General features: G+C 40.7%; 4 protein-coding genes across 4 annotated transcripts in view; 2 read left to right on the plus strand and 2 right to left on the minus strand.

Annotated features, from left to right (window-relative positions):
• Nucleotides 1–15,342: 15,342 nt before the first annotated feature.
• pou6f2 (POU class 6 homeobox 2) lies at nt 15,343–92,866 on the minus strand. The gene is made up of 9 exons (XM_085362244.1): nt 92,695–92,866; nt 72,436–72,533; nt 61,469–61,694; nt 44,889–45,235; nt 31,988–32,125; nt 26,137–26,346; nt 24,232–24,385; nt 20,169–20,337; nt 15,343–15,850 (listed from the first exon to the last, which is right to left on the minus strand). The coding sequence occupies exons 1-9, from the start codon at nt 92,864–92,866 to the stop codon at nt 15,343–15,345; spliced, it is 2,022 nt and encodes a 673-aa protein (XP_085218370.1).
• Nucleotides 92,867–100,501: 7,635 nt separating this feature from the next.
• Nucleotides 100,502–122,272, plus strand: vps41 (VPS41 subunit of HOPS complex). Its single transcript, XM_085362245.1, has 28 exons — nt 100,502–100,675; nt 100,964–101,002; nt 106,501–106,608; nt 108,075–108,152; nt 110,702–110,776; nt 111,776–111,838; nt 111,928–111,993; nt 113,709–113,828; nt 113,914–114,060; nt 114,148–114,214; nt 115,367–115,464; nt 116,738–116,867; nt 117,003–117,118; nt 117,220–117,338; nt 117,693–117,774; nt 117,905–117,997; nt 118,081–118,208; nt 118,817–118,961; nt 119,062–119,103; nt 119,194–119,244; nt 119,329–119,466; nt 119,545–119,599; nt 119,680–119,820; nt 119,920–120,056; nt 121,581–121,680; nt 121,769–121,813; nt 121,907–121,986; nt 122,098–122,272. Exons 1-28 carry the CDS (start codon nt 100,655–100,657, stop codon nt 122,176–122,178), a joined length of 2,565 nt encoding a protein of 854 aa, XP_085218371.1. The 5' UTR covers nt 100,502–100,654; the 3' UTR covers nt 122,179–122,272.
• Nucleotides 122,273–123,551: 1,279 nt separating this feature from the next.
• Nucleotides 123,552–139,863, plus strand: LOC146625508 (uncharacterized). The gene is made up of 10 exons (XM_085362858.1): nt 123,552–123,605; nt 124,232–132,263; nt 132,343–132,409; nt 133,553–133,610; nt 133,711–133,819; nt 133,984–134,115; nt 134,673–134,762; nt 137,739–137,882; nt 138,165–138,349; nt 138,456–139,863. The coding sequence occupies exons 2-10, from the start codon at nt 124,233–124,235 to the stop codon at nt 138,622–138,624; spliced, it is 8,985 nt and encodes a 2,994-aa protein (XP_085218984.1). The 5' UTR covers nt 123,552–123,605; nt 124,232; the 3' UTR covers nt 138,625–139,863.
• A 2,332-nt stretch (nt 139,864–142,195) lies between these two features.
• Nucleotides 142,196–144,179, minus strand: part of LOC146625509 (uncharacterized) — an 8,056-nt gene continuing 6,072 nt past the window's right edge. Inside the window, exon 3 of the mRNA XM_085362246.1 lies at nt 142,196–144,179. This exon is cut by the window's right edge and continues 4,462 nt beyond it. Within this exon, the coding sequence (XP_085218372.1) occupies nt 142,196–144,179 (1,984 nt within the window).

Here is a 144,179-nt window from a genome sequence, read left to right on the forward strand (position 1 = left end):
GAAGCACCTTGGTTCAGCTTGTATAGATTATCTACTATAGGCTATAAACAAAATACACATGAAAATCAACATAGAAAGGTTCAGACAACTTTCATAGTTTGTCTTTGCGGTATATGTATATTTTTCCAAAAGAAATAATTTAACATAATTCAATGAGCTAAATAGTAAGCTTACAGGATAGAAACAAAATATCAATCCTTTCACACTAATCTAATACCAATACCAGTGTTGGTATCAATGCTATCAATATCTGGATTAATCCGCCCGCCTCTTCTGGGAGTGCCAAACTAATTTTAGTTCATGGGCCAATGTGTGTCCAAATTCAGGAGCTGCGGGAGGAAATTTAAAAAAAAAACAAAAACAAAAAACACCACAATAACCTGTAAGAAAACAATAAAAAAAGAAGTCTTTGTATATGTATTAATAGGAAAAAGTTTATTTGTCCATCTTGCAATAAAATGTCATGTCAGAAAGTGACACAGGTGATTGTGACATAAAGTAAAAAGTTAAAGTATATTGATCAAACTGGGCGTGATCTTAAAATTAAGAACTAAAAGTTAAAAAAACAAAAACAACAAAACACACAAAATTCCAAGATAATGAAAACTAATAATTAATAAATGTAAACAAAAAACAAAGAAAGGAAAAGTACAGCTTCCACACCTTGGATAGGTCACCAGTCTATCCCGAGCCAAATTACAGATAAGATGAATTATTCTGATCTCACATTCACGCTCTGCATAGTTACATCTTTGCTTTACTTGAAGTAAACAATTTGTGCAAAGGAACATTCTGAGCTTCTGCTTCACTGACAGCCTGTCTGTGATGGTTTGTATGCATACACCTGAACCAAAAGTCAATTCAGGAAGGTCTTATTTTAAGGGAGGAATTTCCCTTTAAAGAACACTCTTCTTCGGTGGTATTGATGTGTAAAATGACATCCTAGGCTGCGCACTGCCACCTAGTTATTTTACCCAGCAGGCACTGACAGTTTGAGCCTGCAGAGGGCGCTGAAGACCTACTTTAAAACTGAGTGTGGTCCACACGCTACATCAACACCATCATCATCACCATCATCACTGTGGTTCAGCTCAGAAGGTTTCCTGCAGTCTGTTTGCTTTATTCTCGTCTTCTAATTCTTTTTATATTTTATCTGTGTGGTTTTTTTTAAATCATCATAATTACACAGAGGATGCTTCATCTGTCAGTACTGCTTATTTTGTTTTATTACTTAATAACTGCAACATACTTATACATACTTGAGTATGTAAACCATCATCACGTTTGATTGCAAGGTTTTTAAGATAAAATGGAAGGATTAAAAATATGGGTTTGGGCGTTTCTTTAGTGTTTGTAATTATGCACTGTCGAGAGGATTATTTGGAGAGGCAGTGATTAGCGAAAATTCTTACAGCATCCCAATTAAATCAAATAATAAGTCAAAACATGGCTTGGGTGTGGCATATGCTTATATGTGGCATATAGCAAGATCATATAAAAACCAGAACAACACAAAGAAGGAAAAATAAACAATAATGTAATTTTCCATGTAGCTCTTTAGGACATGTTGTAAAGGACTTTTTATTAGTGCTGTGCATTACTGCAAATTTTGGTATCGATCTGATACCGAGCACTATTGCCAATACCAGTACCAATATTGACACTTTTGACTTAGGAAACCAGCTTATGTAGGTGAGAGCAGTGTGTTATGATTTATCAGATGAATCATCATTCATTTGCAAATTGTGAACACATTTGATTGACCACTAATTCCCTGTGATTTAAAATTTTCACAATAATTATTTAACACAAACACACCTTTCAGCCGTCCATGCTTTTTAAAACTGTGAATGTAAATGTGCTACATACTATAAATAAAGTAGACCTGACATTCAACACAAAACGGTTCAGACATTTTTCATAGTGTCTGTTTAAGGTTTATTTTTATTAAAAAAGATCTTCAAGGATAGAAACAAAGTATCGATCTTATCATGTTAGTATCGAACTAATACCAATATCAGCACTGGTATCGATACTATCATTATTTGTATTGATCTGCCCACCTCTTATTCTTTTTTTTCATTTAAAAAACAGCTGATTAGCAAAATGTGGAACAATATAAATGCAAAATAAATGAATCTTGTGTATTTCACAATAAAACATAATTTCAGTGCGAGAAACTGCTCAGACGCTGCTGCTTGAATCACAGTCTGGTGCATCTTTACAGCTTCCTGTTTAAGTTTTCAAAGAAAGAAATGTCATCCGTCATGACAAACACATTATTCACTCATCCATAATGCATCTCACCTCCCTTTTTCCCACTGTTGAGAAGAGAGAGTGGGAGAAATGGGGAAAAAATAAAACAAGCCCCTTGTTTTATTTTCAGATTTTCTCATTCTTCATGCCACGCTTTATGGAAAACACAGGAGAGAGTGGACAGCGGGTAAATGCATTTCACCTTGGTGGAGTGCATTTGCAGCCGTGGACAACAATGGCCTTGAGAATACTCTGAGGCCACGGTGGAGTTGTCTCTGTTCTGGAAATGGAGTCGGCCCGGAGGCCTCATTCGCGGCAGCCACACCTTCAGTCCCCCTCGCTCAAAGAGTCAAAACAACCAGCCGGGGCAATCACCTGACACATTTCCATCCAATTTCCACTGCAGAATGTGTTCATTTTCAGGCTAATGGCATGTCATTTTGCAGGAGCCTTTGGTCAAGAATTAATCCTGGAATCAAAACAGATTTTCCGGGGAGCAATCTTCCATCAAGTATTGATTTTTTTACACTCACAGAGCCTGTACTCCCTAATTTAACCTGACAGCCAGCAGCACAATGGACTGGGAGCACCTTGGCGTCTCACAGAGGGAGCTCTCCTCCTCCTCCTCCTCCTTTTCTCCACGAAGTGAAAGAGAGATTGGGAATGGGGGAGAAAAAAAAAAAAGGACTCCCTGATGTATAAAACAAAGAGCACTGGTTACAGAAAACAGAGAGCTAAAGCTTCCGTCTCTCTGTTTTACCTCTAATTATGTTTTCTAGGATAGTGCAACTTGGGCAGGTGAGGCTGAGAGGGGAAGAAGGGAAAGTGTTCTGGGGCCATCAGCTATCATTATGGGCCTGTTGACATCTGCCTGTCTTTGAGTGATTCTCATCTGTGATTTCCCCTGGTCATTTTCTGCAGATGCACGAAGAGGGGTTTCATCATGGCCCCATAAAAAAGGCCCAAAGTGTCCGCGCAGGCCTTCACTAATAAGAAAGCAAAGACGTGTCCGACCATGTCACACTCCTCTCCCATCCATATCTGCTCTCTTGATGCCTTTAGATATGCAATCATTCTCTTTTCTCTCCCTCTCCCCCTCTGTGTGTGCTGTAAGTATACTATACCCTACGTAGAGGTCAGTGGGATGAGAGGATGATGGAGGGCAGGGCCAGTCATTTTCCTCTAGCTCTTAAAGCTGCGATGACCCATGCGCAGAAGAGTTGCACTTTGCCAGAGGGCCTTTTCACGTGCTGCGTATAAACTACCTGACAGAAGGGAAACTGTTTCACTTTTTAATCTGCCGCGTGTAGCTCATGGTCGTCCATTTCAAGCAACATATGGAGCGGCGTTTCTGTTTGGTCATGAGATTAGGTCACAAGTTTGCAGCACATTTCCTAGTGCTAAATGGATACGATGAGTCCCCAAACTCTTTATGCATAAATATGGTATACGTGTTATCCAAATCACCAGTGTTTCCTCAGCGTTGCTATGGCTTCTGCTCTAAGAGATTGTACAGACATAATTAAGGTGCAAAGTTCTTAAGTGTTTTATTTACATACAGTATATATATAAATAATCCTAACCCATTGAGATAAGAGATATACTGATACAGCAATTTAAATTTGTGACAAAATGTTTTATTTCATTTGATTTTGACTTATTACACAATTAAACCTGCTCAGAAAAAGTGTTACTTGTCCACTTTAATATCGGTCTTACTACTTATGCCAGCAACTTCTAAATGAATGCCACCGGATTCAGAGTAACAGCATTTTCAAAGACATCACCTGTGTCATTAAAACTGTAAAATTATGAGTGAATTTTTTGAAGCAAAGCATATGAGCTACAGTCTGTATACGAGAGATGGACATGGCCACTGTGACATCATCCGCCAGTTAGTGAAGTCATGTCATGAAGCCTTAGACTCACCTTTTGTTTTGTAGTCTCATCTTAAAGCATAGCCAACTTTATTGTTTTTATTGTTTTTTTAGACTCTGGTGGGGTCCATATTTAAAAAAAAATAGATAACATGTTATGTTCTGAAAGACGTGAAACTAGTATTTACTAAAGTCATAAGCCGAGTGTGTCTTCTCATCAATCAAACTTCTTTTTGCACCTACAGAAGTCGTCCCCTGCTGGCACATTAACTTCACTTTTCAAACAAAGAAAATTGGATATATTTGTTTGAAGTTTGGAGGATTTAATCAATCAGGCACAACATTTTGACCACCTGCCAAATATTGTGTTGTGTATTGTATTGTGTTGGTGCCCCTTTTGCTGCCAGAACAGCACTGACCTGCTGAACAACCGTGTCATCCGGTTGTTCAGGGATGACACGACGAATCCTACTTCCGGGCCTAAAGTAGTCTGCGTTTAATATGGCTTTTGTGTTGTTAACATGTTTAATGTTATGTATTTTCTTCTATTTAATCTCAAAAAGCTCCAAAAACAGTCAGTGATCACTGTTGACCTCCCTCGGCTTTTATTACCGCTAATCATTTATTTAAGCTCAGTTTTTAAAACCTTAGGATGTAACTACAGCCCAGCCCATGCAGCAGTATATGAATGACTAACCTCGTATTGTGGATGGATTATCTCAGTTGTTCTCCTGGCTGAAGTTTGGTCCTTTTACAGCATCCTGCCATGCGATTACATTTGTTCCTGACCACCGAGAACACTCACGTTAACTCTTATCGAGTGGAAAAAAAGTTAGCTTGTTTATATTATGCTAACATAGCTGTGTCGCTAGCGGTCACGTAGCACATCATTATATACCAGCTAGCCCAACTTCAGTAACCCTACAAACGTCACTGCTGTTTAGTTTTCTGTCTTCATTTATGTTGGAAGTGATAACAGAGCTGTACGTTTTAATTTGTTTCCAAAACCCCGCAGTCAGGACATGCTATATTGTATTTAGATAGAAGCTAGCGAGCTAACTTCCTGCTAACTTCTAACTCCGTTAAATGTCATAAATTCCGTTTTCATGGATGCCTGGATGTTAAACTCAATTGTTACACCTGGTAGAGCAGAACGCTGATCATTTTATTAAAGATGAAAGACTTTAGACAGTTTTTCAACTCTCAGTAATGCCATAGTGATCGTTTGATATATGGACCTGCAGCGGAGTTTAGGTCCAGACATGGCTAGTGACGTCAGACTTAACGACCGGATTACTCCCTGTTCCAATTCTAATGCTCACATGACCATTGTTGGTATTTTTGGCGCTGCCCAGCGGTCAGCATGGGCGCTCTGACTGGTCTCCAGCTGTGCATCCTCATACACTGTCTATTCTGACACCTTTCTATTGTTTCTATCAGAACAATTTGTTGGATCGGACCATCCTTCGCTCACCACTTGCACCACTAAGCTTCGACTGCCCATGACCTTTGTCTCTGGTTAATCACTTTTCCTTCTTGGACCACTTTTCATCAGGCGCGCAGCTGCAGCTTCTCCCCAGGTTTGCTCGTGGTACTTTGCAAACACGCTCCCGCTCTAAAACAGAGACATCACAGCCTATAGACATGCATTCAAAACCCGGGCTGCTAGAAAGTTAAATGGGCCGATGCAATCAGCTGCTCAAGTCAGACAGGTGTCTCTGTAAAGACCAGGCTATTAACTCCTCTACCTGCAAATACCTTGCATTGTGTCATTGCTAATAATGCTGAAAAAAAGGGCAGGGGGAAAAAAACCCAAAACAGAAACAAGAGTGAAAGCAAAAGGGATCATATGCATGGCCAACCTCGATTGCATGTGAGGATTGGTAATTGCACCCCCAGAGGCATCTGGGTGTGCAGAGTAGCAAAGTGGGAGACGCCTGAGCAGCTCGGGCTTCACAGTCAGTGTACCAACATCTCAACCCCGAGGAGGAAGTGAAAACAAGAAGGCGGAGGAGCGGAGGGTGAGGGATATACAGACAGTTCATTTACCCAGAACATCAGCCCACCGCGCATTGTCTGAAAGATAAGGAAAGTGAATGCATCATGCCTGATGGAAAACAAAGGCAGCAATTTAAAACCATCTGCATCCAACACATGCACTCTCTCCCTCCACCTTTCTGTTTCTGTGTCCTGACTGATATTGAAACATAATCCATTTGGAGCACCGACGTGTCATTATATTTCTGCTCCCTCTCCCCATTCAGGACAATTTCAGGTGGCTGCAGGTTGAACAGGAATGTTTTATTTCAACCAGTCAGACAGTCAAGAGTCTTCACTTTGAATCTGCTCAGAAGACAAAAAAAAGAAACTCCCCAAAAAACTGAGATACAAAAACAGGACTTACAGTTTTACTTTAAATTCTTCTTAAGGAGACCTCAGCTGCTCCTGCTAGCTTCTGCAGGTTCAGAAATAAATATATATATATATTTATATATAAAAAACAATCATTCACAAAGATTCCGAGATCAAAACTCGTCTTTACTGGGCGACTGTCTTTACTAGAAACATCACACACCACAAAGGCCTCTGACTACTGTATTCTGCACTTAGATCTTAGCAAAGAAAGAAGAAAAGAATCAAATGTAGGTTTTCCAAGAGTTTTCTTCAAAATACGTGTTGAGTCTTCCTTTTGTTTTACTGTGTATTTCTCCAAGCCAGTGGTTCTCAAACTGTGGGGTGCAGGGGCCCCACTGGTGGGGCGTGGATGACCGGGGGGGGTAAAACACGAAGAGAAAACAAAATGATATTTCACCAAAAAACACAACTTATTTGATTTTTTTATTGTTAACAAATGCTAAAAATTGGAGAGTGTGAACTTTTTTTGGCTTATGAATTTGGGCATGTGAGAGAGAGTTTGTGAAACACTGTAAAAGCATTTTCACTTATTATGCGTAATATCCTTCATTAGACACTCAGAGGAGTTCGCTTATAACTCAATCTACTATAAAATCCTAAACGCTCAGAAGTGTTTGTTGATGAAAAACATAAATACAGTACAGAATTATATTTGTTAGGTTTGGGAAGTTTAAAATATAAAAGATGTCAGAATCTTGACCCACACTAAAGTAAGCATGTTCAAATTTAATTTTTAAGTATTATTTTAATATACTTTTAATGAAGACATTACTAATCCATGTAATCAGTTAGGTCTTTGGTCTTTTTCTAAAATCTAAAGTTAGAAAGGAAGCTGGAAAAAAAGGTTAGATTATGGGAGTTTTTGTTTTTTAAAAATCTACAAAAATCATTTTACAATAACTTATTTATTAGTTTTTTGACTAACTGTTTCAGCTTTATTGCATACTCAGTTACCAGGGGCAACAAACCTACCTTATTTTTCACCATTCTAGTACCTGGTCAGGCACTTTTGTTTTTTTTTTTTTAGATCTGTCTTAATTTCTAAACCTTGTTTAGATTCAACAAGGTGCTGGACAACATTTGTCAGAGATTTTGGTCCATATTGACATTAGAGCATCACACAGTTGCTGCAGATAGGTTGGCTTCATATCCAATGTGCCGTAGAGTTTTAAAAATGCTTAGTTGGTGCTAAGGGGCCCAAAATGTGCCAAGAAAATATCCCCTACACCGATGATATAAAGCAGGATGCAACCATGCTTTCGTGCTTACACTAAATTCCCTACCATCTGAATGTGACAGCAGAAATCAAGACTCAGATTTTCCAATGTGTTACTCTCCAGTTTGGTGACCCATAATGAATTGTAACCTCAGTTTCCTGTTCTTAGTTAACTGGAGTGTCATCTGGTGTGGTGTTCTGCTGCTGCTGCAGAACACCACACCAGATGCCACTTGTTACTTTTGTAACAAACTCAAATAGCTATTTGTTACTCTGGTTACAAAGAGTGGTAATTTGACCTACCAACCTATCAGCTTGAAACAGTTTGACCTCTTCTCCTCTGACATCAACAGGCATGTTCATCCAGAGAGATGCAACTCACTGGATATTTTTCACTGGAGCACATCACGTTCAAAAGCACTTAAATGACCTTTCCTTCCCTTTCTGATGCTCAGTTTGAAATTTAGCAAGTCATCTTGATCATGTCCACATGCCTAAATGCATTTAACTGATGCCATGTGACTGGCTGATTAAATTTTTACATAAATGAGCAGTTGAACAGGTAAAATTGGCTGGCAAGCGTAGAAGAAGAGGTTGTCTTGTGAAGATGATCAGCTTTGTACATTTTAACCTTTGATTTTGCTCTTTTCTTTTTCTTTTTATCGTCTGTTTTGTCTTATTCTGACATACAGTATCCTAAGCTGAAACTGAAAGAGCATTAATAAAGGTGCTCTAAGTGCATTCGTATCATTTTTTGAAAAGTTTTGTGAGTGTGAGGAGATTCCTTTGTATACATTCCTTTGATCAGCTAATAAATAAAAAAAACGCTTTCAAATGTTTGTGATGTCTCAACATAGTTTGAGTCCCTTTACAAAAAGGATGAAGAGCATCAACAACAGACAGGCTTTAGCAATAGGATTCAGCGTTCTTGATTCAACAAGATTTAAGTGGTTAAAACTTAAAAATTGCGCACAAATACGAACAAAACCTGTCAGCGTGACACATTCATACCCTATTCACGACCGATTCATGACTGATAAAAAGCTCGACATTTACTCCATAATATATGATGAGAGCTCCTTTTAACTGAGCCGTTAGACTTCAATCAAAAGCCGTGCGGTACTGCTGCAGAGAGAGGATGGAAAGTAAACTTTTATCAGCAGCAGAATACAAACAGCTCGAGAAAACAGATATGGGTCAGGAGCTGCATCTGCACAATTACATTGTTAATGGCAAAGACAATGAAAATGGCGCGGATGGAAAACAAAAGAATATCAAATAACTCGCTCGAGCTGCGTACACCTCAGCCATCGCTACTCAAAAATACATCCAGCGTTTTGAAATGAAGGGCGGAGAGGGAGTGAGAGAGAGGGCTGAAAGGAAGACGAAAAAGCATCTTGAACATCAGTTTTCAGTCTAATGTTAATAATTTATGTTGTCTGTGCTTTTTATTATTATTATTTATTTATTTACTACTTTCTTTTCAGCAGCCTGCCCATTTTTCAAAGGCATCATGGACAGGGAAGCTGTATCAAACTTTTGAGTTTAGTTTCAAAAGGCTTTCTCCCTGTTTATTTATATATTTCTCCTTCTTTACACTTGTCTTGTTGTTATTTGGTGAGGCGAACACATGAAGCTTTGATGAGAAGCAAACCTGACACGTATTCTTCTCTGGTGACCCCAAGCAAATGCAAATAAAGAGGTAAGTATTAAAATACGCGCCTCTTTTTTTTTTTTACAGCGTCTTCTCTCATCAAAACACTTTAAATGGCCAGTTACATGCATTCACCCACCCTTCCATTAACAATAGGTCAAACGGGTCAAATAACTCTACATCACCTCTGATGTGGAAGTTTGTTCGGGGTGATTCAAGATGCACTTGACCATGATCTCCCAAAGAGAGAGAGTCAGGACAAGTGATTTTATTTGGCACTCTCAATAACTCCGACTTTGAAAAGATGAAAGGAGAATCAGAGATGTTTTTAAAAAAAATATTTGTATGTTGCTCAAAACTTTGAACTCGACAGCACCTTGTGCCCTGAAACACAAAATAGCTCAACGGTATTTGGGAGAAAATATAGTGTAACAAAAAAATTTGTTTCAACTTGATTACATTTATTCAGAGTATTTACTGTCAATGATTAGTATCGTTTAAATATTTTGTGTATAAATAGAGCAAACTGTAGCTACAAAGCCAAAATGGTTGCTGATGTTACTACCCTCTGCTAGCTTGTTACATTTTTTCCTCCATAATGACCTAATTTCAATTAAAAGATGTACAATAACAAACAGGTTAACCAACAGGGAAATAAATAGGCAATCTATCAAAATCAATCTAAACTGCATAAATTGCACTAGAGACATAAGCTAATGTGGCTTATAACTGCTACTCGCCTATGCTAGTTGCCGTTAGCTGGAGGTTAGCTAGAATTTTTAATTTAGCAGCAGAGCAGCACAGTGCCACGGTGGTTAATACTGTTGCCTTACAGCAAGAAGCTCCTGAATTTAATTCCACCATCAGGCCTGAGCTGTTTTATGTGGACTTTGCATGTGTTTGCGTGGGTTTTCTCCTGGTACAGTCCAAAAGACATGCAGTAAGTGGGGTTAGGTTAGCTGGTGATTCTAAATTGCCCGTAGGTGTGAATGTGAGTGCAAATGGTTGTCTGCCTCTCTGTGTTAGCCCTGCGACAGACTGGTGACCTGTTCAGGGTGTACCCTGCCTCTCGCCCTATGGTAGCGATATGATAGGCTCCAGCCCCGCCCCCCCGCAGATAATTTAGCAGCTGTTTTAAGGTTGTGAAATTGAAATTGACCTGTGATGTCAGTGAAACGTTTTTGTCCAGAGAACCTACGCTCACTGGATATTTTCTCTTATACCATCCTCTTTAAACCCTGAGATGGTTGTGTGGGAATAGTCAGAACGGCCAGCACCAACAACCAACTCGCTTAAATCACCTTTCATCCCCTGAACATTTCTGATACACAGTGTGAACTTCAGCAGATCTTATTTACCGTTTTTACAAGCCTAAATGAATTGAGTTTCTGCCATGTAGATATAATAGTGTATTAAATAAAGTTATAAATTACTTCCTGACTTTTGACCCAGTGCTGACTGTGAATTTAATTCAGTTTTTATGTACTCTTTTATTTAGCTTCTTTGCAGCCCCATATCTTTTATCTTGGCCTGTGTTTGTCCTTAATGTTTGGTTTCACTGCATAGTTCTTTGAACAGTCTCGTTGTTGGTTTTTAAAGTGCTTTTAAAGAAAGTGGTATGTTTTGTATTAATGTGTAATAAAACACTTACTTGCCTAGACTGAACTAAATAATGCATTAAACTTCAATATTGCTGTCCTATTTCTATTTTAATCCCCAGCCAATTTAAATATAAAGCAATATTTAGAGCTGGCATAATCAGCATTACTAAGCTAGTTAGGTGAACGTTTTTTTTCTACATCATAAGAAAATTTATCTGCCATAAGGGGGACTTCCAGGGTGTTTTTTAATAGTATGGCACAGGGGGAGACCAAGAACAAAACAGGTGGTGACAGGAAATTACAGTATGTATACAAAAGAAAATTCCCATAAAAAAAACCACTGAGCATAATTTTCAGGCTCATGCTCAGCCTCCTGTCCTACTACAGATTTATTACAGGCAGGGTTTGCACATAATTGTGCGTCGGATAGCTGTTTTGTGAAATTGAAAACATTTCTCTAGTCAGAAAGGCACATTTTAAAAACATCAGTGCAATTTCCATTGAGGCAAGCAAGGCACTTGCCTAGTGAAATCTAAAAGTAGACAATTTTACCACTGTGAACATGTTCTCTCTCCTTTGTTCTCAAACATTGTTCTGTTATAGTGCTTATTGGGTGTTTTTCCTGTCACCTTGTGGCTGCTGTTGCCTGTGGTCTCTGGAAGCAGGATTGACTCTGCTTGACATCCAACAACAGAAATCTTATGTTAGTGTCTGAGTCCTGTTAAAAAAGGCTTGAGCTATTCAAGCTGAGAGGCTTGTTTGCACATATGCATTGTGGATAAACCTCTTGTATTTGATTGGAAACTGATGAGAGACCAGCATGCTAGCCAAGCTGCCACTAGCTGCTAGCCAAGCTGCCACTAGCTGCTAGCCAAGCTGCCACTAGCTGCTAGCCAAGCTGCCACTAGCTGCTAGCCAAGCTGCCACTAGCTGCTAGCCAAGCTGCCACTAGCTGCTAGCCAAGCTGCCACTAGCTGCTAGCCAAGCTGCCACTAGCTGCTAGCCAAGCTGCCACTAGCTGCTAGCCAAGCTGCCACTAGCTGCTAGCCAAGCTGCCACTAGCTGCTTTCACTGTTCTGAGATCTGTTAGCATCTCTGCTTTGTGTGCAAACAGCATCATCATCTCAACAGATGAGTTTTCTCTTACTAACGACCTTGGTCAAAATGTGATGTAGAGAAGTTAGAGTGTGGCGCAAAATAAATTTTTATGAATTAATTGAGCACATTAGCAATGTCAGTTCCTGCCAATCATATTTCTAGTGGCTATTTTGGACGTCGTTTCATAGAAAAAGCATAACTATATTAGCTAAAACAATCACAGGTTCCCACACGTTACTATGTTCTGGCCTTAAATGACAGATTCTATCATAACACACAAACACAAAAGTCATGTCAAACAATTGTTTATTACTAATTATGGTACAAATCAATGTGACAGACTTGAAGCTTTTTTTTTTATTTTTGTTTTTTAGAAATACACAAAGTGCTGCTTAACTGACCAAACAGATATTGCTCTATAGATTACAGTTTTCAGTCTATATATAAAAACGAAAATAAAATAAATCAACCTCTGCAGGCTCTTCAGCTTTGGTTTCTAGTTCTTTGACTATGAACAAAATTTCAAGCCAGTTTGTCTGTGTTAGTAAAATTTCACAAACGTATTTAAGGGTGGTAAACAAATAATCCTAATTGAGCTAAGAGCAACATTACTGTAATCTCCTTTTCCCTCTATGTAGGTCTACAGAGCTGTGGAAACTGAGAGGTGAACGTATGGCACAAAAAAAAAGAAATAATACTACAACAATATAAAAGATGAGTCACATGTGGCTCAGGAGACCACTTCACAAAAATAAAACAATCATGTGTCACGTAATAAAAAGAAAACCCACAAGCGTCTCCTTCCCATTGAAGGTGAACATGGACACACACAGTGCAGAGTTGTCATCTTTTTCATCTTTTCTACTGACCTGCGGATGCTTGTATGGCATTTTTATGATTCTCACAAGAACAGTACTGAGGTAAACCTTGGATGAACTAATGTACAATTCTACTCTTCAATCCTTTTCTTCTCAGATTTTAAAGATTGTCAACATCATGAATCTATTTCTCTGTACAATGTGCATAACTATAGAGCTTTGGTCCAGCATTGAAAAGTTGAGCAAAGGCATGACTCCTTTCTGTGTCGTCCTTTATTTTTTTTGTTTTGGTTACAGCTTTTATTGTTAAGCGTCACAACGGATCCACTGCTGCTTTCTAACATCTGTGCAGAGGTTTATTTCTTGGCCAAAGGTTTGCCTGAAGTTAAGTGTTTTTTCTTCTTCTAGAAGCAAAATAAAAATGCACAAAATCTGTAAGTGTGAATGCATCGAAAAGAAAAACAAAACAAATATCTGTGAAAAGAAGTACAGCAGGAGCTGCTGTGGATGTGCAGATGAAAATTTAGTGAAATTCTCCACAGTCTGCGATTGCCTTTTCTGCCTTTTCAAGACAACCTCAGTGATTTCTTTAAAAACACAGACATGTAAAGCTTTTTCAAGTGTTTTTCTACCATTTACAGTGGGTGTGTGTTTTCCAGGCAGCGCAGAAGAACCTGGCAGTTCACAAAAAGGAGTGAAAAACTGAGATAACCAATGTGACATGAAAGGACATATATCGAGTAGACAGACACATGATTCTGAATAAATTGCATCAAATTTCACCTCACTTCAAATTAAGTTCACTCACTCTGACATGTGACACTTATTCTCAGCATTCACCTATTTTTTTTTTCATATGAGGGTTTTTGCAGGAGCCAAATATTTGCAGTGACGGTTTAAGAGGGTTTTCTTTTTTCCCCCCTGGATTATTGACGTTTCTGACAAAGTAAGAGCGCGCAGGAATGGAGTGTGAATTACTCAAAAAATCAGTGGACTGAAATTGAACTCTTCAAGTTAACCTCTTAAATTAAAAGGTGTAAGATAAAGGATGGTGTATTTTTTGATTTTATGAGCATGACATTGACTTAGTTGAAAGGAATGCAAAATACAGTGGAAAAAGAGCAATTTATCTTTGCAAAAGAACACACTGATGTTTAGTCAGTGGCAACAAAAAATGCTTCAACCACACGTTTGGCTCATTTCATGTAAAATAATTATGAAAATTCCGATTTTTAATGTTAATTTTGGCCTTCCTGGTGAAATTCATATACACTATCTTATCATGTGGTGCGATTTGAAGCATGCAGTAGCAAATCGGCTCAAAAAGAAAATACATTTTCATCACGGCAGACACTTTTTGGAGCTGTTTGACATGACAGTTTTGACTCTTTTTTTGTTGTTTCGTTCAACTTGACCCACAGAATAAAACACTTTAGAAAAAGGGGAGAGAAAGTCGTGGGAACAGATAAATAAAAAGGTAACATTTTCCCCCAGTCCTTGAGCTGAAGTTGTGTGTGTTCTTTGGCTATCAGGCTTTGGCAATAGAATGACACAGTAGCTCGAAACAAAGCTGCAGTAGACTTGACAGACACCGAAACCCCTCCTCCTCCTCATCGTCATAGTTATCATGTGACAGTCCATAGTTTCTTAAGTCCATCCTTCGAATCCATCTCATTAACTTATTAATAAATACCTGTAAAAGTTGTACAAAGTTACACCGTGACTGAAAATATTTGCAGATGAAACACAAGTCGGAGGCAAACAACATTATTATGCAATTGTTTAACAGCAACGGTTAAATTTTTTTTATGTCCAAAAAGAGATTTTTTTTTTTAATCAGCGTGATTTCAATTTGAAGACAGCATTTTTCTTTTTTCCCTTTTTTAAGTATTTACATACAAACAATGAAGAAAAAAGTAAGCGAGACAAAGATAAAATGTATACTCAACCTCACAGATATAGCTTAGATTCTGCCAGTACAAATGTAAAAATTTAGAGCACATTTACATTACAAAATTATTCAGATGCAACAGACTTTGGTAAATAGTGTTTCGATTTGGTATGATCTCTCTACTAAATCCCTCCTGGTGGGAACCAAAATTTGGGCGACAGTCTGGTCTGTAAGGCCAGAATCTAAAAACTCTTTGAAACAGCACACCGTATGTTTTTTTACATAATTCTCAGATATTAATCTCTTTTTTCATGTTTTTGGTTTCGTCAAGGTAATTTACATAATTGTGGTAATCACACTGACAACACATAGTTTTTCGTTTGCAAACTCATGACTGTCCATCCGGGTGACTTGGGCAACATTTTGTCAGTTCTCATTTCGAGAGGAGTTCATCCACCTTTTGTTGTTTTTAATGGCTGCCACTTTTCCACTCCACTGTTTGGTCAGAGAGCTCGTTCATTTCGGGAGCTCCTCTAGAGAATCAGTGAGAGGGTCCATTGGTGCGCCAGCGCCGAGGTCGGGCTGTTTCAAACGCTTTATTGTGTTTTTCAAGGCTTGCCTCTTGTTGCAGAACCAGACACGCACCACCTCCCTGTCATAGTTCAGTTTCTCCGCTATTTCCGTCATTTCCTGTCCGGAGGGGTGCGTGTTCTTCTCAAAGTGGCTGTTGAGGATCTCGAGCGCCTGTGGGGTGAAAGAGGTCCTCCGCTTGCGTTTTTTCGAAGGTTCGCTGCCGATAAACTCAGTCAGGTTCTGCATGCCGGATCGGTGGCGGGCTTCAGCCTCGGCCATCCAGCGCTCCAGAACGGGCTTAATCTTCTGGGCGCTTTTAGGGGTGATGTCCAACTTCTCAAACCTGGCAGGATATAAAAGGCCAGGGTTCAGTTTGCCTGTAAGACTGTTACCTATAGTGTTCTCTTGGGCTTCCTGTGGTAGGAAAAAGTGGCTTCTCAGGATGGTGTGTCTGGGGAGAATTGAGAAAAAACAATCTTACTTAGGTGCCCTGCCAGAACAAGGGATAAGCTGCCTGCCTTTAAGTCTCCTCAACCAGAATGCCACAGGGACTGAGACTAACATCCAGGTGAACAAACTCTGCATCCTGCACCTGGACACACCTGAGCTGCAGCAGCTCGAGGCGATGCTTTGCCAGTGATGTGTTAATTTTCTGGACGAGGCTCTGGTTCTCTGTCCCAAACTGGCAATAGTGGAACAAGGAGATATTGCCAATGGCTAGCAATCGAAATATTTGCTCTTTTAAATATTTCTCATGAACCAAAATCACAAAAATCTTCTGCTCAGGTGAAATAAACCCCCACCCCATCTTCCCCCCAAAAATCCACTTATGCATGCAGTTAAATATGGCACCATCATTTATTTACAAAAAGAGCTTGAATTATTCATCAAAATGTACATTTAATACATTTTTAACCTTTCTTTCATCTTCTAACAACCTCTCATTTTATATTTAATAAGAATACATTTACAAGTCCTGCAACTTTACTCATAATTCAGCCATTTCTCTGCATTTCTCAAGTCACAGGAAGTAAGACGAGAGGAAGGCAGAGTTTTAAAAAGCAATGCTAGCTGGCAGCTCAGCGACTGTCGGGTGCAGTTTGGACATGATATGAAGTCTGAATTAGATGATGTTTACTAAGAATGGAAGAACAACTATTTAGGATTCAACATCATGTCATTTTGTTCAGGAGTTTGAATGGCAACAGCCCAAATATCAGTGTGTTCACTGCTTTTTTCCTTGTATGGAACTGAATAACAACAGTGCAGTTTGAGGTAAGTATTTGATAAGAAAGACATGACAGAGTTTGGAAAATCTGTTAATAAACTAACAGCACATTTGCCTTTTTGTTAAAGACACTAGTACTTTAACAAGTTTTTGAAAGAAATATCCATGACTGTGGACTTTGCGAGCCTTACGACAGTTTGTGTTCTGTAATCATTACAAAGGTGATTGTACGAAAATGTACATATTTCTAATAAAAGAAACCACAAACCGGGCGGCTAATATTTGCCGAAGATATTATTTGGACATAAAAACTTGATCAACAAAGCTGAAGTGACAATGTTTTGTGGCTATTTGTCACGTTGACAAAAAAACATGAGAAGAAACGGCAGACGCTGCAGTTTTAATAAGTTTCCAACAAGTGTCCAATTACAGTACACCGCTATGAGCAGTTCCTTGCACTAGTGATATTAGCATGGTAATTTCCATTTATTTCTTCAAAGTATGTCATAATTTTTTTAATAGCAGGTTATGGAAAGTGGCAGAAATTTAGATAGTGAGATCAGACATAACGACACATGATTCAGTTCTAATAACAGTTACTCTTAAAGGCCTTATTCCCAAACATTATGGGAACATGACAGACACAAGTGTTATTTTCAAATGTTTTTTAGTCTAAAAACCTACAAAGGTTAACTGTACCAAAAAAGTTGTAGTGCGGTTTTGTGGCTATTTCTCATTTTGACAAGAAAGAAAGTCACGGACACGACACTTTCACCATGTTTCCAAATGCATGTCCATTTAAAGTAGTCCAGTATCAGCAGTTTTTATTCAAGGAGAAAATCAGGATGTTTAATTACAATATTTTTATTTCTCTGTTCCAGGAAAATAAAAATCTTTATCACTTTTACCTCTTTCCATTAATCTTTGCACTGGTGATTTGAGCATTCTCTGGATTATCTCAGGATTTTTGCTTTTATTTGATAGCAGATTACAGAAAGCAGCAAAAATTTAGGTAGCAAGATGAAACATACCAAAATTTAGTCTCAAACCAGAGATGCTGTGGTTATGGTTTTAGTTAACCTTAAATTTAACTACATACCCAATAAATAAGGTCTACAGATGATTTGGTACTAACAACATCAACTCTTAAAAGCATCACTTCCAAACATTATTGGATAAATGGGGACAGAAAGTGTTGGTTTCAAATGTTTTTCAGTGAAATAACTCTAGAAAGAAAGCTACACTGAAGCACTGCTCTCTGTGGAGCAAACAATGCAAAAAGAGACGGTTTTTAATAGCGAGGGAAACAGAGGCCCAGATGCCCATGCATGCATGAACTTTCTCTGTTTCTACACCTCGTTGGTGCATTCCTCTTTGTCGACAGGCGGTATTATTTATAACCCCGTCCTCCTCCTAAACACAGGAAAAAGAGGAGGGCTCCATACTGAGGGGAATACATTAGTAAATATGAAGAGTCACCAGAGACAGGACATTTCATGGATCAACAGGAACCGCGGATACTAAAATGAGTTGAGAGCTGCTCAGCTGGGGTATGCACTCCCCTCTAGTGCATCAGCACGAGGGAGCGAGCCTCTCTGGCTCTTCTTAAAAGTACCTAAGGAGCTCTGCTTAGACATGCTGCATGTTTGGACTGAGTTACAGTTTGCTGCAGGGTTTACATTCAATACCCACAGAGAGCTATCTGAGTGGGACATACATACAATCAGGCTCGCCTCACTCTACTCTCATTTTACGTCAGGTTTATTACAAGTCCAGACTTTGTGTTCTTGTTTCCTTTTAAACTCTAAATGCAAAATTGTTGCAAAATGATGTATCTTGACAGTTACCATCATAATTATTCAAAGACTAACACTGCTCATGTTGCTCGGCTTGTTTAGATTGATTTCGATTGTGTCGTTGTTAAGGCTGCATTATGTTGATGTTAAAATGTTTGGCTACGTTTGTTGAACCATTACGGAAATCTGAATTTAGTTTATAGCTCTCATATGAGCCATATAAAACTATATATATGACTGGTGTTCTTCTTTCCTAAGCTTGTTATTTTTATTAACTGTTTGTTCATATCTGGATAAAAAATATGTTTAAACCATCAAATATTTTAAACCTGAGCTCAGCAGTTTGAAACAATTCAAAATATCCATCTTAAACCCTGTAATAAAAACAAAAGATAGCGATTTTATTTACTTTAAGTTTTCATTTAGCGTATTTTCCCAAAAGGGGCCACTCAGGCACATCCCTGGCTTGATGTTACCCTCATGTAAAGCCTGTGCCTGTTTAGATAAACTAATAAAGTGCCTGGAAACATTGTGAGCAATGAAAGCAGACAAGATGGAAGCATCTGTCAGTGTCTGTTCACTGTCTACGTCGGGAGCCGCAGCCCCAGAGCTACTGTGACGTCCCGTTTCCTCCTCAAACTTCATGTCTATGTTGATGTTAACTAATCTAAAGCATGTGAAGTTAGCCCCACTACTTAAAACATCAGGACATCATGTCCAGTGTCATACAAACAACAAAAAAATTGTCTTAACGGAATGAATAACAGCCCACAGAGTGTTTATTTTTGAAGCTAATGGCTTTTAATGTGTGTTATAAATATTTGAATTATGTCTGGCTGTAAATATTTCATGTGTGATTTGACGACTTTAAACATTAGTGCGGGCCTCATAAGAACCCCCCGCTCCTGTAGTGTTTCACATTTTATCGGCTGTTTGATGTTGATGTGATGAAATTTTTAAAGGTGCGTGGCAGTGCCGTGTCACATAAACAGTACAGGTCATCAGCAAATGCACATGCACTTTGAAGGGACATTAAATTTAATACAGAAACAAGATTAGGGACTTTTATTGAAAGAGATGGATGCAAAACAAGAGAAGATTAGATTTGAGGAAAACAAAACCCAGTTAGCGTTAACTTCCATATCTAATCTGGACACTTAAAATACTTTTGTTTTCTATTTTACACCGTTTAGTTCTCTTTTAAAAGCAATATTTGGACACCATGTGGCCCAATTATTCTGTCTCGAAATGGAAACGTGGCTCATTTGGTATCTGCATGCAAAACGTTAGTCAAGTGGAACAACAGGAGGAATGAAACACTGATTGTCTGATAGTCTCATGAATGTATAATGTCCCATTTATGACTAAACTGTCCTCGTGGAAGCAGTAAGACACGGCAGTCTTATTAATACATCATCGCCGTCAAGCTCCCTCATGTTCAGCCAGAGCGAACAGCACCGGGCCTTAGTAATTATTAAATGCTTTAAGTGCTCCGTGTAATACTTGTGTATGTATTTTGCATAAGTGACGGCCAGCTGTCATGTCAGGGGAAGGAGTTTAAGTAGAGACATGAGAGCTTCGTTTGTCAGCCAATTATATATTTTAATATGTTAACGATGCCTGTTAAAACACGGATGAGAGCACCCGACAGCTCATTGCAGCTGCGCTGCTTTCACTGATTAGAAATACAGGTAGACAATAGTAGTCGAGTTGTTTTTATTTTTTCCCCCTGCGTTTGTCCTTACCTGCAGATGGCAGACTGGCTGTAAGCCGGCCCCTCGGCTGCGCTGAGCGCCTGGCCCACCTGAGTCTGTGTCAGGCCCAGGGACAGCCGGCGGATCTTGAATGCTTTGGCAAATTCACGAATCTCCTCCAGGTTGACCCCGTCCACCTCGCTGGGGGCGGTTTGCGGGTCTACAATACAACACACACATCTCATTTTATTAGCCCTCTGCTCACCTTATTTTTCAGAGTGAATGAGGCAAACATCCAACCATATGCGATCATGATGCCTCTAAACAACTTTTAAAAAAATAGTCCTGCTCTGGGTCAGAACTTATTATTTCTCTCTACACATATCTGAGAAATGTTTTGAAGAATAAACTCATCTGAGGTTTGAATACAGGCGTGTTGTGGCTTCGGCTTTGGCAAGTGTAAATCTTTAATCTCACATATAAAAGCATATGGACAAAAAACAGACGACACATGGCTTATTAATTCAAAGGAAAGACAGATAGGTGCTGTGCTACTATAGCTCTCTGTATGAATACACATATATTTTGAAGCTGGCTTTCTCAGAAAAACATTAAAGAATGTATAAAGAAATTATTTCACCCATCTGACCCCCCAAGTCAACACAGTTCAAGCCTACAAAGCAGCGGCGAGCCTCGCTCACAAACGATACCCTGCTTTTACACAAAGAGAGGCTGTTTGCGAAGCTCCACATTTGAAAACTTCACTGAAGAATTTCTCCGCTAATAAAAAGTGATTTCACGTTGTACATCAATGTCAGGTGCCCTGGCATCCTGCTTACTAAAGCAAAGTTTGTGCCTCTGAATTATTCATCCTGGTCATTATCAATGAATTATTAAAGGAATCCTCCAAGCGTATTTAAGCAAAAATCTATGGGCCTGCCATCTCGCTGTGCCTCATAAGTGACGTGTAGCGTATGCGCCGTGCTCCATACGTGTGAACACACAGAGGACTCGCAGCTTCCTATCATCTTCACAGTGATGAGCATCCTCCCATCATTCCCACTGGAGCCTATTTGCGTAGCGGTTTGAAAGACTAGCGGCAGCCGGATCCATATTTTTCTTTACCCAAACACGATTTAAGATTAAAGACCTTCTCATTTACCTCGCAATAATGAGAGGCCTCACAAAAACAGACAGATTAGTGGACAAAAGGCTCAGTTTTAAAAGCACTGAAACAAAGAAAAGGAGGCTGACTTTTCTTTACAACAGTAATACACTTTTTACTCTTAATAATTACGACAGGACAAAAACAAGTGAAGCAATCAATGTATCTGCTTGAAAGGAAAATTAGGAAAAAAATGCTGCCTCCATAAATTACAGGCTAGACTTGTGCTATTATGTGCCAATGTTTGTCTTTCAGTTTAGCAGAAAAATACTTCTTTTATGCTTTTATTTTTACTTGAAGTGCTAATAACTGATGATGAAGTTTGTAGTGTAGAAATTTGGAAAACATGACTCAGAAAAGTGCAAACACCAGGCAAACCTGATGATCAGACATCCTATTTATCCGAACACGTGATTTGATCCCACGGGCCTCTGCAATCGCAAAAAGGTTTAAGCTATTTAAGCATCTTTGTTCTGGAAGCAGCTGTATGGATATGATGTAAAAACAATGTTATTGTTGTTGCTTACGATGATGAATCTACAGTATCTGCTTAATAGTACTCTGATTAACTGTTTCTTGTTCACAAAACCCAATAATGTCTACTTCAAATTAGGAAGGTGATCAATGATCATTACTCCTCCAAATAGCTGTCTGATCGCAATATATGCATCCACACCTGCATTAGCTTAAATGAATCCTAACACTCTTCCAGATTATATTAAGGAGAGCACTTTTTTCTGCTTCAATAGCTTAGCTGTCCTTCTCCACTCCAAATAAAAAAAATTAAAACAAACTCAATAAAAAATATTGCTGGCGTTAGTCCTTCTATTAACAGAAATCCTGAGGTTTTCAATCTGTTTCTGGCACTTTGTTTTTGGCCAGCGAATGCTTCTGTCGCTCTGATTCTGTCACGGGATTTTGCTTTGCCTATGAATGCTGTAAGTGATATTGAGAGGAAGTGATATGGCTCGCACTCAGCATAAAACATTAATTTCATTTACCATACAAGTGGCCCGCTATGATTTTTGTCCTCATAAGATATTTTCTGAGCTGCAAGTAAACATAAACTAAACACAAAGTCCACAACAAGTTGATCAATGGCGACTTTTTTTTAAATTAGATTCAGTGGCATTGTAGCTGCCTTTGAAATGAGTTTACATGGAGCTTAAGAGAATCGACTCTGACAAATGAAATTTATCTGAATAAAACAGAGTTTTTAAAGGCAATAGCTGCACGCTGACAGGCTGTGGACCAGTGATTTATAAGGCCCTGCCAAAGCCCACGCGCTGGCAGAATGAAACTTATGCTCATTTTACATAACAGACGCCAGTTTAGATTGTCTAATAAACCAAAGAAATGACAGTAAAGGAAAAAATAAAACAATCCTAGCAGGCAGGGATCAGTCAAAAGCTGTCTACACTGAGAGTAATGAAGATGTGAAGTAGCGATGCTAAAGGTTTGTTTATTAGAATTAGAAAAAAAGGAGAAACATGTAGTTAATGCAGCAACGCAGATTTTGTTTTTATTTTCTCTGGTTTTAATATATTTGTTTCTGAGATTTCTGTCATTGATGTTGCAGTATTGGGCAAAAAATTTAAATTAACATCTCTTTCAGTGATTCTATTTATTTGAAAGGGACTATTTGTTAAATAGTTTTCTATTATATATATTTATTCTGTTCATATTAGATTGCAACAGTTTACAAGTTTGAGTTTGTGTCAGCTTATGTTAACTCCTGATCGTTAAATCTTTTTATTATTGGTTATTCATATATAAATCCAGCTGCTTTAAATTCCAACTAGAACACCAAATGTTTTAATCCGCAGCTTTAAATTTGGTCCTCAATTTTGGTTTCTGTGTTGGATTTCCTTGTTTTGGTTTGGTTTTGATTGTTTAAAAATGCTGCTTTAGATCAGTTTTCAGTAGTTGTGTGTTATTGCGACTGGTACACGCCCACTTTATGGTTTTGTTTGCCCTGTGTTTTTAGCCTATTGTTAGGTAGTTGTTTTTGATTTTACTGTAACAAAATGAAAACTCTACAATGTTTATAGGTATTATATGTGCATAAATGCTAAAAATGAGTCATGTTAGCCTGTTGTTAGGTAGTTCATAGGCTGTGTTGCTAGGCAATGTACTGCCATAGTATTGATGTATAGTATAGATGAGAACCTTCAGATGTACCTGTTTACCACATCAGGTTGCTTGGTTTGCAGACAGAGATTTTGTGTATTACAGTACGTTATGGTTGGTATTTCTTAAACTGCAAGTTCAGAGCATAGTCAAACTCTTATGGTTAACTTTTTTATATATAGTTCAATAATGGCACTATTCCCTGTTTTTAATCATATTTATGCATATTTAAGGTTGTTTTTTAGTTCTTGCCTTCGCTTAGATGCTGACTTCATTTTCTGTTTTTCTTTATTTCATTTTATCATTGTGACGTGCTTATCTTCTCTCAGTTTCACTAAATTCTGTCGACATCTAAATATATTATTTCTACTTTTATTTCCTTATAAATGGACTTATATTGAGCAAAAAAGTTAAATAAACATATAATAAATAAAGATTGTAGGTATAGAACGATGCAATAATGTAATGCAACCACACAAAGCATTTGATATAGACCTTTGTAGAGACCTTTGTCACAAAGTGCTGAGATGTGAACTAACACACGGAATGTTGTTACTTTTATTCTTTAAGAAAATAAGAGCATGCCTCAACTTGAAATAAAAATATCTCTGACAATTGGAGAAATCCGCAGTGTTATGTGGAATGAAACACCGGGGATAATGACAACACATTGCTCTTTCAGCGATCGACAACCTTCCACCTCGGCTGTATTGAATGACAGAAAAATATTTCCATGGCTACGTTCCGCTAGTTGTGTAATTCCTCTCGTTATAAATCACATTATAAAATGCTGTGAGCTGAGCTGTGTTGGACACTTACTGCTGACCAGCTGCCCCACGCTGAGAGCCGAGGAAGAGGAGGAGGTGGAGGAGGAAGAAGAGGCCTGGTGGAGAGGACTCTGTCTGTGGGGCATGTGGAGCAGGTTGGGCTGAGATGATGCGGGGCCTGTCTGACCCTGCTGAGCCTGAGGCAGCTGGACACAAACACACAGAGAGAGAGAGAGCTGACACGATATACTGACAGCATGTTTTACTCTCTGTGCACATCGTCACAATAATCAGAATTTACAGTAATCATGTCATTATGGTGATTGGGCCACAATATCAAATCTAATCAATTAATCAGCAGCTATTAAATTAGCCACTTAGAAGGTGAATATAATTAGATTTACCTTGTACCTGATGATTACTGCCTGCAGTATTTGCACTGACAGAGCAGACTATAGTGCCAATAGTCTGCTCAATAGACTAGAGCAGTAGTTTACCACTGTATTTGGCAGTGAGGGTCTAAAAGGAAGCTTGTTCAGCTCAGGCACTCCACTGTCTCTGTGAGCTTTATAATCGCCTATCTGCAGAAAAACAATTAAGAATCTTCTTCTGCTCTGTATCTTGATACTAATAACGCAGCCTGAATCCTAAATAAAAACATGTGGACACAGCAGTCCCCATATCAAACATAATTCATGATCTGCAGGCTACGTGCTCTGATGGAAAAAAAAAGAAACAGTGTATTTTCATGTTTTATGCACATTTGAATTGCTTTTACAAGATCAAGATGGTGTGTCTCCACTCTTAAAAGCTGTCTCCGCCATAAACTGGGCAGGCTTCTTCTTCTCCTTCTGTGCTATTAATTATTTTCTCTGTGGCATGTGTTTGTTTGGGGGGTGTCAACAGCAATGCACACACTGTCAGGACTGTTGACAGGCTCAGAGAATTATCTAGCTTCACTGGAAATATTCGAGACTGCAGGCTGTGACAACCGTAAATTATGCCCGCGGAACAATGTGTACATGCGGGGCTTTGAAGTGGAGACAAAAGCATAAACATTATTACAAATGCATTAATTCATTCAAGAGTATGATCTGCCGTTCTCGGGGGGGGGGGGGGGACCCACAATTAGGTGTCCGCCCGCTAAGAGTTCATCCATCCTGGACTGTAGAGGCCTTCAATGTGAACTTTTACCCTATAATTCAGCCCTGACATCATCATTATCAAGTCAATAACTTTTCACTGTCGGCGTGAATGCATCTGGTGCTGCACGCGTTCGCCGAAATTGGGAGGAGGTGTTTGCTCGAGTGTTCCTACTTACAGTGTGAACTCAAACAAAAAGGAAAAAACAGAGCTGGGGTTTTTTGTGTGTCTCTCTTTAAATAAAACAAAATGTTTCATGTTCAGGTCAGAAAGGACAAATCGTAAGGATGGAGAGTGTGACTGAGGCAGGAGGAGGAGGGTGAGTGAAACGGAAAGCAGGTGGAAAACAGAGCGAGGAGTGTTTCAGTTTTAAGTGGGGTGATGAAAAGTGGTGTTTTTTTTTTTTTCTTATGTTGGGCTCTGCAGGGGTTTAGCAGTCTCGCTGAGACTGAAGCTGAAAGGTTGGTTGACAAGCACACACACACACACACACACACATGCATGCATTGTGAAAATTGTACCAGGAGCTACAATTTTCCAAGTGGAGTGATGCAAATGAGCATTATGAGTGTTGAAGCGGGAAAAATATGAGGTGTTTATCATAAAACAGAGCTGCCTTGGCTTTTGCTTTCATGAATAAACAGGCTAACTCTAGTTTGACTCCACTAGGTGTTGCTCATTCGACAGTTTTTAAAACACAGCTCGTGATCACTTGAGGAGTACGAGTTTAAGAATGTAATAAGCTGCTCTGCAAGCCTTCCTCCTTTTTATACGTGTGTGTGAGAGTGTGTTTGTACATGAGCATATATGTTACCTGCTGTCCAGGCTTGATTGGTGACAGCGTGATTCCCTGGGTGTTGATGACAGGCAGGATCTGATTGCCGATCACTGTGGCGATGATCTGGCCTTGAGCGTTGGTCAGAAGCTGAGGTGTAATTGGCTGTACCTGCAGTGCTGGGTTGCCACCCCCTGATTGGCTGGAGGGCCCTGCAGAGTTGGGCATCAGTGGGATTGTTCCAATTATCTACAAAGGGGGTAAGAGAGGAGACAAAATCAGCTGGGTGGTTTTAAAAAGTAGAAAGAGCGGAGAGGCTAAATGCTACTGGAGGTATCAGTTGTAATGATATCTACTGCTGTGAGTCTTTAGGCTTTTTTTATGTGTTTCTGATTGGAAATGAAGTTTAAACTGGTCATATCTCATGTTCTGTGGTTAATGAGAGCGCTCTGCTTTTGAGCTGGTCTGTTTGTGATTCGGGGAGGAAAAAACATGCAGAAGTGTCCACTGATCATCTGTCACTGAGGTGGTTTTACAGCCTAGAGCAAGTGAAGCCAAAGCAGACTGCTGGGAGCGCACTGCAAAGGTCAGCGCTGAATACCTGTGTGTGTGATGGTGCACACCACTGAGTGTATTATCCATCACCAGGCCAAGACTGGGATGATTGTGAGTGTGTGTGTGTGTGTGTGTGTGTGTGTGTTTGTGCTTAAGTGTCTTTGTCTGTCTCTGGTGAGAAGCAGTGAGGCTGCTGAGAGACAGAGACCCCCATTTCACCCACTCACACACACACCAGGCCAGGGAGGAAGAAGTGGAGAGAACAAGTAAGAAAAGAAACAATAAGAGGAGAGAAGAGGAGCAGCAGAGAGTGAGACAGGACCCCGTGTCTCTAATTCAACTCTCAGGGTCCCAGGGGTACTTCACCCCTCCTCCTCCCTCCCTCCATCCCCTGCTCTCCTCTCCTCTGTGGCTGTAATCAGGAAGGGCAGATCAAAGGGGGCAGCAGAGTGTCACTGCAACATTTTAGCTCTCAGAGCTGCCAGAGTGTGGCCAAGAGTGGCGCTTTAGGGGGGACTTAGCGCCTCTTCACCATGATGAAGGTTAATGTCATCTGGGGACTGGTTCTGGGCAGCTCCTGAGCAGCAGTCGCCCTGGCCCCCCCGCTGGCCGCCCTCCTCCACCAAGCCTCATTACACCAGAGAGCAGCTCAACACGGATGAGACGCCCATCATTCTAAATTCTGTTATTTGGCAACCGGGCAAAGAGCTACTTTTGCTAAGATTGCACTGTCTTGGAAGCTTTCTTTTTATGTTTATATTTCAGTCCGAGCTTCTGCACCTCAGCCCAGAGCAAAGCAGAGGCACAGGCTTCTCTGGTCCCTAGCTCCTGTTTCCACCACCGCTAATGTGTTTTAGCGCACGGTCCGCCTCCCCCTTCCCCCTACCCCCGTCTCTTTGACATAATAGGGAGGGATCAGCGAGAGAAAGGTGGGCCGACAATCTGTAATTCATCCCTGCCACGGCTCATTTGCTTACGTTGCTTCGCATTAGGGGAGAGATAATTTATCTCTCTCTCTGCGCTGGCTTTACAAATTCTCTGCAATGCTCTTCTGCCACTTAGCATATTTTATTGCCCTGCCTGACGCTTGTGTCTCCTGAGTCCCACTGATCCCGCTTTGCATGCCACGGTGGCAGGGAACTTGTTCCGCTCAATTATTCATCGTCATTGGACTAAGTGGTTGTTCTATAAGCATAATAAAAGAGCAGGCGACTGACAGCTTAGCTCTCATCCCCGTCCCGCTATGCCATCCTTCACCATCTGCATATCTCAGGCAGATGTTTCGTGGCGCTGTCACAACTCTTCACTCAGGCTGGAAGGGCAGGGCAGGGATGTGACAGTGTAGTGAAGTACCTCGGTGTTAACTTATGGTCAGGAGGGAGGGCTTTGTTGTATAAGCTTATGGGAAGTCCTGAATCAACTAATCCTATTTATTTTTCATTTCTGAGCACTGAGCCTCAATGATTTTTTTATGACCACAATTAATCTTTTAGCAGTGAGTGTTGAGCAGAACGCTTTGGTCAAAGGCCATCATTTAACCGTAATGCAAGAGACACTTTGTTGTAGTAGAGGAAAAGGAACCTCTCTTTTTCCTTATTTACCTTAAAAAACAAGAGTCCCAAACAATTAGGTCAGTTTATGTGTGAGTGATCTCTGTCAGTCAAAGCAACTTTTTTCCTTCTAATCATTATCACTCCTCAGGAAACACCTGGAAAATATGCACCTTTTCTGTCTTTCTCCTCAGACACAGTTGTTTTCGTTTCTTCAGTTCTCCTGCGTTTTTGCCTTAGGCTTGGTTATTGGAACAACTTTTTCCATATATAACAAAATGTGGGGATGGCATCGTGCAGACTGCAGGTAGCAAGCATAAGTTAATTGGTTGTGAACAAAACTGAGTGGTGCACGTTTTACAAATTGAAAGCTACATTTTTCCAAAACATACTTCTACACACGAGTTAGTGAATGAGTGAATGACGTTATCTCTGGCAGTGAGCATAGAAGCCCCACCCACCAGCACTTCAGATCTTCTGTTTGTAAGGGACAGCCAATCAGAAGAAAGGCGGCTTAAAGAGCAGGGGGAGGGAGCTGAACTATGATTCAACCAAAGGTACTCTAGTAGTGAAGCTAGAAAATGTTTTTATGTGACAAACTAATTTATCTAGTTAACAGCACAGTTAAAGTCCTGTTTTTGAGTCTTTTTTAGCAATTGCTAAAGCTATTATGATAATATATTTATATATGAAGCTACTCTGCTCATGTTTTCTGACTGTGTACTTCCAAACCTGCAGTCCCCTGAAGCAACCAGAAGTGAATTCTCTTACTCTACAGCTAGCCTGAATTTCATGGATAAATAAAATCATTTCCTATTTGAAAATGTCCAGCTGTCGGTTTCTTTCATCACACAACCATTTCATAAATACGCAGCCAAAGGAGCTTGCAAAGAAAAGCGTCTGGACTTCTTTAAGTTGCTTGAAGACGTTTCACCTCTCATCCGAGAAGCTTCTTCAGTTCTAAGGTCAAATGGTGGAGAGTCCCAGATATAAACCTAGTGGGAGTGACCCCCCACAGAGGGACAAAAGGACCCCCTGATGATCCTCTAATCGCCTGTGGGGGGTCTCTCCCACTAGGATTATATCTGGGACTCTCCACCATTTGACCTTAGAACTGAAGAAGCTTCTCGGATGAGAGGTGAAACGTCTTCAAGCAACTTAAAGAAGTCCAGACGCTTTTCTTTGCAAGCTCCTTTGACTATGATGACCTGGATGACTGAGAACCTTCACAGACATAAATACGCAGCCTTCAGGTACTCCTCCCATTCACTGCTAACTCCCTCTCCTCGCATGCCTTTCCGTTTTCTCGCCTTTATTTGGCTTCCCATGTTTGCTTCCCTTTCCAGTTCGTGGAATGACATGTGAGAAACGTGCCTCTATCCACCCAGCAGAACTCATTAAGATTATGCTGCTCTTGTTTCCGCAGAAATGCCATCTCATCTCTCCGGCCAGGGCAATCTGTGTCTTTAGCCATGGTGGCCAGGCAATATCTCTGCCCATTTTCTCTCCACCACTGTTCATGCAGTGAATTGAAACTCGGGAAGGAAAATGTTTGGGAAGTTTGGACTTGTGTCAACATACAAGTCTAAAGAAAGCTAGCGCTTACAGCAAATTAAAGCTTCAAACAGCAGACTAATAATGGTGCACCACAGAAGATATTTCCTGTTTCCTATCTGCCTCTATTCTATCACTATTTCCTGTATTCATATACAATTAACTCTATATGGTATTGTGGCTCAGCTTCACCTGTTTTAACTAACTTTGCAGGTTAACAGCAAGTGCAACTCTTACCTGTTGCGTCAGCACATGTCGTGAAAGGTAGAAGATGCTGGGAGAGATGTGATGTTCATGCACAAAGCCAAGGAATCTGTCCTAACCATACCAGGATCGTTTCAGGGATTTAAGTCAGGAAACAGCCCTTAATGTCCCCAGTGCTCAATGCAGTTTTAACTGCATTTTAAAACAGTGAGAAAAGAATTTGCACCGAAGAGAAGAGGTTCAAAAACGGCCAGAGATTTGTTTAAAAAGAAAAAAAAGATCTCAGGAGTGACAGTGACTTAATAATTGTGCCTTTTATCCGCAACTGTTTATTTTTTTATTTTTATTTAACCTTTATTTAACCAGGAATGTCCCGTTGAGATCAAAGACCTCTTTTTCAAGGGAGTCCTGGCCAAGAGGCAGCACATTTCAAGACAAATACATACGAACAAACAAAGTTAAAATTACACAAAACAATTACACATTATTGAGGCAGCCTGTAGGCCTTTGAGTTTAGTTTTAAAAACATTTAAAGACAACAATTCAGTTAGTTTCCAGTCTTTCTGTAACATGTTCCATGAAAAAGGCGCAGAGTGGACAAAGGCTTTCTTACCCAGCTCTTTGCGGACAAGGGGAACAGACAACAGCAGCTGATCATTTGAGCGCAAGGAGTAAGAACCACTATTTGTCCTTGTGACCAAAGTACAAATATAAGGAGGCAGCAATCCAAGCATAGCTTTGTTAATCACTGTTGCAGAGGCAGTGAGGATAAAAGAGCCTCATTGATTTCCCTTGGAGAATAAAAAAAAGCTTGGGCCAATATAATTAAGATTTAAAAACATACTGAACTCCAAACATCCACCAGGTCTGACACTTCTCAAGGTTCTCAGAACGCTTGCTTATGAAAAGGTCTTTTGGGAGAGTTGGCAGAGGAAGCGGCACAGAGGCACAATTTAAATTCAAGGAAAGGTAACTTTTTACTCATGTATTACAGACATGACACATAACTTGTCCCTAAATTCAGTTTAAGACACATCTTAAAGATAATAGCTGCTCTCTAGTAAAGACAAAATAAAGCCGCTGTGTGTGTTTGTTAGACCTCCAGCCTTGTTTGAGGTACGCATTAGCCTGTATAATATTTTCTGTGGTTGGGGGGAGGAGGGGCAGGACCTTCTGATAGGGCAGTGCATGTTTCAGAGCCCTCCGTCTGAATAATGCTGAGGAATAATGAGGTGGGGAGCAAAGGATGTAGCCTAAGGCTTTGACCGTCTCTGTGACCTGATTATGTCAGGGAGTGTCAGCCACCAAGACACTACAAAAGCACAGAGCATCCCGTCAAGTCCATATCCACAGTGATCTGTTCCCAGTGCTCCAGGCACCTTGTGAGCCAGGGAAGTCCATACTGTCTCATTAGCAACGTTTAGCATCAAGAGTTCGGACACACTTTACTATACGCAGTGAAGCGCGGTCGAACTGGTGGCTCTGAAATGCTCCTGCAGTCGGTTAATTTTAAAATCCAGCATGTTTTTGTGCTAAGAAATGCTTCAACATCAGCATACAGTGCAAGTGTGAAACAGCGATGAAACAGGGGTTAAAGTAAATAACACGATGTGGCACGAAAGGGCACGCGGTCCATACAATCTTCCTTTAATATGTGCTGTGTGCACCTGAGATAAGATGATTCATTAGATAAGGCCCTGCAATGACAAGCATCATCGTTCAAGCCTCTGGCTACTGATGGAACAATTCTGCAGCCACCCTGTGAATATGACAAGGTCAGCGTTTTGCTGCGCGTGAGGATAAAAGAAGGAAGGGCTTTGTTTATTCCCAAAATGCTTAACATGATGTGGGGCAGCTACTGGATTGTAGACAAACAACTTTAAGACTAGCTACTAGAAGTCTGCGTGGAAAGATCAGACTGTTTATTCTGAGCTGCACTTTTTTATACGTGATAGATGAACTCCCAGCATCTTCTAGAGCTCTCTGGAGTTTTTATTCAGCCCTATATTTAAGCTCGTTGCACTCACCTGTCCTTGTGCGTTGGTGACCAGCTGCCCGGTGGCCCCTTGCAGGTTTGACAGGGCGTTGCCAAACACCTGTGAGCTGGCGATGGATCCCATGGCTGCTGCTGCCGCTACCGCCGCCTGGCTGGCCAGAGGATTCATCTGGAGAGGGCGAAGACATTGTTTGATGGCACCAGTGCAGATGTTTACAGCACAATACAGATTCCTACAGATGCAGGTTTACAGGCGTCACACTTTTGTTTATTGTTTGTTTGTGGGGCCAGAATAGGCCAACTGCAGTGAGGGCTGCACAGTCCATCATATAGTTCCCAGAGGTCTGTGCTCCTGGACCCAGTGGGAGGCTCGAGGGTAGGGAGGAGCAGCGAAAACAGGAGGGCGGCTGTGAATAAGTGGCCATTTTACCACTCTAAGTGCTTTCTCTGGCCCCCGGGGCTCCCCACGGGCCGAGCCGAGTCTTTCCACCCGCAGCAATGACCCAACAGCTTCCCGCTCTCACAATAGAGCCAGGCGGCGTGGCCATGCATCACTGTATCGTAAAACCGCTTCAATATGCTTCGACTCAGAAATCCTCTGACTCACTGTTACAGCTGAAGCAAAGGAGGGTTAAAATGACCGCCTTTGCCCTCGCTGTAATGGACTCATCTGGTCTGGCCTGTGGTTGTGAAAAGAGGCTCGGTGCATCAGGGAGAGGTTGTAGAGCTCTGCCACATTGCTGAGATTACCCATATAAATCAAGCTAACCACTTATTAGGGGGCTGAAAATGCACTGCTGATTTGGTTGTAGTGCAGCAGAGCAAAGTCTTATTAGGTTGAGTAAGTAGATCAAAGACCAAGAAGAGATAGGAGACCTCCCAATTACTCAACAGAATAGAGAAATAATAGAAACACTGCTTAAGAAGCAGGCTGCCCGCTCCCCGCTGCTAATGCTGGTCGGGTACATGCTTAAATTAAAAGCAGGGTTTATTTACAAGATTTAAAATACAGCATGCTGCGACAAAAAGTCTCCCCAGAAACATCAACTTTTCCACACTTTCTCTGCAGCGAATTCAGCTCTGTTCATCTGAGATCACCCAGTCGCCATTCATCTTTTACCGTACCCCACCACCATATATATATTATTACACTTTTCGAAATCAAATGATGAAAAAATGCCACCGAGCGATCGATACTTTTTCATTGACAGTAAAGGTTAAGCACATTAAGAATGACACTGCATTTGTCTTATGAAATCATATTTCATGTTGGTGGCCTCAAATTGGCCGTGATTGATATTGCCTCCTCTCGTCTGAAAGTCATCCAGTTTTTCCTCGATAATCGCAAGATTGTCTTTTATGTGTCCAGCAGTTGTCCTTTGGATATCTGAACATCTCAAAACGCTGAAAAACTGCGCGCCTACTTTTAGCTGTATATATGTAGCATAAGAGAATTCAAGCTGAAATAAAGACTAACCTAAGCAGCACAGCTACAGCACATCGACTACAGGCAGGATTATCTGAGTTTACAGTGCTGCTACATTAAAGAGCATCAATGTACAGAAGCAACAATGGGAGATGCATGTACGTATCATATGGCAGCCAGTATTTCTTACACAATGTGTCATTTTTAGTATGTTTGAATCTCCATTATGTCCCCATTAGAAGATAAAAAACAAGAGTAAGACTTTACTCTTATATTTTCTCTAAAAGATGCATTTGCTTTTACTAAACTGCCCTTTGACCCACATCCTTGCTAAACACTGATAAATTATAATTCAAATTTCATGTGCACATTAATAATCTCAAGGGGCTGGAAGCATTTGGCACTGTAAGCAATTAATTAGGTTTTATACGTGACTACTTATCAGTGACATATTTAAAGGATTTTTCATGCAAAAATGTTTAATTTTTTGCAGCGGTTTTAAATAAAACCAACATTATTGTTATTTAACCAGCTTTGTTAATTGGGTTTCATTTTGTCAGACAGTCATAAATAACAGGGAAACACAGTTTTCTTTCAAGTAACACAGACTCACTGCCTTTACTGCATACACACCGATTGTGCTTAGGTACAAAGTAGCCCCCCAGAGGCTCCTACATAACCCAGGAAAAACCTGATTTATAACGGTGACTGTACTGACAAATGGCATATCCTGATAAAAGTGTAAGTGGTTATATTACACATGGATTTTTTTCTACGTACAGAAAACTTTGGCTCCCACTAAACAGGTTTTGGCTTTCCAGATGCAACTTTTAAGTGGGGTTTAATTTACTCAAGCTTATCCTCCGGAGGCCTGAGCTCTTGTTTGGGGTGCATTTATAATTTCCTCTAGCTATTTGGCATTAGTTGGACCTTATAAAGATAAAAACTGAGCATCAAATTTAAACAGACACAGATGGGGACAGTGGGTTTATTTTACAGCATAGCACAGCTCTGTCACCGTTGTTTAAAAACTGTATTTATTGATTAGAAGGAAGTATAAGAGGCAAAAAAGCCAAAATGTAATGTTCCCATAAGAGGATGAAGAGTCTCGATAGGATAAGATGAGATTTTATTAATTATATAGCCAAAAAAATAACTGTGCCGTATGGAGCCCAATTTTGTGTCTGGAAAAGCTTTGATTATACTTTTACCTTTATTACTATCATTATACAAAAGCAAAAATTGTAGAGAGATTCGTAGCAAAAGTACCTTTATTGTGATGAAAAAATAACAGCAGTAATGCTTTCCTGGAAGAGGGATAAAAAGGAGTCATCACCGCTGACTTCGTATACGCTCAAAGGCGAATGTGAATTGATGATTGTTGTGGAAAAACTTTGAGAATCAGTCGAGAATGTTTTGAAAAGTCGGTGACACATGAAAGCTGAAACGGCTCCACATCCTCCTCTGGCATGCTGCTCCCAGTAGTGCTTTCTTGGCTTTTAAAATGTCTTTTCAAAAACAAAAACAAAAAAAGAAAAGCAAAAAAAAAAAGAAAAGAAATGGAGATCACAGGGCGTGATCTATTTGACCAGCTTTGTCTTTCACACAGAACGCACATAAAGCAGCATTATCGCCCACGTTATCATCAGCAGCAAAGCCTAAAAACTGCTAATCCTGAAAAATACCACAAGTATGAAGCGACTTGTAGCGAGACTGAGAAACTGAGAGGCAGACGATCTCCTCCCCTCGTCTACCTGAAGAAGAAATAAAAGCTGCTCCGGCCGCTGTGGTAGCCCAGGTGAGACAGGCTGTGAATGTAAAATGCTGACTTGAGAGTTCTTTGAGCCGTTTGGGTGAAAACACAGCACTGAGGGTGCTGCGATTGTGAATGGGGACACAGAGAAGAGCCAACACGGTCAGTTAAACAGAGTTAAACAGAGGCTACAGATCAACACACAGATAATGTGATCTGCTCAGGCGAGCACGCCCAGAGTCTGCCTGAAAATCTGCTGCGCTCGGCGTCATTGTGTGAGTGATGGGTTGTTGGAGAAGCTTTCAGATTTATCTGAAATATTATCATTGAGCCTCATTCGATGATAGGCCTTTCAGATGCTATGTTATTCGGGTAAATCTAGGTGAAAAGAGAGCAGGCTTTATTGCCGCGTCTCTGGCACGGGATAATATGGATAGCAGTTGGAAGGAGAGCAAGGAATAAGGAGAGGCGAGGCTGTGTTCAACACCTAAACAGGTGATTTTCCGCCACGGTGACTCCTCTCAACACCTCGGCGGGAGGCACAAAATGACAGAGCTGGCCTAGCATTTGTACTGATTGCATGTGTTGGAAGAGATAAACAGTGATCATCCAGTTTGTAGAGCCTGCATGTTAACCATTGTGGTTTATTCTTTTCATTTGCTACGAAAAAGGGCGTCTGAGAAGATTTTTGGCAGATCGGGATGCTCCGGTTTAACGCAAGTGTTGAAATAAGCTCACGTCGGTGTGTTTATTTAAAAAAAAAACAACTAACAGTTTTAAGGTAAAATTCAAGCCAGCAAATTCAAAGCCTCCATTATATCATGTGACAACATTTTGTCACCTTTAGCCCCCTCTAGCTGCTTCGCTCTCCTGGTTTAATATAGGCAAACTTGCAAGGATACACGGGGATAAACACACACAAAATAAATGTGTCTGGCGGGGAGGAAAAAAAAAGCCTGCAAATTGTTAAAAATGCATCTTTTTCGGTATGAAGGGGGGAGTCTTTAAACTCCGCCGGGCTCTCCGTCGCCTTGTTTGACCATGAGGGTCACCTGGTGCAGCAACCCGTGTAATCTCAGGAATAGAGGGAAAAATAGTGTCCCCGCAAACCGTGGAGAGACCCCTGAAAATAAAATCGTCTGACACGAACAACTGGAGTTTATTCTTGGTTTTTGCTCTTTTCATGTGGCCGTTTTAAACTTAATTGCTTTTCCCCCCTCTTTTCGGGGCCTGCACTAGACAAAAAAAGAGCAAAGATAAATGGACAAGTGGTGGAGGTGCAAGCAAGAAGGGGGGGCAGATTTGTCTACGCTCGGGCTCGGGGATTTGTGCGAAGCGTATTTTCTGCTCATCTGTGAGTCAAGAAAAGAATCAAACGTGCGTTTAACCTAACAGGGAAATTTCAAAGAGAATTGACCTGATGCTGAAAGTGGTTACATACAAACTTTTTACAGGTAGAAACAATCATCTACAGAAATATCGGAAAGTTTTACCCTCAATCATCCAGCCACAGCTGAATCAAAGTGGACCCAGCAGGGTAAATCATCAGTCAATACCACTATTGTTTCTGTATGAGGAGAATGTCCTTTATCTGGAGCAACATGGAAGCTTCCCTCGTCCGTCCTCGCCCCACATCTCTGTCTCCTCCCTGCTCTTTTCCCACTCCGGAGTGAATGTAATCAGCTGTGACATGAGAAAACACGTTCTGTGTCTGTCAGGACTCTGCAAGTCTTCCGCTGACAGTCCTCTGCTGACTCCCCTCCTCCCCCAAAAAAGCCTCTCGCCCACCTCCCTGTCTCCCCTTCCTCACATCTGCTGTGCTTATGAACATCAAAATGCCATTAGGCCCTCCAAAACACCTCTAGTCCCTTGGTTGGCGGGGGCCTCGCACCGTGGTTGTGCACTCTGAGCCCTCCCAGCGCCAAATATTGCTCACCACTGGGCCTCAGCTCCAGCCCTTGTGAAAAATAAACCCCAAAAAGAGCCATTTTTGAGGAGAAATATTGGAACGTGAAAGACAGATAGAACAACTGGGGCAGATAACACCCGGCAAAATACAATAACGCTGCATCCGGTGACAGTCGGGCATTGTAATTGCTTAAGGCAGCGTAGGGATGGTGGTGGCAGCGGGTGTGGACGTGGAGGTGGCCGAGGTGGCACGGCGGGTGCTAATGGAGTGATGTCATATGGAAGACCAGAATGACAGCTAGTTAACTGAGGCGGTTTGGCTGATCAAATAAAATGCATTAACTCCAGGAAATGGATATTGCGGGCGGTCTCAGAAATGGCCATATCTAATGAGGCGAAATGCAAATGAGGGAGGAAAAGAGTCGTGAAAACGTTTAAACTAACTATAAAGGGATGATGGAGTGTCGGACAGTGGCCGTCAATCTCCCCGCTCATTACCTTCATGTGAAATTAACAGCAGCTTTAATCATTACATAAAATCTGCTCCAGCCCATTTGTTGATAATTGTGAGGCACGGCGGTTCAGAGCGGGTTCCTTGTCATTAATCACCGCAGCAGTATATTTCCACTGGTTAGGGGACACTCGGAGAGTAAAAATATAAGTTATACTACAGTCCTCCAACACTATTCCTCTTCCTGGAGAATGATCTATAATATTTAGCTGTTTCCAGATGTATTAAATTTGAAACTACTTGGTGATTAAGTATCTACAGGAAAGTGCTGACCATTTCAGCTCATGATGTGACATATTTGGTGCAGTTATTTCTGTACCATACTAGCGCTGGGCTGGAAATCACAGCCGCGACCAGCGTTGCGGGAAAATATACTGCTGCTCCGGCTATGATTTCTTAAAGTGGGTACCTGGCCACGGGAGAAAATGAAAAATCAAATCATTAGGCGATCCGACTGTGGAGAATCAACAAAGACTCTTTGCAGCCTTTAGATGAGCATTACCTCAAATATTCAATGTTTAATAAACCATATTTCTTGATTCTTGAGTTGTATTTCCACTGGACTGATTACATCCCATTGCTTTTCGTTTAGGTGGAAATGGCATCTCTTTTCACTCTGCTGTTGTTTGACATATAAATATAGCATTTGAATGACTTTAATATCTTCCTAATCAATGTCCAGTGATCTTTTGATGTCCTCAATTCAATATAGGAAGGGTCATCCATGCCGCAGCTTTATAAACACAATAAAGGTAAATGATTACTCTCCACAGTGGTGTCCAAAAATACGGCCAGTAATGAAGAGAAATGGAGGAGTTTGAGGAGGAGGCCTGTCATGTGTCATTGGCCAACTCTGAGCCCTAAGATTAATCACGAGAGAGGGGCTCTGTGGCTAAGATGTGGTCACTCTTGATCAATAAATCCACCACTCTCCCTCCCCTCCGTCCATGTCTCCTTCGCTCCCCCCCCGCATCCCTCCCCCCCAAAAAAGAAAAAAAAGAAAAAGAAACAAATACAGAGTTGTTGGCATGAGCTAAATCAGCATAAGTGGAGAAGTGAATTGATGAAATATGCCGCCGTATTTGTATTGATTATCTCAGTTTCGACTTCAAAGGTTTCCCCCCACCTTTGAGGAGTTGACTCAAGGAAGTGCACTTTTCTTGGATTCCAGTTGAGTCTATTTACAAAACCCATCAATTGTACATTCCCGCTAATAATGAAAAAGGGCAGGTAGCCAGAGGAGGTGGGGGTTGGGGTTGGGAGAAAATGCAAAAAAGCTCCTCAGAGAGTGCAGGTGCAAATGAAAGGAATTTAAACCCACACAGCCCACTTCATATTACAAAAATATACACCAAATCCAGCCTCGGCTTACTACGACTGGAAACACTGCAGAGAAGAATTTCTGATAATATTCTGCAGAGACCACAAATGGGACTTTTGACTTGCTCTATGAGGAGGGTATAATGCAATAACATTGCATTAAAAGGGCCTTTTTACAGCGTGGCAGAGTCGCGCAGCTGTATTCCTCGTGCGAGCCCGGTGCTCTGTTTGCGGTCACTAATGGGCATCAGAAATTACAGGCAGTGGAATCGCGCCCCGCGGGGGGACTGGCCTCCTCAGCAGAGCGGAGCACTTAGACGGTGTCTGGGAGGCTGCTGGAGGAGAAAGGGGGGAACTCAATGTCACAGCCCTGCCTCATAATTAAAGAAACCCTATTCCTTTTCCACTGTTAGGTGAGCCCTAGCTCAGTGCTCCATCTGAGGGCTCCCCTGTGGGCGTCTAATGCGTGTTGCCCCCAGTGTCCATGTGGGCTGATCAGGGAGCTGTGCCTTTCTGCTGGGTGTCTGAGCTGCAAGCCCTCTGCCCACCTCGAGAGTAATGGGGCCAGGCTTAGAAGGATTGCAGATTTAAAAAAAGAAAAAAAAAGAAAAAGTGACGGAAATATCAACTTGGCGAGCTCTGAAAACTCAACAAAACCAGAAAAGCCAAAAAGTAAGTGCAAGGTGCAATGTGGGTGCAGTTTTAAAAGTGAAAGTGCCCTCACAGTTTTCCAGAGGATCCTTGCGAAATATGATAAATTTAACTTTCGCCTTATTTAGAAATTCAAGGCTCATCGTCGCTCCTTAAGTCTCTAGATTTTCTCCCTGCCTAATCCCTCATTTGAAGTAAATAAAAGTAGTAGAGCTGTCATGGTCAGGTTGTTTTCCTCATCTAGCTCCCATGCTTTATAATTATTCATATGAAATGTGGTGCTGTTGATGGGCAACAGTCTTATTTTCTGCTTCAGTCAACAGTGCACATTTGTATTTCTAAATTGTGGAGCGCTTGTTATGTAAGGCAATTTTCTGCCTTCTTAAGAGCCGGATCTCCTGTGCATTAATAAGAGGCTAGGCTGAGCTGCTGGAGAGCCGAGGGTCCGCTCATGCTCTAAAACCACGCAGCTACCAGCAGCCATTTAAACACACAGCCTGCCATCATATACCGCGAGTATATTTAAAAGTTTTATTTGAAATCTGGGGATTTAAAGCAGGTGTTATTGCGGATAATGCCAGGACGTGAGGACACTTTAAAGCTTCTACATGAAAGTAAAATTATAAGAGAAGAACGCCCAACTTTTATTCTCATGCATAAATATTTTTAAATGGTCTTTTTAATTGTCATTTCCATTAATTGTATCTTCCTCGCCAAAACTGGCAGAAAAAAGACACTCAAAACACTTTTTACTGGAAGAAATCATTTCAAATAATGTGTTTTTGTAATTCTTTTTATTTCAACATTTAAGAGCGACTTTTCCCTTTTAACGTAAACGCTGCCCAGCGTGCGCCACTGGGCCCACATTTAAGCATGTCATTTTAATTTTGAGTTAATATCCTGCAGAATGACGGCGGCTCCCTCTTTGCTAAATTCAATGAGCACGGAGCTGATCTGGAAAATCAATTAATCGATGTGCAAGACTCATTTAATACACATGATAATATAATGGGAAAAATGTCCCCCCCCCTACAAAAAAAAAAGGGAGACATTTGGAGCAAATTGGACAGTGGTGATTTTAACAGTGGTTGACATAAGTAAAAGTGCACTGCAGCGGAAAACAGTGACATGAGTGTCTGAAGGGGCCTCAGCTGGAGACAAAAGCAGCAGTGATGGGCCCGAGATTTGAGGAGGATGGTGGAGTGAGCAGGAATGGGGAGGAAAAGGAGGAGGAGGAGGAATGGGAGGATGGCAAGGAGGTGAGGAAAGATGGAGAGTGCAGACAGCCAGGCCTCTGAAAGGCCGTTGTGGTTGGCAGTGGCTGACCTTGGTGACGATGGGTTTTCACCAGAGGCTTCTAATGAAGGCTGATTGCCAGGGAATAGTGAGGGAGCCAAAGGGGTGGAGAGGAGAGCGTGGAGGGGGGAGAGAGAGAGGAGAGGGAGAGAGAAAAGGATTGAGGAGAGACTCAGGTAATTGCAGCACTTGTGGGTTGAGGCCCTGCAGTCTTGTGATGTCGGGGTGCAGTGGGGAAGAAGAGAGATGTCTGTGGACGCTTTGGTGGTAAATTGTGGAGCACAGGGATAGGAGGCAGGCCCCTAGGCTGTAATTACCCCTATGAGTGTGTGGATGGAGAGTGGACAGGCCCAGTGTGGGGCTCTGACAGCGATCAAGGAGATGACTACGAAGGGGAGAGAGACAGACGGCGGGAGTCTGACGGAGGAGGAAGACAGGACGCCTCCACCTCCGCCAGGCCCCCCGAAAACCAGCCAGCCAGACACTGGACCAAGGTCAGAAGCTATTAGTGAACACACAACACGCTGGTGACAAGACAGCCATGACAAGAACAGCAGCACTGTAAAGGGTGCAGTTTCTGGATGGAGGAAGACATAATGTAGAAGGGGGAAAAAAAGGGGCAATAAAAAGCAACTAATTAGATTAGAGGCACAAAGAGACGGATGCCGGGCCTCCGCTGGATGGCGCAGCAGGGTCAGGAGGGTCCGGGCAGACGAACTGGAATAAGACATTTGATAGGCTGGCCTAAGCTTCCCGCTGCTATGGATCAGTATGTACTGCCTCTCCTTTCCCCTGCCTGGGCTGATGTAACTCACTGGAGTGGCAAATTACACCAGACCTACAGCTGTAGCCCGACATTATGATTAATTTGATCAGTAATTTCTCCTGTTTTTCATTTTAATCGCCGAGACCATTCTGCTGTGGCAGGTCTTTCAGATCTAATTAAGATCAATTCCGGTGTAACAGACTTGGTGCGCCTTTACCCCGTCAAATCCCTGAGCTCTCCGGGCGTGGAGAAAACCCGCAGCTCTAATCAATCAACTTCCAGCAAAATCCAGCGGGCTCCCACAATCAGCCCATTAACGCACTTAAGCAAATTTCATAATCTTCCTCTGTCTATTTGTCATCACTGTGGTGGCTATTTCAGGCAGCTCCAGGCTGCCTCTGACTGCACTCTGCATGTTGGGGAGCTGCAGACAGAGTGTGTGAAAGGTGTAGGAAGGTAAATTCTCCCTTCATTTAACCACATTAGCTTCACTAATATAAGTTTAAAACACCGACTCGAGGGGGTTCGGTCTGCTGCCGTACGATTTGTAGTCTAATACGAGTATTAATGAGCTAATTAATGAAATTTGACTCACAAATTAAAAAAATGCCAAACCCTCAAAAACACCAGGGATGTAATGAAGGCTTAGGATTTCTTCTCTGTGAGTTTACAAAGAATATCACACACCTCCCATGAGAAGAGAATTACAATGGGACATTAATTGGAACATAATGAGTGTTTGTCTCTCTGCGGCGCTGTGCAGTCTTTTCTGCAAATAGTTGAATGGCTGAGTGATTCTACTTGTTTGAATAATGACGGTAGGAAATAGGGGTGTTATCTGCAAAATGCTCATTGTATTATGGTAATTATGACTCCACTTTACTGCACACACTGGTTCCTCTGGGTAAAACACAGAAACACCAGAAATGCCCTTCTGTGCTGTTCATTAAAACATACAAAAGCACGATCGGGGTGACGGTGCTCACGTGCGCACGAGAAAGTCTCCACTCGGGGAAGTGCTTTGAATTTAAAAACTTCTGTAAATGAACCAGAGACGTGGGACTGAAAATCCAATCACTGACCCAAGCGGCGGAGGGAGGCGGAGCTGCTGTTTAAATCCTATTGCAGCCATGAGAGGGTGCTGAGGCCGCGGCCTGTCCTTCAGAGAGCCCCTCCCTGTGTAACTCACCCCTTGAAAATCCCAGCAATGACCCAGAGAAACTAAACCTTTTATGGCCATTTTGCTGCTTCTTCTTCTACACACACACACACACACACACACACACACACACACACACACACACACACACACACACACACACACACACACACACACACACACACACACACACTAATCCTATTTGATGAGGCAATATCTTAATGATACCCGATGTGGCCCCTCTGGCCCCCTCAAAGAAGGTCTGTCCTCAGCCATCGTAATCAGCAACCCTGCTTCCTTCACAGAAACACCACCTCGATAAAGCTCGGGAACTCAGACACGCAGTGAGCTTGTTTCGGAATAACAATGGTTCTGCTGCTTTTGTTTAGATTCTTGGAAATTTAACCAAGTGGTGGTTTCCTAGCATATTAAAGCTTAAGAGAGTATCTGTTACTTAAGGTGTTTACACACTGTCTGATGCAAGCTTAATGTGTGGATCTGTATGTTGGTCAGGAGCTCTTGTATCCACAGTCAGACCGGACAGCCTGTTTGGCGCGATGTAGCGGCCAGCCTTTGGAGCCCATTAAATCCAGAGGCTGTTTTTCCTGCTGAGTCTCACTAGGCCGTGACAGGGCCAGAGAGGGCTGCGAGGGGAAACAAATAGCCCAACTCATCCTGGCCATAAAGAAGCTTGCACCACAACCCAATAAGGGTCTGACGCTGATGAATGTGACCAGGGACAGAAAGGCGACCCTGGCCAGTCTCCACCAGAAATGAAACCACAGGGATATAAAATAGGTTATTATCGTCACACAGTGACAGGCAGACGGACAGAAGGGCAGAGATGGATGGACAGACAAAGTGACTAAAAAGGAGGTTGAGTGGGAAGAGCAGCAAAGATTAAAGGACTGATTACGACTGGAAAGCCTAAGGATAGATAACCTCAGAATCCCTCCTCGATCTGCAGCAGCAGGATACGATTAATGCGTCTCGCCTGGCTGTGAGGTTGGATGTGCTCAAGTGCGTCAAGGCTTCAATAAAAACATGCATATTCTAATAGGTCCACATGGACACCACTTGATAAAGATCATCTGCAGACAAACAATCGAGCGCAGAGTATACAGCTGCTGGTAAAGGCCACAATGATGCGATTCCCATCCACATGTCAGCTCATGAAGCACTTTTCTTTTTAAAAAGAAACACTTCTTGGCCTTACTGCAAGATCAGTGAGCAGAGCTATTGTTACTATGGTTGACGTAGATAATCTGTATTAATAAAAAGAACAAATTAATGGGCAACGGCAGTGACATGATGATAAATACGTTTTAACTCTGTTCTGATGTAATTTAAAATAGCCTTTAAATATTTACATTCTAAACCAAAACAGAACTAATAAAGACCAAAAATGAAACCTCAATCCACGTAAATATAAGAGTACTGATGTAGGTGAACAGGTTGGATTAAAACCAATCAGAAGTGCCAAATCCTCTTTAGATCTACCCTCACTCATACCAGTTGGCAACCCCCTGGCAACCTCTAGAGACAAGGACAAATGTATATTCCCTGAATGGTTGGCAAGTGGTTGCTGTTGCTGGAATAGATAGATCTCAAAGTGTGCGGCACCAAAAACCTCCTTATGATTGTTTTGGTTACTAGAAGATTGATGTAGTTTGCAAGGAAGATGCCAACTTGCCAACTTCGCCTTCAAAGTAAAAGCTCGGTTTTTTAAAACATGCTAGTTTAAGTGGTTTTCCATTTCCAGTTTGTTAGAGAGACTTTGCAGACAAGTCATCATCTTACATGTGAATCTGCTAGCAGCCAAAGCAATCACAAGGAGGATTTTGGTGCTGCACCTTCTTTGCGATTTATTTAATCTAACGACACCAATCACTCGCCTATGTCTTTGACACTGCATATGTCTTTAAGACCGATTTTGCCTAGTGACACCAAGTGGCCTCCACCAATCACTCATTAACTTGTCAGGGAGTACACATTTTTTACGTATCTGGGGCTTAGCAATTAATTTTCCAGCAACCTCCAGCCAAAAATCCAAATAGAGTGTGCTGAATTAGAAGTTGTTTTAGAGAGAGGAGAAGCTGGACCTGTGCTTATCTACAAATACATGTTAGTTTGTGGACTCACGGGCAAAGGCATGGGTGGAGTGACGGGTGACGGGAGGCTGCGGGCTGGAGACTGGTTGGGTCGGTGCAGCGGGGACTGCTGCGGCTGCCCGGAGGTGGAGGAGCAGGTGGAGGCTGGAGACGGGACGGAGGTCTGCTGCTGCTGCTGGCTGGGTGGGGTCATGTGATGCTGGGATGACAGCTGGTTCTGGTTATGGGAGTGAGACTGTTGGTGATGGTGGTGCTGCTGTTGCTGCTGCTGATGTTGCTGTTGCTGCTGCTGCTGTTGTTGCTGCTGCTGGTGGTGGTGCTGCTGCATCTGTTGGAGCTGCTGCAGGTGCTGGAGCTGGGAGTTCAGTGATGAGGTAGCTGTTGATGAAAGGACAGGAGTTTGATTCTTCGTAGTGTCTGAGCCACACGCTGCAGAAGTGTTTCAGCACATAAACAAGAGGCCTTCATTATCTGAAGAATATTTTCACACCAAAGACAGAAACACATGCACACATAGAGTGTGGGATGCATAGGGTAAACAGTGAAAGACAGATGTAAATTGCATGGAGCCACAACAAGGTCCTCCTGGGTTTTTAGCCTGCATGATGGAGTCACTGAATTCAATTTAGCTAGTTGGAGGACAAAGCTATCAAGCCTGACTGATATAATTGCTCTCCGGAGCCAAAAGTCGTCATTGTCACTCGGAGAAAGAAAGAATCTTTGGTTTAATGGCTCAAAATCTCATAAGAAAGAGACATCCATCTTCTCTGTAAGAGTTCAGAAATAAACCCATTAACTAATTGGATCCAATAATAGCGTGCCATTAGAAAGTAATTCCAACATTTAAATGCTTATAAATTTTTATGCTGTTTAAAAAAAAAATCAGTTAACACTCAAGCTGCAGCCACACCAGACATGCAGATACTACCAAGTACCCAGAGAGCACACCTGACATAAAACAAATGTAAAAACATGTTGGTGTGACCGCTGTGCAGTTCACTCCAAACACCCGAATACACAACTTGGTGGATCTTCTGTCATTTCACACACACAAACACACACTTTATGTTTGAATGTCAGACGAAAGCCACAGCACAACACAGACAACGAATGATTTCTACTAAAGGAATCAACCGTAACACCATATGTGCGAAATGGGCTAAAAACAACAACATCTAAGCTGACCTTCACACCCTAAACAGAAGAAAGGACAAACTGAGTTTACACACAGATGTGATGGATAGAAGAGACTTTTTAAAACCGGTGTATGTCTTAACATGTTGACAGTTCAACCGCTTAAAAACAACTTTACATATCAGAACATATCATTGCTACGCTTGACTTCCAGCAGACTGCTGTGGACTGCTTGGTGATGCTACACAGCCTTAGACAGAAAAGAAAAGAGTGAAATCAACATTTGACTGTTTCTGTGCTGCAAAAGATAATTTGGGTTTAGTGGAGACAGGACTGATCTGTATGGAGATATTTCATCTAGCTTTTTACAGTGTAGTGCACAATAAAAAGACATTTCTGCCCTATGTAATTGTTTCCACAGTTAAAGTTACTTTCAGCTGCTCACTTATTCAGAAGAGGGTGACCACAGCAGGTAGCTCTGCATGTTTGATTTGCCCTTCTTAACACAACCCACAAAAGAGTTTGTTTCTCCTCCCAAAATTGAATTCAGCCTCATTTGCTTGTTAGGCAAAAGTGTAAACTACTGCACTATAGAGCCGCTTCAGTTCTTAAAAAAAGTCAAAAAATAATCTTAAAACCTACAACTTCTTTGGATGGAAAGTAGACTCTGATCTTTCAGTACTAGCATTTCAATTCCATTCAATTCAGTTTATTTACAAATCCCATCAACAGTCGCCTCAAAGTGCTTAAAACATCAGAAAAATGAAAATGTAAACACAGAAAAACACCCTTCAATCATGCTATGAGTGTTGATGTTGCATAGTTTGCCCACCAGAGGGCACTCTACAATATGTCTCTGGGTTGCAACAACCACAACAGGCAGTTGATTCAAGAACTATCGGGCGGTGGTAAACGAATAATCCACGAGTTGTTGTAACAGCAAAATTACTTTTTAAACATCACTTTCGTTATCTTAGACTACACTATTAAATTACTCCATATAATTCTGCGTTGTGTGTCTGAATTAAAAAAATTTCGGATTTTTAAATCACCAAATATCGGTATCGGTCTTTAAAATCTCATATACTAAAAAGCAAGGTAATTATGCTGAGTAAAGCATATGCTGTCTAAACAAGCTAAATTAACAAGTTTTGCGAAAAATACACTTCCTGTTTTTAGAATTAGGAAAATAAAGACTAAATAAATACTTCAATTAAACTTCTATTAATAACTAAATTAACTACGTTTGCCTCTTTTAAGTCAAATGTTCATGCTTTAAAACTAAAAATCCACAAACTAGGGTGTAAACTGTGATGTCATTCTGAAAAACATATAAAGTGTCGCAGATAATGTATTTATACTATATTAACATACACGGCCGAACTAAGCTAAGCTAAATATTTACAGTGTCTATAACACAAAGGCCCTGATAACAAACACTGGAAAATGACTTGTGAACATCTATTGATAATACGGCCCAGCAATTGTGAACACATCGTAGACAAGCTTGTACACACACCGAATCAATGCACTTAAATTATTTAAGTATGCTTGTCTCATAAAAGATGAATAAAACATCAGGGCAGACAAGTCTTTGATTAGCGTGGTCACTTCGTCTCCAGGACAGGCACAGATGAACATTTGATGAAGATCAGATCATCCTCCTCTTTCCTCACTCTGCAGAAGCCCAGCCAAAGAGAGCCGGCATCTCTCGGCCAGTAAACAGCACACTTTTACATTTCTTCTACCTCCTGACACATTGACACCTCTCTCACACCCCCACCATGAATTATATATCATCTGTGCAAACGGCAAGAGTCCAATTCGCACTTGAAATGTTGGGGCAAGTTGTCTAGCAAGCGCTGAGCCCCTGACAGGACCGGCTCTTTTCCTTTGCAACTTCACAACGACAAAATGTTGAGCCCCATTTAAAGATGGAATAAAAGGGAACAAAGACGGAGAAAACAAAAGGGGGGCAAAATGAGATTTCTGTCAAAAAATTATCGAAACCAGGCGAAGATCAAAGACGATTGAAGAATTTCCTCCAGCGCCAACCATTACGCCAAGGAACACGAGGCACAACAAAAGAATATGAAGCAGAAGAAAACAAATACAGAGGGAATATGGAAGAAGCCCCATGTGGCCTTATTATAAGGGCTACACTGCAGGTAACTATATTCTTTAACAGCAGTGCTTTATAAATTCTGTCATCTTGTTAAGACTGTCAGGACCACTGACCCTCCCTTCCTCTCTAACTGGGCAACTGGCATTTTGAAGCTCATTCTTTTAACCACAGCTGTCTGATTGCTTTGGTTGAGCACATAATCCAAACAGCTTGTCTCAGCTAATTGTTTGTGCTCCTTCCTCCAGCAGACACAGGGCCGAGGATGAGAGCGGGAGCTTCACTTGTGATGGAGAGAGGGCAAAAGGGTGCCGGGATCCTATAGAGCTCATTATATCTCCCACTGTCTCTTTGTTGTGTTTCATATTCACTAGTTCTCGTCTGCTGCGATGCAGTCAGCGCTCCCACTTAGTCATCGCGCCTGAGGGGTGGAAGAGCAAGGGTCTCACTTTCAGTGTTGTCACAACTTGCCTATGTTAATGTTTCTAATGAGGAATGAGCCAGATCATGCGGCGCAATGATCAGATGCAAACGAAACTCAATTTTAAACTTTTAACAACAATCATTTGGGACTCCGAGACACCAGCGCTGAGAAGTCTCAGGCCTTCAACCTCAGCGCTTTGAGAAACTGTCTGCCATCTCTCTTTCAGAGCTTCTTCTTCTTTTTCTTTTTTTTCGCTTTAGTGCCACAGTAGAAATCAACTGTTATCTCTGACTGTCCTGGCCCAGGCTTGTGAAGTAGTGGAGGACGAAGCGAGACTGATTGTCAGAGGTCGAAAGGCTAGGTCAAAGCCGGCTCGTTCGTCAGACAAAATGCTATTTTTGTTTCCTGTGCGGTTGAGTAGTGGGGTGGGAGGGCGGGCAGTCTGCTCTCTCATTACCAGCACTATCTCAGTAGTCACTGCCAACCCACCTATTACAGCACTTTTCTCTCTGGGGCTGATTCAAGCTCCTTGTTTTCCTCCCGATGTACAACACCTGCCTTTGTAACTATTTCCCTTGAATTGCCTTATACACCCTTTGCCTGTGTGCTTGTTTGTGCATATGTAAATGAGTCTGGCTACCTGTTGGTATCGTGTCATCCTAACATCCACAGTGCATTTTTCGAGTTAAATGAAATATGAAAACATCTGTTGATGCATTTAGCCTTTCTGAAAAGCAAAAAATAGGTGGTCGTCATGTTATAGCGCTTAGAAAAGACCCGGGCAAGGCCAGCATGAAGAGTGATTGCAAGGTCATAGCAATCACATCTACACAAAGGGACTTTGACTATCATTCGTTCTATCAAACCGCACGTGATCTGTGTTGCATAAAGTATGGACAGAAGGAGTCGGAGACGATGATCTCATGTTGGAGGCATTCAGTATTTCTAGCCGTTAAAAAGGAAACTATAGTTCACAAAGCTTGGACAGAATGTACTGAGTTTCAGGACTGAATAAAATCTAATGGTACCTTTTGTATATTCATGCATGCACACTGGCTTTCATATGCATCTCTTCCTTTAAAGCCAAGAAAAAGTTTTTCATCTAGCTGCTTATACACTGCTGCACTATCTGGATGTCTTTAGCCTCACTTAGGAGAGGAGTGCAGTAAATTAAGAGCTAATCAGAAGCTACAGAGGAGCCTTTCCAGGTTGATGAAATTGTCCTATGTGACCCACCCTGTATCTTTAGGAACTGCTCTCGTCTCTAAACACGGCTGTCATTCTCCGACGAGAGAGGTGAGGGGGGGACAAACAAGCTCCCCATTACTGCTCTGCCTCACGTTCCTCTATGGGAGTCCATAAACCACTGTCTCAATTGCCTTTTCAGTGAGTCACACTGATAATTACTCCACTGGAGGTAAGGAGATTTAGACTCTATGAGATCTGGTAATTATGAAGGTGGTCAAGGGAAGGTCATTTTTTACTCTGTGGATTAGATCGGCGCGCTCGCACACTGATGAAGGGGATAACATCACTGTTTCTGCTCTCATTTCCTTTGTGAAATGTTAACTTTTAGTTCACTTTCATAACACTGATTACGCGTCAAGGTAATTATTTCTATCACTGGTCATTCTGTCTGTCTTTTTTTTAATTCAAAAGTGATTTATTAAAACACAGAAAGATGAAAAGAAAGTGGCATCAGAGGTGGAGCATTTAGTATTAACCTGATAAATGACAAAAGGCATGAATTTGTGTAAATTGACACAGTTTAGCACAGGAAACATTTATTTTTGTTTCCTAAAGGCCATACTGGTGAGATAAGCAAACAATAGAGGTCAGTTATCTTAAACTTCCTGCATTTAATACAAATGCTAGAATATTTTATAGCTTTTTCAGAGTCTGGAAATACTTTATGTTTCATAAAGCATTCATTTGGTGCCCACTGAGTTCAAAATGAAAATCTGACTTGCATAAAACAATCCACTTATCATAACTATCATACTAACATTTAAATTCACCTACATCTATCTAATTTTCTGACAATGGACCACTGCTTGCATGAAACACGATACATTATAAATATTGCGTCAACTGTTTTACTCTGACTTGAGCTTTAATATACAGACCTGCATCGCTGAATCAAGTAGAAATTAGACTTACATTTACTATTTATGAATAAAGGAATAATGGATCATTTCTGAGGATCATTGCTTCCTTTTTTAATAAGTAGCACAGACTCATTACAATCATTCACCTTAAAATTTATTAACACAATGGTTGGTTTTAATCAGTTTTTTAAGACACTGCAGGCTGGACTGAGATGGCCCGCAGGCTGTATTTTGCCCGTGTGTGGTTTGCAGCATATCTGGTTCAGTTTTGGTAGAAACACTTAGACCAGGAGTGTCAGTGTTTAAACCGTGGGCCACATACACCCATAAACTCTGATCTTAAATGTGCCGAACCAGCTAAACTCCCCTTTGTGTATAGATGTTTAGGTAAACGTTTAGTTTAGCAGTGCACTTTCAGCAGTGTGTCTCCGTTTTTCTACATGATCAAGAAATGCTGCTGTAGTAAAGAAAGAAATCTGCCAGCATGACTCTTTGGACTTAAATAGTTAGAAATCCACATGTAAAATTACAGGAAGAGTTCATTAGCCATAAAACCTCCTATTTCTTTTTCCCACTGTAGTCTCATTGTAAAAATATGAAATGTATATAGTAAATAGTGAAAATGAATTTTTATGTCATTGAATTATTTATCAATCATTTAATTGCTTTGGTTTAGTATGAACGACCATTGGGAAGGTCTTTATTGGTGGGAAAAGCTGTAAAACTTATGAAAATACAGTTAAAACTTCAAAAATTCATTCAGTACCTTCCTTCACTTGTTCTAAAGCACATCCAGTGGGCCGAATTAGAGTCTTAGGAAGGCCAGTTCTGGCCCCTGGACTTTATGTTTGATACCCTTGATTTAGACTGTCAAATAAAGGCAGCAATACTGAAAATACTTCAATACTAGCTCTGTATTAAAAAGTAAAAGTATGAAATACTTAATACTTCATAGTTTACACCTCATACAGTGGAAACTATGATAACAATGCTAATTAAAGTTTTATATATTAATTCATTGTTGTTGTCTACATCTCTAATGTCTGCTGATCAATACTTGTTGGCTGTACTTAGATCCAACTTAAAGACAAAGGTGATGGTGCTTTTGAGTTTGCGGATCCCGGTGGACACCGTTGATACCTTTAATAATAAACTTTAGACCCACCTGTTCAGGCTTGCTTCTATTTAGTTTGATCTATTTGCTGCAAACTGCTTGTCAAAGTTGTTCAGTGCGTTTGTACATGTTGCTGCTAAAGTGAAGGTTTTTCTTTCAGAAAACACTACGATTTTTCCATGCAGCAACCAGCTGGCATTAATAACGTCTCTTTCCTTGAGTAAAGAAATTACGAATCATCGAGTGGCCCATTTAGTCTTAAAGGCCATGAAACGCAACAATCTAGTTTGGTATTTTGGCAAAAAAATGCAAATAATCAAGTGAAGTATCTCATATTTGTGCCTAAATCCCTGAAATAAAAGTTTAGCTAGAGTTAGAAAGAAAAAGGCTTAGAAAAACAAACACACGTTCTCACTCAGAGCTTCTTTTTTTTACAGCTTGCAACATATTTGTGTTACATTCCTTCACCGGCGAGTGCATACAGCTGGTAATCACGTTAAGGGGATGGAGAATAGATACCTGCGTTGGCAATGGCTGGAATGAACACGTGGAAAATGAAACGTTAAAGGAGCTGGAGAACTACTGAATAAAAACATTACTCAGAGAGCCACAGCAGTCAATATCAGCATTTCAGCTGCAGGAGGAACTCAGCGACTACAAAAAAGAAAGAGAGAGAAAAAAAAATATAGGTAGTTAAGATTTGAGCGGAGTCGCAGTTACAGGATTTTGGAGAGTAAACCACATCGCTTGTAGGGATCCAGAGATAATGCTTTCACTTTGTGATGCAAGGCAATATCAAGCAGTGTTGCAGGATTCTCACTCTGGGGGAAGCATTTCAAAGAATCAAATCCTCTCCATGGAGTTGTTACACATACAAGAAAATCCCCGTGTGCTCGATAACGTTGCCCTTTGCTTTGTTATTGATTTCCAAAGTGTGGTCCGGGAACCTCTGGGGAGGGGGGGGGGGTCCCGATAAAGTTCCAGGAGGTCCCAAGCAAAAAGAGAGAGACAGAGTTTATTTTCCCTCTGATTTCAATCCTTAAGATTTTTATTTTTTCATTTTTGTGCAGTGATCTTACAGGTGAGGGTTTTTAAAGATTAAACCAAAGCGACTAATTAGTTTATCTCGCTTTGCTTGAAAGTTTCTTAAATTAAGTGGCAAACTTTCTGCACTAATCCTGGTTTCAAACATTTTTTATAGCTGTCTCATTAAAATCTCTTTGAATAAATAAAAGAAATACTTTATTTTGTCTAAAGCAACTACAACGGCTTCATTTATGACCAAACCTTCACATTCTGAGATATTTTCAGGCTCCATTCAAACACACTCCACATAAACGGTATGTAATGCAGTGAAACCCAGTATGGGGTCTCCTGCTTTTGTCCTTCAAAGTCCAGAAGGTGTTGAGCCCCCCCCACCCGCGCTCCCCCTTCCTGAAAAGAGCCTGTCTGCCTGGCAGGACCGACCGGGTTATTACAGCGTGTTCATGGTCCCATCATGTGTCGTCAGACCAAAGCGGAGGCCGCGAGTAAAAGCCTCATGCAAAATTTATGTTCATGCGGCTGTTTCAGTGGGTGGAAAAATCAATATTGCGGGCCTGATGCACGGAGATGACTGAGTGCTCTCTGACTGACAGTAAAAGCTGAGAGAGATTGAGGGGCTGCATTTACTGCTCCAGAAATGGAGTGGAGTAGAGTCGCCCTAATAGTCTAGTTCACCTTAAATTTGAATTTCATTGTGGATTATTTTGGTAACAACTTGAATACTGAGGGGTTGAAGAATTACTCCATTAGATTAAAAAGAGGACTAAGCAGGATTGTTTCCAAATCGTCTCGAGCACATCTTGCATTGTGACTTCTGAGCAGCTACAGTATTGTATATTACGGGGTTATTAAGCCTTCCCTTCCTTCCCAACTTACACAGATATAAAAATGATTGTAGAATAATCAAAAGACAATGTGGGTATGAGGAGGACATCACAGGGCTTTTGTTCTGCGCTGCTTCGCTTACATATGCTTTTGATAACGTGCCACATACCCACAGTGCATTTGGGGAGGAATGTGAGAAGAGAGCGAAAAGAAAGTGAGAAAAAGAAATTCAGTGGGATGAAATAACCCCAAACAATGGGATTTGCTTTCCATTCTTCTGCCTCCATCTTCTGTCTTTAATTATTCCCTTTGGTTGTCTGAGGGAGCGTGTAAGCACTTTCACACAGCACAACATGCCCAGCAGCACAACACTGTCTGCCTTAGTGATGTGGAGACTTCTGAGTGACACTGAGCCTCTTGTGATTATTAATGCTGTTTAATACAACACAGAGCAGCCACTATGACTGAGGGAAAAAACAGATTTCAAAATGCATGCATTCAAAATGCAATGTGAATGGAATTATGTACTACATGAGCACTGAGCACTTGAGATACACCCCCCCCCCCCCTTTTTTGTCTTTTCCTTGCTACATAAACAATGTGTACACCGCAAAATGAAGGCTAATGTTTTGTAGATGCAACGATAACAAGCGGCCCAGTGTGCTTTATTTTTGCACACAGCATTTAATGGAACCACAGCTGATCCTGGTGGGATCCTTTGTGCCGGTTTAGTAGTTTCTTCCTGAATCGCATATGAGATATTTGAGAGCCCAGAACGATGTATGATGAATGAAGTAGCATGCTACTTATACGCTTATCGTGCTCACTGACTAGCAACAGGTTCAGCAAAGGGCAGCGGCAGTAAATGAAATTCCGCACCAGGACAATATATCATCAAAAGAAATGTATGCACCCGAAACTTACAAGCCTTCTTCGGATGCGGACAAGGTGCCTGACGGGGTTGGGGGAAGGGAGAGGCGGAGGGGATAGTAAGGAGAAAAAGAGAGGGGGGTGGCTGGAGAGAAAAGAGGGGAGGGTTTTCCTTTTTTTTTTTTCCTTCTTTTTTTCCTGGATGGGTGAAGAGCAAAGCAATGGGAAGCAGCAGCAGCAGATTTTGTTGAATCAGTTCTATTTCCATACTGGCTGATCTGTGTCTTTTAACCATTTCACTGCAGCTGGAAAATGAAAGTACCAGGGCTAATTTCACAGTGAGAGCTCACTGAACAAAACCCCCCACGGTCTGTGGCAAAAGGTGCTAAGTCTACTTTGTCATTGTGAATTACGGCAGTGTAATTCAGGAAACAGCCTTGTGTATGACAGACAAGAGTAGGAAAAAATGTCCAGAGGAAAAAGAGAAAAAAAATGCAAGAAAAGCCTTTTTTCCCCTCCCCTCTATACCCTCACATGTACTTAGTGAGTCTTTCTTATGATCTGTAAGTATCAGATACCTCTCTCCAAACATGCCGTCCTGTACTGATGCCACGGGATCCATCTGTGATGTGTCTGCAGTTAGTCCAGGAATAGCACCCGCGGGACTTGCGCACTCCTCAGGCCTCCTGCGGGACCTTTTAAGCTGCATTGATACTGATAAAAGCCCCCACAAATCTGGCCCCAAGATACCTCAGCCATTAATTAAGGTAATTAGGCCCTGGTCAGCAATTAGTAACCACAGATAGCTTTTAGCTGGTGAGGGGTTTGGTTCCACACCATCTGCTGACAAATGTCACCACGGACTCTTTGGTTTCACACGCGGGGAACCGGAGAGCTGTGTTTAAAAGTGACCTCTGTGTGATCCAGACTCCCACAGCTCCTCTACTGCCGCCGCCGCTGCTGCAGGATCACTTTGTTTGTTCTTCTCTCAGGTTTTTTGCTTCTTTTCTCTTTCAAACACAAAAGAGCGAGCTCTATGAAAATCCATACATGTTGTACACGGTCAGAGCGGGAACAGGAAACGTTCACTGCACAAGTTATTGAACAAAATTAAAACGTCTGGGCCCAGTGTAAGGAGTATTGATCAGCGCGTAATGCTACATTGATTTGCTAGTATTATTAAGTCCATTATAGATCTGTTTTGATAACATTTTACTTTATATTATAATGTTATGTACATATGTACTTACTGTGAGTCAATTATGCAGATAGGTATAAAACATAACAGTGACAACACAAATACCTTTGGAAATCATTAAGAAAAAGCAGAATAGACCTGCTGAATAAATCTGGGAGAAACATTTGTGCCCTTTCTACTAATATCAAAACACAGCAGCGTGCACGCTTCATCCGGTGGCACAGGTATGTGATATAAGGCACCCTGACTGATAAAAAACAGGCTGAACACACAAGTTCAACCTCAGAGGACACATCACGCAATAACTCACATTATTGGGGAATGGGAAATAAAGGATGCCGCTGTGCTGCTTTACACAATTCCACATTTGAAGCAATCGGTGATAACACCATTTTCATTCCAGTTCAGTCCCATAAAATTACCATTAACATTACAACTCATGCAGAACACAGATAAATGTAAAATGTCACCCAGTTCTGCCAGGCAGGACTTCCAGTTCCACAAGATTACCATCTCTGTCTGCTCTCTCCCACTGCACCTTGTCTAATATTTCATTTACAACATTTCATAAGTTCATTTTCCCCTCACTGACCATGTAAATCACAAATCAATTTTCATTTAAAATGCTTGACTACAGATTGTTGCTGAAAGCTCCTGAATTGCGCCTCAGCAATATGGCAGACCTTTAGCAAATCTTTCGGAAGCGGTGTGGTCAGAGGAGGGAGGCTAAAAGTGAGATGTAATTTCCACAAAACAACTCTGGGGCCGAGTGGTCAAGGCATTTACTGGAAAGACTTTACAAGTGCTGAAATGCCACGAAAACAATGTATTGTAATTTATACCCCATTCAATATTCCCTCATTTAACTGGTCCACTCGACGGGAACGATTAAAACAGATGAACTCTATTGATTGTGCATAATTGTTTAGAATATTAATCAACATGCACAGCTATCATGGTGTAAGATGATTTCATTGAGAGTGTTAGGATTAGATAATTGAGATTTTATTCAAAAACGGTTAATTTGGCTAAATGAAGCCAGCAGTGTGGCTGTTTCACATTTAGACACTTAATTACAGCAGCTAGAGGGTAATCTCTTTTAGCTCCGGAGCTCGGGGAATAGCGTATAGCCGGATTGCTCCACGTGTTTTTGATTATTCACATAACTGGAAGCTAATTTCAGAATTTGCCATCTAGAAATTCCGCCTCCTAATTCGGAAAACGATCCTCTCCTAATCCACGCCGCTTTATTGCCACCCTGAGTAAAATCCATTAAAATGAATGCATCACACTGCCTGCACACACAGCGCAGACGGACACTGTGCGATGGTGAGCGACCGCCTTGTAGACTGTGTGTTTATGGCAGGTGGTTTTGCAAAGAGCCTCCCTCAGTGTTTACCAGTGAGGGCAGATGTCAGGGTTTGCTGTGGAGGAGCAGACACAGCCACATCTGATTAACAATATTATTGTCCTCCTCCACACCGCCATAAAGACTCATCCCCTCCCCTCTCCCCTCCTCTCCAAGCCTCCCCCTTTTTTCTTTCCTTTCTTTCTATTTCGGGCTCTGGCAGCGTGCTGTCCTGTGGCATGGCTGAACCAGAGTGACACCGCCACCATCCATAGAAACAAAAAACGAGCCAAGAGCCAGAAGGTTAACAGACACACACACACACACACACACACATACACACACACACACACACAAAACAACAGTTTCTTACCAGACACAAAACACAGAAATGTCTGGGGATGCATACATAAAAAAAAAATCATACTGTATATTCAAGAAACACAGAGGATCGTTGTTTTTTTAAGCAATTATGGAAAATATGTAACTTGAATACAGAACAAATGATTAGCATGGCTGCAACAAGTGAAGCAGCAGGAGGTGAAATTTACTTACATCTCAGCTTGAAAACAGACATCAGAGTATAAATGAGCCTCATGGGAGAGAGCGAGTGTGTGTGTTTATATGTGCATCAAACCCGTGTGGTTGATCCTAACCCTCTTAATGCTCTGCTGTTTGTTCTGATTGGCGATTTTTCCCCCTCTTTTCTCCTTTCTGTCGCCAAACTGTCACGAAGGCACTAACCCGGCACGTTTCGGAGCTTCTTATTGAAGACAAACAATAAACCACTGGCAGATATCAATGGCAGAGATGAGAACTCGGGTGCCATATCTGCTGGGACTGGCTGGCGAACCTGCCTCTGCCTGCGCTTCATCTCCAGCAGCACCTCTCACTCTCAATTATTTGGCTGCTGTCACAACAAATCAATCAAATTACCGCTCCAGGACTGTGTGCAGCTGCTCCTATTGCACCGCTAGTTGCATTAGCTTTGAAATGTATGAGGTCTACATTTTATCACTGTTATTTATTTAATGCGGCTCTCTCCCCTGCGAGTCATCTTACAACCACAGCAAAGTTAAATCATTAAAGGACGACGTGGAATACATACTGCTCGAGAACACTTCAAATTAAACAGTGATAAGGGAGAAGGGATGGGTTTAGCCTCTATTGTGTTAAGATGGCAGATGCGGGTGAGGAAGTGTGAACCGCTTGCGCGTGGCGCTTCCTAATGCACTCTTCTACTGGCTGAATGTGCCCACAAACAGCAGCGGCTCGTTTCTTTTCTCTTCTACCCCCCAAAATGATTTGAAACATACACAAGAGAAAAGCAGCCGCACAATGAACGGCTGCTGTGTTTGTAACAAGCCCAAAAAGAATATCTGAAACTCTCCGGCTCTGCTAATGTAATGGCTAAAGGGACACGGAGGCATTCCCACAGAGGACAGAGGAGGCAGAGGTAGTCAGCGGCCTGGCCCGGTGAGCTAACCTCTTAAAGGAGCAGCAGTCAGCTGAGGCAGAAGAGATGCAATCTGACATGTCTAACTAGTGTGGAAACATTTGGCTCTTCCCCCCCAGGAGCCCACCCTTTGGTGGTGTAATGAGCAGAGTGATTTCCCTAATTTGTATCACGGCAAAACCCACAACCTGCGAACGACACCGCTGAGCGTTTTCATCAAAACGGCAGACATGCCTTTGATTGGCACTGACACGGGGTCTCATTACTGCAGGTGAGTGGGATGCCGACCTTTATCAGGAAGCTTGAGTGCTGTTTTGTGTTTCCTGCGGACGAGTACAGAGGAACAATGCTCTCACCTCACCATTAGAACTCGGCTCTCTGATGTGATGTGCTCCCTGGCTTTCTGCTGAGAGCAAATAAGATGGGATATGCTTATTAATATGAAAGCGCTCCGGTAAACTAGCTTCTTGCATTACCTTTGAGTGAGTCGTAGAGGAGAGGAGTAGACAGATGAGACTTTGTTCTGCTTCCTCCCAATGAGCATTACATGTATAGAGCTTTGAAACAACTAGTTTTACAAGTATGGTAATCATGCTTTGCTTGTTATGAAGTAAAGGCCTATTATAAATGCAGCAGAAAGGTAGCGTCATATTCAAGACCAGAAATCTGCAGATGTCTGCATCAGTCGTGCATACTTAGATCTGAAATTGTGAAAATCATGTATGATTTTCTTTTATTTTTATTCCTATCAGCCGTCATATTTACAGACCTCTAGCATGACCCAACCTAGTTTTTGCCTCTGTGAAGTCAGCTAGAATTGTGTGCACTCTGTCACAAAAGATAACTTTCTCCCTTGTTTAGTTTCATTGGGGATTTGTTTTTACTGCATGTTTGCAGGCATAAATCATTCTGACAAATAACCAGTTACACTGGTGCTTGTGTTTACTGAGTCTGCCACAAGATGCTGCTCAGTTTTATTTAAGCAACTGCTCCAACTTTATAGCACAACCCCATTACAGTGATAGTTATTCATCACAGTCTGAGAGAGCTGCCCTCCTAAAGCTAGTACAAGTCCAGTCGGTTCCCTTCTGTCAACATTTATTCTCACAGAGCCAGCTTTGATTAGCCTGATCAAAAACGCTGCGGTTACTGTTTCTCTTTTTACTTCATTTCCCTCATTAAAGGTTAATATAAAAATGCAAAAAGTGCATGCACTGAAATCCCTCATTTCATCTAATATAGCTAGTGAAACATGACATCCTGACAATGTACAGAGATTTAATGTATCTAATATCCTCTGTCCTACACCGCCCACTCCACAAGACAAACAGCCTTATTAGTTGGTCATTAGCTGCCTCATTACATTTAAATACAGCCATTGGCTGGGCTCCTCCCAGAGTCTCATTACTGTGCCTCACTGTTGTCTTCTGTCTGATCTGACACTAATTAGCGAGCAGTGTGAACGCTGTAAACTACACTCGCTCCCAAAGTCGTGAAATGAGCTGACTGCTCCCTGGCGACAGTGCGGCATCGTATTATATGTGTGATTAATCAGGCCTGGAGGGTCTGGGAGGGGGAGCGAGGGGGACACGGGGGCAGAGGCCAGAGCTGCAGTTGTCTGACAGAGGTGCTGTGCCAGCAGGCCTCATTCAGCGGAGCTGTGATGAACTCAGACAGGGGAGAGTGGAGGAGCGCAGCGTGGCTAGAGGGGCCCGGACACAGTCAAGACATTTAGCTTCACTCGTGACTTGTGTCACTTTCTCTCCACGGAGGTCCCTTCAATGAATCCCCTTCAGATAAGAGGACGTGCGAACAGGCAGTCTGTCAGTCTGCACGCTTAAAAAAAGATCTGCCACAGAGGCATTTCTCCACAACAGTTTTTTTTCCCCTCTGTCTCTCTCTTTGTGTCTCTGATGGCTGTAGAATTTTATCAGGACATTGGACTCAGATTCTTTGTTGGTTTGTTTGGCAGTGGACAATATGGATGACTGAGAGGTGTTTGTTTTGGTGTTCTGACACCCTGACAATGTGTTTGTCGATCAGTTCATCGGATCGCTGAAGCCTCTGGGTTGTCCCTCACGCACCACGAGGAAGATGTGTTGAAGTGTGAGTCAGACGGGCCTGCTGGGCCCATTATCGTCCACTACTGACGGATACATTGAAGGGCTCGCTGGATAGATGCGGGTTTATTAAAAGCTCTGCCCACAGCGATGGCTGCTGTTATTTATGCATGTTTGTGTCCATTAGGCCTCTACCTCCACATTTCCTCACTCAGGGCATCTGTCCATCCATTTCCCCCACATGAAGGGAGACTTCCCTGCACTTTGTGCTGCACTGGCATTATTGTAATCTCCCTCCTAAAAACACACTGCTTTACATGTAGCCTGGCATCTTTTTACATTAGTGCGGCTCTCTCATCTAAGATTTATGGCTGACGGTTTCCCCATCCATCCCTCAATCTAATGGTATAAAAGAGACAATGTTTTAAACATTAAAATGAAAACCATTTACAACTATGATCAAAAGAGAACACTTGGGCATTAAAGTTTAAAAGGCAAGGATAAGTACAGCCATGTGGATGGACAGATGAGGTGGAAAAGAGATAAAAAAGTGAAGTACAGTGCACTCTTATGCACAGGAAAGAGGCATAAAGTGCTTCTGTGCTGCACTGCAAAACGCTGACCTGTAATTAATATGGTTGGTTCCTCTGGGCAAGTCGAGGATAGCTGCTTTTTGGGATCTAAACCCCTCAAGGACTCTTACCTGGCCGAGACCTCTAAAGCATTTTGTTGGGGAAAAAACATTGTTCAGTGGCTTAAAATGAATGCGCACAAAACTCTTACTTGTTTTATGTATTACTAATAATTCCCGAATCGTCTGCTCTACACGAATACGAGGCAATAACAATTCCTGAGAGTAGCTGGGTCATTTTTCTGCAGCTTCTTGTCTACAGCTCCCTTTTTCTCACCTTGCAGGTTCTGGAGGGGGAGCGTCATGATGCCCCCCGCAGCAGCAGCAGCAGCAGCCACCAGGCTCTGGATGTTGGCGGTGGGCAGGGAGAGCACCAGGCCCTGCTGCCCGCCCAGGTGCCCGCCTGCGTTGAAAGGAATGAGGATGGGCTGGTTCAGGCCTGGCGCCGCCCCGGACATCACGCCACCTACCGCGTTAGCCAGTTGCTGCGCCACCAGGAGAGACTGAAGAGGGCACACATAAAAACACGCATAACATCATAGGTCAGATAATCGCGGATGCTTTTCTTTAAAATGTTATAAAAGTAAGGTTTAATACATCATTCGATATATTTCTATGTTTGTGCGAAATAAATTGTGTTTATGATCTTATTACTTGCAGTTATTTCAGATTTTACACACACACACCCACACCGACACACACACACACACACACACCAATCAAAGTCTGCATGAATATTATAAATTTACATCAGTATTTTGATTAAAGTTGCAACTTTAAGCTATAGTTTTTTATTTAGACCCACTTTAGAAGACACTAATGCCAAAAATGATTTCATAAAGCAAACAGTAAAACATTTAGTGTGATATGGTTAAACGTATTGTTAAGACACAGAACTGTGCTAAAATCTTGAGGCCCTTGTTTCTTTAGATTTCGCTTTCAAGGTGTCAGACTTCCATGTCATCATGTCATCCTTTGAAATCAATGAAAGGATGTCAGGAGAAAAGCACAGAGTGTCTATAGCTATCTGTAAAACATGGTGGAGGCTCTGTCATGGTTTGAGGCTGCGGTGGTGTTGGAGATCTTGTCTAAACCGATAGAATTATGAACAATGAAAAGTATCATCTCATTTTGATATACTATCCAGTACTATCTGGAAAGCATCTGATTGGCAACAAATTTGTTTTTCAGCACGACAATGACCCCAAAGAGTCATGGACCGGCCTCCCCAGAGCTCGGACTTTAAGGTTATTGAAGCAGCGTGGGATCTTTACAGAGAACAAACTGGAGCTAAAATCCCAAGTAGAGCTTTGAAGCCTATTTAGAAATTACAATAACAGCTGCCTAAGAGAGTTCAGACTGTGTTGGTCACACCAAATATGCAGTTTTAAGCTTGACTCTGTTTTTACCTTATATGCGACTTTTCCATGTATATTTGAAGGTGTTTCAATATATTACTGCACCTATTTCCCAGAAAATAAAGACTCTGCATATTAAGTGCTGAACATACGGGCTATTTTAAAATCCTGACATGCTTAATGGAGACAAGTGCAGCAGATGTTTCTTGACTTCATAACCAATCAGTGTGTTCTGATGAATGCAGCTGTTTTGCAGCTGAAAGCTGTGCTGCTCTGCTGTGTCACAGACTGACAGTCAAAACACACTGCTGTTGGTACTGACAGAAATCAAACCCCATCTTTGTGAAAGAGCTGTGATTTTTTTCCTTTCACAGAAATGCAGTGATTCATGTTTCATCCCACTGAACAAATCCCTGGTACCACGGAATAATGTGCTTGAAATACACAGTCTTTTTTTTTTTATAACGTAGCAGTTAGAGCTGGGCGATAGAACGATAACGATATGTATCGCGATATAACTTTTACTCGATAGAGAAATTAAGCTATCGCGATAGACCTCGCCGCTCTTGTCCTCTTAATAAAAAAAAAAAAGGTCAGCCAATCCAAATTAAGCAGCGCAGAGCCGAACCAATCGCAGCCGCAGCGTCACGTCGCGTGACTTGTTACGTACAGCACGTGTGTTTGTTTGGGAAACAGCCAGCGGGTAATGGAGCCAGCGCGTAATGGAGGAAATGAGTGTGCCGACTAGAAAAGTCAACCGAGCGTGACCGAAGAGAAAACAGATGATGGTTCCAATGCCGGAGAGATTGTCGAACGGAAGAGCCATAGAAGTTCCGTAGTGTGAAGGTATTTCGGCTATTTCAAGTCTGACAAAAACAGAGTAGCGTGCACTGTAAATGTGCCGAAAGCAAGTCTGGAAATACAATAAACTGGTGCATGCGTCACACTGTGCGCCACGTTATTGTTTCGGTGAAATGAATTTCTACAATACTGTTACTGTTAATTCTACTCTCTGCAGTGTTTAAATGCTTACATATACACACAGTTACTGTCCGTCCACACATACGACTCGGTTCTGCTTCTATGTCCCAGCTTTGTTTACTTTTTCCCACCGAGGCTTCTAGACTTCTGATTGGCCAACATTTCTGCACGGTTAGGAATCTAGCGCCACCTGCTGCTTTGGCATGTTCATAGCAGCGTTTTCCTTCATTTCTGCCTTTATGTGTGGACGGGATTATTTTTTTAAAACGAAAACGGAAAATCTCCGTTTTCAAAAATACCCGTGTACGTGTGGACGTAGCCTCAGTCTCTGACTGGAAGCGCTAATTCGTCATTCGGCTTTTGTCAGACTAAAGTAACTGTTAAAACTGTTTGAAAAGCTCAGCTATACAACAAGGAGAGATTGAGAATTTCCTTTTAGTTCTCAGTTTATTTGATATTGACAAAGGTTAGTCAGTTTTGTCTGTTCTTCTGTAAAACAAACTAAGATTTATTTTTAGAATTAATATTTTGTTTCTAAGTGGAATTGACAATTTAGTCTGTTTCGTTTGTCCTATTTTGAAACTTAAACGCTTTAGTGGCTGCCTTTTGTGTAGTTTGCAATATTTGCCTTTATTTATCTGAAAAAGTCTCATGTTCCTTAAGTACATCTACCCTGTTGAACTTATTATGGGAAATAAATATTTAAATAAAAACAAGCTGCTGATTATTTCACATTTTACTTGTGAGCAACGGCACATTTAAATCTTACAAATATAGTTATTTGGCTTATATCGTGATAGATATCGTTATCGCCTGAAATGAAAAAATCTCATATCGCCCAGCTCTAGTAGCAGTACTTTGCCCTTTTGATGAGTGCTATAACACATCACTCTCGTCTCTTCATGTATCCATTCATTCATATTAGTTAAAGTGGAATCGCTGCAGTCATACCCATAGAAGAAAAGATAAGTTATCACAAGTATCGCTCTGAGATATTTTGCACACTTGAAGCTCTCTTCATGTATTTTCCGAGGAAGTGGGGCTGGGAAAAATACACCTACACATTTATCGTTGAGAGTTTTGAGCCCAAAGTAGGAAGGTTTGTGCCATGGCTCTACGAATACACACAAAATTACACATTAATTTGCATTTATTGTCATTAATCATTGATTAAAATTGGACTGAGAACATTTAAACGTGGAATTTGAGTTGTTTGGGAGTCAAATAATAAAAGCGCGTTGTCACTTTGTGTTGTGTCCCCAACAAAGCAGGCTGCTTTGGACATTAGTAGGTGAGTCTGGGCGCGCTGTGGTGCGACTTTAAGTTCACAAAGCTTTAACTCCAATTGTCAGCTATCTGCTTGTGTTTTGCATGGTGTGTCTGCAGCTTGCACAGGATGCAGAACGAGCTGACTGGTGTGAAGCGGGCCCACCCTGCTCTCGAGCCTGGTGCTCATAGGTGACAGGCGTGTCACTGTGATAACCTTGTGTGGTGCATAACGCCCGCTCCCACTCCGACGTACATGTGATCGCAGTTTAAGAGGTACAAGGTCACGTTGGTTTAAAGCCAAAAAGCATGGCTAAAATATCCGCACTAAGAGACAAATGAACACCAGTTTGTGTTTCTGAGCCGTTAAAAGGATAAAAAAAAAAGAGAAAAGCTTGTAGAGGTGAACGCTGCTGGCAGGAGTTTTCACACGCACGCTGTAAAGGATTCCTCTTTCTCAACATTTGCTTTGATACGCAGCAACAGTGCATAGCATATGACAAACTGACGCTTCTGACAGCATTCGAAATGACATTTGCCATTAACTTTAAAAAATGAATTAATAATTCGGGAGCTCAAAGAATCCTCAAAGGACACTAACAAAGGCGACGCGTTTGTTAGCTGCAAGTGACACGTGTTTAATCTCAGTTTTTTAACTCAATTTAATCTCAAATCGAAGCGGCGCATAATCAAAGACGCTCTTTGAACATTTCATCTCTGAATCAAACAAAATGAGATTGCCAGGCTTGACAGTAAAGACAGCCTCACATGGAAGGGAATAACATTAAAAGACAATTCTGCAATTATCAGATGTAGCCCTGATTTATTTATCATTACTGGCAGCTCTGGAGAAGCAGACAGCTGTTAGGCACAGAGGCAGCGCTGAAGAGAAAGCACTGTGGAGATTCTTTAAAGCACGAGTGAGCTCTGGGTGTTTAGGCTGTTTGTTGCGCCAGTTTAAGCCTGATTATGATCTTCATCTGCCGTGCGAGGGCTGCATATGTGCGTGTCAAAATCTGAGATGAGAAAGAAGTTAGCGAGAACATAATTAGCTCAGCTTTGCAGCCACGCAGCGAGCGAATCCCCTGCGTCGCTTATCCGGATTTTACAGGCAGTTCACCCTCTGCCTTTTCACCTGATCCTCTCACTCGTCTTCTCCATAGGTGCTGCTGGAAAGTTGCTGTACAGTGCTTGGCAGACCTGACAGCTGAGTGTTGAGAAGTGGTCTCCCAGGGGCCGCACAGGCGCACGGACCGGGTGTGTGTGTTCGGCTCTGGAAGGGGAAGCAGCCCCACTCAGGACTCGATGTGGTACCCAGCCTCTCTGCCCATCAGGGGAGAATAGGCCCTTCTATCTGCTTGGCAGCTCTGGCACTGAGAAATTGCCCATAATCACCCAGATAGCAGACTTTTGTCATCCTAACTGCGAGTGGGAAACAGAAGGAAGGTAGATTCATGTTGGGTAAACTACCATCGGATAATGGTTGTTCGAACAATATCCGGCTCTGGAGCGAGAATCTATCAAAACATATTGATCCTGGAACAAGAGAATTGGGTAAGGCATGCGGAGCGCCTTTGTTTCTGAAAAGTGTTAGCTTCACAGAGACTGTACTGACAGCATTAATATATTAGATGGTGACTGTTGAGAGCCGCCTGCTGAGGCTCAGACTGTAACTGCTGCCTGCTTGAGAAGCTTTCTTTCCCCTGTTTATTCTTCTGTTTATTTCTTATCTAATAGTAAAACAGCAGATTTGACCAGGGAGGGTATGTTATCAGAACAGCGCTTTTAATTAAGGACATTTTTTATCGCCACTTACGCAGACTGAGTCTTTCACTCGAGATTCCTCACCCTGCAAACCTTCCCAACAGACCTGAATTGCTCTCCCAACGTCTCATGTTTCCTCTTTTGTCTCTCCTGATGAGGACTGACTGTCATTGACTAACACTGAGTGCAGGGAGAATGGCCTTATTAAAGCTGGTGGAGGAAACCTGACACTCTGCGAGTGTGCATGTGTGCTGAGCGGTGACATTGAGCAACGCTAATGAGATAGATGTTCATTAAACATCGCAGAGCCACCAGGCCAATAAATCCAATCAAATAGGACAATGCCTGATTGAGCTATTAACAAGGCTGCAGGCTCAGGCTCTTTGCTCCCAACGTTGTTTTGACAGGCCCTGTATTGTCAGCTCATTAGTGCCACAACTCAATAACATTTGAAGATGATGTGTGCTGATTAAATACTTCACAATTTCACAATTTTGCTGAAAAGAATTCAGAGGATTCAGCTCAGGCGTGTTTCAGTCATCACATGCACTGAGATAATAAGGCTACGTTCACACTGCAGGCGAAAGCGCATCAAATCCGATTTTTTTGACCCTATGCGACCCATATCCGATCATGCTATGACAGTGTGAACGGCACAAATTCGATATTTTCAAATCCGATCTGGGTCACTTTTGTATGTGGTACTGAATCCGATACATATCCGATGTTTCAGAAAGCGACTGCTGTGTGAATGGTCAAGTCGCATTAAATCCGTCTTTTACGTCACTGATACAAGACAGACGTCAATTATCAGCGCTGGAGAAGCGCCTGAGAAGACATCGCGAACGCTTCCTGGCCATCCCGTGTAGATGTCAGTGAAACTGTTGGGAAGACAATGTTGGAGAAACGTGAACATTTTATTTGTACTGTATAATCTGCAGACTCTTACAGAAATCTGCAACTATCCTTTGAAGCACCGCTCCTCTCTAAAACAGCAATAAGGATAATTATTAGGTTATCTACATTATTATGTAGATAACAAAATAACTTAAAGCAAAAATTGGGAAACGTAAAGTCCAAAGTCTTTATATTAAGGGCCATCTATCAAACAATACTGTTGCTCTGGGTCTAAACAGAGCGCGTTGTGTGTGACATCTTCTTTTGCGCATGCGGGCCGCTTTGAGCGTTCACACTAGAGCGCGTTTGCTGTCGCATTTTATTTGTAGTGTGAACGAGCAGACAAAAAAATCGGATTTGATCAAAAAATCGGAATTGAGCATTAAGACCTGCAGTGTGAACGTAGCCTAAGACTCAATCTCAATCTGGGTGTGTAATCCGAGTACACATAACTAGAAGACCCGTGACTCTGATGAAAGTTGGTATACTTAAGAAAATAAAAGCGTGCCTTATAAAATAGATAGAAAGACATTATTGGCCACGGAAATTGTCCCGCTTACTAAAAATACAAAGAAAATAGATCAATTAATTTAAAAAAGGATCATTTTTAGAGACTCTGAGTCTAATTAAAGCTGTCAAGGACGTAGAGTTATCTCTTATCCACTGAGATGGTTCCTTTTGAGAACAGGCTTGAGAACTGAACAGTACACAGCATTATGTAGCAGAAGTTTTAGGCTTCATCTTTCAAACTGTTAATGAATTTCTTGCAGCAGCTCCTCCTACAGCCTCTGACATCATCAGCACCAGTGGCAAAAAAAAAATGAGTGGAAATGTATAGAACTGGTTGGAAATTTGGCACCGCAGTTGTAAATACAGCAAAAATAAAGCCTTCAGCATCTAACTAGAAGAAATGGGGAGTTTTTTTTCTGTACTTCTGTAAGTTATCTAAGGTACCATACATATGCTTCATGCCTAATTCTTTATAATATTTAATTAAAGTGCAGTCAGTCAGTGAAAACTAATGAAACAGTCAAGATGGGGGAGACATTTGAGCGTTTAATTCTTAGCAAACAATAACTAAAGATCTCTATTTTTTTTAAGGCATTGTGTCTGGATTATTTAATTAAACTGGATGATTTCAAGAACAATTAACATTTGAAGGAAGGTTCTCGGGGGGTGGGGGGGGGTTATATGTTCTTTGTGCATTTGAAGAGCCTCGTTTACCTTTATTTTTGTCAGCGTATTTCCTGATACTACTTCACCAAATGCCAGAAAAGTGCAAATGCCTTTACTTTTATTTGTCTAATATCTTATTAGTTTTCCTTTAATTAAATCTTACACTGTAAACCCGAATGTTCAAAGTAATTAAATAGATTAAGTAGTGTATACTCAAAGTCTTTAAAAAGTTCTGTTAACTTAAATATGTCAAGTTCGTGTAACATGTTCTTCTTTTTGAGTAAATGAAACTAATAATATTTGATTGAATTGAACTATTTCTATATTAAGTAAGCATCACTTAAAATCATAACTTAAGCACAACGTAACACAGTTAAGTTAGGACATATAAGAATGGTAAAGTCCTGTTATTTTTGTTGTTTCAAGTAGGTAGGATTTAATAATAAACTTAATTTATGTAGCACATGCTAAAATACAATAAAATCTCAAAGTGTTTCACCAAATAAGTAAAATCAAATATTCTTAAATGCATTAGTGGAAGACAAAATGTATTTATTTTAATATTCATTGTTTTATCACTGTGTCCTACATATATATTTTTAATTTTTTCCGTAAGTGTTGAGCAGCTGCAGGAATCAATTTTTATTCCGAGTTAATCTCTGATTCACCCTCCGAAGCGGAAGGCGGCGCTAATGAGCATTAATACGAAACACAGAAGAAGTAAAGGTATATGGGCGGGAACAGCACCAAAGAGGCAACACGGACGACTGGAGAAAGTTGGACCTAACGGCAGCAACTAGCATCACTGGACTTACAGTAAGTTTTCAATGTTGATATTAGTTTATTGTTAAAATACGAATATTTAGTTGTATTTTGGGTGCGTTTCGAAAAGAATAGCAGAAATGTCGGTCCGTGTTTTTTATGTGCTTTGCTGCTCTCCCCGAAGGAAACTTTGTGCTTGCAGAGCTAGCATTAAGTTGTTGTAATGAGGGTCGCAGGCTGTTTAAAAAGTTAGATACTACTTGTTCTAGAGGTGGCGCCCGGTCGCCTAGTATGAAACAAAGTGTTTTAATCTCTCTAAATTTTTAAACCCCCTCTCATGACTCAGAATAGTTGGGTCCAAACAAGCCCGTTGTCCCTGCAGTTACACAGCGGAGATGCCTGTCTGCAGTGAGAGTGCTTTCAAGCCGTTTTCTTGTTAGAAATGCTATATTTTAAACTATATGTGCAGGGTTAGGGTTGTGAAGGAGTGAAGGAGCTCTTGGACCTCTGGCCTGCTCTAAAAATGGAGTCTGAGGTAATATGGATCAGCTCTCTTTAAAATGAAAATTGTAATTCTTACTCATGTGGCAGCTTTTTGCTGCTTTATAAAGATGTGCGAGATTCTTCAAATTGAACTGTATTGTCCTTCTGCTGTAGTTGTATGCAGAGTTTCAGCGGATTACAAATCAGAACCTGCCCAATACATTCTAAGCTGAACTTGACCACCATCTTCCTCGACTGATGACCTTATTCAGACAGAAAGCATCAAAAACTGGGAAGACAGCAGATGCCCTGGCTGAAATTCTAAGAATTCACAATGAACAGGTAATAATAGATTGTTACACATTTCATAGGTTGAACCAGTGGAACATTGGACAGGTTCAATGATTTAAATGAGCTTTTTGAATTTTGCTATTACTCCACTTTGTGTTTGCTATTTGTCTGACTGTATTAAAGATGTGAACAGGTTATTTGTGGACATATGTTCTGATTTGACTGTTGTTGTTCAGTAAACTCACCAGTATATACAATTCTGTTTTTATCTGAAAATAGGAAATCCATGATATCCACACCAAGCGCACTACCGTTCTCCACGCCTTTCCTGTCTATCTGCGTGAGGATGTCTCTGGATTTTTCAGAACCTGCACTGTGAGTGTCCTTAAGTATCTAACAGATACTACTGTGTATATAAACAGTGCATCAAAGTACAAACATGTATTTTGATGCACTGTTTGGACTTACCTTTGTTTAGTCTACCCATACGGTTTCCATGTATGGTCTTTTCTGTCTCCTCACTACGAATGAACTGAATTGGTGTTTTGTTGAAAGTGATAAGATGTTTAGTAAAACATTTTCCTGTGTATTTCCTTTAGCTTAGTTTCAGTCTATCTCACACCACTTGATTCTCTGGTGAATTAGCTGATTTATGTGTGCAGAACATGGATCTTCTGTTTTTCACCTCTTACAGTGAGACTCAGGTCTCCCTTGTAAAAGAGGTATTGGATCTCAATGGGAGTTGGTAAAATAAGAAATTATATGTCGTCTGTTGTATTTCTTGGGTTAGATTGTGATTAGTATCTCTTTTTCATTAATTCAGGACGAATCTGATGAGTTGGAGCTTGATGGTGTTGAAGTGGCCCTCTTCACTGTCATCAGTGACCATGACACGACAAGTCCAGTTCACTACCAACCTGTGAAAATCTCTGTCGTCATTGAAAGGGATGCCGTGTTCAGTCTCCCCAGATTTGGTGAAGCTTTCCTGGTAATGTTTGGACTGATCTATGCACCTCAGCTACCCCAAAGCCCTGACCAACACTTTAGAATTTACTCAAAAGATTTTACTTGGTCTAGAAAGTGGTAAACTGTCACCCAGGTTACAGGCCCTCAAGAATGACTTGGTTATGTAGGAACTCATCTGAAAGAAGAATGCAGGGTGAAGCATTATAAAAGGCTAGTTCAAAGTTCTCTCGTTTTATCTAAATAATGCCTCAAAACATTATTGCATTACTCTACAGGTGTTCAGCCAATAGGTCCAAACTATACAACGTGCCTTTGTTCTCATTAACATAATGCAAAGCAACACTAATGTTTTGTATGTTTTAATGTTTTTCGTAATACTATTTCCAAAACATTGTGGGCTGCGCAAGATGACCTAAATTTCACTGTTTGATACTGGTTAATGTAAAACAAATAGCATTGTAATTCACTCAAATTGCTGCCCTGTTGCCTTATTCAGATATTAGCCAGAGAGCCAAAAGCACATTTTGATATTATTAATTATTATTTGGCATTATTTTTCATTACTCTGACAGTTTTCCTGACTAAACAAATTTTGGTCTACTTATTTTAATTTATAAATGTTTTTGTTAATTATTTTTAATTTATTAAATTTTTTTTTTTAATATATTTAATTTCAACATAGTGCTAAAAGGGAGCAGGCAAGATACTGTTCAATGGCAGATACTTATGACTTTTGCATATTAAGTTACCGATACTCAGTGTAATTGAGGCAATCAATTGCCTCAAAAATTTAAAGTTTTGGGTCACATGTTTTTAAGTATCAAGTAGTCAACATATTTGACTAACGTGTACTTAAAATAATGACAACACAAACTAATAAACATTTGAGTTTTGTTAACATAAAAATGTTGTGGTTGTGTACTTATTTTTTTATAAGTTCTGTGAACTTATTTCTTTGAATTTGTAAACTTGAAACTTTAAGTCATATTAACTGCAAATATTTGAGTTGACCGTTCTCAAAGGATACAAGTACCATGTAATCCAAACTTTTATGTTCTGGAAAATTTTGACTTTTGAGTTGATCAACTCAAAAAAATTGAGGCAATCGATTGCCTCAATTTTTTTGAGTTCTGGTAACTTATTCGGGTTTACAGTGTACCTACAGTCTGTCAGCTTTATGAGAAATCCAACTTTTTTAGCTGAGTATCCCAGCTTGCACTGTGTAAATGTCTTTAACTTTTAAGATAATAAAGGTTTTCATCAAGCCTGTGTTCAGATTTTTGTGTATCTTCTCACTCACCTGTGGACCCATTGGGTATGCTGGGTGAGTCTGGCCCAGCTGACTCTGCTCGGAGGGACTGCTGCTGGCGTCAGATTGAACCGATCCGTCACGAGCTCCTGAAAGAGCAACAGGCAGAGAGAGCCATGTAGCAGAGTCCAAAGAAAAAGGGAACAAAACAAACAAACAAAAATGAAATCCACCTGAGATAGAGGCAGGCTGGATAAGTAGATAAATGCACAGCACACGGTGCACTGCGATGTTACAACATAGAGTCTCGTACAGAACAGAAGAGGGCAGCTGGGGAAAGAGGGGGGGTGGAATTTGTATTTAAGTGCTTTATCAATAACCGCTGTAGCACTGAATAAATTACCAACCAGCGGAGAGGCTCATTGATGGGGGATGATGCATACTGGCGGGTCCCCGATGGCCTAGATTACCGCTGAGAGATAGAGCTCCACCACAAATGCAGGGGCCACATTATTCAGCCATTTACATCACTGAGTATCACTCATCTAAACCCACCACCACCCCCCCTGCTCTGGGCCTGCAGCCATGAGACACAATTAGACCTGTTTGCTATGAGGGCAGAGTGGAGCGGAGCAGACAGGGACATGATAATAAGCTTGCTGATGGCTGCAGGGAAAATAAAGGGCACCGATGATTGGTTATCAAAGCAATCCCTATCTGAGAGAATCTCCCAGCAGTCCTCTGAGTGTGGACTGCTCTAAAAGGTCCAAAAGGCTGATTTGACCCTCACCCTTTGACCCTGATGATATGGAGATCATGTGATGCCTTAATATTGACACAAAGACTTAAGGGCACTTCTTGAAAAATCTTAAATGATCCTAAATATTTACTATCCGACTCTGGCGATTTAAAAAGAAAAAAAAACAAACGAAAGACTCTGCAGTAAAAATCAGGATAAAGTGCAGCAAGAAGTGCGGATTTTACAATTACACGATCTTAAAAACAACATCAAAGAAGCTGACAAACACCTGATAAACAAGGCCCAACACACACAGTAACCTTCTATTGATTTTCATGAGAAGACTTCAAATATGAGAGTTGAAAAGAAGCAGTTTCATGGTTCAGAGGATTAATGTGTTTTGAATAAGTTGGTTAAAGTGAACGTGTAGCGCTGCAGAAATGTAATCTTGCAAAACTATTACAAACAAGGTCCCTCACTTTCTTACAGTCTTCCTGTCAATACAGTAGATTTCTACTCATAGATTAATCTTATTGATGGCACGTTTTATTATATTAACCTTAACCTGAGTGAACAAAGCTGCCTCTGATTGACCTTCAAGCTCTTATTCGAGGTATTTGCGAGTTCTATTTGGAGACATCTTTATCAAGTGATGGTTTCTTAGAGGATTTTTCTTTTTCTTTTTTACATTGTATAATAATTTGAAGAAAAAAATGTCATCAGCGTGACATCCTGTCCTTTCCTTTTCAGCTCTGATTGATTTGTATGTAAAGGACTTTTTTTTTTGTCTCTTTTTACAAAGTTTAGTTTAGTAGTTTCTAAAAACTATGGAAAATGTGCGCGCTTCCTCTGAGTACCATGTGTGCAGATAATTAATACATGATTTTTTAAAATTAAAAGTGTCTTATAAATTAGTCTACAGGTCATGAAAACCATGTCATGAATTTTCTTATTTTGCAACTTACGGGTTGGAGTGTATGTGAGAACTTCCTTTCTCTGCCAAAGTTAAATCAGCTCTGTGGATTTCACCTGAGAGATTTCTGTATTCATATTATTTTTTTCTGCTCATCTTTTTGAGTTGAAGCAGACACTTTTGGGACAAACTAGATGCCTCATGCTATCATGCATCAGTTAGGGTTCAGCAATATTTGATTCAAAACTGATGTCTGCTTAGGTTTCTCATTAGATCTGAACAACTGTACCCACCCTATCTCAATGAGGCGAAATGGCTCACTTCTTTTCAAGTCTGATTTTTCTAAATAAAGGCCTGAAAAAGCTTCACCGTGAACTGACAGCTGCTTATTTTTAGTCACAAATATGTCACATTATGTCAAAGACGGTGTCTTTTTAAAAAAAATAAAGACGTGTGGCAATAATTGCCCTTTGTTGCACTGTGGCTGTGTCACTTCCTGCAATATTTCACATTGTCCACAGTGGAGAAATACAAAAAAAGATAATGTTGATGTTATGTTTGATGTTTTCTTTTTGGATGAACTTAGGTGTAAGTGCTCGCTAACGCTATGCATTTTAAGTTTTGTGGCTAATTCATAATAAAATCCAGTCTTGTGCTTACAATTATATGCTGAGCATGAAGAAAATATTTACTTTGTATAAGCAGTACTTTATTTTTCTACACTCAAAAACATATTTATGCCAAAAATATGGAATCTGGAAGTATATGGAAGTATATTTTTCTTAAAGAATAATCTTTTGAATAAATAAACTTTTGATTTTATATATTTCATTTGCACTCAGGATGTTGCGGGTAAACTGCTGTTTTTTGAACAAATCCTGGACCGAGCCAGCAGCCATGGTACCATGAGAGACAGCTACCATGCTTCCAAAGCAACCAGGTTTTGCTAGCTGGCTGGTTTGAAGGTCATTTAGAGCCCCGCAAACCAAACATTGACCACCTGCTTCATGTTTCCTGTGAAAATGATATTTTTCTTCATCTTGACATCTCATTGGATCTTCTTCTTCATTTGGCTGCTCCCTTTCCCTTTGCCTCCATCTCTCTATATCCCAAGCATCGCCTTCGGTCACATCAACTCTCTGCATGTACTCCTTCCCTACATCCATGAATCCTCTGTCTCTAACTTTGTCTCCAAAATACTTAACCTGAGCATCTAATCCTCTCCCAAAGAAAATCTAAACATTTTAAAATCTGTCACTTCCAGTTTTGCCTCTTTTTATTGGCTAGACAATATAAAACTTGTATCTCCACCCCAAAAGAGACCGTTTAACTTTGAGGGTCGTAGACACTTTGTCAATTTGTCCACAAATGTGTCATATTTCTCTGGACAGGCATCAGTCAGCGGGCTTGTGTTATACCAGAAGTGACAATAACCATGATATTAGAAAATTAAATGGTGATTTGATGTTAACAATACAGTTATGATAATTATTGCTCTTATGCACTGTTATACTCACAGAATCTCTCCCTACACTCGTATTATGAGTGTGAATCACTTGCAGAAATGAAAGCAAATAGACAATAAACAACATTAAAGGTGACTCATCTGAGGAAAATGTTGTTTTCATGCAGTCTTCTGGCTACAAGAGAAAATCTGATATTCTGATATTGCCCTGCTAGCAGCTGTTGTTTGTTATGAGAAAACTGAATGAGTCTTGCTATTCTGCTGATCCTTAAACAGACTTAAGAGCTGTGTGTCTGCATAATTTAACCAACATCTGAAAGCTGAACTATGTGTTGAATATGTTGCAATGCTACTGGACTGGACAACCTGTGGTGGAAAGAAAGAAAAATACTTTTTTTTGTAGACTCTCAATAGACTAAAATGTTCCTGTTTTTTTGATGAGCTTTAAAATTGAAAGGTTTTCATACTTCTATTACTCATAGTTACCAAGTAAATTTACAGGCACAATAAAACTGACTTACTTATTTCAGATGTACACAAAAAGAGGTTACATGTCATGTGGAATTTAATAAACCCGACCATGTTTTGAATGTAAGATACAAAAGGCCTCCCAAAAAGTTAACACATCTCTTTAAATGCACTTTATTCCTCATAAAACAAGTCTTCCCCTGAATATAATGGTAGATGAAATCAAACCAATCATGTGGAAATGGTTTTGAAGGCCACAAAACCTTGCTAAACTGCACAATGTCGGCAATGAATTGAAAAAAAAAAATTAATCACATTTCCACTCCAAAAATTGATTTTCTTCAATGGAATATCACAGCTTTTAAATAAAGAATACATCCCTGATGCATTGTGTCTTTTTATTCACGGCCTTTCGTTTTTTGTTAAATATACTGGGCATGCAGTGGTTTCTAGTACTTTTATAAAAGCCTCATACAAAACGTACTATTCAATAGCCTTGCCAGCAAGATCTTATTGCCTGTCAAGTATATTTATGCAGTACATTTTAAAACTCTCCTCCGCCAACTAAAATCATTTCATCTTTGCATAAAATCCAAATAATTGGTGAATGGCATGACCCAACAAATGAACCTCAAGCATTTGATGGTTGATGTGAAAGCCCAAGGGGGAGCCTGCTTTTCTAGCTGGTTTCTACCTCTGGCTGGCTGGCCCTGCTTCCCGATAAAGGTCCACATCCTCTCGCTTATCAACCTCGCGACGCAGTGGCTTTTTTGACAAGCCAGTCTCTTTTCACCAATTATTTCACCCATTACAGATCATGCCGTGCCCGGCCCCACCCTGTGCACTCAGTATCTGGAATTAAGATCAGTCTGAACATACAGGAAATACTTTGTGGCTGTATTACAGTCAATAAAAAGCAGAGATACTACAAAAGCCGTCATAATCTGCTGTTATTTATTTGGAAAAGCAGAGAATAAATATTACAGGACCATAAATTGTTGCACTGGATGTCATTAGCCGTATTGTCTCCAAGCAGTTAATTCTCAGTTTGAACCTTATCAAATGAAAGCAATTTTCCTTCCTCTAGACTTGAAACGGCCTTATTTTCATTTACTGCAACTCAAACTTTCCAAGCATCTCAAAGCAATTCTCTAAATGCAGCTGCCACGCTGTGATAACAATAACACACCCAGTAGTGCTACTGAGCAACTTCTCCACCAGTGAATTATCCAATTACCATCATAACAAAGTCAATTAGCAAAATGAGGATATTCATCTAATAATGAAAGAACAACACTTTATAAAATCACCTATAAGCTCCAGAGAGTGGGGCTGATGACTGTAGTTAAGATACTGGTTGTGAATAATAGATTCTATCTGATAAACACACTCAAAAAAATGAATGAGGTGGATTGTTCAGTGTATATTAATTATTTATTTTCATTTTACTTAAAATATATGTTTTTGTTAAGTTAACATATGTTTTTCTAATCAAGTCTACGTAATTGTGTCTATTATTCAACGTACATAATACTAATGTGTTACTTGATCGCATAACATTTAAGTTAAGTCAATTAGGATCGATATACCTTGTATATCCACAAGGTGGCAGTAATGCAAAAACAGTTGTAATGAAACCGCGCAGAACAAGAAGGTTTCACGGCTTGTGCCTGCTCATGCACAAGACTTCAAATTTAACTGAAAAAGGCTGTTTTGGCGCCAAGCTGCTGTTTCTTTGAGAGGTAAGACCACTTTTTTCTTTGACTATGTTGTGTAGTATCTATATGTCCAGCATGGTTATATTTTGCGTTTGTCTTACAAGACATGTTATATCGTTTGCGTGTGCTTGTTTTACATTAGTTTTACTGGGTCCTGGACATGCTTATTTTGTGGACTGTGTAAGAAACATTTTTATTGTTTTTTGTTTTATTAAGGGATTAGCTACAGGGGTTCATGGGGTTATTCTTTCAAGGGGTTATTTTTCCATTTGCTTTCTTGGGATTCCTTTTCTGTAATCCGAGAGTCGGAAATATCGAATAGGATAGCAAGGATAGCATAAAGTGACATTTAAAATCCAAAAAGTCAAGGGCGAAAGCCACTGTGACACCATTGTTCTGCTCTATCAGTAATCTGTATTATGTAAAAATGGTCTGTAAATACAGCATGTTTCCTAGCGGAGTTATACATATCAATGTAGTTATAAATTACAGTTTGTGAAAGTACACACTTACTTTTTTTAATAAAATTATTCAAGACATATGAGTGGACAGACAATGGAGGTCGACAGACCTGGTGATAATTGCTTCTATAGAAAGTTAGCACATGGCAGTGTCAATCTCTTGCTTTTCTTCTGAGTAGTATTTTATTTAGTTGTAATTCAAACAATAATTTGCTTCTTGAAATTAAGGAATTAAATTTTTTTTTTTCTTTATAAATCTCAGATCCTGCCTTTACCTGCTCCCTCCTATACTGATGTGGTGTATGTGGTATTGCTGAGCTTGTATGTGGTATGTGAACTGTTATACTTTTAAAAACAAAACTGTTTTATAAGTTAAGTTTTCTTTTGTGACCCATCCCATGCCCCTGTTATTTCGTCTCCACATCTGAACCATGGTAAAGGTTGCAGTTCAAGGGCCTGAGGCATGAAATTCTTTTCAGATCAGCTGTGATCAATATTTTTTGGAACTTGATAAATAACAATAAAAGCTGTAATGGCTCCATTAGCATTTTGTGTAAATGTTTGTGTTAAAATTATAGCTTTAATGAGGTCTTACTACATTAGTTTTAGTTTGTATATGTGTACATATAGTATGTATATTTACAGTACAGTATGTTGTGTTTGTTGACATATTTTCAGGTGGAAGCAGAATATGTGAGGATTACTACTGCTGCACATGTTCCAAGGCTTTTTACACAACTTGACCAATACACTGACCAGCTCATAAAAGTCTTCAAGAAAAAAGGAGGCGTTGCAGGGAAGAAAATTAGACAAACGTTGGCCCCAGCCACACAGGTGCGTTATTCTGTTGGTAGCAAAATATTATGGCTAATAAGATCATTTTCAAATTTAAACAGCTGGTGTATGGTAGCTGCACAGTGCACTTACATTTATATTAAGCAAGACAAAGTTTGGTACTCAAAACGTTGGAAAATTTAAATTACCTAAACATATGTAAAATCTGATCCCTTGATTTAGGTTAAACCAGAAGTGAATGTTTTTATGTTATGTTTTGAATGCAAAAAAGATGATGTATTAGTTTGTCTTTACCTCCATTATGGACATATATAATGTGGTGGAAACCCTGCCCAACAGGTTAACTATTCATGTCCATGTGATGATTAGTTGGTCTTGTGTACATGTCTATCTGTGCAGTGGATATGTCATTCATTTTGCGTATAATGTGAGTTTCTGTCATCCTAAAGTATTTCTGTTTTCTCTTCCTGTATCTCTGCCACTCTCTACAGAAGGAAACCATTGAAAAGGGGAGGGAGTGTGTCCTCAGGGCACTACCTTTTTACCTGAATGAAGACCCAAGCATCCTCTTCAAAGAATAATTGGTTGGTAATTTTAGTTTAGTTTTTTATCTGTATTAAACCAAATTTTGAATAACTAATGTTGTTGCATGTTGTAATGTTGTTGTTGTTGTAATTTGCATGGAACCTGTTTAAATGTTTTGGGAAATCTTCTTGTATACCCAAACTATTTATATTTATCGTTGAATCTGTAGTCTAAAATAGTGGCGCACTGGGGTGCATGTTCCTAATATTGTGTTTACGTCATTAAAGGGTAGCTTTGGCCCTTTTTCTTTCTTTTTTTAAAACTGGATGCCATTTTTCTATGTTTTTGTGTCTAAGCTACAGCTGTTCAGAGGGAGCTGGAACAAATTACCCTTGCTATCTTTACCATCGAAAGAGCTGATGCCAGCACTCCTCCAGCCGATGTGGGTATAACCATCTAGTGTGTCCTGCATGACCTGGAAGACCTGGCCTCTGCATGTGCACTCTTAATGGGTGGGATATATGCACTGAATCTCAGTTAACCTCAAGACTGAAAGCTAAGAGACAATCAAAAGCATTGAGATTTAAAGGATTTAATTGAGAGATGATACTGCACCAGAAATGTTGAAGGGTGGTGTGTATATTAGCGTTCAAGGCATATTGTTATGAGGTGGAAATATGTTCATATTCAGTTTGTGTTACATTGTGTGCATTGTAAAGGTAATTGCAATACATACTAAAAATAAGGGTAAGTTAGGAGGTTGATCTGATATCCTCGTGTTGGTGTTGTTCCCAGATCATCATACTAAATGTTGTTCCAGGATCAACATTGCAAGTGACCAATCAGAATGTTGTGACGTCATACTTTTGCGACTTCGGGAAAAACCGGCGTAAAACAAAAAACTGTACTTAAGCTGCGAGAAACCGCCTCTGTCCGCCGATCAACTGACCCTAACCCTAACCGTAACCCTTTAATAAACAGTAAGCAGAATTGATATTGTCCTTGCAACATTGGAATTTCATAAATGCACGAATGGCTTGGAATAGAATAACGTCACAACAATGTGATTGGTCACTTGCAATGTTGAACCTGGAACAACATTTTCATGATGGTCTGGGAACAACACCAACACGAGGATATCAGATCATCCAAGTTGGGAATGCAGGATGAATGTATATTTTGTGGACTTTTAAAGACGAACAATTGTTTCCATGTTAAAATGTTTACATCTGAAGTTTTTTGCCCAAACACTAGTAAAATAAATGTTGACAGTGGCGAGTGTTAAATGGTTACTGCTGTGCTGTTGCAAAAAAACTGAACGCTGACAAGCTGTTTTATTGTTAGACCATAATGTTGGCATGTTTTGTTAAAGTTTTATTTGGGATGGTGATGTAATTTTCTTTGATTGCTAATATCAGTGGACTATTTATTATTATTATTATTATTATTATTGTTACTTTTTTTTTTTTTTTTTTTTTGTAATTGTGGCTGTTGAGGTGGACACTTCACTTTGCATTGTTAAAGGCAAGCACTTCATTGGCATTGTGTTACTGGACTGACCCTAAGCAATCATTGCAAATAGCAACTTTGCTATCCATTTTAGACACTAAAAGAAAAAAACACTCACAGACCTTACTAGCATCACATGTGCATAACTCAAGTGTCATCTTATCAATGTGTTATGTGATCTTCAATGCGTTTTTTTTCTCTTCTATTTCTGGTAGATACAGACATTTAATTTAAAGTCTTGATGTTGCATCTGTCTACATACTGTTAATTACTAACCCTAATGAGCTGTTGTGTTTTATTTTGGACTGGGTTTACACAAATGCTCACTGAATGTGTTGGCAATAAAATAAATTTTAAAAAATAAGTTGGATGTACTTAATTCATTTGTGTGGAACCTGTTGACAAAATAGATTTATGTAAAACTAATTAATAAAGCACAAGGTGGCTGAAAATATAATATTTGAATTAATCTAACTTAAATTTAACATTTTACTGCCACAAATAAGAAATGTGTTGAAGTAACTAATCTAAACTATCTAACCTGAAAATATATCATCTATGTTCATACAACATAACTTGATTTAGTTAGTCTTAAATATGTCTTGTTAATCTTAAGTAGTTTTTTTAAATTAGATGAACTAAAGATTTTTGCTTTAAACTAACATAATTCAATTTCGTGGAACCTGTTGACAAAATAATTTTAATTAAAGTCAACGTTTCATTTTTTTGAGTGCAGTGCGGGAGACTTAATGAATAACGATTCGTTGATGCCTTTCATTGCATCATTTCACAATAACTTAGAAAGCTTCATCCCCCTTGCAAATATCTGTAACGTTAACATGTTTATCGCTGGGGAAGAAATCGATAATAAATAAATACACATGCACATCTCCCCCCAAAGGATTTGTGTAATTTCTTTAACTAAATTAAATAGCTGACAGAAGAAATACCCGGGGAGTCAATCTTCAATTCTTCTTTATTACTAAAATCTCACGTACACGTTTGGCTTTTCTTTCCCTAAAATAAATAAATAAATAAATTTAAAAAATCTTCTTGTCCAACGTGAATGATTCTTAAATGTATTTCCAGATGGAGACTAATGCTGCATACAGAAGAGGAAAAATAGAGTATATCTCGATCAAACCTTTACTGAAAAGAAACGCCTTTGATGCCGTGATTATACACAGGTCACACAATGGATAAAATGGAATGAATGGATGTATTGATGTGAGGAGAGATGAAAGAAGAGGCCAAACGGATGAAAGAACAAGCGTCGTGCATTCAGCATAGCTTTACATTTATCTAGGACATTCAGGGTACATCTCCTTTTTTACTTTATGAATTCCTAAGCAGCTTTAATTGCCGTTGTAACTGCGCAAAGTGCCTTTAAAATACAGCTTCATCTGGAGGAACAAAAGCACCCTTTAGCCCACAAATGTACATACATGCATGGCTTCGTGGCCTTGACTGCTTACACGAAGCAGTCTTTATTCAATTCAAACTCTTTCTGACGGTGACATGACGGGAACATCAGAGCAAATTCGCTCTTTTAAAAAAATGTAAGCGGAATAATTATGTTTCTTACAGAGCACTGAGTGCAGCTGGATGTGAGTTATGCCATGGAAATATTGCCAATATCCACCACTATATAAATTCTCTCTCATTGATCACCAAAGTGGCCACTGGAGAGTGACTTTCAATGCCACACAAGGCAGAAGGCCTCTCAGGGCTACGTGGGTGCTGAGGGAGGGAGGGTGGCGGGGGGGCAAAGAGCTATATTTATTTGACTTCATTCGGCCTGTCTTAATGCAGCGAGCCCCAAGGACTGCACCACAAAACAATTAGCCTGGATTTCATAAAGCAATCAGCACGCCACCTTGTCTAATGCAACCGCTTCACACATTGACAGTCTGTATAAAGTGGGTGTTATTGAAAGCTTTGTGTTCACGTTAGCTTTCGCCTCAGTGCATTTATGAATCAATTTTTGCCCATAAAAGAAGCTTTAACACTTAAGCTATTTTAGTGGAAATGCATTATGTAAGTTGTCAAATGTACGAGAGGCCCGGTAACGATTCAGGCTCTTCAGAATGAATAGCCGGCCCCCATTTTTATAATGGTCCTTTTGAAAATGTCTGGCTGAGTGCGTGTGTTTGCTATTAAGATGTTGTCAATCATTTTTCCACTGAAATCTAATCCATGGAAAATAATTTCACATTAAAAAAAAAAAAAAAAAAAAAAGAGTGAAGATTAAAAGTTAATTATGTCCTTAATTGTTTGCTGAGCGGAGCTGCTGCGGCGCTGCGACAACACGCGACACTATAATACGGTTTTCATCATCAAAAGTGTGTTGCGCTGCTGACTTGGAGCATTTATGTTGGACGGGGATATGCGGGCTGTCGGAGCGTAAAGGATGAGCGCGAATAGACAACAAGCCACATCATACACAAGGTTTAATTCCATCAATACACAACCAATTGTCCCAGATTGTATGACCATTGATTTTGTTAATACCACTTGGAAAGTTGATGTGGCATTGCGCTGAGAGCCGAGAGAGACAGACCATTTCACTTTCATTTTTCTATCTCAAGCAGCGTGGAATAAAGTCTAAAAAGTAATGTTACACCCAAGGCACAGTGCTTTATAGAAGAGAGCAGCCTGTAATATGCAGTGCGAGCTTTATAGTGATTTACTTAACTCCTTGTAGAATGCAAGAGAGCCAAAATCACCAGTGATTTAGCTCAGTGTTTCATTACTCCCACCAAAGCCCTCAACAATAACACAGGGCATAATCTTCTGCCAATAACTCCAGGTGCTCTTAGTCAGATGGCTCCCTCTGGACCTGCAGGGAAGTAATACTCTGTTTAGAGGCTGGGGTGGAGAATCTGCAAGGGATAGGTCAATAGTGTTTCTGGGGATAGAAAATCACCAGGGACTGACTTTTGAGTGTCTGCCGGTAACACTATTAGCTACATTATGGCTACTGCTGCCGCTAGGAGAGCTGTCATTTCCTTAATTAAGAGCACAGCGAGGGGCAAGAGGGAGAAGAGGCCACGGCAATCTCTCCGGGCCTCCCGCATTAAAGCCTGATTCCTCATCGCGCAAGGGCGGAGACCTTACAGGGGAGAAAAAAAATCTACCTCATTCGTTATTCTGGCACAAAGTGGAATTATGGAGTTAGGGAATTACGTCGGAGGTGGTGCCAAACAGAAAGGATTTTACACCTCAGCAGTTCTGCGACTTGTTCTGAGGCCATGTTTAAGCCAGAAGCAGATGAGGAAGATCTCAAAGGACAGACAAAGAGGAAGTGGATGAAAAACGAAGGCGACAGGTTATGTATGAAAACAACAGAAAACAGTGCACTTCAGTTTGTAGAAGAAAGCCTGCAGTTTGTGATGAACGGGTGAGGAATATGCATGTAAACAATGCTTAAAGCAGCGAGGGTCATGTGCGCCAACACTTACGCTCTCACTCATGGCCACAGGTCTTCACCAAAAGGCTCTCTGACATGAGAGTGCTCTGCTTCGGCTCTTACCTGTCTCTTCCTTGATGCTGGAGTGGGGATGGAAGCGGCACAAGCACAAGAGGGACCAGAGGGAGGTAAATTGGTGAGAAGAGGCAATGCCCATTTCAAAGGTCAAGAAGGAGAGATGGTGTGATGACGAGAGGAAGCAGGAGAAGGGAAGAGGAGGAGGAGGAGGAGAAGAAAAAGAAGGGGAAAAGAGGGCTTTTGTGTTGCATCCTCACAGGGGACTTGGGACACTTTGCACATGAGCACATCTGTTATGGAGCGTCCTCCTCATTCCCAAAGCAATGTCAACCTGATTAGCTCAGGGTTGAAAGAGGCAAATAACAATCTAAATTATTCTTCATCCTTTTAAGGCCATCAGTAAAGGAGGGACGCTGCGATGAAGACTAGTCTTAGAGAGCTGTAAGCCTTTTAGGAGATGCCTGCTTCACTATTGCTCCTCCTCTTAAATTACTTAAATGATATTTGCTGTAAATAGGATTCTCCCGCCTGCAGCCTGCAAGCCAGTGATGAAAAAAGGCCTTCCTTGCACTCAGTATCATACCACTCTACTTTGTTTTTATAGACAAACCCACATAGTAAACCTACAGCTCTTAAAGTAAAGCTAAAAACATTTTAAAGCAAAAAAATTGCAATAAATAAATAGAGACTTGAGCTGTTTATTGCGAACTATTTCAGCTTCTCTTTGTTTTTTTTATCATGTGAAACGAATAAATCTGGATTTTAAGTCACTGGTTGAACAAAACAAGAGATTTAAACCTTAATTTCTGTGATGACTCCTTTTTTACTATTTGCTGATGATTTTACACCAATAAATTAGCAACTGGAAGCAACTTTTAGCTGCAGCCTTGTCTTTGACTTTAAAGTAAACTGAGGGCAGTAAATAACAAAAACTTTGATGCATCCCACTTAAAGAGCTTCAAACTTGTATCTTCACACTACGATCGGGTTAAGAGGAGGCTTTTGTTTTTTTAAACCTGCATCTGGTAAACTGCAGGACATATAGAAGTAGCCGGTGGGGTGCGAGCCCAATCCAGCGTGGTGTGTATGAGTTGTGTGTGCACGTGTGGGGGGCTAGACACCCACATGTCATGCCTGACACATCAGCCTCGGCCCCCCAGGCTATCTGGCGCTAATGCTGCCTATGTCCCACTTTCTACCCCTTGCCCCTCAATGCCTCCTCTCCTCCTCCCCCACTCCTCACCCGTTTCTTCTGTCATAGAGGTATAATAACAATGGATCACAGCAGCGCTGCAGCACAGGCTCAATCACCACAGGATAACATCAGGTGATACGAGCTGCACAAAAGTATATCTTACCTCCACTGAACCTGAGCTAAACGGAGTTTATCTAGAAATGAGTTTATCTGGCCAAAGTATTAGTTCTTACTGTATTGCCCTGTTGTGGCCATATTTACAGAGCTGAGTGGGTACAGGTGGAAACAAGCAAATAATCATACAGCTAAAAGGCACCCCACCCCAGCCCACCACTCCCAGCACATTATTCTGGTGGAGCAGACAAATAGTGGAAGGAGGGACGTCAGGAAATAGTATTGCTTTGAAGTCCATAACTCTGTTCTGGAGGAAAGAAGCATCACAGTGTTATTCCTCATCCTCAGATATAAAGGAAAAAAAACATAATAACTTCTCGATAGCCTGGATCTCCACTGCCCTATACTAGCTCTCCCCCTTCGCCCGCCCCTGCCTCATCCACCATACACCCACTTCTCCTGCCTCAATCTTTGGTTTCAAAGGAAGCGAATCAGCCAGAAGGACAGAAGGTTATGCATTAGTACTGGTCATTGCTCAAAGAGCGAGCGTTATAAATAATAAAGGCTTGTGAAGGACACAGGGGCTCTGGGATGCATCTCTAGTTCACGCCACACAAGTCAAAGACAAGACTGTAATTTCTATTCCGAAAATGTGACCCTTGCAGCTTCAATTACATCTCAACAACACAAACCGTGTCCGTGCCAGGAGATGTGATGCCTCTTTGTTAGCTCTACATGAAAGGCTTAGAGATATTGGTTATGGAGTGGATGCAACACATGCATGGTTTGTTTTGTTTTTTTGAAAATTATTTGCCAACTTAAAGAATGTGGATAACTAAAATAAATGCATACTCAAATTCAATTTGTTTTCTCCCCAGATGCCCACCTATAGATCTTGTAATCTAGTCAATCTTCTCAACTTTAAGCCAACAAAGAATGGGGAAGAATTAAACTGGCAGATATTTTGAAGTTCTACATTTTGCTCAAAGTCATTTCTGCATAAACAAGCATCAGAAACGTGATGACCTTTGCTGCTGCTCGTAGCAAAAACAAGAAGTCCGCCTTGCGCTCATCCTCCCTCCCTGTCCTCCTCGCCATGCACTGATTGTGTTGCGCTAGCCACGGGCTCTGCGGGCACATTAGCCAATGTATTACACCTGCTTTACAGGCATGCATTAAGCTTGTTTTAGAGTTTGCGCAGACAGCTGAAATCCCCATAATGAGATCCACCTCCCGGGGAGAGACTTGTTCCCTGTCGGCCTCCTTTATCCACTCTTATTTACTCAGCGTGGCCCATTCAACGGCGGGTTTGCGCCACTTTATTACTTAACCTCACCACACAACGTTACGAGGCTCTCTGCATCAGCAAGCTGCCTTTCACACCATGCATCCCGCTCGCTAAGCTGATTACACAAAAATAATAAGAACCCGTGCCTCGAGCAGTGTGCGCTTGTGCACGCCCCTTTGTGTGATTATATGTGTGCATGAAAGAGATTTTTTTACACAACACAGTTGTTTTGTCTCATAGCTGCAAAATATATCTATCACCAAGTATGGAAGCATTCAGAGAAACAAGGTCCAATCTACAAATCCAGTTGAAAACATTATTCTGGGTTGTTTTCTAAGAATTCTTGAAGAGGATTCACCTCTGCTCGCTATTTATTCGTTTTAATTGTCATATTTTCACATGTCCACTACACTGAGAAACACTTTTCCATCAAAAGGACCTAAAATACATTTCAAAATGCCAACTTCAATTTCAGTGACAATTACAAGCATTTAACAATCAAGTAAAATTATGAATTTGGGGTAAAATATCGTCAAACTCAAAATATGTGAAGCTAACATCATGAAAAGGTTAAAGAGAAAATCTGATGAAACCTTTGGTTTGCAAAATGTGATTAAAATAGGAGTACTACAATATCTGTAATGACACAAATCAATAATCAGTGGATATGATTTCTTTCCTGGATTCAAATTAGATTTGTCTGAGGGGCTCTATGGATGGAAAACATGAATCAGAGAACTGTGAGATGCTTTCTTTGAGTTTCTTGGAGATAACAGATACATTAAAATTCTTTAAAAAGTAGTTAAAATGAAATTACATCAAATCGATATGTTTACCTGTGATGCTGTAAATAAGCAGAAAAAGTGTTCCGGAAGAAAAACATCCTTTTTAAAATATTTTCATGCTTAATTTAATTTCATTGCATTTACTAAATGTTTACTCATATTTGCCTCCTACCTGACTTGACGCCCTGTCAAAGAAGCTTCGAGTGTGGCTTCATTTTTTTTTAAAGTGTAAATGTTATTTTTGGAAATAGGCGTCCAAATTACAGCTCAGCGACTAGAATGGGAAAACATCTCAAGGAGAAATTACGATGTTCTTCCTTTTTACTTTAAAAGTGAACATATCAGAAATGGCACCGTTCAGTATGTTTTATAAGACAAAGTAACAACTTCCTGTGTTTCCTGTGTCTGCAAGTAGCAGCAACAGCTGCAACCATAACCAAGCTGGATGTGAATTCCCTACTCTAGTTTGGGATTATTCCTAAATCATCCCTTGCTGGGATCAACACTTGACTATAGGCTGCTTCACACTGACCTTATTAAAGTCTTTTTTAACATAAGAAGGTTACCCTCAGTTATGATGGCCAGTGTTGTTAATCGAGCAGATTGGACCTCTTTCAGTTAGCTGAGAATGTTTTGTTTTGGTTGATGTTTTTGAGTATAAGTGTTAAACTGTACAGAATAGAGCCCAAGTGATTTATCACAGATTTGCTGATTCTAGTTATCCAACAATGCCACTGTCTAACTAAAGTATACTGAAGTATACTATAATTTTCCTTTCTCAATATACATTTAAAGAAATGTTTCTATGAAAATCACATTTTTCAAAAGTCCACTAGTGGTCGGACTTTAGTCCAGATGAAATTAGCATCAGTAATCCAGAGTCCAATCTGATTATAGATGGGAACGAAAACACCCAACAGCACGCTGGAGCGTTACAGCAGACGTACCGTTCGGGTTGGACTTTCTGTTCCGAATGACCTCCAGCGCTGGGAATCAATGAAGATTCGTTTTGTTCTTTTGGGGAGGGGGGCGTGCCTCTAGGTGACCTTTGTGAAAATGTTCCACCATTTTGCCAGAATCCGTATAAGTGCAGACCATTTCATGTAGACAGTAAGTGTATGAAATGAGTGCTCCTGTCGTTCCAGCCTGGCTCTCTTTGACAGCATGATGATAGAAGCGTCACATCCTTGGGAGAGTAAATGCAAACTGACAAGAGATGAGCCTTTGGTTGCTGAATATAATACCGAATTGTGCTCTGAGTGTCTTATTATCTTGTCTGTTGATGTCTGAAAGGGGGAGATTTGCTTGAGAAGAGAAGACAGAAACTGTACGCATCCAACACCATCTCGTCCTCTGGAAAAAAAAAAAAGATTGCTTGCCCTACTAACCACAGCTTTCCCACCTAATGTCCACTTCTACTTGGAATAAATACAAGGCAGCAGGATGTTTGTGGTGCCTCGTAGCCCCTGTTACCTGAAGTGGAAGACTATTTGCACAGGCAAGCTTTTAGGAGGAGAACGACCCTTTCACAACTGCATGTAAGCATGTGGTGGGTGTAGAAGATGGACAATTTACTGTAGACAAACATGACCGCTACTGTCATTGTCTCCCCCTGACTTCTTCTGGCACAAACTCTTTTAAACACTATTAAGGCTACAATGAAAAAGTCATACACGAGGCCTACGGGAAAGAAAAGTTAGCTTTTTGTCGTCCTTACAAATATAAAAACACATAAATGGCACATGTAACCACATCTCAGTGCAGACGCTCATTAATATTGATACTCAGCAAAAGCTGTTTGCTATCAACAGTCCTCCCCCCACCCCCACCCCCCCAATAAACAGCAAACAAACAAAAAAAAACATCTTGTATAACCTGGAGTCTGTCACTATATTTCAAACTGTTTGAATCATGAATCGAAAGACTCGGTTAAATTACAGGGGAACAAATGAAGTCTCAACATGATTTACATTCCCTTGAAACTATTAGTGCGCCGTCTATTCGTGCACGTCTGTCAATCAAAAAACTGGAGCAATTCTGTCAGGGATTTTTTCAAAATAAGAGGCGTAAAACAGAACAAAGTCGTATTTTCTTCTTGTGAATGTGAGGAATGAAAGTATGCCATTATCTCGCTTCCTCGCCACACAGAGTTGAAACACATAAAGAAAAGCATTGGAAAATATAAGGCTGAGTTTAAAGGCCTGTCTCAAGGTTGGAGCATTTATAATCATAATACATAATACATAATACAATCTCTCTGCAGCCATGAGAGCTCCCTGCAAACACGGGTATAAGCAAATGTAGCTCATAATGACAACAAAAGCTGTAGTTGTTAATTACTGGTGAAGATCTTTCTCTCTTTAAACTATTCATCCACTCAAAATTGGTCAAATTTGTCACCTTTTAAGGAATTAAGTTAAACAGTCTAGTTTATTTAAACCTTTCTGGGCACACGTGTTAGACTAAGATGACTTGGGAGAAGCATCAGAGATGTTGTTATGAATCTTAATGGCAAATACCAAAAAAGAATTACTTAAAAACTAAAAAATACCAAAAAGTTACATTTGCAGGAGCATAAATTACCACCACACCATGCCTTTCCTTTTCAGTCCTGAAGCGTTTCAAGAAAGAAAGATGCTGATTCTCTTCTTCCTCTCCAACCCCTCACCCCTACCCTCACCCCCACTCTTTCCACTTTCTCCCTCACAGCAGAGGACATGACTACGCCACTTCTCCTCGCCATTCCCTGACAGGTCGTGTGGGCAGCGGTTCCCAAACTCAACCTGCTGCTGGCACAGCCCAGGGCTCTGCCACCGGGCAGAGAGGAAACGTCTCCTCGAAATTCACAAGTTAAAGAAGAGCGGCTCCGACTAGACACATGTCCGATGATGACAGACCGTCAGCAAACATCAAGCAGTGCTCCAGGAATTACTGGATCTATGCATGTTTTTCTAAGCATTTGCTCCATTAACAAAGCAAATTAATAGCATCAAATAAATATCTAAAAAAAAAAAAACTAGCAATGCATCTGCTTATATTTTGGTGTACACACGTGAGAGAAAAAGACAAATAAAAGCAGTGAGAGGACTCAGAACTGATCAGAAAGGAAGAAAAAAGGAGAAACTTGATGCTTATTAAACCAAATTGCAACACTTTTGAGACAAATCCTGCAGAACGCAGTCCTTGTTTAGAAGACTAGCCTCGGGTTATTCTTGAAATAAGGATTTAAAAGACAACCGAACTCTCTCAGATTGGGTCTGAGAGTAAAATTTGGCTCGCCCTCCTCTAAATTCATATTTTGCTTCATTCACAAATATTTGGCCACATCACTCTATAGGCATGCTGCTATACTTTCTTCCACACCCCCCTCCAACACTCACACACACACATTCAGATAGAGACGCACATATTCAACATATTAACGCCTCTTATTTAAAAAAGTTGCACTGTTTACTGCACCAGAAAAAGCAATTACATATCAAAATCACTCACACACAAAACCCACTTCCACAAATACAGAGACAGCCTAACTTCCAGACCATCAAAAGCTGAGGAGAAGTTTGAATACATATTCAGTGCCAACATCTGAAGCCATTAGAGGAGAATTTTGTCACTTGCTTTCTTCCACATCAAGAAAAAGGAAAAAGAAAGAATATAATAAACTAATATTAAAATAAAGATAAAAAGGTCAAATGCTAAGATGATGACATAATCAGCTTTTTAAATCCTTCAGATGTCTTTCTAGAACATTTTAAAAGGTCTTTTGCAAAAAAAAGAATCAAGCAGAATAAATAAACTCCATAATATAATAATTTAATATGTGAAGATGGATAAAACTCACAAATATGGATAAAAGTACATAATTCTCATTGAATTCTGTAATCTCAATTTGCCTCTGTGTGACAGAAAAAATAATAATAGATCTTCAAATATTCAGATAATAAAAGCAATGATGAAAAACAAACGTTTAGAGCTAATTTTCATTTTTTCATTACAAATTATAATTAGAAAACTAGCTAAAATGATTATTTCTGTCATTATGCTTATTGATTTATGACGAGGCTTGGTGATTGAGTTTTTTTTTAAAAAGCACACACTTATCTAAACACAGCCCAAACAGTCTCAACACTCAATTAATGAGATAACTGCAGAAATAATGAGCATGCTGACTGAGAAATTGTCTAATTTTGAACACAATTCCCAACTTCTAGACTAAAAACAAGCAGCATTAAAGGTGCAATTATGCAGATGCTAGATTTTATATGTGATGTGCTAAGAATTAATACAATAATTTTGGGAAGAATGCATGTTATAATTAGGATCAGTTGCATAAAATTCATCATTGTTTAAATTATAAATAATCAAGAGTTTCTCCATTTAGATTAAAGATGAACTGTATTACATTATCAGACACTCTCAGAGATGTGAAGTTGGAGTGAAAGCAAAAAATATTCTAACTGGAAAAAATTAGTCAGTTTGAGATCAACTTTTTAATTGACTTTATAATAGAAGAGACCCATAAAATGCTGCTTTCATAAAATACACAACAATATTAAATACTTTTTCCCTCCAATCATAACTTATTCAGGACTAACATGCAATAAAATAAAAATATACTGCAGCTTAAATACTTGTGCACATTTTCTGAAGTCTGTAGGTGAATGAATTCTATTAACACTAATTTAACCATTAACAAATCTAAGCACTTGCTCGTTGCTGCACTTAGTTTGCCGCTGCTGACACCTGTCCCAGCACTGGAAGCCCTCTGCTTGTACCAGTTCTCACCCAGACCTCATCCAGCAGCTTTGTGGAGGAGAACGGACGGACGTGAGGTGTAAGTTGACTTACCGTAAAGCTTGTTGGGAGTGCCCTCTCTGTCCGTGGCCTCGGAGGGCAGGAGCAGGGGCTCGTCGTTCAGATCGCTGTCTGGGGTGGCCGCTTTGTCGTCCGCCCGGAGTTCTGCCACGCTCATGTCGCTGCGCAGGGAGAGCAGCGGCTTGCTCAGCTGCCCTGTAATCATCGGATCCTGGAGGGAGCTGAAAGCCCAGGTGGGAAACAGGGAGGAGGGGGGGGGGAAAAAAGAGAAAATGCCCCTGGTTAGATGTGCTTCGTGGTCTCACCCTCACCGGCTCCTTCTCTATGCCTCTACTCACTCTCTCTCTACCCAGCTTCTCCTTTCTATGGCTCACTCATCACTCTCCCTCTCTCTCCTGCTCCCTCCCTCTCCAGCTCTCTCTTTTATCTGAGGCTGGTGCTACCCCGCTGATACTGCCGGCTGCTGCCTGGTGAAGAACTGTTACGGATCGCGTGGCTTTGCCATTATACCCTGCAGTCCTAAAACAGTGATACATCCATCTCCAAGGGCTCATTACTACCTGACATGTGCCTCATCTTCAGCAAACACTAAGCTGACAGCAGTCTACAAAGAGGTCCATGGACTGTGCGCTGATAAATAAATGAAATAAATCTAATTCTACATCTAAAAGGAACATATGAGCGACAGTACACACCGCTGATTATATCAATTTTCACATAGTTTGCGACAACAGATGAGATTAAGGGTGACACCGCGCAGCAGAGTGGGACAACGTGAACTTAAGGCCTGATCTAAACAAGAGATGAAGTCGCCGATGTTCCCAAATTTTTATCCCAATTATTATCTTTTCTTTTTCTTTTGTCAACACTTCAAAACAAGAATGAGAAGCATCAACGTGACGCGATTAAAGTATTAGCCTAAACTGAGGAAAATACACAGTGTGCTAAAAATACATAATTTAGCAGCAGCACTTGCGCCTATTTAAGTCTGTTTTTTGTTTTCATTTTATGGAAAACTTTCTTTAAAAGGAAAAACTTCTCTTACCAAGACAAAGCTCCAGCAGAAAAGATGGGAAAAAGTGTTTAATGAAAGTCCAAATGTTGAAAAGAGTCAAAGCAGCAGCTAAAACCTGCTAAAACCACCACAGCACAGGGACTGGCTATTGCATGCTTTCTACTGAACCAGAAGCAGCCTCCTCAACCTTCCTGCATTTGAATGGCCACCACAGGTTCAAGCCTGAGGTAGCTTCCTAAGACAAACCCTGGAGATGTCACCTCCTCCCTCCCTCTCTCTCCCTCTCTTGTTCACACACACACACACACACACACACACACACACACACACACTCTCCCTCCCTCTCTGTCCCTTCCTCCTTGTGTCTTCGCACTGGAAAGCTCCTCAGACAGCGTTCATCCCACCTCAGGCTCTGAGGCGCAGACACGGAGCAGCAGGACTACGGCCTTCTTTCTTATTTATGAATCGAGTACAACCTAAATACGTCTGAGCAAAGGACAGGTGACCATGCGGCTCATACAGGCGCAGAAAAGGAAAAAAAGAAAAAGAAGGGTGAGCCTTATCTCGCCCCCTGCACCCATCAGCAACCCCCACAACGTCTATTAGGGTGGTCAATGAATTCCTACCCAGAGGGGCCTTTTTAATGTGCTCATCACGAGAATCTGCCCTCTTTGATATGACACATGATAATCTATGAAAATGTTAATCAATAGGGGTAGTTTAGGCTGTCGTTAAAAAAACGTGAGCCGACTGGTCAATACTCATATCCCCGGTAACAATGTCACTAGTCATCAGGGCTTCATTTGTGCAGCACTTAAATGTGGGACACTGCGCATCAATGCACCTCTCGGCCCGCCGAGGTAAACACATTTTCCCCTCTGTCTGAGCTTGGCCGCACTCTGCATGCATGTGGGTCCACCCCCCCAACCTCCACCTCCTAGCTCCTCTCCTTTGAGTTGCTTGATAGGTCCACTGGAGGGCAAAATTAATACCTAATTGAATCTTGCAGTCATCAAAATAATCAATAGTTTTTTATTATTTATTCTTCACAGTCTGTTGACTGTTTGAAAGCTCAGAGGGACAGCGGAGAGCACAGGCAGCCCTGAAATTTCTACCGTTTCACAATGTAATTTTCACTGGGGCATGAGAGTTTGCAAGACCTATAAAAAATGAGAGCAGTGGTTTTTGTTAGGAGGTGGGGGGGGGGAAAATAAAAGGAAAAATGGGAATCTTTGCCCCAGCAGCTATGATGAAAAATAGAATAAACAAGCTACTGACACTTCAGAGAAGGGCAGGGTCCTTTCTGTCCATCCCTCCATCTTTTTCCCTTTCCCTTTTTCTCCTTATTTCATCATATCAGGAGTGTGGCGCTACCTCTCTAATGCTGGCATTTCTCTTCCTGACAGACTCCAAACAAGTGCTGGGAATGAGATCAGAGCTCTAATCTTCCCCTGGCCTCTGAGGCTCCAGGATAAGGGGGCAACACATCTCTCACCATCTCACACAGCTGTTAATTACTTCAAAACAGCCAGCTTTGCTTTATTGCAGTCACTCCAACCAAAGTGCATGTTTTTGACTCGTTTAAGCTGAGTGAGTAATGAGATAACGCTAATCTTGTTACAATAATACGTAATAAAAAAAGGGATATTTAAAAAGTTGACATCAGAAATTGCATTGCTGCTTCTAAGGATGTAACGGATTATCTTCATTATTATAAGTAGCTCTGAGACCTGTGATTAGCAATAACGTGAGCTACTGATGGCAAGAGCAGACATGGACAGACTGGAGAAGGTTTGTCTCCTCACCCAGTCTGGCCTCGGCTCGGGAACAGGTCGCAGAAACAAGAAAAAGCACTTGATGCCCTGCTCTTCGCCTCACGCTCACCAAAAGCCCTCAGTGGGTGGAGAATCGGTGGTTAGCAGAGCATCCCGAGTGTCATCAGATATCCAAGCTTAGAGCTGGTGGTTTTACCAGTGCCGTTCCAGTGTGAGACGTCACTGGGTGGCGGTCTTCAGCATGTGATCGAACACTCAAGGTGAACACTCCTGGTTTACAAAGAAAGAAAAGATAAATAAATAACACCCTGTGTAACTGTCATGGCATCATTTTATATTAATAAATGATCTCCGGTAGTTTTAAAGTATACCAAATTATATGTGACTCCAAAACCGCATTACTTTCTTATCAACAGCGGAAAAAAGCAACAAATGAAGATGTTTCAGAAACAGGAATAGTGTCAAATTAAAACTGAACAAAAAAGATGTTACATAGTTACTGTGTAATGACATAAACAAAGGTAGAAAGTCCATTTGAAAAGCAGCTGTCTGATGGTAGATTAGTTTGATTAGTTCAGCAAAAATTTGCTGATCAGAATTTTTAAATGTAAGAATTGTATCCTTTTGTTTGCTATACACAGATTCTGAGACATTTCAAATGTTCAACATGTGCATGTATTTAAAAAGCTAGGGGTCGCCACAGCAGGTAGCTCCTTTTTACGCCGGATGCTCTTCCTGTCACAACACCAAAGAGGTTTGTGTCTCCTCCTGGGATTAAACTGGGTCTCTTTCACTTATTAGGTGAACGTGTAATATACCCCACTGTGGGACCACTCAGTATTTCCTTGCAATTAGTGATTATTTTAATATTAAAGGAAATAAGTTAGAGATATTAGAGATAAACTGATGATGAAAATGATCATTAGTGGCAGCCACATGTCTCAAAACAAACTTTTCTCTCACAAAACCAGCCTTATGAAGTGAGACTGAAAAAACCCTGGAGATTAAATATTCTGTAATCTTCTGAAGCTTCTTTGTTTTTTTAAAAGTTGCATTGTGGAAGAAAAGTGCAAAAGAACCACACAGTCTGTTGAAACTTTAACAACTATGGTTAATTTTGTACATATATAAATATTTAACCTCCTGAGACCCGAGCTCTTGTTTGGGATGCATTTTTAATTTCTCCTAGCTATTTGGGATTAGTTGAACCAGAAAAGTATAAAATCTAAATATTATGTTTGAACAATGGGCACACGCTACTTAAAAAATTACAAAACACTTTATTGAGCAGCATTACGAAGAATATTCAAGAGGTTAAAACATGTTTAGAGTAATTATTAGGTGTGGAATTAAAGCACAGTTCAATAGCTTCAAATGATCTCCAACATACTGGAGGCATATGCAGGGTGATTTCAACCTGGGACAGGCTGCAGCACACCAGCCTGCTCTGAAAAACGCACGACAGAATGAGGTTTATAATCCACCCGAAAGACAAAATTCTCTTTCATGCTTTCTTTGTCCTTAAACATTAATGTAACGTCAAACCATCAGCTCGCTCTGTAAGTTAACACGACTTTCCGAGGTGACAAATGTTCTCCAATCTCTGAGAAATCACACACAACAGCTTCATTTGCTGCTATGAGTGACGTAAAAGGCACGTAAATACTTTAAGTATCTGATTTTTCTTTGGACCTGTGTAATGCAAACAGACACATACGCTCAGATTAATAACGCCTGATATCGGCAAGTATTCATCTGCTTTAAGATTAAAATAAGGTTTCTTTAACATTTTGTAAATCATTTTATTTTCCACCTTAAATGAAACATATAATGTCTACACTGAAATAATGTATCGACACTTTTTGAAGCGATCATTATATATTTTATGAATATGTGGATGTGCTGTGATGGCCGAGCATATGGAGATGTGTAATGTGGTTTGTTAGGTGATGATTTGTCTCCCCCTTAGGGTTATTAACCAAACTGTTCTTCTGTCTATGCTTTCACTTCATGCCTTTGTGCATCTAAATCTCAACAAGTGCTGTTAATAGTGTTAAATTACTCTCGGAAAAATGCAGCCAATTTGTATTATTTTATCTGCAGCTGATCTAACAGACTGTTATCGGGACTCGTGGGGTCAGGGGTGTAAATATCTGAGACTTGAGATGATTTTTCTTTTCGCGCTCGTTAATATGATCAACAGTTATCCCTCTCTCCTCCACTAAAGCTAAAACGCTCCCCAGCGGACGGTCGGCGGGTCAGTGAAGGCTGAGGGCTATCAAAGCAGTGTATTAAAAGGAGCTCTTTGAAGCTTGTAAACCACAGTGCCCAGCAGGTCCACAACAGATAGACGCCTCTGATTGGTCAGGTGTGTGTGTGTGTGTGTGTGTGTGTGTGTGTGTTTTCTGCTGGATCGATCCACCGAGCTGACATTCTGGAGCATCAAAGCTTTCGGTGCACTAATCTGACTCCTCCTATGAGGGCGAGGGTTGTTTTTACTATTTTACTTTTTTGTCCATGAAGTGCTTAAACTTTAGATGGGGCTCTTGCATGTTGCATGATGGGAGAGCGGGCAAAGCATATGTTTTGGAGGTTTGAAAGGGAATGAAAACAAATCAAGCTTGGATACTGTATTTATCGAGTGATAAATAATGCAAAACTATAGAGAGAGAGATGGAGAGAGAAACAGAGAATCACAGGGCCATCCATTGGGCGTACCACTGGCAGCAGCAGAGGAGCGACACCGCAGAGATTCACACACTGCTGCTCCTCAAAGTCAGTTTCCCCTCACACTGTCTCTGGAGACCTGCGCCACATACACACTCATGAAAGGTGTGAAAATCTGATTTCCCAAAAAGGATCGGTAATTCTCTGTGAGGGTGGAAGCCGCAATCAATAAATCATTGCTAAGCAGATTGTAAAGAAAAAAAAATTATTCCCCCTTGGTATCAGTGCATTAGGATTCTCCTGAGGATGGATGAGGCAAGACAGGGGTGTGAGACAATCTCAATAAAGAAGAGGCAAATCATACCTTTGGCATTCATCTGGACTCAGGCAAGCAGCTGTCAGCAGAGTGACGGAGGACCGGGCGAGTCGACCAATATCCGAAGCCACCATGTTCAGAGAAGTCTGCAAATATATAAAACAAATAGCCTAATTATTACTGGAAGTCTTGCTGACTGTGTTTGCTTTATTAGTGAATGCACATTCCTTTATTAAGGCAGGCATAGGAAACAACCTCAGAAAAGTACTGTACTTTTAATTGTATATAAATCTACCACAGATTTTACTTCAAAAAGAGGCACAATAAATACTTTCAGCTGCTATTTCTCATCATAATAACGCACAATCTGGATGCAATTACTGCTTATTACCAAGTGGACAAAGTATTCATATTCTTTACCATCAAGAGTAAAGATGCACCCATATACATATTTAGCTTCCTTCCTACAACTGTAACACTGCTAAACACCATGTGACAGTAATTATGTACAACCCTCATGTGCAATATTCCACTACCCAATTCCACATCCCATAACTCGGGACATACCTCACTGTGTACATTTTATAATATGTAAAATAACTCATGTAAAGTGCACTTTTGTACTGCTCAGCTTCACACAATTACAACCCTAAGGCATATACATTACACAGACAGATGCACAGCCTGTAAATAAATAACTCATGTTCAGTCCAACCATGCAATATTAAGTCCCAATACTTTTTACTCTTTAATGCTTGTCAGTAAATGTTGTATTTTATATTTATAATATTTATATTATGTATTTATGTAAAATGTTTATTTTATCTAAGCTTTTTTTCACCATCTTAGCAAGTATTACCTGATTTCGTTATGTTTGCTTAATGATAATAAAGTGTCTTGAATCTTCAATGCAGTCTTGGCAGTAAAATGCATATTTAAAGTATCAAAATATATATAATTATAATTTAATATTCTTCTGAAACCAGGGGACTCAAACAATAGCTGAAGGGTTAATTTAGCCACTACGTTCAGACAAATCTGGACATACTTAAATCGAATAGTCTTAATCATTTCAGTTAGTGTTGTTTGTCCTGTTTTATTCAAATTGTCTTAATTAAGACAAAGAGAGATTGTGAATGAATTTAAAGTCTTGTAAGTTATCATTTTGAAATTATTGCTTCATTTAGTGCTCAATTATTAGAAGAACATTTTGTGTATTTTACCTCACATTCTTCTGTATATCTGGCTAGTGGCAGTAAATAATCAATATAAAAGGGGACAATGTGTACAGTAAATATTTTTGCCTAACAATTCTTGTAATGATACTCATAATTACTTCAGACATTACTTTTGTAAAAACTACTTAATTATAAGTAATAGTATTGATGGACCTTAAGCAAAAGTAGCATGTTTCTGCTGTTTGGAGCTATTTTTATTATTTACTATAAATGATATAAATTTCTCCTCTAGGGAAAAACTACACTATTTGCCACTGATATGTTTCAGACAATTAATACAACAAATTAAAATACTCAGCTGTATACAAGGGGGTGGATTTAGCTGGCTCCGTTTAGCCTCTTATTTGAATACCTTTTAATGACAGCAGAAATCAGCCTTTTTATCATCCCCCTTGGGGAAAGTTTGGAGGACTTTTAGTCCAGGTTAATTTATTGTATCTGGCGACCGTTCAAATTTTTAAGGTTGGTCTATTAATGTTGTCAGTGAAGATGTGCTTTATGGTTATACCTAGCTTTACTGCGGGTTATTTGGCTGCAGTTTCAAGACTGTTAGCTTCAACTGAAAAAAAAAAAGACATTTTCTTCACAAGTTTGCCGTCTGACACTTAAGAAAAGAGACACTTGGATTGTTAAAACCCAATAAAACTTGCTACAAGTATTTGCCACGAAAAACATATGAACTGTCACCTGGCATCGTTTTTTAAATAATCGTCTCCTTTTATTCTGTCGGAGTATCCGCGTTGTCGTTTCTCTATCTGAATGACTTCATTACCCATAACGCCTTGATACTCGAATTCAAGTCATGTGATTTAGCTTATGACTGGAAGCAGGTTTCGACAACAAACATCACTTTGCTGTCACGTAACAGCGGGTGTTTCTGAGACGAAACGAACCTTTAGCGGAGATTTAACGGATATTTTAAAAAATATTTGTTAAAGTATTATAGCTGTTACCTTTGGATATATCGCTAAATAATATCACAATGGCGGAAGTGGAGGAGCAGGTAAGCTCAAAATGCTAAAGCTAGCTAGCTAAATGTTTCTGTTTTAAACGCACTTACATCAAAAATGCATTCAAAGTGTGCCTGTGAGAGCTGTCTGCTGTGGTTTCATTTGATTTAGCTTCTCATCAAGCCATTCTCTGCTTAGAAAGCTAACATTTTAGGTGCTAATTTAGCTTTGCAGTTGTTTGGTATATATTTAATCTCTAAATAAATAGTCATGGCCTTTGAAACCAAGCTTTAACATTAATATATTTTTTTTAAAGCAACCCAACATTTTTCTGCTTTTAGGTCAGACATCCAAGTGAGGAAACCACAGATGAGTCTGAGGTAAGAATCAAAAATACCTCATCATTTTAGCTCATCTAAGATGAATTTATTTTAAGAAATCTTGATATATATTTAAAAAAATAATAACTGGAAAAAATGGACTTGAATGTGTCATGCAGTTGCACCAGTATGTCAGTGTAGACATGCATCACCAATAATATACTGTCAGTGACAGAAGTGTTCATATTTCTGTCAGGTTTGGATGCTTTTTGAAATCTCTGCCTACTGAAGGGGCTGTAATACATAACATAGCCTTTATCAGCACAGCTTGATCCCTAAAGGATCTTTGTCAGGTTCTGAGAGGTGTCAAACACTCATGAATTACATATAGCTTTCCAGATCCATCAATATTATGACTGAACTCTGGCATGTTACAGTACACCTGTGCTTCGGAGGATCTCACATGGGCTGAATAAAATATAACATTACACATCACGCTGACAGGAAGGAGAATTTTTCTTCATCGGTAGCAGAGGATGGAATCATATATAAGATATATGCTGCATTTTGGACACCTGCACCTTTCTCAAGCTACTACTTTTTTTCTCAAGAAAATAAACCAGACTTGTAAATAGTGGTCTGTCTGTGCACCATGTGTTCAGTAGTCATGGACAAACACTCACTGGACTGTGGGATTGCAAGTCTCCTCTGAGTGGCTGCTGCAAACAGGTGATTATTTGCTTACAATATTGCAATATACTGTAGCTGGCTGCTGTTGTTACCAGCTTGACAGCAGCCTCGCTAGATGAAGGCAGCGAGGGGCTGTTTGCTCTACACTCTACTAACAGAAGAGATGAGCAGGGTAACAATCTGTCTGAGCAGTGGCTCTGGAAAGTCAGAGGCATTCTCTTCATCAACGTCATGATTTGGTTAGATTAGTCTAATTTGTAATAACATAATACAATAATAAGTCTGATTTGTAAGTGCTTTTTAGTATGCTCAGCGGATCAAACCCTTAAAACGATAGATTTAAGCAACATATTAGTTGACTGATTGCACCAATTTCCCCCTCTTTCTGCCTCAAACAGACTAACATGGTTAGATTTAACAGCTACAGCGTTCCCCTTAAAAGCAGACAAATGGGCGAGTCTTGCTTGAACCTTGAACATTAAGCTAGATGATGACACGAGGAGTCTCATTTAGCTCAGCTGTCAGTAGATGGAGAATATGGCAAAAATGGTTACAAATCAAAAGAAACCCCAGCAGCTGAAAAACGAAAGGGTGAGTTCCATAAAAGCCTGTCAAAAAATGTACTTTTGTGGTCCCGAAAGCACATAAAAGGTAGAGAATGAAGGGTAATAAATGGAAGAAAAGACATCGTGCATTGTATTTTTAGCAACTTGCTGGACCACTATAAGGCTCTAAGTGCTCTACATGATTCTGCCACTCCTTTAGAAGCAAATGAAATGGTTTAATGCATATTTTAGCTTAGTTTAGTTTTATTCAGTCATCACATATTGCACAGACAGTGTAAACAGCACACAATAAATCAGGATCTCTGCACCATGTAGTGACTGAACAGAATCAGGCAGAAGCAACGCTTCTGTAAGCCTAGACTGCGATCTTTTAATTCCAGAAAGAATAAATGGGAACAACATAATCATTCACACCCTCAAGTGTCAATAATTGATGATGTCTTTGTGCTACTGTTGGAAAAGAAAAAGCAAATTAATTAAATTCATTTTAGCAATTTTCAATAATTTAACCTCAACACTAGAAGTTCACTTTGAGTACCAAAATCTAAAAGCTAATTTGTTAAACAGCATTATGAACACACTTTCATTTTATGGACAAAGGACCAAGCTGATGTCAGCTGGGAAAACAGTTTAAGCAAAGTTTTTATAGCATGTTATATGCTGGTTTCATAAACGTAGGTCTTTGGACACGACCCATGCAAATCAGGAGTTTGGTGGGAGTGCCACCAGCATGCGTGCTAGGATTGAAATTCATAAATGCAGTTAAGTTCAATATAGATGTTGATAATGACATCAAGACAGCCACTGTTAATATACTGCAGGTTGCGAGACTGACAGGAAATGATGATGTATGAATTTGACAAGTCTATTACTGAATTTGGGATCGTGGGCAGTATAAAGCTGACACTGATGTTATGATCAGGATAAAGTTATGATCTCCAGTTATTTAAAAACAAGAACAGTCCTGCAAACAAATGGGCAAAGTTAGAAAACATTGGTTTCAGAGCTGTAAAGAAATGGCTTTAATCCACCCAAGTGGACTGAAACAAGCAAATATAATGATGGAAAAAAATTATTACCAGACTCTTGATTTTGTTTGATATAGGCAGGAACCCACGCAAGCACTGAAACATACAAGGTGTGCTTAACTAGGGTACATGATAATGTTAACTTTGTGTATTTTATCCTGTACATGCCCAGGTGTGACATGTATAGCTCATTAGTTTGTGTCTAAATGCTACGTTTCTGAATGCCATAATTCATCGAAGATCATATTTTTAAATGTAAATTGATAGTTTATATATGACAGTTGTAAAACTGTTATTACTGTGTAACAGTGTGTCATAAGCACCTTGTCCTGAAACTGTTTGGTCAAAAATCTTCTTTTAGTGATATTCGTTCCCTTCTTAATCAACCGGAAAGAAACAAAACAAACAGCAAATGAGTGACTTCGGTTTGAATATTGTTTGCATTATTTTAAATAAACTGAATCATTCAGTGGATCAGTGTGAACCTAATAACCAGCCGTGTTAATAATGCATGTGGCTGTTTTCTGTAATAATGGATTGAATTTGTTTTGTATTAAAGGTCAGTCCTCGCAATAAGAAATGTGGGAAGTGAGCGATATGTTACGTAATCTTTTAATATACCCAGTTGATTACTGTTATTAATTATTTATTGTTGTTAACATGCAAAAAATGATAACGAAAAACCTGTAGCAGTGCGTCTTTTCTATCATAATTTATGATCAAGCACAATGCCTAGAAGCAGAAATACTCAGTGAGGTGGTTTGACAATCTTGGTGGAGAGCACTGTGTATGGCCTGCTGTGTTGAGTTGACTTTAAAGGCTGCAGCATGTGATTAATATAATTTTTATATATACTATGTGTTGATCTTTCCCTTACTTTGCCACCTGTGTGTAAACTGTGTTTATGACACATGATGATTTGTTGTTTGTCTTAATAATACTGGGTACACGCCTTCGTTTCTCCAACTAGTGTGGTCCTCGCTGTGCAGTATATTTAAAGCTGAATGTTTTCCTTCATGCTCTATTTTAACAGCCAATACTAAAAGAAAATGGCAAAAATGGTTACAACATCAAGGCCAGCTGAGTAGTTGACAAAACAAAGAGCAACTTACAAGAGATGGCAAAAGTTTTAAAATGGGTAGTTTCTCTGTGGGGATGAAGTTTGCCTTTGTTGTTTGATACGCCTTTGAAACCCGTGACAAATGCCCTCGCATCAGAAATCTCACAACCAGAATACACAGGAAATAGCCTAGATATGGCGTTGTTGAGTGGGAAAGGATTGTTTTTGAAAATAACATTTTTTCCACGCTATTGTCCCCCACCTCCAACCCAGTAGCACATAATGGCAGACAATGTTTTGAGTTGATGCACCCTCTGGGCAGCCACAGACTGTGCAGCATTGGTTATAAACTGAATTATGAGTAATATTCAGGCTGTGACTGGCCGCAAATGTTGACTCAGGCTGGAAAGTGTAACACAGTATAATACCTTAAGTTTGCTTTATGAAAAGACTATAAATTCATGTATTTCACTGGGGATGAACAGTGTCATGAAAAGATGTTGCTTTTATTGTTTTATCAAGCATTTCATGCAAGGTGATGGAAATTTTGTCTTTGTGCATACATCCCTCTATACACATATGTTCATGTACACAGGCTTCAAAAATGGATTAATCACAGTTATTGGAGACTGAAAGCTGCAATAAATGCTGCTGAAAGGAATCCCAGTTATGCTTATACAGTAAATTTGTGCATTACCTGCATATTAGAAATGGATAAATAGCAGTGAATTAAATTAGATCGGTTAAAGCAAAACTGCCAAACATTTGACAATTTTGTCTGCTTTTAGGTTCTCCAATGTGAGGATCTTATTCATCATTTCATCATTAAGTATAATGTAATTCAGTGATTGAAATAGCTGTTGTTATAGTGTTGTCATATTTTTAACTGTTTTCTCACTTTTGATGAACAGAATAATAATTCAAAGTAAAAAAAAAAACCTGATTGGGCTACAATAGAAATTTTGGGTGTTTGTGTCATTTTGTTGTTATTTATTCCTCCAATTGTACCAAGGGAAAAGGAATAAAAGGAAATGCTCTTTATAATAACTAAAAAAAACATCATTCAACTCTTTATCTCAGTGTCTTTTAAGGGTTAGGTTAATATAACCCTATTTGGCTTGAAGTGGCATATAATGATAATAAGATGATTATGTGATTATAGTGAGATAATGATATGTGGGAATTATATCGGTGCATCTCTATTTTAAATGAATATTTTATTATTTTCAAATTGAATGAAGATGAATGTGTTTCCACGTAATCATCGTCTCGTTCAGCTATTAGGAATTCATGCAAAAACTAATCATTTGCAGCAATTTGTTGATCGGCTGTTAGTACTTCATTATGATAAGTGTGATAAGTGATAAACTCCAATTCTAATCAGTTTAGAAAAACATTAAGCAGGGATGTCACAATACCAGAAATTGAGTAGTTCCAATACCAAATGTATTAAATGATTCTCAATGCCCATTTAAATACCGTGGTGAAAATAAAAACAAAATTATTATTTCATTTACTTAAACATAAACTGCTTTATAAAATTCATTTCAAATTGTGTTGGCAGGTGACTTGCAGCCTATGTACAGACTATGATATCTATTATTTTATTTGTATCTTCTGAGAAGCACAGGTAAATTCACTGACCTTCAAGTGATTTTGCTTACATTAGTCATATCACTATAACCAAAACAAGTATTTAACCATTTTTGGTGCCCTCTTGATTGTTTTTGTAACAGTGACATTCACTGTTTCTCATAAAAACAAGCTCAATTTGTCTTCTAGAGTAATGATGTGTTTCTCCTTCTCTGTTATCTTAGTTCACACATCACTGCATTTGTTTTCTGTCAAAAAGGATAAAAATGGTGTAAAATGGTCTTTATGTCTGTTGGTATTGTGGTGCACATCTTTTTATACCCTTTTGTGTGCTTGCATAAAAAAAGATGCAAATCAGGGACTCGCGTGTAAAAATGTTGCTCCATAGAGCCCCTAGTGGTCAAAAACTAAATAAGGCACCTTTAAGATGTAACGTTGGACAAATAGGGATTTTTGTCATATTTTGTAGCACGTGTTTCATAAAAATCTGATTTTAATATACAACATCAGGTTGGGTGGAGATTTTGCATATTTCTTTTCACTGCAGTGATGATTTGGGGGGTTTTAGGGAACAAGAATAGCGGTTGGAAAATATCATTAAGAGACTGCTTTCTTCACCAGGAGGAGGACAGTGAGGAGGAGCCCAAGCTGAAGTATGAGAGGCTCTCCAACGGGATGACAGAAATTCTCCAGAACGATGCAGCCAGCTGTATGACCGTCCATGACAAGGTAGAGGTTATGATCCACCACCCGCAGGGGCATTTCCGTGTCAGGTTCACCCATCTCGCGCAGACATTTCACATTGTTTAGGTACACATTTGAGAGACGTCAGCTTCAAAGGTGGATTTCTTCCCTTCTGTTGAATCTGTAAAGGCAGACCCATTATTTTCTCACCTTCCCCTGCTTTTCCCTCTCAGGGAGGTGAATCAGAAGGCATCAGGCACCATTGTCTTCTCCTCTTTTTATTCCCACTCTTACATATTTTTTGCTCCTCGTCTCCCTTTGTTTTTTAAGAGGGCCACTCTCGGCGAGATGGTTAATCATCGTGGCACCAGCGGCACACTTACACGCCTGAGCAGAGCAAAAGTCATACCCAGTTATGTCTCCTCACCTGATGTTTTATTAACCACTATTGATGTTCGTGTATTTGTTTGTACTTTGAGGATTCTGTTCCCCCTTTTTTCCTTCTTTTAACCTAAAAACAGCAACTGTGCCACAGAGAGAGAGACTGCTTTGCTGAAAATTAAAATTTGATCTGACTTGTCTTTCTTCTTGGGATTTCTATGCTTATGTACTTTTTGCCATCCAGCTACCTGTGTGGTCACACCACCACTACCCTCCCCCACCCTCCTCTTCTGTGGCAAACTCCCACAACCCTAAAAGCCACCGACAGCACATACTGCCTTATGTTGCCTCATATTTTAAGTGTCTGAATCGGAATTTCATTTGAACAATTCCATTCTGATAAATCCCTTTAAAAGTCGCTCCGCCTCACAAGGTTGAACCCTTTATTTATTTATTTTTGGTTATTTTATTTGGGGAGATTGCAGGGGCTCTGTCTGACATGCTCAGCTGTGCCTGTAAATATAAGCATTTCATTATAGACTGCACTGAAGCATGCTGGCCTCGCCGCACATCCACATGCTGGTCTAGAAGGGAGGGGGATTAGGAGGAGGGCATGGAGCAGGGGCTGGGGTGGAAGAACACACACTTAATCTAATGCCAAAGCCCCCGGTTTCTATAATTTTTTTGTCCCAGTGGACTCGTGTACACACTCGCACGCACACATACATATGCACACGTGCGCTTCTGCCGAAGCACAAGACACGGAAACCAGTTGCTGCTCAGTAGAAATAATAGCCTTGTGCTGGGCAGGGAGGTGATTGGGTTGCATGGGAAGAAGTCAGATGTACAGTGCATTTATTATGCTTAAGCATTTTAATTTGAGGGGAAAAAAATGCCATTTCACACTGTCTGCTTTAATAAATAGGGCTTTTCCACCCCCTGCAATTTCACAGTTTTGCCTCCAAGCCCACCCAATCCCCACTTTGCCCATGCCACTGCAGATCCAGGAAATATTTTTTTTATCCTCTCCCACAGCCGTCATAAACACAAGATTTTTTTTTTCCTGGAAAATCTGGAATTGATTTCAGGTGTCTTCTGGTTTAATTTACATTACATTTGTCTCCTTTCAGTTTCTTGCCTTAGGTACTCATTTTGGAAAGGTCTTCCTGTTGGACATCCAAGGAAATATTACTCAGAAGTTTGAGATTGTGAGTACATTAAAATGCTTTGGGTTACATTAACCAATTACTTTAATTTAAAACACTTTTTAGCCTTGTTAGCTCAGTGGATGCAATGAGAGTCTGCTGTTTATGTTACTAACTACATTATATTGTTGTTCTATTTGTTTATCAGTTGGCAGTCATGGTCCCAAGAGGAAACGTTTTAATAACGCTGAGATTTCTGTAACTTTAACCTTTCATCCAGTGATGTCATCAGTTAGAAATCTGAATTTACTTTCTTGTGTAACTAAATACCTGTAAAATCAAAGTGATACTCATCTGCTGTACTTGGAATTCAATTCTACTTTTACTCCAAGACATATTAAACACATGAAATAAAGAATTGAGCCAAAAAACAAACATGTTAAAATAAAGTTAAAAAAAACTAGGGGCGACCGTGGCTCAGGGGGTTGGGAAGCGTATCTGTAACCGGAAGGTCGCCGGTTCGATTCCCGGGCTCTCTGTCCTGGTCGTTGTGTCCTTGGGCAAGACACTTTACCCTACCGCCTACTGGTGTTGGCCAGAGGGGCCGATGGCGCAAAATGGCAGCCTCGCTTCTGTCAGTCTGCCCCAGGGCAGCTGTGGCTACAACCGTAGCTGCCTCCACCAGTGTGTGAATGTGAGAGTGAATGAATAGTGGCATTGTAAGGTGCCTTGAAAAGTGCTATATAAATCCAATCCATTATTATCATTATTATTATTAATAAAATAGCTACTTTCCTGCCAGTGTAGACAGTTGTTTTATTACGAGCTCTGAGAGTATGTGTTTAGACTGAAGTCTTCATTCCTCCATGCATTTCCTAACCTGTTGGAGCTCCAACATTTTAGTAGCTGCTGTTTAAGATGTATTAGCTCCAACATGCTCAGTTCAGTTTCACTCCTGAGTCATGCACACCAGCACACATCAGTATGTAAGAGACATCAGCATTAGTAATTCAAAGCAGCACTATAAATTTTCCTTTAGCTTTTTAAAACATGAAAGAAACATGGATATTCCAGAGCAATCAAGTACCCTGCACACTTGTTAATAACAAAATAAGCACGTCATGCTTTGTTATCATTCTTGACTCTAAAAGGAGCCAGAGTTTACCAAAGAACATCATTAGCTAATAAATAAATGGTAAATGGCCTGTATTTGTATAGCGCTTTACTAGTCCCTAAGGACCCCAAAGCGCTTTACACAACCAGTCATCCACCCACTCACACACACATTCACACACTGGTGATGGCAAGCTACACAAATAAGATAGGAAACTGACAAATTAGACCACAAACTCATCAAGAAAGTGTTTACTGAGGTCACAGCTCGAGGAAGCTTACGACTGGATAACATAGATTTTTGCAAACCCATTTTTAGCCATTGTTTTTAGTTCTGCTGTCTTCAGAAACTGTATTTTGTTATATGAATGACGCAGAAAGCTTTAGTAGTGAGACAGACAGTGCTGTGGTCAAGACTGATACTGCTGTTAAATCATTAAAGGTCTAAGTGGAGTATGTATGGAATCATAATAAAGGTAAACACTGAGTCGAAAACCACAACTGGCTGATCAGATACCCAAAGAGGTTTTTTTTTTTTTTTTTCATTGTAAAAATGCAATTCTCCTCCTGGCTGATGAAACTTTTATATTCCTGAAAAAAATACCTAACAGTCAACAGTGTTAACTCGGGCCCTGCAGACAAAATAATACAGTTTAGATCCCATGTGGAAGCAAAAGGAGATATTTTGAGATTTCACGTAGTACCCTGAAGGAAGATTTCACACCCAGAAATGAGCTTGCCTCTCTCTAATTTACTCCTACTATTTTACTACATTACTTCCACTGATCTGGAGGGAATGAACTCTGAACAATAATTTAATTTACAAGTCAAAAAAACAAAACCAAAAAAACCCCCCCAAACAAAACAAAAAACAAAAACTCAGTAATCAGGGCTGATTTGGTAGGCAGGGAGGAGTGGGTTTACATTACTGTACCTGCACTCGTGTTTCCAAATGTCGTGCGCCTGCTGAGCATGTTGATTCAAGTGCTACTTACCAGAGAAACTTACTGCCAGTTTTTAAAAAAAATCATAACCCGAAACAGTGAGGTTGTTTCACAGAACAGGAGAGACACAGCTGTGCTCTAGCTGTTGGATTTAATATGATTACCAAATAGCTGAAGCAACTGCTTTGGAAAAATTGGAAATCTATGATAAGCAAAACAACTTCTTTCCTCTTCAAGTCTACACTGAGGCACCGTCCTCACTTTAGGGACGTTTTTAAAGTAACATTTGCTGTAATTTATGCCATTTAGTTGATCCTTTTATCTTAAGAGCCCTAAATTTAAAAGCATCTGCAGCAGAGGGACCCCTAACATTTTCAGTATTAATGCACTCTCTATGCATTGACACATATGGGACCATGCATCCATTGCCTTTTTTTCTTTTTCCTGGCATTTCACTTAGTTGGGGTAAAATGTCAGCTAGCAACATTTGGCCATCCACTATGATACTCGCCCACCTCTTTAAAAAAACGATGCCGTGATATTGTGTCTCCGCAGAGTTCAGTGAAGATCAACCAGATCAGTCTGGATGAAAGTGGAGAGCATGTGGGCATCTGCTCCGAGGATGGGAAGGTGAGATCTCTCCACTCATCACCGCTGGCTAGTGATCTCTGGGCCTGCAGCAAAAAATGAAATCACCAATCAGTGCTTCTCATCTTTCATAATTCATCCTCTGATTCATATAAACTCGCCTTATCAGCCTGAAACTTTATCATAATGATTTGGAACTAGCAGCGAATTTTTAGACGGCACTTCCTCCGCACTCGGTGCATTAACCTGGAGTTTTATCTTCTCCATATCTACACATAAGCCCCATATTTTTTTCATGATGCGGGAATTTATAAAAAGCTTGTAACAATTTTGAAGCGTGGGGAGGGGTGGGAGGGAAGGATTGCACTCAGATCCGTTGAGCTGTCAGTCAGCCATCAGCCCATCTACGGATACCCTCTCCATGTTCTCCACCTTGCTGTTATCTTGTCTCTTCTCATCATTACCACCATCCTTCATGGATTTTGCAGTCAAGATATGCTTTCTGATATCGCCCTCCCCCTGCTTCCAGCACTCTGGTGGCAAAAACAAGATCTTGTCGCGCAAAAAAAGTGGAGCAGACAATTAAAATCAATGCTATAGCAATTGTTTGCCCTCACCAATTCAGCTGGCTGATAATCCTTTGAAATCTAACTTAATCCTTAACCACTGCTGCGGTTCAAGAGATGAGATAGCGTCAGAGTTTTATATTATTTCCCCATCTTTTTTTGGTGGTGGTGGGGGGGCTTCAGGTAGAGGAAAAGTGGGCGTCATGTACTCTAATGGTACATTAAAGGCTACTGTAGCCAACTGAGGCTGTGGTCAGTCCACGATTAGGATTTCTGCTGTAAACCCTGCAGGGTTCGAAGAATCAACTGGCCCCACTAATTGGTGACCCAGCGGAGAAGTAGGGAGCCAATCAAAAGTCTTTTCTGACCACACTTCCCCCCGCTGGCCTCAGATAGTTGCAGAGGCAGCAATTAAAGGAGAAATTTTGAGTTATTCACCTTTGCTTGCTGTTCTGCTGCACCGTCTCTGTTCCAGGTTCAAGTATTCGGCCTCTACACAAGAGAGGGCTTCCACGAGAACTTTGACTGTCCCATCAAAGTAAGTTTTTCTGCAGACTTGCAGTGTTATAGGATGGAAAATAGAATGAATAGATTTCGCTCTTCTAAACTGTTAAACGTTCTTCACAGGTGGTCGCATTACACCCTCAGTTCACCAGATCCAACTATAAGCAGTTTGTCACCGGGGGCAACAAGGTAGGTTTGAGTAGTACTTTTTACTTGTGCGCTTGTTACACCCACTTTTGTTTTGTTTTTTTGGGGTTTTATTTTTTTAAAACCGCCATTTTCAAGACATTTCCTGCCGCAATAATGCGTCCTGATTGTGTCCGGGTGAAACCGAATCCTGCACACTGTCTCGCTTTGGCTCGGCTGAGGGCGACGCGCAGGCCTTTGTCTGGTGTGAAAGGCTCTTACTTTTCTGTCTTTTCGCTGGAGTGCTCTCGGGAGAGCTGCCCATTTTCACAAAGTGCTGTTCGCTCAACAGTGTTTGAAAGGCAATGCTTCACAAGCACAGCAAATAGATGTCATTATCAAGAGGGTACATAGTCTTAGGATTTCCGGGCACATATGGTGATCTCTCTCTGGAAGTTGCCTCCGCTGGGTATGTCATCGCGGAAGGTGAAAAGCATATTAGACATTAGATTTGTCATTTTCTGTTTTTTTTTTCTTCATCTTTGAGGTAAAAACAGCTACCTACTAGCGCTTGCCTATTACACTACTACAAGCTGCACCGATGTGGCGCCATTGCACAAACCACCTATAAATAAAGTGTGCTGACATTTATACAACAGGGGCGAGGAAAAACTTTTACCACAAAACTCCATTGTTATTGTTACTTTGCTATTTTCTTTCAATTGGCACTGATTTCTCTCAGTTCCAAGTTGTGAAGGCCTCCACAAGTTGCCTGTGATGAAAATCAATACCCCTCAACGGGAGCCACATTCTGTCAAAGGAAATTCAATTTTGTTTCCCCAGTTCTTTTGTCATATCATCTTTTTGTCGAGCAAACTGTTTATTAACATAGGCCAAATGTTGAATTAAAGAGCCTATACAAATTTCTCCCGGCCGCCTTGGTAATAATATGCACTTTTGGGGGGCTTTTTGTATCACTTTATATAGTGAGAACCGCAACAATGCAGGGAATGTGAACGACTTTGTCCTCCACAGAAGGTGCGGTGCAAGGCCTGAAAACTTAACTTAAGCTTTAATTCATGAAATAGCTCTCAGGGCTGTCAATGCCACATTGCATTGTGGTTAAAAGCACACAAGCCACGCACATCACTCAAAGCTCTCTCGGAGCTTTCACAGCTTTTTCGAGACGGCACAAGAGTAAAGATGGTGCACGCAAAAAGTAATGAACTTACTTATTCGTGTATCTTAAATTGTTATCCACGGCACCTTATGTTAATGCCGTGTATCCATGTTATGATGAGAAGGATTCATTCATTCATTTGGTTATTTGTTCATTTTCAGGCACAACAAATACCTATATTGAACATAAAATGTACAAAACAAAAAACAAAAATTGCCTGAAAAAGGAGTGGGACGAAGAAAACTTATGTATTAAATCAAAACTGTAATGCCTCATATTTTCAACACCATCTTCACAAATGATCTCGGCCATGTGGATGTTTAATGTTTTCGTCCACCAGTGGAGCTGGTGAAGCTTCTCCCTCAGGTTGACTCACGTTGAGCCATCCATCTTTATTTTCTTTGTGCTTAAATGCTCCAAAGTGGGATTAAGTCTGCACATGTGGAGGAAAATAGGGCTTTACTTCATGATTTTATCAGACATAGCTTCCTAACTGCTTGTTCCAGTATAATACACTGTTCATCTACTGCCCTCTGTAGGCTGGGGTGTAATATTGCACCCTTGAATTAAATGTCCTTACTTTTTTCCCCCCTTCAAGCTCCTTCTGTATGAGAGAAACTGGCTGAATCGCTGGAAGACTTCAGTTCTACATGAGGGCGAGGGAACAATCACTAATATCAAATGGAGAGCTAACCTGATTGCATGGGCCAACAATGTGGTGAGATCTCCGCGACAGTTAAGCAAACCCCGATCCTTCTGTATGCACAGCTTCGTATGTAAAAATGCTGCTTGTTTACCTTCAGGGAGTAAAAATATATGACATCAGCACAAAGCAGAGGATCACCAATGTGTTGAGGGATAATGTGAGTTTGAGGCCCGACATGTACCCGTGCAGCCTGTGCTGGAAGGACAACACCACTCTCATTGTCGGCTGGGGTTCTTCCATTAAGGTTTGCTTTGTTTCCTGCTCGTGTTAATATTAATCACAGGCGCCGGCTGTGGCGTGCGTTCAGTCTAATCTTCTTATTTCTCTTCAGATTTGTGTTGTGAAAGAGCGAAATCCAACTGAAATGAGAGACCTGCCCAGCCGCTATGTGGAAATAGGTACAGAGCACCCCATTTCGTCTTCCACATATGAGACCACTGAAAAATGTGCACACTCTGAGTCACAGAGTTAATGAAATCTGTGCACTGAGTAATATTTTTACATAAGTTAGAGATTGTAAACGTCCTCTGTGCCTCATAATTTAGCTCTAATTTTACATATCGTTGAAATCGTGTGGTTACGATATTGATCATCCTAGTTAATCCTATATTATTGATTCTTCTGAGGAAAACTTCTGGCATTTACGTGCATCGTACTTTAACACATACCTCTCAGCTGAGCGTTGTTGCAGACCAAAAACACTCTCATGGCAATACTTCTCCGATGGCAGCAGCCTCTCTTCAGTTTTATCTTCTCGGTTCTTTTGTCATCTCTTTGTAAATCAATTTTTTTTATTAACATGGCCCAAATGCTGAATTAAAGAGCCCTCTCTTGGCATCCTTGGTAATGTTAAGCGCCTTGAGATGACTGCAGTGAATTAGCGTTATATAAATTAAACTTAATTGAATTGAAAATGGAATTTTAGGTACTTCTGTGGGGCTTTTTGTTTCAGTTTATATAGTGATGATTATAAAAATTCAGGGAATGTGAATGACGTTGTTTCCCAAGGCCTGAAAACTTAAATTGCAGTTTATGCTCCTCTGGCAAGACAAAGGCTCACACTGCAAAAACTTTTTGGGGATGGCTTGGTTTTAAAGCTTGGGGCTGATCGGGGCACAAAGTATAGATGTAAATATGATATTATGGGAAATTTCTACCACGTCAACTGCAGAAGAAGGCAGTGCTGCAAGAAGAAAGGGTCCTGTTGTTCAGACGGCTTTAGATAAATTGAAATGGCGCTCAGGTTCAGTCTGTGCATACTTTTAAGATGGAAAAACAATTAAATGAAATAAATGCATTTCATCTCCTTTTTCTGCTTTCTAAAGTCTTTAACTGAGAAACAAAAAAGTTTAATAGTTGCTTACTTTAGTAGTTGTAAAGCTAAAGGCTGCGTTATGCACGTATCCTTTTAAGTTCAATCGATGTATGAAAACAGAAGGACACTTGCGTATAACTACACAAAAATGTGAGGCATTAAAGGGAAGAAATATTTCACCTTGTTCTCACTCACTTTCTTTAAATGTGGATTGTTGATATTTTGTTTCTTTTAGTTTCTGCTTTTGAGACCGAGTTTTTCATCTGTGGGTTGGCACCACTGGCAGATCAGCTGGTCACTCTGTTCTTTGTGAAGGAAAACTCTGATCAAATGGTAACAATATTTTTTCTTTTAACATACAAGAAAGTCAATAAGGTGTTAGGCATTTTTTGTGCATCTTTGCATCTGTCTATGACACTGGATTGTAAATTCAACAGTCAAGATGGAAGTGCATACTTTAAGCTTTAAATCAGTGGGTTTTCCAGAAAGGTTGTATTACTGTTTTATTCATAGTACCTAATTTTCAGAGTGACAGCGAGTTTCATTGCCAGGTGAGGCCTGTACCCCTCATCACTCCATGAGAAATTAAGCAGATAAAAGATCTGTAGTTGATTCCAAGCGTTGAACTTTTATGTGGTATCTTTTTAGTGGAATTCTCAATATGAAGTCCAAAGATGTGCCAAAGTGGTCATCATTAGGCTAAAAAGCAAAAACCTTAGGAATAACTAAATTCAATCTGGTTCATTCTTAAAAAGAAGGAATCCACTGTCCGGCTGAGCAGCACCAAAAGGCTGAGAGACCAAAGAAGAGGTTGATGATAAGTTATTTCTATGGTTATGAAAAAGAACTTTGCGACATGTAACCATGTCGGAAACACTCTCAAGGCAATGAATGTGTCGTTGTCATGGTCTACCATCAAGAGATGCCTTCATGAATGTAAATATAGTGTGTTTACAACAAGGTGCAAACCACTGGTTACACTCAAGAAGAAGGCCAGATTAGACTTTTTGGAAAATATCTAAAAGAGTCATGAAAAAGAAATGGAGGTATGAAATCAAAATGAACTTTTACCAGAATGATGGGAAGAGAAACAACTCATGATCTGAAGCATACCAGATCATCTGTCCAACACGGTGGAGGCGGTGTTATGGCATAGGCATGTATGACTGCCAGTGGAACCAGGGCACTAGTGTTTATTGATGATGTGACTGCTGATAGAAGTAGCAGGATGAATTGTGAGGTGTGCAGGACAACACTCTATACTCAGATTCATTCAAATGCTGCAAAACTGATTGGAGAGAACTTCATATTGAAAATGGACAGCGGTCCAAAGCAAACTGCAAAAGTAACCCTTCTTTTTTTTTTAGTCTTTGACTACAAAGGATTTTTACCCAGGTGTTAAAAACAATCCAAATTTTTAAAATTATAATTTTTGTTTTACAATTACTGTTGATTGTATAAGAATAGCTGTAATTTCTAAACAATTAATGCAAAAGTTTTTGTTAAACCCTTAAATTAAAGCTGAAAGTCTGCAAAAGTGTGCACAACAAATGTGTAGGTGTTCAAAAACCTAAGTCAGATATAAAATCATTACATATGTTCGCAGGATGAGGAGTTATGTGCGCGGCCTCGTCTCGACATCATCCAGCCTCTCCCCGAGAGCTGTGAGGAGATCTCTTCAGACGCGCTGACGGTGCGCAACTTCCAGGACAATGAGTGCAGAGACTACCGCCTCGGTGAGACTGTAAAATCTGCTCCCAGAGAAATGTCACGCTGCCTTTTACTGCAGCCTGATTTCATTATGCATCGATTATCAAATGTCAGCTGTAATGTGGGAGTACGCAGAGGAATAAATGTATTTTCATCAACAGAGCATTCAGAGGGAGAGTCACTCTTCTATATCATCAGTCCCAAAGACATCGTTGTGGCAAAGGAGCGAGACCAGGACGACCATATTGATTGGCTGGTCCAAAAGAAGAAATACGAGGTTTGTGTTGTTGAATTTCATGAGGGTTGCTAAAGGTTAACGGCTGCAAGGTCAGAGTTTGATTTTGTGTCCTGTTACTGCGCTTTTAACCATGACATCAGGAGGCACTGATGGCCGCGGAGATTAGCTTCAAAAACATTAAGAGGCACGACGTTCAGAAGATTGGAATGGAATACATCAACCACTTGGTGAACACGAGAGACTATGACAGCGCTGCGAGGTAAGTCCTGCATGTTTGCAGGTGAGCAGTGTTGGCATGAGATATGTAAAGAACAAGATAATGTTTTAGGAGCTCAACCAAAGAAAGTGCTTAAGTCCCTCAGTGACTGCTCTAAAATTTGGAGGTGATCCCATAGAACATAACGCTTTTTCCTAATTTGTGTGACCCTGACCTTTGACTTAGAGCTTGAAGTATTACAAACTAAAATGTTGTATCTTTATTCATATAATTGGACCACTTATGCTTTCTCTTCAAAAGACCAAATGTAAAAATCAGAATCTTCTTTTTATCATTTAAATGATTCAAGTGTTTTGTTTTTAATTTAAATGTATTTATTTATTTACTTTTATTCAGAAAGTGTCAAAAGGTCCTGGGGAAAAACATGGAACTGTGGGAGAATGAAGTGTACAGGTTCAAGACCATTGGACAGCTCAAGGTAGGTTTTAACGGCTGTGCTTTGAAGGCATCACTAAAGTGGTTATAACGTTGCAATGAAGTGCGACGCTTGCCCTGTGGAAAGTTGTGTCTCTTATGCTGTATGTGGTGCCACTTCTGTCATGTTTCAGGCCATCAGTCAGTATTTGCCAAGAGGAGATCTGCGTCTCAGGCCGGCCATTTATGAAATGATCCTTCATGAATTCCTGAAAACTGACTATGAGGTAAGTTACACCCCCACCCGTGTGCAGTCTTGGCGTGATGAACGTACGACGGCTGATAGTGCGTGCTGCTTTTTTCTGTAAAGGGTTTTGCCACCCTGATCCGGGAATGGCCGGGAGATCTTTATAATAACATGGCCATCGTTCAGGCTGTCACCGATCACCTGAAGAGGGATCCCACCAACAGCACGCTGCTCACCACGTTGGCTGAGTTGTGAGTGGTCTTAACTTGAATATTGAATATTGAATATTACGGCACGGAGGCTAAGTTTTTAGGAGCGATTCCATGCGTGTCATTCAGTCTGTAAACACAATGAATTCTCATAAAACTTTGTAAGGGTGTAGATTGCGGTAATGTCAACAATCCATTAATATAACTTAGAAACTGCTATGGTTACACCTGTGCTGTGTTTTCTCAACATATACAAAGTACCATATGAAGATTTGACATGACATGATATTTTAAATCTTAAAAACGTCTTTAAAACATCACTTTTGACCTCTGACCTGTTCTTCAAGGTTGATCTGAAGGTCAAAGTGATCATAAGGCTATACAGAGCTATTTAAAACTATATTCTATATTTCTTACTTTTTGTATTAATAACATATAGTATATAGAATGATATATTTGGACCTCTGACCTCTTCTTCAAGGTCAAATAAGGTGAAATTTTAAAAAAATGTCTTTCATCTTTAACACTTTGCTTAAATTTCGACTGCCTTTGTTTATATTGGCAACATTTAGGAAATGATACTGGTATATGGGGATTTTAAATATCATGTTAAATTTGTTGTGAGTTGCTGGTGTTCGATGCTGTTTCAGGTACACCTACGACCAGCGATACGACAGAGCCTTAGAAATCTACCTGAGACTGAGGCACAAAGATGTTTACCAGCTGATCCACAAACACAACCTTTTCTCTTCCATCGAGGACAAGATCGTACTCCTCATGGACTTTGACAAAGAGGTAAAAAGTCATCACCGACTGATTTCCCCTTCATTTGTTACTTATAGATGTTGTTCTTATACATTTAAACCATTTAAACTGTATGACTTCATGTTGTCAGAAAGCTGTTGACATGCTTCTCGATAATGAAGACAAGATATCAGTAAGTACCCCTGAATTCTTTGAATCTTCTTTATCTTCCTGATTTAAACAAATGATTCTAAGTGATGGATTTTTGTTTTGACTCTAACAGATAGACAAGGTGGTGGAAGAACTAGCAGACAGACCTGAACTTCTGCATGTGGTGAGTTATATTTGAGCACCTTAGGTTACTGAATTCAAAACAGATGTTATAATGCAGGGAGTTTGACCAGCCTTTTGCCCACAGTACCTCCACAAACTGTTCAAACGGGACCACCACAAAGGCCAGAAGTACCACGAGAGACAGATAGGCCTATATGCCGAATACGACCGGCCAAATCTGCTACCTTTCCTGAGAGATAGCACCCACTGCCCTCTTGAAAAGGTACATGTCATCCAATCATAAATTCTCGTCTTTAGAAGTGAAGTTGGGTAACATAAGTCATTTTGTTGACCTCCTTAGGCTCTTGAGATTTGCCAGCAGAGAAACTTTGTGGAGGAGACAGTTTTCCTGCTCAGTAAGTGTTGAATAAGGATTAAGATTCGTACTCTCATTTGAAAAGATAAGGAAGAAGCTAATCAGACATGTTTCTCTCAGGCAGGATGGGAAACTGTAGACGAGCCTTGCAGATGATCATGGAGGAGCTGGCAGATGTTGACAAAGCCATAGAGTTTGCTAAAGACCAGGATGACGCAGAGCTGTGGGATGATCTCATCTCTTACTCTATTGACAAACCACGTATGTCACCAAATCTCCTATCGAGTCAGTCATGGTAAACCTGTGCATCAATAAATCTGAACTTTAGTTATCTCTTGCTTTTTACTTTATTTACTCCAGCATTCATCACCGGTCTCCTCAATAATATCGGCACTCATGTTGATCCTATTCTGCTCATCCGACGCATAAAGGAAGGCATGGAGATCCCAAACCTCAGAGATTCCCTCGTGAAAATCCTTCATGACTACAATCTACAGGTCAGACATGCGTCCCGGAGATTAGCTTGAAATTTTTTCCACACCCTTCAGCCCATTTCAAATTTACTGGGCCGTTTATAAGATAAAGGACATATGCTTTAATATCTTAAGAAATAAGTGAAGGAAATTTCAACAGTTCTTCTGTTTGTCCACATTTTGTCAGTCTGCTTTCTCAAAGAAATACATTGCCACAACTCCTTGGCTTACCCATCTTACTTTGGTGTGGTATGGAAAGCTGAAAGTAGTTCTGAAAAGAATGCAATCTATTCTTGACAACTCGCATCACAATGCTTCTTGGTGCAAACTACAGTATGTCCTCCTCAACTTTAAACTCTGCAAAAGCCAATCACTAGTCCGGATTAGACCCCTTGGTAGGGCAATCGTGATTTAAGATCCTATCGATCATTTAAAGCTTAAAAGACAGTTCTTTTCAATAATATAGTTGGTTCTAAGATCAAGGGACATATACAGAGTATAAAGAGATATAAAACCAGAGAGACATTTTAAATATGTTTGAGTTAAGTTGCAGGCGTAGTCATTGGAGGTTTTAATAAACTGTCTGACTGCAGTGCTGTGAATAAGTACAGCCTGTAGAACCACCTTTAACATCAATAAGTTGAAGTAATTGTTTTCTGTTTAACTTTACCAGTCTCTCACATCATTGTGCTTGAATTTTGACCCACTCTTCTTTACAGCGCTGTTCAGTTCATTAAATTTTGTGGGCATTTGTTTATGCAGAGCTCTTTTAGGGACTCACTGCAGCATGTCAGTCAGCTTGAGGTCTGGGCTTTGAGTGGGCCAATGCAACACCTTGATCCTCTTCTTTTTCAGCCATTCTCTTGTAGATTTGCTGCTGTGCTTGGGTTCATTGTCGTGTTGCATGACCCAGTTCCAGTTGAGCTTCAGCTGTCAGACAGTTGGCCTCACATTTGACTCTGGAATACTTTGGTTTACAGATTAGTTCATGGTCAAACAATGACTGCAAGGTGCCCATGTGGCGTGCCCATTTAACACGCTAACAGAGGCCCGTAGAGTCTAAGATGTAGATATTGGGTTTTTTGCTATTTCTATGTGCTCTGTGGAGCGAATTTGCTGGGACGTCCAGTCCTGGGGAGATTAGCAGCTGTGATGAATGTTTTCCACTAACAGTAGAATGATGAATCTCAAATCTTTTGGAAATTGGTTTATAAACCTTCCAACACTGAACTTTAAGGTCATGATTGTTGATGTCTTTCCTCCTTGGCATTAACTTACATTAAGCATTAACACACCTGAATGCTCCAGACCGGCAAACTGCTCAAACTTCTGCTTCTATAGATATGCTCACACTCACTGATGATCAGTTAATCAAGTGAGTTTGATTAACAGCACCTGGCTGCTCTCTCATCTTCTTAATTCAGTAAAGATGTATGTTCTTTTTCATATGACTATACTGTTAGAATTTAATTTTAAATTGCTCAATTCACCGATTTCTGTACCTCTTATCCTGTTTGTTGACAGCTCGTTTGATTTCTTGTTTCTAAGATTCTTTTAAGGGAAGGCTGCAAAAAGATCCTGGTGGCCGACTCCCTCTCCCTGCTCCAGAAGATGCATCGAACACAGATGAGAGGCGTCAGGGTTGATGGTGGGTGCGCTTTGGTGTTCGTGCAGCTCCTTTTGAGATTAGCTATATTAAACTGGACTCTTAAGAACGTTGCTGCTTTTCTTTTCAGAGGAGAACATTTGTGAGTCATGTCATGCTACAATTTTACCCTCAGGTGAGTCATGTAATGTAGGTGTATTCATCTGTTTTTAATGTTGTATTGCATTTGAAAACTCTTCTTTGCCAATTTTTGCAACGTGTGTTTCAGACATGGCCAAAACCTTCAACGTGGTGGTGTTCCACTGCAGGCACATGTTTCATAAGGAGTGTTTGCCATCTTCAGGAACAGTAAGTGACATCTCTATATGCTGTATCACTCTTTACACATTGGTGCTGGGGTATTTTATCTGAGAAGCTCAAATATGACTTCCTGTAACTTTTCGCTCTTTCCTGTCTCAGATTCCCGGGTTGCAGTTTTGTAACATCTGCAGTGCGAAGAGACGAGGGCCGGGAAGCGGAATACTTGAGATGAAAAAGTAATAAACGGTGTACTTAGAGTCTTATTACTGAACTCTCATGTCAACTCAGCGCATTGGTCAATAAATATTACTTCCCTTCAGTCACTCTACTCTAAACTTGCAAAAATCATAAATATTTATGTTTGACTGTCTCTGTACATTTACGTCTGCTTGCTTCTGTTGTGTGTGTGATAACCTGTATGAAAATTAAAATGGAATTAAAGCAGTTTGTGGTTTGTGTCTGATAATTATACACATCTTTGTTAAAATCCACTTCAAGCTAATTGGGTAGAAATGTATTCAAAGGTAGAAGATGGCTGCCACTCCCCGAGCCTGATTCTACAGGAGGTTTCTTCCTATTAAAAGGGAGTTTTTATTTCCCACTGTCACCAAGTGCTTGCTGAAAGGCCTTGAGCTGAGTGCTTTTGTGATTTGGCACTATATAAATAGAGTTGAATTGAAAAGTAGAGTTTAAAATGTTATCGGCTCATAAACTTTAGCAAACTTCAGCACTTCACTTTTGTTCTTAAAAACCAGTACCAGCACACTAAAGGTGTTCTCAATTCTCATCTCACTCTTCAAGATTGCATTAAACAACTGAATTAAAAATGCACCGGGCTATCTCCCAGACATCTTGATACCGCCGCAGGTTTGTCATCTGGACCAACTGCCTTTCCACTTTTCATCCTCTCAGCTGTCCTAACTTCCTCCCTACTAATCTTCTGCACTTCCTGTTTCACAAACTGTCCTCAAGCCATTCTTCTCTCTCTTTGATTTTCTTCCTTCATTAGCTCCTCAAAGTAATACTTCCTACTTCTCTGCACACTTTCTTCATATGTTTGTATATTTCCATTTCTGTCCTTAATAACACGAACATGCTGCACATCCTTTCGAATTGATACAAGTCCCTTTCTTCTTCCTTAGTATCCAGTCTCATTTAAATGATCATTAGAATTAAATAAGTATTTCAAGAAATTATATGCCACAGTAGAGATTTTTTAAATCATCATTCATTATAAGAATTTCTGAACAAGCATCAGAATATGCTCTCCCATTATGCTCTCCCGTTCAGTCCAACGAAAAGAATATTCGCAAAACACAAAAATAGAGTTTCAAATACAGTGTAAACAGTATAAATATATATATGTAAATATATATGTGTGCACTTGAGTCATTATTTATGTTGTGTGTACGTTCGGTAAATAATAATAATAATAATAATAATAATAATAATTAGACTGTAATTATCAGTATCAGTAGAAACCGTTTTAAAGCTGTGACTGAATTGGGTGATTAAATTTTCCTCTTCAAAAACTACAAATCTCGATTTTGCGGGCGCAATGAGTGCTTCTACGTCATATCCGCCGTTTCCCTCCGGAAGTACAGTTAATTTTTATTCACGGAAAAAAAAAGAAAAAAACAGCTGTTGTTGAAAAAGAAAACATCAAAGTGAGTTTCATGGACGAATGCCGTGCTTTACCTGTTCGCTGACTTTAGTATCGTGAGGACTACTGTGTGGGGGCTGTGTTCGGTGTGTCCCGCCGCTCTTTAGGCTGATTTGGAGCAGCGAGGCTCGGTTCGCTCATTTGTTGCGAGTTGGCTGCTGCTGCTGCTAGCTGTTAGCTGTTAGCTTCCATCACTGTGGACTTCCAGCTAGCACGCTAGCCACGCTCAGCTAGCTAACTGACCATTTCTGAGTGTCTGATGAACTCCGAGTGACAGTAAAACCTGCTGGCTGCCAGACAGCTAATGAAATAAGGCGCGTAGATGGGGAATTAGTGCGTGAAAGTAGATCGTACATTGTGTGACTCGTTAGCCTCCTAGTTTACGATTTATCACTGTTTATGTCAAACGTTAGCCAGCTTTGTTGCTTGTGGAAGAAATGGGTAATAGTTGATGGATTTGCTTATAATTACCTTATCATTGCTTATCATTTCCAAGAAAGGAGGTGTTCCCATTTTACTGAGAAAATCCATGATGCTGGAAAAAAAAGTGAATTACTTTGTAACTACAGGATTATTTTCCTTGTAAGTCCTCGCCTCAGCTTTATCATGTTTTTGTGAAATATTTTGCAGAATGCCGGCCTCAAAGAGAGGATCGGCTCCTCCAGACTCGCAGTCCAAGATAAGGAAGTTGGATGAGGACGGAGAGGCTGCGCCATCCAAAACTGTACCAGCCGCCAATAATCAGTCACATAACAACACAGGAAATATGAAAGAAAAGACAGCAGCCCCACGGACTAAGAAAAAACTCTGTGCTTCACCGGAAGGGGGACATAAACTAGCCAAGTCCCCCAAACAGAGCTCGCCTCTGAAGGATTCCAGCAAAACTTCCCCTGACCCACCTGTCAAAAAAGCCAAGCTCCAGAAAGCCACAAGTGCCTCCTGTGGAGAAGCTCCCTCACCGAAAGCGAACTCCAAAACCTCCCTGAAGCGAACTGCCTCCATGGACTCTGACGAGTTGAGTAGTGATGGTAGTAAGGCTGACTTCTTCAGAGAAAGGGATGATGAAGACAAGGCCCGCTGCATCAGAAAATACTCAAATCGAGTCAAAGCCAAGCGAAAGACGGAAGAGTCTCCTTCTGTCTCCGAGGATACGAGTCAAGGTTTATCTTCTCCACCTAAGGACCCCATACAGATGGACCACAATTATGGTATATTCACAGATTCACCATGTCTTGAAACTACAGATGAGGCAAATGAGAACATTAAAAAAGAATCTGCAGAATCTTTTACTGAGCAAGAGAGACCACAAATATCAGCTATTGCACCACAGGAGGTGTCAAAGGAAACTACGGTCTCTGTAACAGACACCAAATTTGAGTCTTCAGCTAATGAAAGTAAACATAAAGAATTACAAAATGTAGAAAGCCAAAAGGGTGTAGATAATGAAACACCAGCATCATCAAGAGACATTTCAGACCATCTCATATCCGAGGCTGAAAAGAAGGATGAGGAAGAGTTCGTTCAAAAGGATTTAGATGATAAAACACTACCATCATCAATGGAAACACTAAGTTTGGCTGCTGGAGAGGTGGATCCAAAGTGTAAAGATGAAAAACAGTCTTGCATGTCAGAGAGTCTGAGAACTGAAACTAAAACAAATGAAACCACACAGTTTGTTTCTGGAGAGAATAAATTGAGTGTTCAGTGTACAGCTAAGGGATCAACTGAATCTGCCACCATATCTGCAGCCCTTAGTAACGAATTCAACTCTGCATCAGAACAGCTGCTTGTGGAAAGTGGTATTCCAGAGAATGAGACTCAAGCAGACATTGTCAGAGCTCTCGCTACTTCCGACGGGGAATCAAATCTTGTAGACACGCAGGATGACGTGCCAATTGCAGTTACCGACACGTGTGTTGATGTGGAAACAATGGTCATAAGGTCTGAGGAAGATCTTCAAGAAAGCGATGGAAAAGAAGCTGACTTCCAGTTGACTCAGGTCGTCTCTTGTCCTGGAGGTTTGGTTGAGAGACAACTGAGCCATGACTGTGTGATGACTGACAGCTGCACTGAAATATTGACTCCTGATTGCGAGGCTGTTCAAAGAGAAGTGATTTCCGAATGTTTTACAGTTCCAGACGGTCAGATAGCACCTAGCGTAGATCTGCAAAATCAGGAGAACCACAGACTTTTTGACAACACTGCAGAAAAGCCTGATGATGGAGTTAAAGAAGATTCTGAGAGCACAGGAGGAGACACGAGCATGATTTGTGTCACTGCAGCAAGCAGCCAGATCAACATGGATATACTGACTGCAGCAGCATCAGAGGAGATTTCTGTAGTGGAAATACAAAGACAGGAAAAACAGGATGCTCCTGAACCTATTGCAGACATATCTACAAACTTTCATGAGGATCATGTGGGAGAAAACTGTAGAATTATGGAAGACAAACACTCTGTGAGCTTTGGACATAGTAGTGGAGCTGAGACTGAAACTAAAATAGAAACACAGAACATAGTGATTTCAGAAGTTTCTAATACAGAAGTGCAAATTCTTGAGACCCAGGAAATCTGCAACGCTACTACAGCCGAATCCACAGAGGTTCATGTTATGGATGATAAATCTGACAACATTAAAACCTTTGAATGTGCTGATGGGTCTGAGAGCCAAGAGAAAATACAAACACAGAGCTTATCAGCTTTGGAGGTTAGTAATCCAGCAGCTAAAGTGGAAGTACAAAACCAGGAGAGGCCAGACGGCGAAGCCACGAGTGACAAAGTTCAGGAAGATCTGAGGACTGCAAACTATGAGAGCAGCAAAGAAGCTGAATGTGTTGCTGCTGTGGAAAAACGAATGGAAACACCAGACGATGTAGAGGCTGAAACCACATCAGTGGAGATCTGTAACATTGAGCAAACGCATCAGATGAGCCAGGTGGACAGTGAATCTACCACAGCTGAATCACACATGGATCAAATTGTTGAAAATGTGCAATCTGTGGAAATGCAGACAAAATTAACAATGGAGGTTTCATATCCATCCGCTTCAGTGGAAATCCAGAGAAGTCAAACAGAAGTGGAGCTACAGACCACATTGGGGACGAGTTCTGACATTGCACCTGGAGCAGGAATACAAAGTCACAAAAATCATGAAATCAATGAATGCAATACAGACGACATCCCTAAAGAGATTACAGAAGACTCAATGATTGAAAATTTCCAAACTGTGCAGAATGAAGATAAATGTGTGACACTAACTCCAGAGATTTCTGAAGCAGCTCATTCAGTGGAAGTGCACAGTGAGAAAAGTCCAGAAGTAGTGGAGATGGAGTCTGCAGCAACATCAGAGGAGGTTTCTAACATACCTGCAGCGCAAATACAAAACCAGGAGAATCAGGATGTTGGTGCACATATTACAGACACAGTTTATACAGAGTCTGTGACTGTCCCTAAGAACGAAAACAAAACAGAAGATCAGCCTAAATCGCCAATAGAATTTACCGGACATGCCTCTATGATGGAATTACAGAGTGAGAAAAGTCAAAATGAAGTTGAGATGGAAACTGCAACAACATCAGAGGAGGTTTCTGACACATCTGCAGTGGAAACAGAAACCCAGACGAGTCAGGATGTCTGTGAAGATGGTGCAGGCATGCAGATCGACTCTGTGACTGTTGCAGAAAATGAAAACAAAAAAGAAGAAAAGGCTAAAACCACACCAGAGATTTCCGAAGTGGTCCCTTCAGTGGAAGCACAAAGTGAGAAAATTCAGAGTGAAGTGGGTATGGAGTCTGCAGCACCTTCAGAGGAGGTTTCTAAGATACCTGCAGTGGAAATCCAAAGTCAGATAAGCAAGGTTATCACAGAATATAGCACAGATGTACATACACAGTCAGTGACATCAACACCAGACTCCCCTAAAGAATCCACCTCAGTGGAAATCCAGCTGGTGCAAAGTCAAAATGAAGTGGATGCGGAGCAGAAAACACCAGAGGAGGTTGCTAGCATACCTGCATTGGAAATAAAGGGCCAGGATGTCATTGAACATAACACAGACATACTCATGCAGCCCATCAGTGTCTCGGAGAATGAAAATGAAATGGAAAAACAGGCTCCATCGATATCAGAGGCAGAGATTTCAGTGGAAGTACAATGCGGCAAAAGTCTATCTGAAGTGGAGATGGAGACCACAACAACATCAGAAGAGCTTTGTATCCCACCAGCAGCAGAAACGCATAAGCAGAAGAGTCAGGATGTCAGTGAACACACAGAAGATTCATATACGCAGCCCGTCGCTGTCCCAGAGAGAGAAATTGAAATGGAAGAGCAGGCTAAATCGACACAAGAGATTTCAGTGGAAATACAAAGTGAGAACAGCCTAAATGAAGTCGACATGGAGTCTGCAGCTGCATCAGAGGAGATTTCTAGCACACCTGCAGCGGAAATACAAAATCAGACGAGCAAAGATGTCTGTGAACGGAGCACAGACGTACATACAGAGCCTGTTACTGGTGCAGAGAATGAAAACAAAAAGCAGGATACATTAATAGCAGATATTTCTATTTCAGCACACAGCCAGGAGATACAGGAAGCCGCTGAACCTACGGGAGACATATCTAAAGAAGTCCACAAAGGATTAAGGAATCCCACAAATCACCCCAACAAAGCACATTGTGTCACTGCTGCTGAGAGTCAGGTGGAAATGGAGGCAACAGAAGCACCAAAGGAGACATCTGAGCCAACAAATAACCCAAGCCAGAAAGGTCAGGAGGTCAGTGAACTGACTATAAACACTACAGTAGAGAAAGACTTTATTAATGCTCTGAGTGAAGAGGAGGATGATAAGGTTAAGGCCGACTGTGTCATTGCTGCTGAGAGTCAAAGAAAAGTGGAAGTGCAGACAACAGAAACACCGGAGGAGGTTTCTGATCTAAAGAATGTGCCAGAAACACAAAGTAAGAAAGATCGGGAGACCACTGAGCTCAAAACAGACACTGAGGCAGGTAAAGATTTCATTAATACTGAAGAAAAGGATGACAAGGTCGATGCTGAATGTGTCAGTGTTACTGAGAGTCCAGGAGAAATGGAAATACAGACAGTAGAAGCACCAGAGAAGATTACTTATCTGACAAATAAACAAAATCAGAGAGGTCAAGAGGTCAGCGAACTCAATACAGACACTGAAGTGGAAAAAGATTTGACCGGGACAGAGTGCGAGGAAAAGGATGTCGAGGTTAACGAGGAAAGCTTAAGCGCTGTTGAGAATCAAGGAGAAATGGAAGTGCAGACAACAGAATCAGGAGAAGAAAGATCTGACGTTGAAGTACACAACGATGGAAATCAGGAGGTCGGTGACGTTCAGGAAGATCTTATGTCTGCACGCTGTGAGACTAGAAATGAGGAAGAGCCTGCTTCTGAATGTGTTAACATTTTAGAAACTACTGCAGAAGGGAGTCCTTATCTAACAAAACAGCAAAGTAATGTTACTGAGGAAATAAATGAAGACACTACAGCCTTATTAGAAATTCAGAAACAGAGAGGGCCTCGTGCTGACGTGGATATAACAAGTAAATCAACAGAAAGGGAAGCTTCAGTGTTAGAAGAGGAAACGGGGAGCCAAATGTTTAATGAGGTCAAGGCTGACGGATCTGTTGGTAACATTGAAGGAGGAGGAGCGGATAGCAGCGAAGTAATGCTTTTTGTTTGTGGGCAAACCGACAACAACAATGTCGTAATTCAGCCTTCTGAGGAGCAGATTGAGATGGTTAATCAGTCAGCGGTCGGGCCCCATGAAAACCAGATAGTGTACGAGCCCATTAGTAGCCCAGAGAGTAATGATGATCGTGATGTGTCTGCAGCGGCAGCAGAGAAGCACGATGCCGTTTCTATATTAGATATACAATGCACAGAGGCTCAACAGATGGAAACAAACTTTTCCAGTAATGAAGACAACAGAGAAATTGGTGGCATGCAGCTGGTAAATGAAGTTGCTAAGGAGGAAATTTGTGTCCCAGACAGCCAGGCAGGGGTTGAAATGGAAGTACAAGCGCAGCCAGCACAGTTGGAGCAGATTAACGCTACCGTGGATGTGAAAGAAGTTGCACCGATCAGTTCTGGCAGTGACATGAGCGTGGCAGATGGAGGGTCAGGAGCTGCTGCAGAAGTGAAGAGTGAAATGACAGTGAAAAGTGAAGGAAATGGCATTTCAGAGTGCATCAAAGCCACTGAGTTTTCTGAGCAGGTGCAGCACGATGCTGGCGTTCAGGAAGCTGCGGGCGTCACGGTAACAACAACAACTCCACCAACAACGACTACATCCTCCACTGAATTTGAGGTACCAGGTGGTGCATCTGAGGAATATGTGATTTTAGAGCCAGTCCCACAGAGTGAAATTCACTTTGATATCGTCACTCAAGCTGCAACCGAATCAGGTCTGGCGGCCTCTCTTTCAGAGCAGGTGAATCCAGAAAGTGAGTCGATGGAGGAGAAGGCGGAGAGTGAGAGGACTTTAAATGGTTCCGAGCAAACTGTGTTTACTGAAGCGGCGGCTAGTTCAGGGGAGGTAGCAGAGCAGGAGACAAACATTTCACCTGTGGAGGAAGACGTTCAGGTTATTCAGCCTTCTGACCACCAGTCATCTCACATGGTGGACATGAATACCTCCCATGACTCTGAACCCCAAAGCCTGATTGAAGACATTAATGTAGTGGTGATAGAGGATGCTCAAGATAACCTGGACATACAAGAAGTGCAGATTCTAGAGGACATCGAGATCGGACATGAGATTATAGTGGCGGAGGAAGAGAATGATGAAGACAGTGACATTGCAGTAGTAGAAAAGCCACAAGAAACAGCCGAGGCAGGCCTGCCTGAGGAAAAGGTGAATGAGAAGTACATATGTAACACTAGTGGGCCTGACATGAAGCAAAACAGCACAGCTGAAAAGACCGAAGAGGAAAAGAAAGCTCAAGAGCCAGAAAAACCCAAGAAACAAGAAATGAACACGCAAGCGAGAACCAAAGCTCGCCTCGCAGCTCTGGCTGAGCAGAAGGCTGCGGCAGCTAAGAGAAGTGCAAATAGGCAGCAGCTGAATCTCTTAGCCCTGTGTCAGGAGATCGCAGAGGACATTGCCACAGACAGCATGCTGCTGAAGAGGATAGAAGAAGAAAAACAAGCGGCAGCAGCAGCAGCCAAGAGTGAAGCCAGCAAGAAGGAACGCCCGCCTGTTAACACGCAAGATGCCAACACGGTTAATGTCGCAACTCCTGCTGGACCAGAGGGATGCGCCCCTCCTTCGGTGACCCCTGCTCCTGAGGCCCCCCCAGCCCAGCCCTCAACGGCTGATTCAGCCGAAACTCAGCCTTCCGCCGAGCCTCCAAAGAGACGTTTCTTCATCACGCAGATTTCAGTGCCGCTGAAAGTCCACGAGAAAAAGAAGCTGACTCGATATCAAAGACTCAGACAGGTCGAGCTGCAGAGAGAGAAAATGTCGTGGGCACGTGTGAAGAAACTAAAGTCTGACCAAGCAAATCAGATGTTCTCAGACATGGATTGGCAGGCACCTTTTTCTGCTGCCTCTCTTTTTCCAGTGAGCCCTGTTACCACACCTCCTCCTCAACCTGCAGCCAGTCCAGCAACCTCCCAACTGAGTCCTTCTGCATCTAGCAAACCTGCTACACCGAAGGCAGAAGCTCCCAAGAATGAGCCTAAGGCTGAGCTGGCTAAAACTGAACCATCTAAAACTGAACCCACTAAAACTGAACCCACTAAAGCTGAAACCTCCAAAAAACAACCAACGATAACTGAAACTCCTAAAACTGAACCCCCTAAAACTGAAACTGGCAAACCTGAAGCCTCTAAAACGGAGCCTCCTAGTACTGAAAACCGTAGAACTACACGGCAAAGCAAGGCTCAGACTACTAAAGCAGCAGCTACTCCAGAGCCCGCGCCAAAAGTCACAAGATCAGGAACCAAGAGAACCCTCCCAGCAATACCACCTCCCATGCCCAACGGACTTAATGCTCAGAAACTGAAAATGGAAGTTGAGTACAAGCCATACAGACCCAGGCCGAAATATTCTCCTGACGATTTTGAGCTGGATGATGACCCATTACCAGCAAAGCCGAAACCACCCGGCCTCCAGTCAAACCCTTCGGCTCAGCCTAAACCCACTCTACTATCAAAGCCCACGCTCACAGCGCAACTTGCCAACCAGGCAAAACTCAAAGCTCAGACCAAGCCTGCTGGGCAGATCTCAGGTCAGTCAAAGCCCTCTGTTGCAGCTCCAGCTCAGTTAAAGCCCGCACAGTTAAACCCAGCTGTTGCACCAGCAACACAGTCTAAGGCCACAGCTGCAACTGCAGCTTCATCCAAACTTGCTTCTTCAGCGAATGCTCCGTTAAAGTCTCCAGTCCCGACTGCAACTCAGTCTAAAGTTGTTTCAGCTCCAGCTCAGTCCAAGCCTGCAGCTTCTGTTTCACCTCAGCTGAAGACTGCAGGTGCCGATGCAAATCTAACACAGCTGAAACCATCTGCTTCACCTGCAGCTCGGCCTGCTGTTGCAGCCACATCTGGGATGAAGCCTGCTGCCTCTAAGGCTGGTGCAATTTCAGTGCCTCAGAGACCCACAGATCCCGCATGTAAAGAAAACGACAAGTGCAAGGTAAGTCAGAAATAAATTATTCTATGATCAGTGTCACAGGCGCTGTACATGTTACTTACCTTTTTTCTTTCATACACAGAATGCAGCTCATCCACTTTCATCAGCTCCACCTGAAGAGAGCGCCAAAGTGTCTGACAAGCTTACAGGTATCTGTGTATATTAATTGCAATCCTGACTCAGATTTACCTCCATCAGCTCGTCCAGATTGTCTACCTGTCTGTGCCAGTGTCTGCTAGCAGGATTACTCAAAAAGTCATGGAGAGGTTTGCCTGAAAGTGCTACCAGAAGTGTCCCAACGTAGACGTGATTAATTCAGATTCAGACTCTTTATTATTTTGAGGAAAAATAGAAAACATAAGCTTCACAAATACATGTGAAATGGAAAAAAGAAAAGTTGGGAGGGATCATCTTGGTTTCTTGAAAATACCTCCAGTTAATCTGGATCAAGCATCCAGAGAGTCTGTATTTTCAGTTATGGTAGAGGGCTGCACTACCAGTGTACGATCCACAATTTTTTATGAGAAAAAAAAGTTAATTTTTATCATTCAGATTTGAATTAGGCCATAGACTAGAATAATTTATCAAAATAATGAGGCAAGCAACACACATTTTAAATCCTGCTCTTTTAGGTTGTTTCTTACTTCACCTTAATCAAAATAAATGCATAGAAATGTTTTAAAAAAGTGAAATTCACATCTCTCATCTTTAACCAGCTTATTCTTCCTGGCAGGCCGACACTGTTGCATAAACGTGGTTCTTATCTGCCTGCATATAGGACAGCAAACACAACATGCAGTGTTTGGATAGCTGTTAGGTTGAAATTCAGGCCTCTAAATACTGATTACATTAAGGTAAGCACCCCTGTCAGCGTGCACTTAGTTGCGTCTGCAGCTTTGTGCTGGTAGTGTTATGTCTCACATCGCCGAACACTGGACCTGAACAGGTTACCCACAAGGTCACGTTCCTTTAAAGGGTAAAAACGGCAATAAAACTATGTCCACCTCAGATTTCAGCTTCTTTCATCAGTTAACCGCGAGTGCAGCACATGTTGTCATATAAGTCCAGTCTTGGATCTTTGACTAATGTTTCAAAGCATTAACTTTTCCAAGATCAGCGCTAAATGTTATTTATTTATTTATTTTACTCTCAATATGTTGTTTAAGTAAATTAGGAATTTATATTTTAAGTTTTTTTTATTTTTATTGTATTTTGTCAACAACCTTCTTAAATGTGTGTATAATTATGTTGCTGTGTAAAATCCTTTCTTTTATACGTTGATCTTTCTCCAGAGAGTAAAGCAGAAAGCTTGAAGGAAGCAGAGCAGACACCAGGAAAGCCTTGTCAAGAGTAAGAAGCTTTTCTAAAGTTGTTTGACATGTTTTATTTTGGTTTTTTTGCTTCTTAGCGGTTGAAACCTTCAGTAACCCGATGTGTTTTTGAATCGCAGCAAAGCTGTGAAGCCACAGGATGGCGGGGCTCCTCTCTCCGAAGCTTGCCTGCAAAAAGAAGTCAAGAAGCTAAAGGAGGCTGACAAAGATGGCACCCAAACAGTTATTGTGAGTGAACGAGATAGTTTCCTCTGACCTCATTTTAAATCCTGCGCTTTTGCAATGGAAAACATGGATCATAAGTTGGGTTCTTTCTGTGTTCTGTCACTCTGGAAAACTAAGTAAAATTGAATTCTTGAGAGTGAGCTTATTGCTTTGCTTTGTTCTCGCAGGATGCAGGACAGAAGCATTTTGGAGCAGTGGCCTGCAGTGTGTGTGGGATGCTCTACTCTGCTGCCAACCCCGAGGATGAATCTCAGCATTTGCTGTTTCACAACCAGTTCATCAGCGCCGTCAAATATGTGGTGAGGGAAAGTCACATGCCTATGCCTGTTAAACTGACTCCCTGGATCAGAGCAATAAATGCCAACAAATTTATAGATATGGTTTACAAAAAATATACAATGCAGTGCAGGGACAACTGAGGATTCTTGATAAAGGGAGTCTTGACCCTCGTCTTCCACTCTATGCTGCACTACAGTGAGCAAGACTGCAGGTATTTGATAAGATTCCTCCTTAGGATTGCCCGTTGGACATTTTCTAACTTCCCACCTCTAGAAAAGTAGGTCAGCACAGCTCTTTGTTTATTCAGTTCAAGTGTGATTTATTCTTACTGACTTTTCTGGTGGCAGAAGAGACAGTAAATAAAGTTAAATTGAAAATGTAATTTTATTTGGTTTACGTCAAATGATTCTGTCGGCTTATAAGAAGATTTATTACCTGGAATGTTTTGCGCCTATTTGCCAAAATTGTCCAAGATTGGGAGTGACTGCATATAGAAAATGGATTAATACCTACTTAGGACATTTAGATGACATAATTAAATATTTTCTATTCTTTTTGCTTTCCTTTTTTTTGTCAGGGTTGGAAAAAGGAGAGGATTTTGTCTGAGTTTCCAGATGGCAAGATCATTCTCGTCCTGCCAGATGATCCCAAATATGCTCTGAAGAAGGTATGTTTACACCAGCGTTTGCTAGCGTGAACTCTTCAGGGCTTATATGTCTGGATTGATAGTTAGGTCCCCAAAACAAGTAGTTCCCAGTTTTTATATTTTTTGGCTCCGTCTTTTACTGCCACCGAGTTAACATGAAATAGCCAGCATGCAGTTGAATTACAGACTGCTGTAATTCTACAGGTTGCAACAACCTCCTCAAGTGTAACAGAATAATAAGTATAAATACATTTAAATAAAATACTCTTTTGAGAATCCTTTGCAGGGAGTGACTGTCTGAGGTAGCAGTCACACGGGCCTAGCAAAAGGTAACAATAGGTACTTTTCTCCACTAGGGAAAAATGTGTATTCCCTGACATGTTGCCAAGTGGTTGCTTTGTGTTGCAAAGAAGGTACTGCACCAAAAATCTTGCAATTGCTTTGCTTGCTAGTAGATTCCCATGATCACTAGAGGTGGGCAGGTCAATCCAAATGTGTTGATAGTGTCGATCCCAACACTGGTATTGGTATCAGATCGATACTAGCACGATATGATCGATATTTTGTTTCCACTCTAAGTTCAGTATGTGTCACACTGCATTGCGTTAAATTATTTTTGGGGGAAATGGAAAAAACACAAACCTCAAGCATGCACTAAAATTTTATTTATAGCCTATAGTAGGGATGGGTATTGACAAGATTTACACGATTCCGATTCCATTTTCGATTCTGTTTAACGATTCGATTCTTTATCGATTCTTTTTTTTAAAAAGGAGTTTCAGACAAAGTTCTAAGCTAATCGACCTTAGTCGATTAGCTTAGAACTTTGTTTTATATCTTCTCTTTGAACAAGATAGAAATTTAGGAGTAGCATGGCCTTACAAACCCAACAGTGAGGTCTTAAGAGATCCAGCCTATGGCTCTTCAATGGGGTGTCACAGGGTCCCCATGAAAAAAAGTTGTAAATGTAAAATAATAAAATAAATATTCTTCTGTAGCAATAACAAAGTATAACATAAATTATTCTGTAACAATTACACAAGAATATCCAGTAATGTCCCTGCCTACAATTAAACACATTCACTTACCGAAAATCGGGGGCATCTGCTGTGGCAAATGGGTGCAAGCCTTTTACCACAAACTTAGTCACTGCTCGGTGACATTCGTCTATCCTGGCCTGAAAGGAGACGCTACCGGCAGACTGCAGCGAGAACTGCCAGCATCTGAGCCAGCCAGACTCTGTCTCTCTCATCATGGTCACCTAAATGCACAGTAATGGCAGGTTTTGTAATAAGGCAGATCGCGCTAACATAATATGCACTGTTAGTTGATGATTTACCTGCTGCATTAAAGGGAGAGGACGTGCAAACGTTACCGCTGCTGCTGGGTTGAGATTCACGAGTCCGGAGTGGAATTAAAAACATGACATTCATTTAAGGTCATCACGTGTTTTGTGAGCAAATGCTTTTGCATATTCGTAGTGTTTCCTCCCTTAAATGAAATATCTACTTTGCAAGTATTGCAAGGCGCCCTGTTGTAATCCGTTCTCGTAAAGTATAACCAAACTTTTTAGCGTTTGAGCCGCCATGTTTCCTGCCAGGTAAATGACACTCCGCAATGTGGTGACGTCATTTGGGGCGACTGGAATCGATAAGGGAATCGTTTGCAAAAATGGCAAAAAATTGCAAGGAATTGAAACAGTGGAACCGGTTCTCAACAAGAACCGGTTTTCGATACCCATCCCTAGCCTATAGCACATTTAAAGAACAGAAGGCATTTAAATTCTACATTTCTAAAAAAACACCAAACTGTTTCAAAATGCATGAAAAACTGAAAGGTGTGTATTACTAAGTGGCTTGTACTTTGGAAAGTAAAAATCACAGCAATTTAGTGGCCATTAAAATGTGTTCAGAATTTATAAATTAGTGATGATTCGACTCATAAATCGCGACACATTGCTGTTCCTTACATAAGCTGCTTTTTTAAGTTAATAGTATCAGTATTGGTATCGCTAGTATTGGCTCTGTATTTACTTAGTATTGGTTCAATACCAACATTTGCAGTATCACACAGGAAGACGTTGACTTGCCTGCAAATTGATAACTGAGCACTAAGCTGAAGTTAAACTTGAGAAAGTGGGACACAAACCAGAAACAGAGAATGTTCCCCTTCAAAGTAAAAGTCGTAATTTACTACTACTACTATTGCCCGCCACCCCTCCCAGGGTATGGGGTGCCACAGGTAGATCTCAAGAGATTTCTGTCCTGGGCCATTCTTTCTAGTTGGGTCGAGGTGCAACCAATATATTTTAAAGGGTGAAGGCTTTGCTTTGAAGGTGGATGTTTTCTTTTCTTTTTTAGTGAGTTTTTGGTGAGTGTTTGCATTTCATTCAGCAATAGCCTTCAACAACTCGCCAACTGATTGGGTAATTTTTTTCCGCTAGCAACGAGCAGTTACCTGGGAATCCCTTGCCAGTCTCTAGGCCTGTGTGGCTCGGGCCTAAGGTCTGAAACTCAAAGCTTTTACTGAAGCTATTTACTGTTGTAGGGTCTTTCATCGCTCAGTTTTTGTCTTCAGCAAGTAAAATGCTCATTCATGTTTGTGGGTCTCTGTGTGACGTAAGCAGCCAACTTTGCTGCGTTTGTCTGAGTCTGAGCAGAGAATTCACCCTTATGCACTTAATAATTTAAAGAGCTGTAAACAGCTGAAATGTGAGCAGACAGACTGCATAACCTCTGCTAAGGCTGAAAAGCACATCACAAGAATGCCTGGATCTGGATTAGCTCGTTATATTTTCCTGAAATTTAAAACCGGGTATCTCAGTTTTTCAGCTTGCATTTGTAAATGTGACACCAATACTCCAAGTCTGCCCTGCCTTTGAAAAAAAAAAAAAAAGTGCTCAAGTCTCACTTGGACTGTATCCTTAGATATGCTCCAATATTTATCATCCCTGCATTAGCATACTGATTCTTGGATGTACAATAATCTGTTCCTCAGGTTGAGGAGATCCGGGAGATGGTGGACAATGACCTCGGCTTCCAGCAGGTGGAGACCAAGTGTCCCTCAAAGACCAAAACCTTCCTCTTTATCTCTAATGACAAGAAAGTGGCTGGGTGTCTCATAGCTGAGCACATACAAGAGGTAAGAGATGATGATGAGCACATTTGTGAATGATCATCATGTAAAAATTGGGATAAATGAAATTCTTGGCTGATACAGATGTTTAAAATAGCTTAAAATATGAACTAAAATATTGCGTTTTGTGTTTCTAATCTTTCTTTCTTCCTCATGTAACAGTTTTAAGGTATCTGAGCATTTAGACAGACCAAATGGATATAATACAATAAACAGATGTTCGACCGCTGCTATCAGTAAGTGTCCGTTTATTCTGTGACGTTTACTGAGGATTGTGCATGCTCACAGGGGTACAGGGTGATTGAAGAGCCCATGCCAGAGGGTTCGGAGGGAGAGAAGTTGATGTTTGAACGTCAGAGAGCTTGGTGCTGCTCCACAACGCCAGAGCCTGCCATCTGCGGCATCAGTCGCATCTGGGTGGTCAGCGTGATGAGACGTCAGGGCATCGCTTCGCGCATGCTCGAGTGCCTCCGGTCAGTACGGCTGCAAACCGCCAGTCATTTCATCGTCATCATCACACACACACACACAATCAAAGTCATATTAATGCAACTCGTATTTGTTTGTTTTTCTGCACAGGAATAATTTCATATACGGTTCATACCTGAGCAAAGATGAGATCGCCTTCTCCGACCCCACTCCCGACGGGAAACTCTTCGCCACGCATTATTTTGGCACTTCCCAGTTTTTGGTTTATAACTTTGTGAGCGGGACACGCTCGCACCAACCCAAAACTCAAGCAGTATGACGGTCTTCGGATACCGTAACGATGGCTTCATCTGAGACGCTCACCAGTGGGACATCCTCACCAAACACTGAATCTTCACGTGTGTTTTAAAAAGAAAAACCTCCTCGGAGGGGTTACACATTGGTTCAAATCTCAGGATGAAAACAACGAGGTGTTGTTGAAACATGATATTTCACCCTTTAATCCTTCCCCGCATAGTATTTTGAAGAAAAAGAGTATTTTCTTTATACATTTTTAAGTAAACAATTGGTTTTATTAGGAGAATAGAGTTTACATGCATGACCTGACAGCAATAGAAAACAAAGAGCATTTTATCGTTTTATCTTTTGAATCCTCGTGAAGCGTAACCATCAACCTGCTGCATTAAACAAATGGTTATTTGCAAGTTTGTTCCTCAGTCGGTTTTTGTCATTTTTACACCCGTTTCCTGTAGTGGAGTGTGTTAAGCTGCCGTTGTCTCCAGATGTGTTTAAGCGACGTCGAAGGGCACAACTGCACAATTTCTTTTGAGGGGTTAAGCTGTGTTTCCTACACTTTGATTTCACTGTCATGTTTTTATTGTAGTATTTCAGAAACAATTTCGACACCTTGATTAGAGAGATGTGGGTTAGAACTGTAGCTTGGGCATTATTTGTGTGCTCCGATCTTCTGAGATCACATTACCTGACTTTTTTTCCCTCAAGCCGAGCCATATACTGTACACCGTTTAGCGAGGCGTTATAGCCTAAACTGTATGAGTGGTGTCTTTAAATTTCACCAAGGCTGTCTTTTGCTTTGTTTGTGCCTGAATGAATCATGTGTGACTTAAGTTGTTGATTTATTTTCTTTACTTTTTTAGCCACATGTTCTTCTTAAGTAGCATCTGGCTTTGTTTTTTTATTCCAATAGTGTAGATTATCATCTTCCTATTCCTTAGTAACAATGAATTAAAATGTATATCAAATTATCATGTAGATTTATGCATAGTATAACAAGATTTATAATGAAAGATGGGCAAGTTCTTAAGTGTCACGTGTTAAATGGTGTTTGAGTGAAGGTAAATATCAACCAGGTTCAGCCTTTATGATTGAAAACAGGGATATTTGCTCAGTGATCAACATGAGGGGTTTAGATTAACCCGCCTCTCTTCAGATTAACAGTATCATCGTAATCCACCTCTTATTTTCTTCTTCCTCCTTGTTAAAGCGGTTGATTTTAGAACGATGTGGTTGTGTAAGAAAAAGACATTTGATTTATACGAAGCTGTTATGTAAATATTTATTTAAATAAAAGTAAAATGTAAAACATTTTTGGTGTTTCTGATTAGCTGCTTTTGACCTTGTATGGATTTTTCCTAATTTTCTGTCATGTAAATGCTGTTATAGTCATGGCTTCTGATATTAAAAGAGTTTCAAATAACGAGGTCAGTATACACTCGCTGGCCATTTTATTGGGTACATCTTACCAGTCTTTTGCCTCAATTCTTTGTGGCTTAGAATCAACGACATTCCTCAGAGATTTTGGTCCATTTTAATTCAGCAAGCTCTTGATTAAGAGTCATGTTCAAGAAATATGTTTGTGATCATTTGAATTTTGTGACATGGAAGCAGCCATGAGAAGATGGGAACACTGTGGTCAAATGGACATGGTCAGCAGCAATTCTGTGGTGATTCGGTGATGCCCAGTTGCTATTAAAAGTCCCACATCCTCACACCATCAGCAGCCTGAAATGTTACTGGAAGGCGGGGTGGATCCATGCTTTTATTTTTATGTCAAATTCTGATCCTAATGAAAACTCCTAAGACCAGAAACCCTTTTTCTGATTTTGGTTAGACTGTTTGTATAGTCAGTTTCCAGAGTGTGGTCTTCTGCCGCTGCAGTCCTTCTGAGATGCTCTTCTGCATAACTTGCTTGTAATAAGTGTTTGAGTTATTGTTTCCTTCCTGTCAGCTCAGAGCAGTCTGGCCATTCTCCTCTGACCTCTAACAGACATTTAGCTTAACAAACAGTTGAACAGCATGTTCAAGTTGATTGATTGTATGTGCAAATACTCGCTTTGAACCAACAGTTTAGGCTTAATGTCGTAATCACTCAGTTTTAGACCGTTTTTTTCTGACTCGACTCTCAGCGATGTCAGCGAGTGTGGATGTCCCTAATGTGGTCATCTCAGGCACAGAAGCCCCACCCACTTGCTGTTCAAACATAAAGTTTAAGGAGGTACAGACCGTGATCTGAGCTTAGTATAAGATAAACAAGGATTATTTTCAATAGTGAATCATGCAAAGCTACTATACTAAGATTGAAAATAAATATACGTAGCTGTAAATCAGCATACTAGGTCTGCTTTAATTGCCCGTGACCCTGTTTTTTTTTATGAGTAATGCCATCTAGTGATCATCGTCCTGGTGCATCTGTGTTCGGTGATAGTCGAAGGATTTTTACCCTTCTTTGCTTTGATGTAAAAATCAACTTCAGCAGAAAAGATAGTCTTAAATCGTCTCAAATTGTGGGAAATGTCTGGCTGCCGTGTTTTCTCTTTGTAGTTGCACATGTAAACACTCCCCTCTTAGCGCATTCCTAGACGCTCCTGTCACAACACGGGCCAGCTCGATGGCAACTTCTGAGAAACAAAACAGCCTTAGAACAACACAAATGCTTCCTCAAACAGAGTGAGAAAACAGAGGTCTCCGCTCCTCTTCAGAAATCTGCTGATGCTAATCAGCAAGAGAAAACAAGCGAGCTGAGCTTCTTGAGGTGTCTGTAACACGACGCCCACCTCGGCCTTTACACTTTTACTCACCAAAAAAGGCTAATCTCCAAGACATTAATCACCCAGGATCTATAAAAATAATCTGGACTGAGTTTAGTGTAAAAGAAGTGAAAAATAGAAGACGAACATTTGGAAACACATACTTTTAATTCTTAAATGTCAATTTTAAAAGACAGAAACATCACAGCTGCCACATCGTAAACCATAACACAGTTTGTCCTAATGATAGAAACCAGGTTATTGCAAATATGCATTAAGCTATGGATACTAAGCGAAAACCAGGAAAGGTCCTATTTACACTGTAGTCAACTGATACAATATGTATAGTACAGAATTTGAGTTCCAGGCCACAAACTGACCTGTTCACTCTGCGGGGTTGCCTGACATCTGCTTGGGACTTAAAGTGTTTAGAGTTTTAAAACGAGATTACAGTAATGCTCTGAGTGCTTGTTTTGACAGGCAACCTATAGGGTGAGAAGAGCTGCTCTGGAGTGTAAAATGGCAAATATACACTTGATGTATCAAACTGTTTTTTCTGTGTACTGAACAAGCAATATAAAAAGACAAGTCGAAGCACAAGGTCTTGTTACACACGGGCAAATGCAAGGGTTGAAAAGGGTTAATCCGCTAGCTTGTGCATCTGTGACACATTGTTACACACTTGGCATTGGCTCAAAAGACTTGACATATGATAGTGTATTATGCCAAAGCTATGGCAACAGCAAAAAAGTAGGCACCAAAGAAAATATTTCTCACTGTGGCCTAATAATGAACACTTGTTTCGTCCATATTCTGTGATCATGTGAAAAAAAGCTGCCCCTTTTACAGTAAAGGACAATGCTGTCCACAAAAATTGTACAGTACATCTAATACGTCCTGCTCCGGGAGCCTTCTATTAACGACACCCTGAGCTTTTCCAGGCTGCACCACCACTACAACTTCGCCTTCAGGTTGAGGCTCCATCATTGGGTGCACTTTGTTGTCCATCATCTTAAAGTCAGCAGGCAGCATGCCGTTCCTCTCGGCCCACGTCTTGGTGTCTTCTGAGCTGTCCTTTTCCTCTGTGATGCTGTTGTCATATGCGCTGCTTTTGCTCACCGTGCTCAGCTCGTCCTGATATATGTCCGACTCGCTGCCGTGGGGCAAAGAAAAGTAGGTGCACTTCCCGGAAAGCAGTTTGGTCTTGTCTTCTTCTGGTTCAGGTTTTGTGGCGAACAGAGAATAGGGACTTTTCTCCTCTGTGTCCTCAAACGCTCCTTTGCCTTCAGGAGTGTTTGTAAAAGATTTGTTGATTCCAATTGGATCTGAAACAGACTTTCGGATGAGGGTGTTGTCTCTAAGCAGCCAGCGTCCGTTATCAATGGGAATGCTGTCGCCGGGCCCGACCTGTGCATTAAAAGCGATGCATCTCGTCGCTTCGCTTAAGGTGTCGAGGGCATTTGTGGAGTAGAAGTATGAGACCTCAGACATTGCTTTGGATCGGGCTGTGTGGAAGGAAGCGAGGATGCCCGACTGTCCATTTTTCTCCTGCTTTGGCTCAGATGGGGGCCTTTCACTTGCTTCCTCAGCAGTATTAGCATCTTTCTTGCCGTAAAGCCTTTCGATTGTCCTCCTCACGAAGCCTTTAGTGATGGATTTCCGCGCCGAATCATCTTCCCCACTCGACAGTTCGCTTGAAGTCTGAGATTGATATCCACCACTGACGGAGGTCTCGGCTCTTAGCTCAGCCAGCTCTGATGTGTGAGGAATTGGGAAACGAGTTTGCTGGATGTTGGTGGCGCTCCTGGCTAAGAACATCTCCCTGATGGATCTGACCCTGCTGCCTTCGGGCTCGGTGGTTATAACACCACTGGAGTCGTAGCTGAAGGATAATGACGACTGGGGAGCTGATCGGGTGCAGAGAGTCACCTGAGATGTGGGTGATTCACAGGGTGAATCCTCGTCGCCTGAGTCCTGAGGGGCCTCTTTTTGCGAGTAAAATCTGACTGCAGAACTTTTTGTTGTGCTTTTTCTTTTCTCTGCATCAGCAACTCGCTTTTCTAGAAGAATTACTCTCTCTGCAACTGACTGGGAAATCATTTCTTCAGACTGGACCTTCTCCACAGACTTTTCAGAGGTAGTGCCTTCAGACTGTGTTGCCAGTGCAGGAGCTGCTTGGTCGGTTACAGTTTCTCCTTTATATCTGTCCACATGAGCTTTTTCCTCCTCTGAGCTGGACTCTTTTTCATAGTAACTTAACTCTTCAATTGAGCTGGTGATTTTTTCCTCTTGGACCTTCGGCTCCTCTTCATCTGCGTGCTCTTCAAAGCTGTTGTGATCGTTCCCGCTATCATCGTCTGCATTAAACCCACAACTCTCTTTTTCTAAAGTCTGATTTTCTATTAAATTGCTATCCGTGCTCTCACTGTTTGTCCTGTCATAAATATATGTCTCCTCAATGTAAGGGTCCTCATCTTCTGAGCTAACCTTGTCTTCATTTGGCTCTTCAATCAAAGCTGTTAAAGACGATGAAGCTCTTTTCTTTTGCTCGCGATCATCTGGAAGGTCACAAAGCTGTTTCGCCTCCATGTCCTCCTGCTCTTCCTCAGTGCCGGACATGCTTTCTTCAACAATAACTTGCAGCTTCTTGCTATCAACCTCTGGCTGCTCTTCCTCTGAAGATGGCTCATCCATGTCTGAGTTTCCGGTGCTTTCATCCGTCAGTCCCATGCTGTATGTTTGGCTCGGGTGTTCCTTCTCAGAGCTGGGCTGACACACAGGGGCAGACGAGTCACCTTTGCTCATCTCGGTACACGTGACCTTTGTC

This window comes from Diplotaxodon limnothrissa, linkage group LG9 (assembly GCF_057381915.1).
Source record: "Diplotaxodon limnothrissa isolate DT_005_m linkage group LG9, D_limnothrissa_male_GT1.1, whole genome shotgun sequence".
Lineage (NCBI taxonomy): Eukaryota > Metazoa > Chordata > Actinopteri > Cichliformes > Cichlidae > Diplotaxodon > Diplotaxodon limnothrissa.

Coding starts and splice junctions, on each gene's coding strand:
- LOC146625508 (XM_085362858.1), top strand. CDS start 124,233: ATGCCGGCCTCAAAGAGAGGATCGGCTCCTCCAGACTCGCAGTCCAAG. Junction 133,820..133,983: donor ATGGCACCCAAACAGTTATT/GTGAGTGAACGA, acceptor TTGTTCTCGCAG/GATGCAGGACAGAAGCATTT. Junction 134,116..134,672: donor TCAGCGCCGTCAAATATGTG/GTGAGGGAAAGT, acceptor TTTTTTTGTCAG/GGTTGGAAAAAGGAGAGGAT.
- pou6f2 (XM_085362244.1), bottom strand. CDS start 92,866: ATGATTACAGGGCAGCTGAGCAAGCCGCTGCTCTCCCTGCGCAGCGAC. Junction 72,534..92,694: donor CACTCCCAACAAGCTTTACG/GTAAGTCAACTT, acceptor TTGCTCTTTCAG/GAGCTCGTGACGGATCGGTT. Junction 45,236..61,468: donor CCCCCTCCAGAACCTGCAAG/GTGAGAAAAAGG, acceptor TTTCATCAACAG/CTACCTCATCACTGAACTCC.
- vps41 (XM_085362245.1), top strand. CDS start 100,655: ATGGCGGAAGTGGAGGAGCAG. Junction 101,003..106,500: donor AAACCACAGATGAGTCTGAG/GTAAGAATCAAA, acceptor TTTCTTCACCAG/GAGGAGGACAGTGAGGAGGA. Junction 115,465..116,737: donor AGGAAAACTCTGATCAAATG/GTAACAATATTT, acceptor ATATGTTCGCAG/GATGAGGAGTTATGTGCGCG.